This window comes from Magnolia sinica, chromosome 1, assembly GCF_029962835.1.
Source record: "Magnolia sinica isolate HGM2019 chromosome 1, MsV1, whole genome shotgun sequence".
Lineage (NCBI taxonomy): Eukaryota > Viridiplantae > Streptophyta > Magnoliopsida > Magnoliales > Magnoliaceae > Magnolia > Magnolia sinica.
In genome coordinates, this window is record NC_080573.1 from 28,911,620 (window position 1) to 29,055,798 (window position 144,179).

General features: G+C 40.4%; 1 protein-coding gene across 2 annotated transcripts; it reads right to left on the reverse strand.

Moving 5' to 3' along the window:
• Positions 1-11,664: 11,664 nt before the first annotated feature.
• On the reverse strand, positions 11,665-120,366 carry LOC131243667 (187-kDa microtubule-associated protein AIR9). 2 transcript variants are annotated; one of them, XM_058243179.1, is made up of 38 exons: positions 120,226-120,366; positions 118,271-119,153; positions 115,116-115,187; positions 113,837-113,902; positions 113,566-113,637; positions 113,413-113,478; positions 113,243-113,305; positions 113,096-113,161; positions 100,031-100,130; positions 98,399-98,500; positions 96,814-97,046; positions 96,600-96,714; positions 89,479-89,599; positions 89,146-89,321; positions 88,323-88,458; positions 79,543-79,643; positions 79,389-79,436; positions 78,249-78,433; positions 77,937-78,054; positions 76,748-76,875; positions 76,351-76,519; positions 75,620-75,738; positions 74,640-74,808; positions 74,320-74,404; positions 74,155-74,228; positions 73,937-74,056; positions 70,686-70,881; positions 70,442-70,563; positions 70,153-70,360; positions 55,049-55,122; positions 52,628-52,766; positions 52,361-52,539; positions 51,565-51,720; positions 23,529-23,660; positions 14,691-14,749; positions 14,044-14,076; positions 13,436-13,567; positions 11,665-12,148 (listed from the first exon to the last, which is right to left on the reverse strand). In XM_058243179.1, exons 2-38 carry the CDS (start codon positions 119,111-119,113, stop codon positions 11,972-11,974), a joined length of 5,154 nt encoding a protein of 1,717 aa, XP_058099162.1. In that variant the 5' UTR covers positions 119,114-119,153; positions 120,226-120,366; the 3' UTR covers positions 11,665-11,971. The 2 variants fall into 2 exon arrangements, with proteins under 2 accessions (XP_058099162.1, XP_058099154.1); XM_058243171.1 differs by having other exon boundaries at positions 118,262-119,153.
• Between the last annotated feature and the right edge of the window lie 23,813 nt (positions 120,367-144,179).

Here is a 144,179-nt window from a genome sequence, read left to right on the forward strand (position 1 = left end):
AACCAACGTTTGGCTACCATTGAGGCATAATATAGGAACACGAAAACCCGTATGGATCAGATAGAAGCGTCCCAAAGAGAAATCTTTGACATTGGAGGGGATGAACAGTCTCATGTAGGGGGAGTAGTTGAGGAAAGGGTAGGAAATCGTGATAGAGGTCGTGGAGCATGTGGCCGAGGGGTAGGACGTGGAGGGGCGCGAAATCCACAGCCTGCTGTCGAGTATCAAGACTGTTATGATGTCGATGAGAGGGTCTTAAAGAGTGTTAAAGTAGATGCTCCTAGTTTTGATGGGCGTCTTGACCCAAAAGCATTCCTTAATTGGTTGGCGGATATAGACCATTATTTCGAATGGTATGAGATGTCTGAGAACTAACAGGTGCAGTTTGCAAAAATGAAACTTGTGAGTCAAGCTAAATTGTTTTGGACAAATACAGAGCGTATGATGGAGAGATTAGGAGGTGTCCCAGTCGCACATTGGGTAGAGATGGAGGAGTTATTAAAGGAAAAATATATTCCTCTCTCTTACCGTCGAAAGCTCCTAGATCAATGGCAAGCATTACGCTAAGGATCTATGTCGGTTGCAGATTACATCACAAAATTTGAGGAGTATATGATGCGGTGTGATATTCAGGAGGATCCCTTAGTGACGCTAGTGCGTTTCAAGGTGGGTCTTCTCATGGATCTACAGCGTGAGCTTATAACACATGTTGTGGGTTACTTGGATCAGGCTTACTAAGTTGTACAGGAGTTAGAGCTTTACCTAAAGTCTCCTGTCATGAGGCGCTTTGAGTCCCGAGACTCTATTGTTAGATCTGGTTTTTAGGGAACCAAACCTAACATTGGAAGTCAGCCTAGGGCGCAGGCTAGTGCACCACCTAAGCCCAAGGATGATAAGGGCAAAGGTGTCCTTGGTGCTAATCTTGGCAGTGGTAGTCACTTGAGATGTTATGAACGCGGAGGTACAGGTCATTTCGCATACCAATGCATGGTAAAGACTCGCAGGAAAGCCATAGTCATGGATGAGTCAAATGAAAATGCGGATGACATGGGTGATAAGGAAGTTGAGGAATATCACCCAAAGATAGGTGCTAGTGATTATGAAGAAGAAGAACCAGAGACTGCACCACTAGCTGTAGTTAGATGTGCTTTAGCGCAGGCCAAAAAGAGTGATGATTGGCGCAGAAGCACAATTTTCTACACGTTTATCAAGAGCAGTGACAAAAATTGCAAAGTCATCGTAGATAGTGGTAGTTGCACCAATGTGGTCTCAGTTAGCACAGTCACTCGTTTCGGTTTGAAGCCCATCTCTCACTCTCAACCCTACAAGATTTCTTGGGTTGACACGTCTTCTATGCCTGTCTCCCAGGAGTGTTTAGTCCCCATCCAAATCGGTTCATATAAAGACATATTGTGGTATGATGTTTTACGTATGGATGTAGGTCACATCATTCTTAGGAGGCCGTGGTTATACAATAGAGATGTCATGATTTTTCGTCGCTCGAACGTGTGTACATTCACGCATAAGGGCAAGAAAATTAAGATTAATCCATTGCCACCCAAGAGCTACACGGACAAGGGAATGGATGTAAAAACAAGTGCGTCAAGGAAGGATGTGAGGAAATCTATTCTGAAGTCTCTCCATATCATAAATGCAAAAGAATTTGAGAAAGAGACAGAGAATGATTCGACGGTGTACATCCTAATAGCTAAAGAAGTTACACCCAAGGTTCATGTAGAGTTACCCCCTGAGGTGACTTTGGTTCTTAAGGAGTACAGTGATGTATTCCCTGAGGATTTACCAGATGAGCTTTCACCTATGCGGGACATCCAGCATGTCATTGATCTCATCCCGCGGTCTACTTTACCGAACCTTCCTCATTACAGGATGAACCCTGTAGAGCATGCAGAGTTGCATAGACAGGTAAATGAGCTCCTGCACAAAGGTTTCATCTGTGAGAGCATGAGTTCGTGTGCTATACCAGCGCTATTAATGCCAAAGAAAGATGGTACATGGCAGATGTGTGTGGACAGTAGGGCCATTAATAAGATCATGATTAAGTATCGGTTTCCGATACCGAGGCTTAACGATATGTTAGACATGATGGCCAGATCCACCAATTTTTCCAATATAGACCTCAAGAGCGGGTATCACCAGATACGCATACACCCTGGAGATGAGTGGAAGACAGCTTCCAAGACGAAGGATGGGTTGTACAAGTGGCTGGTCATGCCCTTTGGCTTGACTAATGCACCCAGTACTTTTATGCGTGTGATGACCCAGGTTTTGAGATCCTCTTATGGGAAAGTTCTTGGTGGTTTATTTTGACGACATACTCATATATAGTATCACTAAAGAGCTGCATCTCGACCACTTGAGGCAGGTCTGTAGTGTCCTGAGGGCGGAGAGGTTATGTGCAAACCTTAAGAAACGTTCATTCTTGTCTGATAGGGTTGTCTTCTTAGGGTTCATAGTGTCGTCTGTAGGGATGTGGGAAGATCCAGAAAAAGTCAAGGCCATAGTTGACTAGCCTGAACCGCGGAACATACATGAAGTGAGAAGCTTTCATGACTTAGCCACATTTTATTGTCGGTTCATTCGAGGGTTTAGCACTATTATGGCTCCCATTACTGATTGCATTAAAAAGGGAGAGTTCATATGGTCTAAGGCCGCAACTAAGGCATTCAAAGATATTAAGGGTAAGATGATAGAGGCTCCCGTCATGCGTCTTCCAGATTTTTCTCAAGTCTTTAAAGTAGCGTGTGATGCTTCAGGCGTAGGTATAGGAGGAGTACTAAGCCAAGAGGGTCATCCAGTTGCTTATTTCAGTGAGAAGCTGAATGAGGCAAAATAAAAGTATTCCACCTATGACAAAGAATTTTATGCGGTTGTGCAGTCGCTACATCATTGGCGTCATTATCTTCTACTGCAAGAATTTGTCTTGTTTTCTGATCATGAGGCTTTGAGGTATTTGAATTCCCAAAAGAAGCTTAACCCAAGGCATGCCAAGTGAGCAGTGTTTCTCCAAGAATATTCATTTGTCCTTAAACATATAGTCGAGATCAAAAACAAACCAGTCGATGCCCTTAGTAGGAGAGTGACATTGTTCAACTCCTCGAGTGTAGAAGTTGTCGAGTTTGAGCAATTGAAAGATGAGTATCCCATTTGTCTAGATTTTGGGGGAACATACGTGTCACTCTTAGGTGCCCAGCATAGTTCGGGTGAGTTTGTGCTGAAAGATGGTTTCCTTTTCAAAGGAGACCGACTTTGTATTCTCCGCACTTCCCTTCAGGATTTTCTTGTTTGGGAGCTTCATGCTGGAGATAATGCTGGCCATTTTGGTCGAGATAAGACCATTGCCCCAGTGGAGGATCGATTTTATTGGCCAAGTCTCAAGCGAGATATAGCCAAAATTTTAGGGCAATGTCGAACATGTCAACTAGCAAAACAGAAGAAACAGAATACTGGATTGTACACGCCATTGCCAGTGCCACACGTACTGTGACAAGACATCAGTATGGATTTCGTGCTTGGACTTCCCAAGACAATTAAAAAGCATGATTCCATTTTTGTGGTTATGGACCGTTTCTTAAAAATGACTCACTTTCTCCCTTGTTCTAAAACCTCATATACATCCAACATAGCTAAGATTTTCTTTGAGGGGGCGGTTTGATTACATGGTTTGCCTAAGACCATAATGTCTAACAGAGATGTCTGATTTACTAGTTATTTTTGGAAGACATTATGGCATATGATGGGTACGAGACTTCAGTTCTCGTCTGCCTACAATCCTCAAACTGATGGTCAAACTGAGGTTGTGAATTGAAGTCTCGAAAATCTACTACGATGTTTGGTGGGTGAACACATTAAAACTTGGGACTTAGTCCTGCCAGTCGCCGAGTTTGCATATAACAGTTCAGTTAATAGGTCTACGGGTATGAGTCCATTCGAGATTGTTAGTGGTTATAAACCTAGACTACCCATAGATTTGTTACCTATGTCAGTCACTCAGAGGACCTCAGAGTCAGCCGATTCATTTTCCCATCACATTCATGAGTTGCATGCAGAGATTAGGTAGATAAATGCTAGTGATGAACGATACAAAATTTCAGCTGACTTACATCGTAGAATTCAAGAATTTAATGAGGGTGATTATGTAATGGTTAGGATGAGGCCAAAACGGTTCCCACAAGGTACCGTTAAGAAGTTACAAGCACGCAGTGCTGGACCATTTAAGATTCTGAAAAAGATTGGGTCCAATGCGTATGTGATAGATCTTCCACCTCGCATGGGGATTAGTTCAACATTCAATGTGGAGGATCTAATGCCTTGTTCAAGCCATCCCATAGACCCTAATTTTGTTCCAAACCATTGGCCAATTTCTGAATTTTCTTCCCAACCTACACCACCTATGCCTACTATACCTGAGATAAGAGAAGAAATTGAAGGAATTGTGGATGAGCAAATTGTTTCCACTCGAGACGGTGGATTTCAGAGGTACTTAGTGAAGTGGAAGAACAGACCATCATCCGACTGTACATGGTTGACAGAAGCAGAGTTGCAGCGACTAGATCCAGATTTGTTAGAAAAGCACAAGAGTTTTATCTCGCCGGAGTCGAGATCTTCTCAGCCGAGGGGAGTTGATGCGGACACCAGGCCATTCAAAGTATATCAACGCAGGAGGCGTGCGTTACCCGTGTCAATGTGGTTAGATGACGGATACGGGTCGGGTCTCTAGAGGTTGAAGACCTTACACATGTGTTCGTGACATGTGTAAGTTGCTTATAGGAGACACTTGGACCGTTGGATTGCGAGGATGGTGTGATCGGACCGTTGGATCCTCACAGCCCACCTTTATTACACCACCTTCACGGCGCTATCAACGGGGCCCATCGGGTATTTTCAATTTACATTTAGTTTATAAACATTTGACTTATTTAAGTTTTGAGACAGTTTGTGCACAATTTTGTGTGAATTTCTTTTTTTTAAAACTTTTTTTAGTAAGGGTATTTTGGTAATTTCATGTAATTACGAATTTATAAGGGTTGCCCTAAACCCATCGCATGTTATGTTATGTTTATGAAAAAAAAAGGAGAATTCTTTGCTTCTGACAATCTTGTCTTCGACTTCCAATGATTAGAAGAGGGCGTGAGGCTTAGGTAAACGATTTCTCATCCCCTACTTCTTTCTCATTCTATCTTTTCTCAAGGTATTCTTTTCTTTAACCCCATTCTCTTTTTTTCTCCTAATCTCAAAAGATTTTCATTCCCTTTTCATCCCCACATAAAACCCATCACCCAAATCTAAATTTGAAGAACCACCATTTTTATTTTTATTTTGTTTCTGAATTTTCCAGATTTCCAATCCAGGAATTTCCTATTTTTCTGGATTAGAAAATTCACTTGGATTGTTAGACGGACCTATTGCAAGATGAAAGTTCTATCTTTCGTTGAATCCAATTAAATTCAGATTTTAAGATTCAATACTTCGTGTTTGTGATGGATGGCCCTAATCAATGCTATATTGACCTTATTTCTTTCTTGTGTTTATGATGTATAAATCAGGCTGATATTTATTTGTTTTTAAGATTGCATGAATATGCCCCTTTCAAATACCATACTCATTTAAGGTTAGATTAGGCCGTCCTACATCAGTTCACCTCCTATCTCTTCTTTCTTTTTCTTTTTTTAATAAATATTTTTCCTTTTTTACTTTTATTTTTTTCTGATTTTTTTTTTCTTTTGATCATTATAATAAAAAATAGAGTACAAAATGTACAAACAAAAAGATAAGGGGGACCAGTTTAAACTGTAATAATAGAATGTATAGGCAGGAATGTAAATGTACCAGCATAAATTGGAATGCACACATAGAAAGTAAATAGATCAATATGTACTGGAATGCAGTAAAATGAATGAACTAGTGCAAATTGGAATGTGGGATGCTCACGAGAAAGTAAAGGGACCAGTGTTCATTGGAGAGCTAGAAACTAAAATGGACCAATATTCACTAGAGTGTAGGAAAATAAACATGCCAAAATTATGGAATCTCTGAAAAAGCGTAAGATCCCAAGTTCTGAGCTGGGAATTGGCTAGTGGCTAGCACATTATCCCCAGTGGAGTCCCCATTTTATGAACGTCATCCTGCATGCAAACACATAGAATGCTCTCACTTCCACGACTTTCTCATTTTGTCACTCTCTGTTTGCTCTGGTGTTGATTTGATTTAAATGTGAGGTTGACTCACAGGTAATATTGCACTTGACTTGGAGTCGCCGCTAGCCAAATGAAGCTTAGAATCTACAGTAAGCTAAAAACCATAAAATCGCTTAAAAGTCAGAGAATCATAAGATTCCTCAACTCAAGTGACTCATGCGATTGGTCTACAACCATAGATTTTGAGTTAAGGGACTAAGTTATGGAAAATAGTGTTCGGCACCCTTTTTCCACCCGCACAATGTACAGTCTCTATTTTACGGGATCTTATGATTTTTTAGAGGATTCAAGAAAATTTCAGCGTTACTTCATCTAGTTATGCTTTGGAGAGTTTAAGATTTCGGGCAGGCGAAAGAGAAAATAAACTACAGCTAGCCTTATTGCGTAGGACTTAAGACCCCGGGTAGGCGAACAAAATGGAAAAAAATTATATAGGAAATATGATTGCAGAAATAATTAAAAAATAAAATAAAAAAGTGAGTGTGTACTACTAATGTGTTCGGCATGTGTGGACTAGAATACGAGTTTATTGGAGATGTGAGAAGGAAAGGGGGAGACCCGATACCCTTTTATGCAAAATGATTAGTCAGATGTTCTCAATTCCAACCCTACTCTTGAACTGGTTGATTCTTTCTGCAGCTGGCTTCGTATTAAACAGGATCTGGACATAGGTTGCAGTTCTTGAGCTTCTTAGATAGTAGAGCCTTCTTTCTTAATGAGTGTTTTGACCTGATTTTAGGTCTCTTCTCTCCTTTGCTTCTACTGCTGGTGAACTGGACACTGGGGGGTCAAATTTATAGACTCAGACCCTCGGGTCATGGGGATCTGACGGTGGACACTTGACAAATTTCTGGCATACAAAATATGTCAAAAGGGGATCTATATCTCTGGTTGACGAGAGAAGGTGCCAAGTGGCAGTTGGTATGCCAATTTAGGTGGGGTGTCTACAATGCCACATGAGCCACAATTCAACTTCAAGCACCTCACATATGTCATGTATGTCACATGTCATAATTCAACTTCAAGTGCCTCACATATGCCACATGTGCTACTATCAATCTTCAAGCATTCCACGTGTGCCACATCTGTTAATTGAGCATGCAAGTGACTACTAAGAAAATCTTCCCAAGACATTCTTTTTTTTAGCCAAACAACAAATTTAGAAATAGATCTAAAATTGTTAGGAAAATCTTGGTGAAAAAAAGAATGCTTCCTTTCTATAGATTTCGCTATTTCCTTTCCTATGCTTTTCGTGAATCTAAATAGGCTCCAATAAGTCATCAACATTGACTGATCATTCTAATTTTGAGTAAATGATAATGGTTCCCCATTATTTGGGCGGTTTGGAATGTATTCGACGGTTCATGCCATGTGTATGTCGAGGAGCCTCATATGTATTAGGGGTGTAACCTAGGTAGGTTAAGTCGTGTTAAGTCAGTCAAAAGGCAGCCCGATGTCTAGAGGAGTCGGTTCGTGGTCCAACCCATTCCTAGACCCAACACAAGCATAGGTATTGAGTACTCAACCCTAACGAAATTTGGGTTGGGTTAGATTGGGTTGTGTTGGGTTAAAACCAGCATGGTAGGTCCCATGGAGATTTGGTGTTGTGCAAACTATGTAAAACAAGTGTTGTAGACTATTCCAATGTTTCTAAAAGAGTCGTGAGTTATAACTCATGAATATTCTAAAAGCATTTCTGCACAGTGGAAGTAAAACAAATCAAATTAGATATACTTCTACGCATGGATATATTAATACAAACTTAAAACTATCAAGAATTGAAGACGAATGTCATCCACTATTTCTTTTTCATTCTTCTCTCGAGTAGGCACCCTTCAAGTTTCTACTCTATGTACCTAAGCTACTCTCATGTATTTATAAACTTGTAAGTTTTTCCCACTAAGCTCCCCTTATCATAAAGGGAGCTCAGGTAATTTTTATAAATTACTTAAACCGCAAGCAAGACTCACAATATACTTTCTTAACCACATGAACTTTGACCGTGTCAAATCCGTCCAAGTTTAAACGTTTGCACATTTATATTGTATAGATGTACATGATTACTATCTTATGTTATAAACAATATATCCTTATGCGTACCACTTTAAGGCCCACTATCCTATGTCCATCATATCCCACAACCATGATTGAACATCCAAAAACAAATCTAAACCATTGATTTTATGAAATATTGCATGTGGTGATTTTTAAATAAATTGTTTAATCAAAATAATTTACAAAACTAGTTTGGCCAACCATATTGATCAATCATTTTGATTCTTGATATAAGGCTAAACTCATAAGGGTTGTAAATCCTTTATTGAGAATCCTAATACCATTAGAACATTATCAATAGTGTAACTTTCCACAATCAGCATAAGAGGATTAAATCCCCACTAAGGCCCTAGGTCCATTCAAGTCTAATGATAAGCATAACAAGCATAGCAGGATAATACACATAATTAAATCTAGCTTGACTTGCCAGATCTAGCTAATGTGTCCACATGCACAAATCCACACGTGTGGGGACAATCTCATGGTAGAGTCTCACCATGTGCACAATAGCCACACAAAGTATAGTGGCACATGGATTAAGACATACCAACTTATCCATTCATGATGACAATATACCAAATATATGAAGATGTGAATGGTGCCTGCACGTGAGATGCGGTACACCCTCACTTCCTTGGCGCTTTTCTGCTTGTTTTAAGTTGGTATGGTTTATAGCGTAGTACGGACTCAAATATGATAATGCCTTTGATTTAGAGTTACCACTAGTCAAATGAAACTTAAAATCTACGACTGGATAGAAACCGCAAAACCACTTGAGGGTCGGGAAATTGTAAAAAAATTCAAACTCAAGTGACTCGTGTGATTGGTCTACAACTATAAATTCCAAGGGCCTCAGTGACAGAAAATTAACAAATTAGGCATTATTTTCTACCGGCACCACGCGCGGTTTCTACTTTACAGAATTCAATGGTTTTTAGAGAATTTTAGCATAATTTTGGCAATATTTATATATAACCTTACTTCATAGGATTTAAAATCCTAGGTAGGTAAATAAAATAAAAGAGAGTGTAGGTAGAGAAAAAGGATTGCAAAAATGAACTAGAAGTGAGTGTGTGTTGCTGGTATTATTGGAATGGAATGCAGATCGATTGGAGATGTGAGAATGAAAAGTAGAGAGCAGATACCCTTTTCTGTAAAGGGATGGCCTGATATACCCGAATCCAACTCTACTCATCTTTTAACAACTTCGATAATAGACACCTCTTGGGTTGGGCAAAGTTTTGGCGCAGACGAAATTTCGGCCAGGCGTTGGATGTGCACACTGCAATCCCAAAACCCAAAAAACCCTTTGGTTTCTCTTACTCACAGCTCTTCTCGTTATTGGTTCACTCGCTCCTCGAATATTCGTTGTGATGCGGTTTTTATAGACGAAAACAAGTGGTTTTCCAAGGAACGCCGATAGGTTTATAGGATGCTCTTTAGCAATCGGTGAGATAGGATGTCAGTGTGTGGGGCCTATGGGAGCATAGTTTTCAGAAAACTGGTGTTCATTAGATGATCACCGGTCAGTTTTTATAATTTTTTAGCCTCAACTGTCATGCAAATAATTCTAAGATCAGGGGCATCGTGATGTGCAGCAGAGATCTACTCCTCTTTGCCCATTTTTGAGCCGATCCGGCCCGGTAATGGTATTCAATAGGTGTCGAGAGTCCGATCGGACCAAATTTGGGTGGGCCTGCTACCATTGGAGTCAGGGAGATGTGTGCCGACTAAGCATATTCACTATTGACTCTTTGGGATCGCCGATCGTCTTGATCTCGGGTTCGCCCATCTAAACCGTTGATTGAATTTAGGCCAAGTCAAGGACCAATTCTTACCCAGGGCATTCCGGCTTTTGGGGCCTCCGTCCTTATACAATTTTAGCATTTGCACAGTTATGGTCAAATTGGTCCAAACACCTTTTGATCGGACAATCTGGTCCGTTCAGTGCTTTCTTAATGGCCCGATCTTATTGAAGCACGGTCAAGATGGTGAGTATATATCTCTTGTATTGGGTGGGGTGTCAGAGATCTATGTCATTCATCAGGCAATACACAATGTGAACATGCCATCAACAAAAATAATGGTGATACATTGGTCATTGAGGTCTAACATGCATAAACCCTACTATCTAGGCCATGATTTTGCAATTATATTAGGTAATAAATATGTACAATATATAACATGCATGATCATATGGGCCTACATGCCATGCTAAGCCTTTGGGCCTTTGTTATTTCTCTTTAGTTATTTATTTTTCCTCTTTTGGCCTCTCTTTAGTACAAGGGCATATTTGTAATTGTACAACTCATATTATATAAACAAGGGTTGGACGTCCAACAATGTGTTTTTTATCTCTCAAAATATTTTCTTCTCGGACATGATGTCAGAGCAAGGAAAGCTCTCCTTCATATCTCTTCTTCTATACCTTAACTCTCTCTCTCTCATCCATCTTTGGTTAGTTCATGCATGTTTCTCGCTCTGGAATAATTCATCACATCTTACACTATTAATTCTTCAAGACCAAACATTCTATGTAATTATAATAATCTTACATAATAATAATCTTGATATTGAAGGATACTTTGATGCAAATTAGGCAAGTTAACCAACCGATCAACACTCACTCTATAACAAACCATCGCACCTTTTTTAGAGTTACTTGTTTACCTAAAAGACTAAAAAGCAAACAGTTGTTGCTTGGTCCAGTGTTGATGCAGAGTACCATGCCATCATAAAATACCAAATGCAAAATTGTATGGTTGAAAAGTTTCATCACTAAATTAGAAATTCCTATGAAAATTCATGTGGCTATGTACTGCAATAATCAAATTATCACTCACATTACTTCTATTCGTATTTTTCATATGCCAAAAAAAAAAAAAAAAACATATTAAAGCTGATTGTCACTTTATTCATGAGCAGGTTATTGCTGGCTTTATTTGCACTTTGGTCCATCTTCTACTCAATTGGTGAATATATTCGCTGAGGCTGTTACCGTGGAAGTTGGATGTTGCATTCTCATAAAGTTGTGCATGATTGGTGTATATGCCTCAGCTTGAGGGGGAGTGTAAGCAAGTACATATGAGCATGTATGTTGCTTTGTTAGGCCTTCGATCCATAGGTCTTTGGTCCTTGATTATTTTTCTTTAGTTATTTATTCTTCCTTTTATGCCCACTCTCTTAGTATTACGGCCATACTTGCAATTGTACATTTCCTCGTATATAAGGGTTAGACGCCGAACCGTTGTATGCTTTTTCTTTCTCAAATTCTTTTCTTCTCTAACAATAATAATCATACAAAACAATGTGCTACAAGACAGACGACATGCTGGTCTTTAAAATTAAATAAATAAATAAAAATAAAAACCTACCACTTCCATTAGGTGGCAACTATAGAGAAGCACATAAATACATAATAAGAATATCAATTATCACATCGTACACAATAATTTACACCAAATGTGCATTTGGAACCCCTTGTTTACCTTCCAATAGCACTAATACATCCGACTCACAAACCTCACTCCAAATAAAAAAGTTTCAAAAAATAAAAATAAAAAATTCTGCAATGTGCTACGGCTAACAAAAATAAGAAAGAAACCAAACAATTAATCACACATATACCTCAAGAATTTTTGAGGGCTAATCTCCTGTTTTCCTTTCTTTTCTTCTTTTTTTTTTTTCCTTGCACATTGAGCCTACGTCTCTATTTTTAGGAGGGAATTGAGGGAGGTGCTGTTGAATCTCTGAGCAAGGCCTCTGATCACAAGGACAATCACGTCTCGCATGTGGCGGGTCTGTACCATCAGGTCCACTTCATTCTCACTGTCAACAACTATCTTCAAGCGATGCTGATCATTTCGGAATAGCTCCACCTGCAGAAGCTTAGGTTTTAGAATGTAACCCTCTAATCCAAAGGACTTCCTGTGAATCAATACCTTGTTTTTCCTTTCTTTACTTCTCTTCTTCTTTTATCTAAGGCTGTGTTTGGTTTCACCAAACATCATGATATTTCATGATTAATCAGTCTAATTTGTTGTAAATTATCATGAAATTTGATGATATTCCTCTAATTCGAATCAAAATCAAGTTTGCTTCTTTTCTTCTATTCTTCTTTTATCTAAGGCTGTAACTGGTTGCACCAAATATCATGATATTTCATGATTAATCAGTCTAATTAGGTGTAAAATATCATGACATTTGATCGTATTTGGTGCAACAACCAAACAAGGTATTCTGTAATGGTAATGGTGGCCATAATGGCTACCATTGCTACCTTTATGATACAGGCCATAACGGCTGTTACGCCCCCGTAATGGCCGTTGCAGTCACTTTTTTTATTGAAAGAAAAAATTCGAAATACCGATATCTGCCCTGTAACGTTAAAAAAAAAATTCTGAAAAACCTGTATGTCCCATAACAGACCATTATGGGGGCTATTACGGCCTTTGAAGGGGGCGTAACAGGCCATTAACGGCAGTTACTAGTCATTTTTTTTTCCATAATGATTGTTATGGCTGTTACGACCCCGTAACAGTTGTGGCACCATTACCTTTATATAACAGCCTTTACAGCCCCGTAACAGCCTCTACAGCACACCATGCAACCAAACACATCCTCAATCAAGAAAAAATGAAATTGGATTTTAACTCAGAAAAATAAGATTTTGGGTCTGAAACCCACCCACCCTAATCTTCCCTAGCATTTTGTATGTTAAAACAAAAATTCCTTTACTGTATCCAACATGACAAGAATCTTATTACGTGCGTCAATGGACCAGGTCAACCTGATGACCATGCAGAACTGGCCCAACTAGGACCGCAGTTTGGATCCAGCTTTGCTCTCCTTCAGGCGGGATGCAGTTCCATGGTCCTGCAATCTAATTAATAATCAGGTAGGATCATGGTTAAACGGACCAGGGTTTGGACCTGCTTCTTGGGTCCATTGGATCAGAGATGACAACCCAGATCTGACGCCTGTTTACAGCTCTATAGATATTGGCAATTGCCAAATTCAATTCAGCAAAAGCAAATGGAAGCTGTCATTTGCTGCAATTCTAGCCAAGCATTTCATTTGTTTTTATTGTGAACAGTGAAATTTACTATTCAAAAGGAACACCAGTTGAATTTCCATGAGTATGCTTTGATTTCAGATGAACTTACATGAAAAGGAGGTGCATAACTTCCACGGATTTCAGTAGCAGGAAAAGATGTCTTCGATCCAGGTTTCACAACCTTAACTCTCTTTCTGTTAACTTCCAGAATTCTTCTTTCTAGAGTCCCTGCACCTGGAGCCTGCAATGGTGATGACGAAAAGATGGTGAAAGACATAAAAGGTCTTCTTAAGGGGGTTTAAATCACTGTTGGAGCACCAGTCTTGCATGTTGAAACTAGCACTCTCAACCTCAAATGGCCTACCTATGCAGATCCAAGCCCCTCATTAGGCAAGCTGCTTGTAGCCGAAATAATCATCAGGAGGGTGACAAGTGTACAAAAGAATGGATGGTTAGTGAGAAATTGGCAAAATATCCACATTCGTTGTACAGGTGTGGCCCACCATCAGACCAGCTCCGCTTATTTTTTTAGACAAGGAACCTACTTAGGGGTACCATGTGATGACCTGATTTGATTAGATTCTAAACCCCCAAAAGTGGATGTTTAGAGATGCTTCCACACCCGCAACATATTTTTTCTTTTTAATTTCATCCACTTTTGTAGATTGTACTTTAGTAACTAAGAGGACTGAGGAGAGACTAACAGACAGCAGCTACCTTCTTTAGCGAGCGGTCTCTGTCGCACAATGCCTGCTTCCAACAATGGCAATAAAATGTATGTGAGGTTTCAAAAAGAAATAAAGTTCCATGTATTTTCCAGCAGTAAAAGATATAAGCCTGTATAAAATTCTGAGCTATTGACCAAGCTTTTTTTTCCGTCATTTTTAACTGGTAACGAGAAATTGCTTGATATTTAAATCCACAAACTAGACCACAAAAAAATAACAAAAAGGCCCTTGCAATTTTAGAAAGGGAGCCACTTTACACCAACCTTTTCTACCTTTGGTGCTATAGTACTGGATGTGAAAAAAAAAAAAGGAGCATGTTTCAAATAGAGAGATTACAAATATTAATTCCCTTTTCAAAATTATTTCACAGAAAGTCCCTCTAGCGGGTAGTCATGCTTATATGTGAAAAGCTACACTTTCCACAAGACAAATAGACAATGCTGTCGGAAGGTAATTTTATCTCTAGCATTTTAAAAATGATGACCATGACTCTAAAAGTTGGGAAAATTTTCTTCCCAAACACATGTGAGTTTTAGGGACAAGCATTATATTTACCGACACCACAAGATCCAAGGGGAATAGCAATCTTGACCCAACAAAAAAGGACTATAAGTTTCACTAGTGTTGCAAAATCACCTCAAACTTCACAGCTCCAAGATCCAGCTTCTGCTTCACTTCTTTATGGACATCAGGCTCTGAATCAATCAAAGATCAATTGAATAGTTAAGAAAAGCAAAACAGAATTCCAATAGGCGCATGCAGGCGCAAACACACAGCAACATTAAGCTCTTTAGGTAATGATCATTGACAATAGTTAGGGTAGGAACAGACGTGCCATCAAAACAATAACAGTGATACAGCCAGCAAAAGACAGAGGCTTGCAGTGAAGCCTGAAGACAGTCAAAAAATAAAGCAATAAATAGTGAACATCCGCAAACCACAACACAAATTTGCGAGCAAAGAATGTAGACATATCATCATGGTATATCCTAAGAATACAGTGTAATTTTCTAGTCACCACAAAAGCCTTCCTCATATTGGGTAAATGCCGAAGAAGGGAATAATGGTTAACTATGCAAAGGAAACTATGATTAGTACATAAATTTCTCAAAGTAAAGAATGTTTTTCTCAGTCCCTGAATAAAGGGAGACAATTTCTGCGAACTAAAGAAGCATTCTGATAACGAGATTGTGTTTAGTAAGTTCATTCCCCAATATCATCTTTCTCTAAATAGACCAGTTCTTTAAAAATCAAGGTCAATTTGTCATTTGTAGATATGAATTAAGGAAATTGAAAAAGGTGAAAGACATCAAAGATCGAATAAGAAAAAGGAGCTGGAGATCTGTCTTCCTACACAAATTTAAAATTCAAAGAGAAAACCACTTCTTTTTTTTTTGAAAGCTAACAAATTTATTTATTTAAAAAAAAGTGCAAAAGATCCATGTAAAAAAAGTATTAAATCCTGCCATCATTACTATCCTTCGCCAATGTACCACCTTTTTTCCTTGTGCCACCACCAGGCCAGGCAAGTAACAGGTTGACAATGGACCCCAGTATCAGCCATGCTGTACAAAAGAAAGCAATAAATCAATTCCATACCTTCTGAGCGAACAGGCAATGAATAAATAGCTCATCCACCATTTCTGAACCCCTCATGCACATGACACAACAATTAGGAATGGTTGCCAATCTTTTTTGAATATTATCGATAGCAAGAATCCTATTCCTGCCCACCAACAATAAAAACACTGGCACTTTAGGAGTGACACACAACCAAAGAAGGATAACCTCCCTCTACCTTCACTCGGAGTTGAGTCGCATAGCAACTCATAGACGGAGCGTACTGTAAACCACCCTAATCTTTTCCGTGACCATACCATTTGAGTCCTCGCTTGGCTGCCCCCAGGACATTGAAGTCGTTCCAATAACAGAGCATACTCCTCTGCTTCCTCGTCCATTAAGTTTCTTCTATATAGTGGAGTGCACACCACTAAACCACCTACTAAGGAAATGCATCTGCCAATTCTTACCTCAAAATCTTCAGCTACGTTGGCTAGAGATGGAAAAACTATTGCAAGCAGGCATTCCTCTATCTGTAAAACCTGCCAGAATCGAATTCTTTTAAGTTTTACCATCACCCCACGAGAATCAGACTCCAAATTTGAACATCTTCATCACCAACATGACTCCCTTCCATAACCCAGATGCCCTATAAAGTGATAATGATTTTACCCAACACCCACAATCCCATGGGCCGTATTTCCTTGCTACTACTTTCCTCCACAGACTTCCTTCTTCCCTCCCTAACCTCCATAGCCATTTGCCTAGGAGGGCTTCGTTTATCTATTCCAACCATCTTACAGTAACTCCCCCTGGAATGGCCTGCATAACTCTTCCCACTTTAAGAGATGAAACTTACTGCTTCTCCTCAACTCCTTGCCATAAGAAGTTTCTTCTTAACTGCACCGATTTTTCCAGCACATGCCGAGCATTTGAAAAGTGACATGAAGTACAGTGGTAGATTTGACATTGCAGCCTTTTATCAACATTAGCCTAGCCCCCAAAGATAAGTGTTTGCTTTTCCATCCAGATAATTTCCATTTTATTCATTCAATTACCTTGTCCCAAGGGTGTTTAGCTAGTCTACTAATACAAAGGCATCCCTAGGCAAGTTGATGGTAGGGAACCTGACGCAGGACATGAAAATTTAAACACGATATGCGAGATTCCAAGCTTTAGATCATACTAGTTCAAAAACAATCACGCGAAATTCCACATCCCACATAAGGTCAAGCACTCAATTAAGGGGAATCTATGCAGGTCCAAGCCTACGCATGCTAGGGCTGGATCAATTAAAATTATAGACCAAACAATACTCAAAGGAGAGTAGATTCGGCCACATATGCACAAGAATAATTTCCCCAATCCAAGAGATTCACAAGTTTCAATTCGGGAAAACCTAGGGTTTCAAAAGTGGAATAGAACTTGGGGATTTGAGATGATCTAGGGTTAGGGTTATGGAAACAAGGCCAAAGATGAGTGAAATAGAGACGAAAGGGAACCTGTGATCAGCCCGCACGTGTGGACAGCAAACCGGCCTGACGCACGTGCGTGGGTGGCGGCCCGCACGTGCGTGGGGTCCACGAATTTGGAATCGGCCAGCTAGGGCCTGGTCGGCCAGGGATGGACCACCTTCCCTCCAAATTTCAGGCCAAACGGATGATCGGTTTGAACACGGTACTCCGCCGAAGTTTCAGCCCTCCTGCAGGGCCAGATTCTGAAAATCTGCTGTAAATAAAAGATTAGCTGCAAACGTGGGTGGATTTGATGAGGGGATGACTGTAGGACATAAGGAATATGGAGGATAGGAGATGGGGGCGATTTGGGATGGGTGTGACTTGGCACCACGGTATTTAGCCCTTCGAAGAAGGGAGAGTTTCGCACCCAATTAGGTTTCCACAACTCAGAGAATTAGAGAAGCAGAAAAACGCAAAATTTTATTAATCATCTTCAATAAGAAAAAAAAAACCTACAAGGGGTGTCTATTTATAATTAAACCTTATGCCCCAAAACTCGCGCCATGTGCGCAACCTATTACTTAGAGATGAAGTAACCATAAATAACAACTAATCAAAACAATCTAAACCGTCCATGATACTTCTAATAACAATAATAAGCAAAACTCAAAGTACTGAATTAATTGGAATAGAGAGCCACAATCATGAGAACCCATTGTGGGATTCACATGACTATTGGGTCCACTCCAACGAACCAAAATGTAACCCTTTAACTAGGAGGCCCTCCCTAGACGTTGTCATCGATTTAGATCGATGGTGGGGCCCTCCTCCTTGCGTACGTGCGTAAGAGGGGACGTGTGTGTGTGCGAGATGTCCCCATCAATTCTCCCCGGCTGCGAAGGTTTCGCCACTGGCGAAACATAACTCCTGAACCGCTCCAAGATGTAAGGATCAACTCTTTGAAGCTCCTCCTCAACGAGCCACGTACTGTCTGAAGCTGGGCGTGACTTCCACTTGACCAAGAACTTCTGAAACCCGCCGTCCGATGTGGATATTATCTGATGGTCCAGAATATCCTTTATCTCATCTCTGGGTGTGGAAAGGGTAGGTATGAGAGGTAGAAGTTGGGAAGATGGGTCAGGAGGGGGCCATGGATTAAGGAAAATGTTTGGGGAATCAGGATGGTTAGGTGACAGGCTAGACAATGTACCAGTGGTCCCCTAAAATGCAACTAGATCCTCCACATTGAATGTGGAACTAATTCCCATGGAAGGTGAAAGATCTACCACATACGCATTGAGACTATTTCGTTTTATAATTTTGAATGGTCCAGCGCTACACGAGTGTAATTTACGAACGGCTCCCTGAGGGTACCGCTCTGACCTGATGTGGATCATCATAGAATCCCTTACATTGAATTCCTTGAAACGTTTACATTGGTCTGCAGAAAGTGAGTAATGTTCATTACTAGTCATGATCTTCTGCCTGATTTCTTGATGCCATGAATGAATGTGATGCGCAAAAGACTCTGCAAACTCTGACGGCCTATGGAACAATAATATAGGGACAAGATTAATAGGTTTCCTAGGTTTATAACCAGTAACAACTTCAAAAGGACTTAGACCTGTGGACCTATCGACAGAACTATTAAACGCAAACTCAACTATAGGTAGTACGGTGTCCCACATCCTGGTGTGCTGTATATCCCTCATAGGGGAAAACTCATCCGGTAGATCATCAAGAAAGATATCACAAAACTCACCCACTACAAGAATGGCCTCAGTGGGTAACTCTACACTAGCCTCTGGTGTACTCTCTCTAGCTACAAGGCCGTACATGTCGTACCGCTCAAAAAGGTGGTCCATGTCTGCCAACCAATCCTAAAAAACTTTAGGGTCCAAGTGGCCATAAAACGTGGGGGCATCTACTATAACTCCTTTGAGAAGTTGCGCATCGGGGTCATAGTGGTCTTGATGTATCTCACAGGATGAGTGCACGGGTGCGCACCCATAACCGATTCCTTGGCCACCTCCATTTCTTGGTCTATCCTCCTGTCCACCTGCCTGAGATTGGGCATCTTCCCCAATGGTGGGGGTTTGCCCAGGCGGACTTCTCTAGTTGGGTAATGCGCACATCAAGCTGCTCAAAGTATTGGTCCATACGTTGTTCTAAGCGCCTACCCAAAGACTCAAACTGTTAGGTCAGCTTGTTCATTGACTCTTACAATTGCTCCATGTTTAGTATAGGGTGCAAGCCAAAACCACGACCCGTACGTGTGGGCATACAACTACTAAATCTAAGGATCTTTTACTACGACTGTATGGGCCTAAATAGGACTAAATGCTCCTATAGGACTCTATATGGAAAAAACGACCCAACACTAACTCAATTTCCAGCAACCTATCTGTTCAAAAAAATCTGTCAACAAAAAATCCAGCAAAGAGATATGCGGATTTTTTTATAGCAGAAAATTCAGCAGCCTATATCAGAAATTATGGACCTCTAAACAACTCTATATGATGTTACTTAATGCATAATGGACACAAATAAATTAAACCATAAACATGCAATGCATTCCCCTACAAGAACCCTAAGCACTGATACCAAATTTGATGCAGGACATGAAAATTTAAACATGATATGTGAGATTCCAAGCTTTAGATCATACCAGTTTAGAAACAATCACACAAAACTCCACATCCCACATAAGGTCAAGCACTCCATCAAGGGGAATCTATGCAGGTCCAAGCCTACACATGCTAAGGCTGGATTAATTAAAATTATAGACCAAACAATACTCAAAGGAGAGTAGATTCAGCCACACATGCACGGGAATAATTTCCCCAATCCAAGGGATTCACAAGTTTCAATTCGGGAAAACCTAGGGTTTCAAAAGTGGAATAGAACTTGGGGATTTGAGATGATCTAGGGTTAAGGTTATGGAAATAAGGCCAAAGATGAGTGAAATAGAGATGAGAGGGAACATGTGATCAGCCCGGACGTATGAACAGCAAACCGGCTTGACGCACGTGCGTGGATGGCGGCCCGCACGTGTGTGGGATCCATGAATTTGGAATCGGCCAGGGATGGACCACCTTCCCTCCAAATTTCAGGCCAAACGGATGATCGGTTTGAACACGGTGCTCCGTCGAAGTTTCAGCCCTCCTAGAGGGCCAAATTCTGAAAATCTGTTGTAGGGGAAAGATTAGGTGCAAACGTAGGTGGATTTGATGAGGGGGTGATTGTAGGAGATGAGGAATATGGATGGTAGGAGATGGGGGCGATTTGGGATGGGTGTGGCTTCGAACCATGGTAGTTAGTCCTTCGAAGAAGGGAGGGTTTCGCACCCAATTAGGTTTCCACAACCCAGAGAAGTAGAAAAGTAGGAAAACGCAGAATTTTATTAATCTTTAATGAGAAGAAAAAAAACCTACAAGGGGTGTCTTTTTATAATAAAACCCTATACCCCAAAACTCGCGCCATATGCGCAGCCTATTACTTAGAGATAAAGTAACCATAAATAACAACTAATCAAAGCAATCTAAACCGTCCATGATACTTCTAATAACAATAATAAGCAAAATCCAAAGTACTAAATTAATTGGAATAGTGAGCCACGATCATGAGAACCCATGGTGGGATTCACATGACTATCGGGTCCACTCAAACGAGCCAAAACGCAGCCCTCTAACTAGGAGGCCCTCCCTAGACGTCGCCATCGATTTAGATCGATGGTGGGGCCCTCCTCCTTGCGTACGTGCGTAGGAGGGGGTGTGCATGTGCGCGAGATGTCCCCATCAGAACCTGCCATACACTTGAAATTTCTCGACCACGCCTCCATCTCCTCGTTGGATGTGCACACACCAAACAGCTCGCTCTTGGCTATGTTGACACTTAAACCCAAGACCACCTCAAAGCATCTTAACTTCCTCAAGTTGTCCACCATTCTAGATTCTGCTTCACAAAGTGTCATTCATAAACTGCAAGTGGGAGATTAGGGGCACCTCACCTCCAACCTTAAAGCCTTTGATGAGACCCACTTTATGGCATTTGTCAAGTATCTTACTCAACACTTCTAGCACCACCAAGAAGAGAAAAGGAGAGCATATCTCCTTGTCTTAAGCCTTTTGAAACCTGAAAGAAATGATATGGCAAACCATTCACCAATACCAAGAATCTTGCTAAGCTCACACACTCTTTAATCCACTTTCTCCACCTTTGACCACATCCAAGCCTTCCCAACATTTAGTCATGAAAACCCAATCTACATGTTCAAACACCTTTCAATATCCAACTTGTAAGTTATTCCTTCCATCTCTTCCTTCTACCTTACATCTAGACATTCATCGGTAATAAGAGCACTATCCAGAATGTCTTTTCGATACAAATGTTCATTGTGTTTCCGATATGACCTTGTCCAGTATTGCTCAGAATCTTGTGGTAAGTAATTTGTACGGCCCGCCAATTAAGATAATAGGACGAAAACCCCGAAGAGACTCCGCCCCTTCAATTTTCGGGATAAGGGAAATGAAAGAAGCTCCTAACTCCAAAGAAAGGTGTCCTCTTTCCCAAAATTCGGCAATAAAATTAAAAAGGTCTTCCATTACTAACTCCCAAAAAGTTTCAAAGAAAGCTAAAGGTAATCCATCCAGGCCTGGAGCTATGTCCCCTTCCATAGAAACCGCCAATGCCTTAATCTTCTCCGCTGAGATTAGCTTCTCCAAGCTTTCTGCTTCCAATGATGTCAATTGCTTAACACATTACAGGTCCAAATGAGGTCTCTTCCCGCCCTCATCTGACAATAGATTTTTGCAGAATTGTACAGCGGTGTTGCACACTTGCAATTTATCTTCTATTCTCTTGTTGTTCACCAATACACTATGAATCACATTGTTCCAAGCGTGTGCACTTGCAATGCTGTAAATAAATTTTAGTGTTTTTATCCCCTTCAACCACATGGCGTGCTATCTCTATCTCCATTTTATCTCATCTTCCAGTAGCGAACTCATGTAATATTGGAAAGCTTAACCCTTTCTCTTCATTCTTCTTTCGTTTATACACCACCTACGTCCTTTACATCTAGTGCTTAAATTTGTTGCACTAAGGCTTCAGTTTTCGCTTCCCTTTCCCTCAATACTTCCTTTTCCATTCGACCAACTTTCTTTTAAGTAGCTGCAGTTTTTTGATAATCTAAACACCAAAAAGCCTTCAACTTGGAATGAATTCCACCATTCTTGTACCCAGTCCATGAATCCCTCTATCTAGAGCCCACATCAACTCAAATCTAAAGGGTTCTTATCCCCAATTATCCTCCTCTACTTCCAATGTAAATTTACTTATAATGTAAATTTGGCGTCGACCATTGGGATATCAACCATCTCATTTCTTTCCACCCAACTCGAGAAATCCTGCATGCTTCTTGTTATATTTCCACCAATTGATCTTTCCAATGTAGATCTGAATACATTAAAATCGCCCCCTACTACCCATGGTAGCTGCCATTTGTTTCGAATCATATCTAACACCTCCCAAAATTCAAACCTTAGGGCTGTCGAGTTCAGTCCATACACAAGTGAAGATCCACTTTACTCCCGATGCCGCTCCTTTTAATTGTCTTGATACTGAGAATTTCCTACACTATGCATCCTTTCTTTCGCATTTTTTAATCCCACATTACCACTATTCCCCTTGCCGCACATTCAGCATCTAATGCAACCATTCCTTTTCTTTCATACCCCATACAGAATCAAGAACTTCTTATCAACCTTTTGCATTTTGGTTTCATAGAGAATCACTAGTTGAACCTTGGCCCGTTGGCACAAACCCTTAATCTGTACCCTCTTCTCCCTACAATCCAATCTCCTAACATTCCAACTAAGCATCTTCAGCTAGACATTTCTTCACAGTTCCAGATGAGGCTCCCACATCGTAATTGATAGAAGACTCTAGCCTTGCTAGCTCTCTTCTTCTCCTTGGAGACTGAATAAGACTCCAGCCTTACTCTAACCGTTTTCCCTACCAGATTAACCACCCCTTTGCTCCATCTCATTTCTCTCTACCCTGCTTCAGAGTCTTCATCACGCACAGGCAAAGACTCTATCCCGCTTTCCATCACTCCTTCATTCCACCCAGCTATGCAACCTGTCCTCTTACTTCCTGAATGGGATAGATGCTCAGTGCTTCATAAAGAGGTTCCACCACTCTGGATTGACCCTGCACTTACTGTATCGAAACCGGATATTTGTTCTTCATGTGGCACCAATGCCATATTCTTCTCCCCTGCTTCCACTACAGAAAAGTCAAGCTTGACTATGATTATTGTGGAGTACTGAAGACCAACAAAGTTCAATAAGCTGATCATATTGGCATAACACACTGTTACCGAAATAAATAAACTGGTTAAAACTAAACACTCCAACACAATGTATTGTCTCAAAATAGTGATTGCAAATCTTACCAACTGCAATTGGTTCTGTTGATGCAGAAACAGGCTGTCCCTCAACTCCATCCTCTCTTACTGGAGTATAAATAGCAACCAGCCTATAACTCACATCGTCAACATTAGCTTCGTACATCCTCCCTTCCTCACCTGCAACAATGCATCATTTTCATGGGTCAAACAAGTGCAAGGGATGATGGCAACGGACACCACTGGTGATACTGCAAAGAAAGGTGGATCGAGATGTATTGTATCAGCAAGCACAATAATTTGATGTAATCATTGTTAGAGAGAGAGAGAGAGAGAGAGAGAGAGAGAGCTGATGTTTCACAAATCAGAGCAGAATCAAAATTAGAAGAACGGTGCGACTGAAAATTTGTCAAACAAATTCTTTCCCTCAAAAACACCTAGAAAGCAGATGCACACAACAAACAAGCCTCCAGTACCAAACATAAATAATCAAAGATGCTTTATCATTACTAAAGTCTGGGTAAATTTGCATGAGGTGCAAAACAACACAAATAATATGGGAAAAGCAAGAAATAATACAGCATTCACAACATTAGAATCATCCAAGATACATCCATGCAACGGTACTTATAATAAGCGCCAAAAAGACCCCCCCCACCCCCCACAAAAAAAGAAGAAGAAGAGATAACTGAAAGTAACAAAGGCATAGAAAAAGCCTGATTTTGTGGAAATCGAAGAATAAGAAGAATGAATAATTACAAGAAAAAGATGGACATTGCAGTAGGGGGAAAAATACAGTACCATACCAAAGTAACAGAATCCCTCAAAGGCATAACTTGAATCTACAAGAATAAGTAAAAAATGGTGTAGGAATCAAGAAGGGAAGGGACGAGAAGAGAAATTAAATATGGAGAAGATAGGAAGAGAGTGTCACGCCCCAGACTCGGTAACCGGACTCACCAGGAACCCGATGGCCGGTTCTGGCCGCAACAACCTCCATAGTACCCCATTCTCGGCCCCCAAGGTAGGTTCCGATCCTGGGATCCTACAAGGAGGATTTCCATAATAGTATAATCATTTTCCAATATGAGCATACCCAAGATCACAGCAAGTACATCTGAGAATAACAAAGGCACACATCACAAAATCCACTATGAATTTGAACTTTTACAAGTTTACATCAAGTTCAAAAGAATATACATAAGATAATAAGAAAAGAGAGAGAAATCAGCAACACTGGAGTCCTCACTACTCAACTCTACTTTACGCTCGGCTACTATGACACTTGCCTATAGTCTCCTGCATGTATCAATCGTGCATAAGCTTATAGAAGCTTAGAGGGTGGTGAAAGTGTGTGACAATAGTGCACAGAAGAATAGTAGGAGATACGAGGAAAGAATATGTTCAATGAGAATATCACTATCCTTACCAAGGCTTATCATGAATACCATGCAATGAGTACTGGGAGCCATACCAAGGCAATGCATGAAGGGGCTTGCACAGCCAATGCTAATGCGATGCAAGTAATGTCAGTGCTCATAACCAAACCATATGTCAAGTATATTTCCAATCATAAGAAAATCACCGGGGTCCATTACACTACTGAATGACTGCCGCTCTACAGACCCCGCACAGTCAAATAAGCGTAAGGGACCTCACTACCCGCCTGTGGACAACCAATCACCAGCAAGGCCTGACGGTAGCGGACCTATTTACGAGCTGGTTAGACGCAGCCCAGCAATGCCTCCTTACACCAGGCAGGTAAGGCCACACCCCTATCCAATCGACTACACGACAGTGGAAGTCGCAACCTAACGGTATAAGGCCCTCGTGCGCTCATATATTCCACCTGATCACGGCGTTTGAGCAAATCCTTGGTACCATGGAAGTTTTGGAAATTTCGCCCATGGGAATCCTATACACCCGGTATGCTCAACTAATATTTCCAGTGTCCACACATACGGCCATCCACGAATACCACTGTGGAGGCAAGGCCCTGATGAAGTAAGGGCGGATATCTACAAGCTATGCAATGCCAGATGCATGAATCACACAATCACCCATGCATCAATCCCAAGCATCCATCTCTCGGGGAGATACCAACATGTCCTACACAATGGCACAACAATGGTCAATCATACCTCAACCAAGCATGCATATGATGCGTATGGGAGTGGGCCATGAAGATAAATAGGGGTGCCAATGAGGTGAAGATGAACTCTCTACCTAACCATGAAGGGTCTAGGTACTTAACCAATTCCTCATAAGGAGTACAACCTCTAGTGGGGGCCCATATACCTGGGGTAGCCCACGAGACTAAGGAGAACAATGGTATGGGCCTAAATAGATGAAACGGGCCTAGCAAGGGTCTATGGTGGGCCTTTAACCACCCATAGAAGCCCATGGGCTTACCTTAGGGCCACCAATGTGGACATCCAACCACAATTGGTCCCCGAGAGGTAGCCCATCTCTAATTGATCATGGATCAAGGCCCAAGGCCCACGCAACATCAGAAATAAGAAACGGGCAGCCATAATCATACCACAAACACTCATGTTGGGCTTCAGAAAGGCGGCCCAAGGCCTATCCAAAACATGGGTCCAAGGGAAACACACATAGCCCAACCCATATATACCACTATGGGCCCATAGGGGAAAGGTTAGGGCCCAACATAAAGGCCACTAATCTCATATATTGTGGTGGCCTAGTGGGCAGGCCATTGCTCAAACCACATGGGCAAATGTCATGCTCTTAGTCAAGTTGGGCCTACAACCCGGCCCAAGTATTAAAGTTGATTTGGTGGGCAACCAATGGCCCATCTACTTGTGTAATCCGGCCCACTAACCCAACACAATAGTATGGTAAAAATGGTTCAAGAGTTCAATGGGCCTATCTGGAAAGTTCCAACCCAATTGGGCCTAAAGAGTTCAACAACTAGCTACATTCAGGGACCCAATTAAATTCAACTGTGGTGGGCCTCAAAAGTGCATTTATTAAGCCCAACATTTAAGGAACCAAAGGTATAAATTATTCCCTCTAAGATCTTCACAATGTGGTGGGCCCCACTCCTCAAAATTTCAACCCAAAGGCCAAGCATAATTATAACAAGTTGCTAGATTTTTAACCCAACAGGTTTATGAGCCTATTAGAGTCTAGTAATTGTTTCATTTGATTAGGACATCAGCCCAAGTGGTCCAGCTATCAAGTCAGACCCGACCCAGATTGACCCAAATTTAGTGCCATAGCGACCGCATCATCATCGCGGTTCCATTGACGCGTCTTGTGCGTTCATCCGACTTATAGATCAAAAGTTATGAGCATTTCATCATATGGCCCACTTTTGTACAAAAAATATGTGGACCATTTCCATGGCACAACTTCCCATGCACACCACCCACACACACTACACAATTGCATGGAATTTTCACCACCCACTCTAGACACCACCCAAACCTAGTCTAAGTATAGCAACTTTGTTATTGTCACCATAGGCCATCATTTGCTTTCTTACAACATAATCATTACTCCCTTACAAATCCTCTCTCTCTCTCTCTCTCTCTCTCTCTCTCTCTCTCATTTTCTCTTCCATTTGCAAAATTTCAGCAACTTCCCTTCCATCTTCCTCTCTTCTCAAGCTCCTTCTCCCTCAAATCCCCTCCCATCTAACCTTCAACAATCCATCTCACCCATTGAAACATGTCCCTTGGAGCATGAAGAGTAGATTGATGTAACTTTGGAGTGGGATCCATTAAGGTGGGTGACTACTCTTTTGCTGAATTCCTTTCTTTTCTTTAATCTCATTATTTCTTCATGGATGGATCACATGAGACCCACCAATCCATGATGGGGATCCCATTTGATCCCATGGATGTGGCCCTTTGGCTCATCCTACATGCATGTCATGATCCATGATGGGGCCATTCTCCATGGAGCCCATCATGATGTATTTAATGATCCACTCCATCCTAAGGTCATCTGGACCCTAAGGATCATGTTGGGATGGCATTCCAACCATCCATAGCAATTATAGATCATGCATGTGGTGATTTTATGTTGCATGTACAATCAATGTAGTTGTATGGGTATGATTCATTCTTGTGAGAGGGCCCATTAGTGGCGGGGCCCTACCCCATGGCCGGATTGTGTTTCTTCTCCATCTTCTTTCCTATCTTTATAGTAAATCTGATGTATGTATGGCCCACTTGATGTGCCATGCAATTAGGCCCAAGTGGTTAGACGTCCAGGCCCACCTTGTTGCCCCCTATTGTTGGCATATTTTGGATAGCCTTTGGGCTTGATTTTATGGATGATCTTGGAAGGGGCTTGGGTCTGAGAGTTGTGTGACCCATCTAGGTAGACCCCACCCTGAGAAAATGGTGATTTATTTCCCTTTTAATTATCTTTTGGGGTGATTTGGACAACAACATGTTGCTGTCCAAATCTGTCTGGACAGATTTTGGGCCAACTTGAGGCCAGGATTTGGGGCTTTTGGTGGAAATTTTATACCAAGTAAAATATGATTTTTGAATATGTATATCCTACCTATAAGCATGCCAAATTTCAGCCCCAACTGACTCCATTTGGTTATCCAAAAGGGTGGGCCAAGAGGGGTAGTCAGCCTGATTTTCTGCTGTGCAGTCCAGCAATGTAGACTGTTGTAAACTGAAATTCATAAATTATTTTGATGATGGTGGGCCACCTTTTTGGGTTTCCTCTTATTGTATACATGATGAGAGACCTTGGCCCTCAATTTTCAGAATTTTGGAGGCCCAAGACCCACCCATTGGAATGGCCCAAATTCAGCACAGTCATATTCCAGCAATACTCCACCCTGTACAGATTGTATCCTTCAAATTAATTAAAATACTTCTGGGTATCCTAAAATCATGAAAATTTACAGGGAGGTGGTCCACCCATGTTGGGACCCACCTACCAATTTTTAGGGCCAATGGACCCCTGTGCACACCGTGGCGAGGGCCGGACTGGCCCACCACGTTGGGACGTCCAGGTCTGTCCGATTTTTTGGACAGACTATTTTGTTTAAATTAATTAAAATACTTAAGAATATCTAAAAATTTTGAAATTTTGTGGGGGTGTGACCCACCTATGGAAGTGTCACTCTATAAAATTTCAGACCCAACGGACATTTGACTTGGCCGTGGTGCGGCCGGGAGTGGCCAGCTAGGCAGGGACGCCCAAGCTGGGGCGTCCAGCCTGCTTCATGGGCCCACCTTGATGTGTTGTATATCCCAGCCGTCCCATCCATGGGTGGCCCACGTAAGGAGGGTCCACCCTACATGTACATCCCCTATGGGACCCACTTTAGTGTACGTGGAGCCCACCTTGATGTATATATAGCCAGGCCGTCTAGGCCTTGGACCACCCAACCCATATGGGACGCCCCATGTGAGCTACCACTGGACTTTGGTCTAGCAGTGTGGCCCACCTACTCCCTTATGTCGTATAATGTAACCCTATGTAGTGGGGCCCACTGACTTGATAGCTGGACCACTTGGGCTGATGTCCTAATCAAATGAAACAATTACTGGACTCCAATATGTACATAAACCTATTGGGTTAAAAATCTAGCAACTTGTTATAATTAGGCTTGGCCTTTGGGTTGAAAGTTTGAGGAGTGAGACCCACCACATTGTGAAGATCTTAGAGGGAATAATTTATACCTTTGGTTCCTTAAATGTTGGGCTTAATAAATGTACTTTTGAGGCCCACCACAGTTGAATTTAATTGGGTCCATGAATGTAGCTAGTTGTTGAACTCTTTAGGCCCAATTGGGCTGGAACTTTCAAGATAGGCCCATTGAACTCTTGGACCATTTTTACTATACTATTGTGTTGGGTTAGTGGGCCGGATTACACAAGTAGACAGGCCATTGGTTGCCCACCAAATCAACTTTAATACTTGGGCCGGGTTGTAGGCCCAACTTACTTGACTAAGAGCATGACATTTGCCCATGTGGTTTGAGCAATGGGCTGCCCACTAGGCCACCACAATATATGAGATTAGTGGCCATTATGTTAGGCCCTAACCTTTCCCCTACGGGCCCATAGTGGTATATAAAGGCCCACCATAGACCCTTGCTAGGCCCATTTCATCTATTTAGGCCCATACCATTGTTCTCCTTAGTCTCATGGGCTACCCCAGGTATATGGGCCCCCACTAGAGGTTGTACTCCTTATGAGGAATTGGTTAAGTACCTAGACCCTTCATGGTTAGGTAGAGAGTTCATCTTCACCTCATTGGCACCCCTATTCATCTTCATGGCCCACTCTCATACGCATCATATGCATACTTGGTTGAGGTATGATTGGCCATGGTTGTGCCATTGTGTAGGACATGTTGGTATCTCCCCGAGAGATGGATGCTTGGGATTGATGCATGGGTGATTGTGTGATTCATGCATCTGGCATTGCATAGCTTGTGGATATCTGTCCTTACTTCATCAGGGCCTTGCCTCCACAAGGGTATTCGTGGATGGTCGTATGTGTGGACACCGGAAAATTAGTTGAGCATATCGGGTGCATGGGATTCCCATGGGTGAAATTTCCAAAACTTCCATGGTACCAAGGATTTGCTCAACGCCATGACCGGGTGGAATATATGAGCGCACGAGGGCCTTATACCGTTAGGCTGTGACTCCCACTGTCGTGTAGTCGGTTGGATAGGGGTGTGGCCTTACCTGCCTGGTGTGAGGAGGCATTGCTAGGCTGAGTCTGACCAGCTCGTAAATGGGTCCGCTACCGTCAGGCCTTGCTGGTGATTGGTTGTCCACAGGCGGGTAGTGAGGTCCCTTACGCTCATTTGACTGTGCGGGGTCTATAGAGCGGCAGTCATTCAGTAGTGTAATGGACCCCAATGATTTTCTTATGATTGGAAATATACTTGACATATGGTTTGGTTATGAGCACTGGCATTACTTGCATCACATTAGCATTGGCTATGCAAGCCCCTTCATGCATTGCCTTGGTATGGCTCCCAGTACTCATTGCATGGTATTCATGATAAGCCTTGGTAAGGATAGTGATATTCTCATTGAGCATCTTCTTTCCTCGTATCTCCTACTATTCTTCTGTGCACCATTGTCACACACTTTCACCACCCTCTAAAAGCTTCTATAAGCTTATGTACGATTGATGCATGCAAGAGACTCTAGGCAAGTGTTGTAATAGCAGAGCGTGGAGTAGAGTTGAGTAGTGAGGACTCCAGTGTTGCTGATTTCTCTCTTTTCTTATTACCTTATGTATGTTCTTTTGAACCTGATGTAAACTTATAAAAGTTCAAATTCATAGTGGATTTTGTGATGTGTGCCTTTGTTATTCTCAAATGTACTTGCTGTGATCTTGGGTATGTCATATTGGAAAATGATTATACTATTATGGAAATCCTCCTTGTAGGATCCCAAGATCGGAACCTGCCTCAGGGGCTGAGAATGGGGTACTATAGAGGCTATTGCGGCCAGAACCAGCCATCGGGTTCCTCGTGAGTCTGGTTACCGAGTCTAGGGCGTGATAGAGAGAGAGAGAGAGCAGTGTCCAGTATGATCATTTCTAACGACTGACAAACTATGATTAGTAATAATAATAAATAAATAAATAAAGTCCAGTATGTTACTAGACTGGCGACACAAATTGTACAACAATGGCTAATAAAACATTGAAATAATACTCCACTTGACTACTTATATCTCTACACTCCTCAATAGGGAGATGGATATCAATCTTGCCTAGCTTTGACAATTCAAATGAAGTTAATGACGACCAATTCCCTTGGTTTCAAAATCTACAAGTTGATCTTCAAGCTTCCGAGACAACATATTAACCTCCTTCGAAGCCATCCTTTCATGAACAAAGTGACTATCTCCCGTGATATGTTCAGTACATTCATAATATACCATGTTGGAAGAGATGTGAATAGCGCTTGTCACAACAAGAAGTCATCCGAAGACGTTAATTCCCAACTTTATCAACAAAACCTTCAACCAAAGTCAGCGTTTTAAAAAGTGAATAACGTGTAGCATAGAGTTCACTCCTCTAAAGCGTGAGACGTAACCTACATAGCATGTAGCGTAAGCCAAATTTTTAATGAAGGGTGTGCTTGCTTGCACAAATTTCATGATATTCTACACTAAATTAGACTGACTAACAATGAAATTTAACCAAATTTCATGATATTTGGTGCAATTAATGCAACCTAAAGTAATAGGAAAGGGTAATGATTAAGCATATAAAGGTAAAGAAAGCACAGCGATGCGGATTTCATACTATTACTTATAATATTTTCACTAAAGCATTGAAAAGATTAACTAATTTTTATTTTAAAAAAATGTAACAAATCATTGAAAATGTTAATTGATTTTATTGCAGTAGTGAAAAATTAGTTGTAATGTTAGCCAAGTAGCATGTGGCATAGTCTATATAGTGTGTAGCATATGCAAATTATCATGAAGCGTGGGCTACACCTTAAGCCATTTTCATGAGCTACAAAGCGTAAGCTACACGCTAGAGAGCATAGCTATTTAAAACACTAACCAGGGTAGCTCACAAACCTCACGGCCATAGTGCAATACTCAGCCTTGGCATTGGACCAAGCAACAACCTATTGCTTATTACCCTTTAATGTAATCAGAATTAAACCAACCAGAGTTCAACAGCCAGTTGTAGATCTCTTCCCCGCAGTGTTAGAAGTATCAGTATCGCTATAAGTTTCGCTGGCCAGGGATATGGAAACAATATCGATATCGCCGATAATATCGTTGATAACCAAAAATGTAGGGAAACTGATGCAGGACATGATTTAATGCTAGCATGCAATGTGGAGATTATAAAAGAGTCCATAAAGTAATTCAATTAACAAAAGATACTAACCTACCAAGTAATTAAGAGTACATAATAGGAAATAAAATTTGATTTAACCTAAATCAGATGCCCGCATGCTAAGAAACCACATAAATCAATCAAAACTAGGACCGATGGAAGGATAGAACTTCCAATTTAGCATAGGCAAATTTCACACTCAATGGACAGATTTGTAGGTTTTATGATTAGGGTTAGGAAGGGAAAAATCTGAAATTTGGAAAATTAGGGTTCATGAAAATTGAGGATTTTAGAATTAGGGTTTTTAGAAATTAGGGAAAATAGAGAATTGAAGATGTAGGGTTTAGAATGTTGTAATGGAAGGGAAAAGAGGAAGACAAGAGAAGAAGAATACCTTTCGAAGAAGAAAGAGGAATGATGTAAGACAAAGAATACCCTTCGAAGAAGAGGAAGAGGAAGGATGTACCTTGGAATCCACCACCAAACAAAGCTTCTACCCTTCCACAATTTAATTGGAAGGGGGGGTTTTTTAAAAAAAAAAAATAAATAAAAATAAAAAATAAAAAATAAAAATAAAAATAAAAATAAAAACCCTAGAAAATAATGAGGAAAATTCCTTCACACAAAAGAGCTTCACTCTTTTTTTCTTTCTTCTCAATAACACTACTAGGGTTGGAAATCCACTCCCCTTGTGGTTTTATAATTAAAAAATTCGAAATTAAAATTCAGCATAATTACAACTACTTCACTCACTCAAGTAAAGTGGCTCATCATCCAAAATAAGAAAACTAAAACATATATTATCAATCTCAGCCATCAAATAACTCCTAAAAATAACAAAAACTATAAAGAAAGCAAGATCAAAGTCCAATGGGCCCAAATTTAAAAGATATGGTGGCCTAATCGACAAGATCCAATGGTCGAATCGACACAAAATAGAAATCCTATGACTAAAATGATCTCCTAAGCAGCCCACATGCATCATCTCAAGGTAGGGTCTTCCTAATTCACGTCCAATGCAAGTGGGGTTTTCAAAATGGCCTGGCGGGCCCCATCTGGAACTCGTCTCCCATCCACAAAGAAATTTGCGCTAATGTGGGTGACCGTCTCCGTATCTGGTACACCCAAGTAGGTCCACTGATGTCCCCATCAGAAACATGGGAAAAACGGTGGAATTTTCAACAAAACTTTAGGAGATGTTAAAATGTACATATTTGCATATTTAGAAATTAAAAAAGAAAAAAATGCAAAAAGAATGCATACATAACAAGTTTCCATTTAATGGGGCCTATTTAACCTTCCAAACTTTCATCCAAACATCCATCGATATTGCAAAATATCTACAACATATGATATTTCACCAAGAAATCATCAACAATTAGAAAGGAAATGAAAGATTGTGGTCTCAAGATCACACATGTTGCGATATCGATAATATCGAGATATTATCAATATTATCAATGAGAAATTGAACACTATATACAACCATGTGCCCGTGAAAAAAGTTTTAAATAAAAAAATTTCTAATAAACAAAATTTTGATGATACCAATACGTTGGCGATGTTTTTAAAATATCGTCGATACACTTACAATACAAGCATTACCTAGAATTTACGTAGTCGAAAACATTGGTGATACATTGGCGATATTGATGCTTTGGCAATACAAGCGATGCCTAGAATTTACATAGTTGAAAATATTGGCGATTACATTAACGATATTGATACGTTGGCAATACTTAGCGACACATTGCTAATACTTGGAATTTTTTATACTACCAACATTATCGGTATCGCTACTAGTGTTATCAGTATCGCTGAGCTGGAGATAAAGATAATATCGGAGATAATTCGAACATTGCTTGCCCGTCATCTGTGCATACTTCAACATCAAGATGATCATGCTTGAAATGAAAGATTGTGGTATCAAGATCACACATGTTGCGATATCGATAATATCGAGATATTATCAATATTATCAATGATAAATTGAACACTATAAACAACCATGTGCCCATGAAAAAAAGTATAAATAAAAAATTTTCTAATAAACAACATTTTGATGATACCAATACGTTGGCGATATTATTAAAATATCGTCGATACACTTACAATACAAGCATTACCTAAAATTTACATAGTCGAAAATATTGGTGATACATTGGCGATATTGATGCTTTGGCAATACAAGCGACGCCTAGAATTTACATAGTTGAAAATATTGGCGATTACATTAACGATATTGATACGTTGGCAATACTTAGCGATACATTGCTAATACTGGGAATTTTTAATACTACCAGCCTTATCGGTATCACTACTAGTGTTATCGGTATCGCCGAGCTGGAGATAAAGATAATATCGGAGATATTTCAATAATATCAGAGATAATTCGAACACTTCTTGCCCGTCATCTATGCATACTTCAACATCAAGATGATCATGCTTGGAATATAAGAGACCTCAACCATGAGATTTCGTAAAACCTCAAGATATGATATATCTAAATGGCATGCATGAGGAACATGCATAAATTGGCTGGCAACACTAACTGCATACAAAGTAATCATCAAATAGGGAGCTTACCAATCAACCGATGATACAGCTCCTCATCTGATAAAAAATCTCCACAGTCTAACTAAAGCCAGTGATTATGCTCAATTGGAGTTTCAAGCAGCCCACCTCTACCTGACCAGAGTCATGTAATAGATCTAGGAGATAATCCCCTGGAAAATAATTATTCGCCTTTGTCATGCAACCACCTCCACTAGAAATATCTCAAAGAATCTTTGGTATCAAACTCTTGACTCATAAACCTTTTTAAGGACTGAATCCTCTCCATGTCATCTTCTATAACCATGATATCATCAATATAAACAATTACAACGGTGATTCCAAGTTTCCAACACTCTGCTTGAAGAAAAGGTTTGATCAACACTACTAAGTAACCAAATTTTAACATGTTATTTTTTAGGTGTTCATATCATGCACAAGGAGATTGGTTTAGACCGTAAATATCCTTCTGTAAGTTAGCATACCATAACAACACTGATAGATGGAAGGAGCTTTGGCAGCGGAGACATACAATTCTTACAGATCTCCACGAAGATATACATTCTTGACATCTAGTCGATGTAACAGTTAGGAGCTATGAGCAACAAGAGAATTAACAGACACACAACATTCAATTTTTCACTAGTTCAGAAGTCTCAGGAAGGTCAAGACGTGTTTGAGAAAAGACTTCAGTCACCTAAACATGTTCTATATCACTCCCTCTCTCAATCTAGTTTAGACTTCACTTTGAGTGTGAATTGCTCATATTATGCACCCTGGAAAACCAATGATGATGACTATGATCATGTATATAAATGGCCACACGTGTTTGGTTTAACCATGGATGCCATAAATAATATATGGGGAACTTCTATTAATTATAATTTTAGGTTACAAGGAGGGTGATTGTCCTAGGGAAGGTGATTTTGGACATAACAGCCACTAGCTAAGGGAGAGTTATATGGGGAACTTCTATTAATTATGATTTTATGGGCTATAAGGAGGGTGACACTCCTAGGGGAAGGTGAGTTTGGACACAATGGCAACTGGCTAAGGGAGAGTTGTTTTTCATGATTCTCGGTATCTTAAATTCAATGACTAGTGGGAAGAAAGAAAGAAAGTTCTCACGATAGACAACCTTCAGAAGTGGGCGTTGATCATTCCCAATAGATGTTATCTTTGCGAACAAGCCGAGACTTTTGATCATCTCTTCATATCGTGTCCATTCACGTCTAAGATCTGGATGCAGATGCTTTCTTCCTTCAATCCATGTTGGATCATACCAAGTAAAGTTCAGGACCTCTTATGGGCTTGGCACAAGGCAGGTCTTAATATTAAAAATGGGGGTCAATGGCACATCTCTCTCCCAGCAATTTGGCAAGCGACCTGGGCGAAGAGGAATAGACGTTGCTTCCAAAACTCGGCCCTTGATTTATAGACAGTGAAGGCCAAAGTCTCAGCTCTTGTCTCTGAGTGGAGCACACTTTCCAATCCCTCAGATTGATCCTTGTAGTTGTTTTCTTTTTCCTTTTCCTTGTATTCTTTTCTCTCTAGCTGTTGCTAGTGAGCCTTTAATAAAATTTTCACCAATCTTCAAAAAAACAAAAAAACAAAATCCATGACTATAGTAGCAGAAGTGCGCAAGCCATGAAAGGATAAATGTGGTCATCCTGTATGTGAGAACTAGTGATAACTTGGGATGGAAGGTCTCCACCATTGGGATTTTTGCCATGTCCCTACCCCACATAGGAGTGTGAGCATTTACATGTGCAAGTTCTTGTGCTTAGGTCTGACTGAACACTTGCATTGGAGGATCATGTATAGTTTTTAATTTGGGAGACCTATCATTCCCAGATCGAATCAATTGGATCGTATACTAGCTTTGACAAATCCTTAGACCTAAAGTTGAATGGGGAGTATGAGATCTTTTTTGTCTCTGTGCTTTAGCTCAACCTACAAGGTTATATTAGTGGCTGACAAACGGATGTAGCTAGATACATGTATCAAGGATGTGATCGTGGTACATATGTTCCAACAAGCGATCTATCGGTTACCTCAAGGAATTTATTAGTGGTTTAGATTTTAGCAATTAGACCATCCATCAAGTGGTTTTCCAATTGGGACAACACTTAAAAGGTTTTAAATGTTTAATTGAAGGATTTTAACCGTTGATCTTTTGGTTTAACAACTAAAAGTGTCTTATCATGCTTGATGGACATCTAATGATTGAGATCTTGTGGTCCACCTCTTATACCGACATGAGACTATGGTCAAGAATGGATGCCAATAGACAATGAAGGGATTGGATCAATTTGGATACATTGGTAAGGCAGGTATACAAACTTTTTGTAGTGCGGCATACTGAAGTCTGTAGGGGTGAGGAGCACCAGAAGGGTGAATCCCTTTAAACCACTAATTTCTACTTGCAAATAGATCATATCCCATGTTGGAAAGAGCTAAGAGAGAGCCTTGAAAGTTCCCACCCCCTATGGACATCTTGTGTAAACAAGGGAGAAGGAAGAGAGAGAAATCTCTCCTCCTCCCATCATACATTCCCATACGTGTGGGGTTCACCCTGTGGACTTCTCTTAATTGCGAATGCCCCAACCCTACCTCGAGGTGTCCACTGGTCTCTCTACTCTATGCTCATCTAGGATAAATTAAGGAGAGACTCCCTACATAAGAAGATCGCCATCGAACATCTAAAACAATCATATGATACAAATCAAAGGTAGGCTTCTGCTATTGGCTTGTATGTTCTGGAACTTGACTATATTTAGATGGGGAAATTAGGGTTTCTGAAATAAGGAGTTTTGAAAATACTTCCGTGTCTTGCAAAAAATCTCCTACATCAACACCCACTCACAACCACAACATGTTTTCTTGGTGTTAATTGGACAATCCAATGTCTAATTTTTTCAAGAACTCGCATTTCATCCAACGTTGATTCTCTCCGCTTGAGATGTGATAATGCTTGACTGACTCTAAAAGGCACCAAATAAAAATAATAATAATAATAATAATAATAAATAGAGAAATATGATATGAAGGTGAAGGGGAGTCATATAAGATGAAATTGAAAATAGGATGAGCACTACAAGAATGCCTCCCTTTATGTAAGGTAATGGGAAGATCACTTCAAATGAATTAGTATCCAATTTGGGAACATCTTATTGAATAATGGCATCAAGAGGCAATCTTTTCCCTATCTTTCCTTATCGCATATGATTTGTAGATTACAATGTCTTGGAGGTGAAGGAGCAACTGATAAAGATAAAGATCAAGGATCATTATAAAAATGTGTTAAGGGACTCAAAATTAGAAGCAAATATACTATCACTAGTGGAAATCAATCCATGAACATGTGAACACGAAAGAGACTCACCTTGTGAGTATGATGCAGGACAATTAATCACTTACTCTAAAAGCTCGAACTGTTAAAGTATGGTGAATTAATCCTTTTATCTCATAGCCCATGCCCCACATCGCATGGGTTAGGACTTTGGCCGAACCCCCCTCGTGCACCCCAAATCACATGGGTACCGCCTCACACGGGCCACCCACCCCGAGTGTGTCCCTGCATCCCACAGGCTACCCCACTCGAGCCCAGTGTGAAATACGCGTTAATCACCCCCAGTGAGGAGTCTCAAACACGAGACCTCCCCCGTGGGCCCCAAATCACATGGGTCACGAGTGTGTCCCCGCATCCCACAAGCTACCCCACTCGAGCCCGGTGTGAAAATGCTCCAGCATTAATCACCCTCGGTGAGGAGTCTCGAACACGAGACCTCCCGCTCTGATACCAATTTGATGCAGGACAATTAACCACTTGCTTTAAAAGCTCGAACTGTTAGAATATGGCGAATTAATCCCTTTTATCTCATAGCCCAGGCCCCACATCGCATGGGTTAGAACCTCGGCCGAACCCCCCTCGTGGGCCCCAAATCACATGGGTACCGCCTCACACAGGCTACCCACCCCGAGTGTGTCCCCGCATCCCACAGGCTACCCCACTCGAGCCCGGGGTAAAATGCACATTAATTACCTCGAGTGAGGAGTCTCGAACACGAGACCTCCCCCGTGGGCCCCAAATCACATGGGTCACCCACCCCGAGTGTGTCCCCGCATCCCACGGGCTACCCCACTCAAGCCCGGTGTGAAAATGCCCCTGCATTAGAGTAGAAAAGAATATTTTAAAGAAAGTGACAACCATACAAATAATATGTTTGCCACATATACCAAGCAAATAGCACTTTGTATTTCTTTACAAAATTTGAGTAACCTAAGAAGACATATTTTATAGCCTCTGCATCCAACTTATTATGGCAAGTGTTGAGAACATGAAAATGGCACACACAACGAAATACTTTGGAAAAAAATTTTAAAAAACAAAACAAAACAAAAACAAAAACAAAGGCTTAGTTACTGAAGAGCTTGAACATGTGATTTTCCCCTTAAACTTCTTTGATGCATGCCATTTATCAAGTATTCACAGCAAGAATAGCATCAGACCAGAAAGAATCAACATTCACCTCAATAAGAAGGGCATTTGCCAATTTAAGGGTTGTTTGCTCTTACTCTCTACCACGCCATTCTTCTAGGGAGCATATGGACAAGTTGATTGAGATTCAAAAACAAATTCCAACAAGTATGATTGGAAGTTAGATGAATATATGCTCCATCAACTAACTAGAAGCTATCTTATGAATACGTTAAAGATAGAGAAAGTTTGATGCATGACACATGATTTAATGCAGGCATGCAACGTGGAGATTATGAAAGAATTCATAAAGTAATTCAATTAATAAAAGATGCTACCCACCAAGTAATTAAGAGTACACAATAGGAAATAAAATCTAATTTAACCTAAATTACATGCATGCATGCTAAGAAATCACATAATCAATTAAAACTAGGCCTGATTGAATGATAGAACTTCCAATTTAGCATAGGCACATTCCATATTTAAGGGAATGATTTGTAGGTTTTATGATTAGGGTTATGAAGGGAAAAATCTAAAATTTGAAAAATTAGGGTTCATAGAAATTGAGGATTTTTTTTATTTTTTATTTTTTATTTTTTTTTGAAGACACCTGGTATCCCCACCTCTATTTTGAAGTGAGACTAATCCCTGCAGATACACGCAATCACCCACAACCACATGTATCGGGTAAAGCCAAGGAGGGGAATCGAACCCTCACCTAAAGGGAGCAAACCTATATGGAAATTGAGGATTTTGGAATTAGGGTTTTAGAAATAGGAGAAAATAGGAAATTGGGGATTTACGGTTTAGGGTTACAGATGGGGAATCAAGGGGTTTTGATGGGGGAAGCAAGGGAAAATCAAAGGATTGAGCGGTTGTCTGTACGGTCAGGCTAGGAGCACACACGTGTGGGTCGTTAGCTAGGATTTTTGGGTCTTCAATGGTTGATTTCAGCTGGGGTAGAAGTTTGATGATAAAAAAGTTGAAGAAAAAGATGATTTGGATGCTCTTAGACAGGAAGGGAAGAAGAGAGATGAAGTTTTTAGGAAACTAACCCTTTTGGATGGAAAGGAAGAGAAAAGGAAGATGATAAATGGAAGCCTTGTACCTCCATTAAATGGGAAATGAAATCACACCACATCCAAACTCCAAATCACATCGAGTATTCTTCAAATCACATGAAGAAGAGAAAACACAGCCTTTTTTTTTTTTTTAAATAATGACATTAGGGCTTCACACACCCATCTCTCTCTTTTATAATCTCAGAAAAGACCATTTACAAAAAGACGCTCTCAGATAAGATTCTCAAAATAAAAATGCTTAATAAATTAAAAGTTGCTCCTAACTCCCTAATCTTAACAAAAATATAAGGTATACCAAAAATAACAAGCATGTAAACAATCTAAACAACTAAACTATTTCATGGCCAATGGGGGTCCACGATCAAGATGTTCGATTATGATGATCCAACAATCTGATCATTGTGTCCACCCAATCCAACGGTCCGATGTGTCCATCAAGCTCCTATATGTAGCCCGCATGCATCTTTCCAGTGCGGGGTCTTTAAATATGCACAAACATGCATGTGGGTTCTTCAACGTGGCTAAGAATGTGAATTGGGCCAAGTGGGCCTCATGTAATGGTCGCCTAGCCATAAGGAGATTTGCTCAACCCTACTCCTCTGCTATGGTGCTCGGATGTCCTCATCAAAGTTGTCTTCAGATTTTTATGAGAGAGTCAGCAATAAAGGATACAAACTATTTAAAACCATAAATGGACATAACTGGGCATGGACCCCAAACTTTTTTATGGAAGGCAAATAAGTTTTATTAAAGAAAAGGTCATAAGTAGATCATATTTACAAAGGTACAAAAGTGGGAGGACTTAGATTTGCCACGCCTCCAGGGTTGTGGCATCTCTCCTCAAAGACACCTTGATCTTCCAATACATCCTTAAAATGTTAAGCCCCTGATGCCCAGAAAATTATCCATTCTTTGATTCTTTGGAACAATACTTTTACCCCTCTGATCTATTGTTGAAGCTCTATTGTTGTGTTCTCTCCACAGGGACATTAAGTTGTAAGAATAGTCGAAAGGCATAAAATCATCTTTTTTTCTTACCGAATATTGTACCCCTCCAAGCTAGGAATGAGGAGACTATGGCTCCAGCAACACCCAGCTAACTCTAAAGAGATTTAGGATATTTCTCCAAAAGATGGAAGAGACTTCACTGTGAGAATATTGTATATGAGTTGTCATGGGTTACCACTAGTTGTAATGTACTATGTATGGGGAAGCTCTAAATAAGCTTCCTTGTATAGCCTTGTAGAATGGTTATTTAAACCCACCTTTGGGTTGAAGCAATACAGAAAATACTCAAGGAAATTTCTACAGATTATTGGGTTAACATGGTATCAGAGCTACACATCTGAACCCATCATCCAGCTGCAGCATCCCATTGCCATTCGTATTCTGCAGGTCCCATCCCATCAGATCGCGAAATCTGATCTCGATCTCCATTTCCCAACCCTCTTCTTCGAGCAGCAACCTGCACCAACCCTCTTCTTCGAGCAGCAATTAATCTTTTTCCCTGTGGCAGTTTCAATTCAAGCACTTTCTAGCAGGAAAGAGCCTCTATAGCTATGTAGATGGTTCTATAGGCAAACCAAATGATGAAAAGGAACTCCTAGCTTGGACCACCAATAATTCGAAGGTGGTCACATGGATCCTTAACAGTGTTGAGAGCAACATTGCAATTAATCTCACATCATTCGAGACTGCATCCGAAATATGGGCTTACTTGAAAATATGTTATCAACAATCAAATCATGCCCGCCGCTATCAAGTAGAGTATGAGCTGTCAAAATTAGAACAAGGAGCTCTCAGTATACAAGATTTTTATTCTAAACTTACCTCCCTTTGGCATGAGATTCAACTCATGGATCCACTTATTCCCATTGCGGCGGTAGAGACGGTGAAGATACTTCGCGACACAAGTAAATTGATGCAATTTGTATATAAACTCCGCCCAGAATTTGAACCAACTCGAGCCGCTTTAATGAACCGGCCTCGACTTCCATCTCTTAAGGCAGATCTATCTGATTTGATGGCAGAAGAGACGTTTGAAGACCCTTGCTTCCATGAGAGGTTGTTCCTGATGCTGCCTTCATTACTCGCAATTTTTCAAGAAAGCCACAAGACATGTCGAAAGTTAAATGTTTTGAGCGTAATGGATTTGGTCATGTGGCTACTCGTTGTCCAAACAAGAAAGCAAATCTGAAATCCTCTGGACCAAGTACTTTGTTTTGTCGATACTGCAAACAAGAAGGACATGATATAGCCAATTGCCCAGCTCGCCCTCCTCTACCCCCTCATTACCAGCGACGTGGACGTGCATTTGTGGCTTCCTCTGCTGAGAAGCCTGACTCATCATCTATGGCCCTATCGGTGTAGCCTAATCTACTTTCCCCCGAACAAATTCAACAAATCATTCAAGCGATGGGTTCTTCAGGTTCGATAGGTAATATTGATCCTAAAAACCTTTGGTATATTGACTCAGGGGCATCTAATCATATGACTAGTGACCTTTCTTGTCTAACTGATTGTGTCCCCTATAGAGGAGTGGGTTTCATCTACACTGTGGATGGGAACCATTTACCTATCTCTCATATCGGTTCCTTGAAAGTCTCACCTTCATCATCTCGCAATTTCTTCCTTCGCAAAGTGTTTTATGTTCCTAAATTATCTGCCAACTTGGTTTCGATTGCTCAACTAGTGAAAAATAATTGTTTGGTTTTGTTTTCTCAGTCTGGTTGTTTCATACAGAATCTGGAAACAGGGAAGCTGATTGGGGAGGGCCATAAGAGAGGAAGGTTGTTCACTTTGGAGTTCGATCTCGGAGTTGTCTCATCGTGTTGTTTTTTTCTTTCATCTTCTCATCATATTTCTTTTGCTAATAAACGTTGGAAACTTTGGCATAGTCATTTAGGGCATCCAAATTCTAAAAACATGCTTTTCTTATTTAGATCTGGTCTTTTGAATGTTGAAATAAATATTAGTCCCATTTCCATTGATATTGGCCGTGTTAGTTGCAAAGTGTGTAAATCTGTTGCATTGCCTTTTTCATTGAGTAACTCTCATACTTAGAATTTGTTTGATCTCGTTCATACTGATGTTTGGGGTCCATCTCCCATCATGGCTCCTGGTGGTTCGTTGTATTACATCATCTGTGGATGACTTTTCAAAGCACACTCGGATTTATTTCATGAAGCACAAGTCTAAAGCATTCTCATGTTACAAACAATTTTCATTATATGTGGAGACCCAATTTGCAAAGAAAATTAAAGTTCTCTGGTCTAACTCTGGGGGAGAGTGCATGTCTTCTGAGTTTGAGACTTTTCTAAGTTCAAATGGTATTATACATTTGCGAACGTGTCCTCACACACCGGAGCAGAATGGAGCAGCAGAACAAAAGAATCGGCACATTACCGAGGTAGCAACCACCATGATGGAATATGCGCGTCCCAAAATTTCTTTGGGCTGAAGCAAAATCAATAGTTGTGTATCTGATCAATCGATTACCTTCTAGTGTTTTGGCCAACCGAAAAACTTCCACGTTTTTCCTTCATGATAAAGATCCAAATTATAGCCGGTTAAGGGCCTGTTTGGATTCACGTATAAGGGTGTATTGTATCGTATTAAAGGGCTTGAAATACATTATACAGTGTTTGGTTTGGAGTTGAGATCCATGGAACACCATGCGCGCAAATACATCGTTTATTCAAAAAATCGCAGCGACGGTAGCGTATTGTCAGACGTATCTGTTGCCATCAGTACAGCCTATTCAAGACACTATATTCGCGTGCGATAGAGGATCAGTATGTTGTAGAGAGTTTTCTAAGGAGGACGTAAGATTTCTACTCTAACAGCTGCTTAGATCATCTCTGACCTTCTGCATGTGGCCATTCAGCTGAGAAGGTTCCCTTCCAAAAGGCTGATTTCAAAATAGAGTGGACAGGATACACTTCTTAGCACGTTGCAGGTTGCAAATCGGGCATTCACACACCAGATCGTCCGGCAGAACGCCGATCGTTCAGGTTCGAATATCTCCCTTCCGGAACGTACTGCAATACCCATCTACCTGTAACCATGAGCGGATTCAGGTTAGAACTTGCATGGCCCTCTTGGAGTGCAAGGGGCCCCTCATAGATGGCGTGTATACGGTTTGGCATATACACCCCTATCCGCCAACTCCCTATTCCCTTTCCAGCTCTACCTATACCGCCGACTGCGGAGAATATGAGGGAAATCTCAACACGTCGAATCCAACTTTCAGATCGGGTGGATAATCCGATCACATATGCGTGAACGACGTGGGGATTTTGTCAGTGTTTTTTTTTAATAAAATTTCCCACTTGTATTCTTACTAGATGGACGGCGTGGATGAGTGCCAACCTCCTCATGGGACCCACATCACTTCTTCAGATAGGGCGCATCCAACACCAGCGGATGCCTTTCGCAGGAAGTTCCTGCGCTGGTAACCAAGGTGAGGCCCACAGTCATGTTTGTGAATGATTCTCTTCGTCCATCTGTTCCGTGAGACCATTTTAGGACTCCGTGCCATTTAGATGTCATCCATACTGTTAAACACGTCAATCCAACTTGGTGACAATGGATGGACGGTCAGGATTATTCAATCAAAACATGATGGACGAGTAGGATTAATCACAAACATGACAATGGGCCCCACCTGGGATACAATGTATGAGAACTTAAAAATAGCCACACTCATACAAGTGCCATCAATATTTATACGTATATACAATACGCAGCCCTTATATATCGTTTCCAAACATTGATCTGTACAAGAAATTGTATACTTGCCTGAACAATATGTCCTATCCAAACATTGGTTAATGGCATGTTGATTTAGATGTATTCTGAAAATGATCGAATGTAAACATGAACAGTAGTCGGATACAATACAATACACCCTTATACGCGAATCCAAACAGGCCCTAAGAGTGTTTGGATGCATTGTTTTTGTTCATCTTCCAGAACGAGAACAGGATAAACTCAGTCCCAGGGCAGCTAAATGTGTATTTCTTGGATATGGGGAGAATCAGAAAGGGTATCGTTGTTATGATCCATGTGCTCATTGTGTTTGTGTCTCTAGACATGTCACATTCTCTGAAAATTTGCTATACTATAAAGTTGTTGATGCATCTCCATCAGTTACCGTTGTTCCATCTTCCATTTCTCATATGTCCTCTTTTAAAGAAAATCGTTCTATGCTTCCTTCTTCCTCTCCTCCTTTGCAGGTCTACCAACGTCGCGTGAAGCCTATCTCTCTTAAGTCCTCTCCCACGGATGCTCCTGCTTCCGATCAAGTGTCATCTTCTCCGATAGTGCGGGTAACTGTCCCGCCTTCCACTGAAATCCAATTACGCCATTCCAGTCATCCGCCTATTCCTCCTTGTCGATTAAATCTTTTTGCCTCTCATCATGGCTTGTTTTCTGGATTATATTCTTTGGTTATCCGGATGTCCCTACTTCTTATTCTCAGGCATATACACAACCGTGTTGGGTAAAGGCCATGGATGATGAGATTCAGGCACTCGAAGAGAAAGCTACTTGGACGCTGGTTCCATTACGTGAGGTGAAGCAAGTGATAGGCAACAAATGGGTATATACTATGAAATTAAAATCTGATGGGAGCTTAGATTGATACAAAGCTCTGCTAGTAGCCCAGGGCTATAAACAAGAGTATGGAGTTGATTATGATGAGACATTCGCTCCAGTGGAAAAAATGAAAACGGTCTAATCCTTGATTGCTATAAGTTCTTCTAAAGGTTGGCAACTCAGTCAACTAGATGTCAAGAATGCTTTCCTCCATGGGAATCTCAAGGAAGAAGTTTCCTTGAAGCAACCTCCCAGTTATAAGTCCAAGGATCCGCGCTTAGTTTGCAAGCTATCTAAAGCTTTATATGGGCTCAAACAAGCACCAAGAGCATGGTTTGAAAAATTCCATGGGGTATTAACCACAGCTGGCTATTCTCAAAGCCAATATGACTCATCATTGTTTATTCTCAAGTCTGATTCAAGTCTTGTTGCTTTATTGGTCTATGTTAATGATATTTTCATCACAGGCAGTGACGTTCAAGGAATCGCCGATCTCAAATCATTACTTCACTCATCATTTCATATGAAGGATATGGGGCCATTAACATATTTTTTGGGTCTTGAAATTTCTCGTAATACTCAAGGTCATCTCATGAGTCAACGGAAGTATACCTGTGATTTCATCAAGCTAACAAACCTTATAGATAACAATACCCATGAGACTCCTATAGAATTAAATGTCAAGTATGGGAAAGATGATGGAGACCTTCTCGCAGATGCTACATCCTATAGGCAGCTGGTGGGGAGCTTAGTTTATTTCACCATGTCTCAACCTGATATCTCATATGCAGTCCATGTTATTAGCCAGTTTGTTAAAGCAACTTGCAAATTGCATATGACGACAGTTCATCGCATTATTCGATACCTCCGAGGTACCCTCAATCAGGCACTTCTCCTTCCATCATTGCACGATCTACAATTATTTGCTTACTCTAACGCAGATTGGGCAGGATGTCCCGTTTCACGACGGTCCACTACTAGGTATTGTGTTTTCTTGGGGCAATCATTGGTTAGCTGGAAGTGTTAGAAGCAAACAATGATATCTAGATCCAACACAGAAGCCGAATACCGTGCAATAGCAAAAGCATGTAGTGAAATTACTCGGTTCCAGGGATTGTTGACAGATCTTGGGATTCATTTGTCTTTGCCAACTCTATTATATGCTGACAACCTCAGTACTATTCGGTTGGCTTCCAATCCAGTATTTCACGAGCGCACTAAAAACATTGAAGTTGACTGCCACTTTGTGAGAGAAAAATACACAGCTGGAATCATTTCTCTTCCTCATGTGACATCAGAGCTATAACTTGCTGATTTATTTACCAAAACTATGACCTCATCCCGTCATAGGTTTCTTCGTGGCAAACTGATATTGGTTCACTATCCTACATCAATTTGAGGGGGTGTGTACGAATATTGCATATGAGTTGTCATGGGTTACCATTAGTTGTAATATACTACGTATGGAGAAGTTCTAAATAAGCTTCCTTGTATAGTCGTGTATAATGGTTATTCAAAACCCACCTTTGGGTTGAAGTAATACAGAAAATAATCAAGGAAATTTCTACAGATTCTTGGGTTAACATTCACAATGAATGAGAAATGGACTTCGCATTCTTGCATAGCATGCATACATTTATGAATAATCATTCTTTGATTTCATTCATTAAAAAAAAAAAAATAATAATAATAATAATAAAATGACAATGACCTTCACCACTCCCAATAACCACCAGATTAGTGCAATCGGGATGAGAAGAACAACTCCTTGACCACATTTGATCACCTTGTAGAAACTTTGACTAGAAAGGAACTATTTTCAAATTTCCACTAGATGGAGACCCCAAACACACGAATGGATTAACGAAAAAACAAAAAATCAGAACTTTTGTCGACACTAATGGGTTAAGAAGCTCAATGATTGTTAATTGTCTAACAATGAATCTTCACTCAAATAATTAGTAAACAAAGGGGGGAGTAACAATATCAAACTAGATATTGATATGTCCTAGTCATCGATGTCCACAGAAGACATGATCATTGATCGATAATGCCCATTAGAAGATTGAAATGCAAATATAACATTGTTTGAAGGATCAAATAGATAATGCCACCATGCTCAAAGCCACCCCAAATTGTCTATCAAGTAACCATATCTTGAAGCACACAAGGACAAGGGGAAAAAAAGTTCACTACAGCTAAGAGGTATAGTAAGACTACTCAACATATTGTAGACCAATGCAATGAAGAAGGATTACTGATGGTCTGTGGTAGTAACATGATTTGAAGCACCAGAATCTATGGTCCAAGACAGACTTGTAAAGAAAGACAACAACAAATGAGCAGAAGCAGATATACCTAATCGAGACTAGAATGTAGAGACAAAGGAGCACCTCCGACCAGCTAGGCAATGAAAGTTCAAGCATAATCATCAGTTGGTGATTCATTGTAGGAAGGCCTCTCAACTTCATCAGTGGAAGAATATGCCTTCTATGGGGGACATCCAACTAAGTTCCAACATGTCTGCCCAATGATGTGTTTACCCATAATTTACATAGTAAAGCTCATATCATCATTAGAGAAATTACCATGACCACAAACAATATCACTACAGCTCCCTCTGAATGAACAGCCATGATCCTCATGGCCCTGAAATAAATCATCATCACCTCTTTCCCCCATCCCATGACTACCATGATTAGAACCTAGAAGAGTTTTATCTTTTGTGGACGATACATCTGCAGATCACATTACTTCGCAACGACCATCTTCTCACTGGAATAACAAGAAAAGTGAACCTTGGGATGAAACAGGCACCCTATTAATAACTTAGTATGAATCGTTTGTGATGGGGACAACACACGCACACGCACACCCCCCTACGCACGTACTCAAGGAGGAGGGCCCCATCATCGATCTGGATCGATGACAACGTCCAGGGAGGGTCTCCTAGTTAGAGGACTGCGTTTTGGTTCGTTGGAGTGGACCTGATAGTCATGTGAATCCTACCATAGGTTCTCATGATCGTAGTCCACTATTCTAATTAATCTAGTACTTTGGGTTTTACTTATTATTGTTATTAGGAGTATCATGAACGGTTTAGATTGCTTTGATTAGTTGTTATTTTTTATTACTTTGTCGCCAAGTAATAGGCTGCGCACATGGCACGAGTTTTGGGATATAGGGTTTTATTATAAATAGGCACCCCTTCTCGTCTTTTTTATTCATTGAAGATTAATAAAATTTTTGCGTTTTTCTGCTCCTCTAAATTTCTGAGTTGTGGAGATTCAATTGGATGTGAAACCCTTCCTTCCTCGAAGGGCCGACTACCGTGGTGCGAAGCCACACCCATCCCGACTCGCCCCCACCTTCTTCCATCCATATTTCTCCTCCTATAATTATCTACGCTTTAAATTCATCCTCTATTGCAGCCATTTTTCTCTATACAGCAGATTTCCAGAATCTAGCCCTGCAGGAGGGCTAAAACTTCGACGAAGCACCATGCACAAATGTGCATCGGATCGAGCTGAAATTTGGAGGTTTTGGAGTCCACCCCTAGCCGACCAGGGCCAAGCTGACCTTTTTTTGAATAGTGGGCCCCACACACGTGCAGCCGGGATCACACGCACGTGTGTCTGGGCCATTACTGTTGTCCACACGTGCGGTACTTCTCTGGTTCGTATCTCTCCTCTCTTTCACTCGTCTTTCACCCAAAATCCCTAAACCTAACCCTAAATTATTCAAATCCCCAATTTTATGCCCTTTCTTCAACCTTAGGGTTCCCTGAATTGAAATTTCTAAATCCCTTGGATTGGGGAAACTATTTCTGTGCATGTGTGGATGAATTTACCCTCCTTTGATTCTTATTTGGTCTATAATTTTGATTGATGCGGCCCTAGCATGTGTAGGCCTGGATCCGCATAAGACTCCCCTTGATTGAGTGTTTGCACTTTTGTTTGGGATGTAGAATTTTGTGTAATTGTTTCTGAACTAGTGTGATCTAAAGCCTGAAAATCTTGCACATCATACTTGAATTTCATGTCCTGCATCAGTTTCATACTCCAGATTCAGCATGAATCATTTCATACTCTGGATTGAGGCTTGCAAGATAATCAAATATTCGTTGTGTTCTTTAGTTTCAGCTGTAGAACCCTTGTCGCAACGCGGTCTTATAGGCCTACAATGACTCAGCTTGAGCCACATTCCATGAAGGATTATAGTCTATGATTACTCAGCCTGCTGAAAATGAGAAATTTCACTGGTCGACTAATGTTATAGCAATATTTCTCTTCTAAGAGTAAGAGGATGCAATAGGATCCCATTTTTTCTTTTCTGGTCTTGCAATACCTGCATACGTCCAGCTTCATTGAGTGAATCAACCATGACAATTGCCATATTACCTGCTTCCCAAACTGTACACAAAGCGTTATCAAATGTTGGCTCCAAAGTTCTACATCTAGATACCACACTATCCCTCTACCCTTAGTAAACTTCCTGGCAAGCTTAGACACCTTGTAATTTCAGCATCAAACTTTATTGCAGTAATCTGCAAACCTAGGTGTTCTACAACAGCAGAAGCTAAGGTCCCCTTCAAGCTTGATATCGTACCCAAGGAACCACCAGCACTAGAGGATGTGCCATCCAATGAACTACCACTCCTCTTCATGGTGCATGGATACCAATAGTCAGCCATAAATATCCACGAAAAAACAGAATTTCAAATCTAGACTTCTACAAGTCAAATACCACCTTCCAATCACTTATAGACAGCATACAACTAGCCAAGTACCCCCCTGAGCTTCATGTATATGCTTTAACATCACCAAACACAACAATGATAGAGCTTGAATTAAGCAAGAACACAAAAAGCAATCCTAGAGCCTTGCACGGTAAACAGCCTTCATAAAAGCATCATAACTCAATCAAAACTCCATGGATCAAACAATTTGATCTCCTGGGCATTGCTAATCTTCGAATGGCTCAAATAGATGTGACACACCTCGAAAAAAAAAAAAAAACAACAAAGACACAGACACAAACTATTTGGATCAAAAATCAAATCGAATGTTTTTTCAAATATTTTTAGATTTGATAAAACACCCCTAAAACTGTCAAAAAATATTGAAAAAACTATAGCAAATCCTCTACCAAAAGATGTACTTTTTCAAGGGAACAACTGTTAGCCTGATGATATCAGCAGTGGTCCCTGCTATTTCAGCCTTCGATCAGCTCTACAGTCTACACTCTCTTGCTCTGATCCCAACTTGAATATTCAAGAAAAAGAAAATTTTATGTAGGAATCAAGGAAAGAGAAGAGAGTATCAAGGAAACCAAAAAAAAAAAAAAATGGAAAAGAAGATGAGGGCAAAAAGATTTGTTAGTTCTAATGGGAAATGACTAATGCTATTATTAGCAATAGGAGCTTGGTATGGTACTCCACGTGACTACCCAAACTGTACAATCTAGAATAATAAAACAATGAAACAGTACTGCACTTGACAAGGACAACCACAATTTCTCTCAAAGGGAAAGCATACCAGGTATAGAGATAAGATCAGGACTTCCAACCATCGATCTAAGCCACTGAATTCTGCTTTTGCCTTCCTTTCCTCCAGTGTATATGCCACGAACAGCATACAAATTCGTGTGGAAACCCCTGCCCTCGATCTCCAGCTTATCAATCTTGGGCATTCCTGCAAAACAGCAACAACTTAAATATAAAATTTTAAATAAAATAAATAAATAAATAAATAAGATGACTCATGATAAGCAGCATAAAACATGTTGATATTAACAACCAGACAGGAAATCTGAACAAAAAAGTTGGGAGGGCAGTACCAGAATTAATTCAAAGAAACTACAATAGTATGTTCATACACACATACACATGCACATGCACATATGTGTGTACATTTGAAAACATATAATCCTGGAAGGCATTGAAGCTAGAAAAATCATTGGCTTTTCCTTTCAGATATTACTAGTGATAACATTATTATTAGATTTTCCTTTCAAAAACAAGGACAATGAGTTTACACACATTTCAGATTAGAGAAACAGGGAGTACTAAAATTATGAGAATCAAATATGACTAATATCCCAAGAATCAACTCTCCCAACATGGTAGTATCTAACTGAAAAAATCTGATTGACACTTAGCACGGTGCAGCTAGAGAGAGAAGAATGGGGAACTTCATTCTGCATTTGGCTCTGTGTGGCCAAAGGGGGCGGGCATACAAAAACAGCACTGTAAGCGAATTATAAAGACATGGCCTAACACAATAATAAAATCATGAAAGGATGTACATATCAACCATAGACATGAAGCACGACCTGGCAAAATGGAAGCAGTCATTGCTGATGCTGGCTCACTCGACCTCCCAAACACATCTGTAACAATGCATTCGCATCTCAGGTATCGACCTATATCCTCCAAGCGCACCTTATATGAGCATGAACGCTGTGAAGGTAATGGTTCAAAGGACTGCTCCCCTGTTTCTGATGAAGAGAACCTGCATCACACAGTTACATGCATCAAACAACAAGTAGTGAACGAAAACAACATGGTTACAAAAGACAAGGACAGAGGGGCCTATATACCATTGGTATCGAACGTCTTTCTTATACTTGTCCCAAACATGTTTTTGAGTATCACTCTTTGGGATCAATTCCACTGCCGTTAGTATTTCTCCTTCGATTGCCTTTCCGGTGAGAGCTAGCATTTCAATTTTGGGAAGCTCTAAAGGACAAGATATGTGGAGAAAGAAATAGAATCATACATGTGTTTTAATAAAATCAAAAGATGGTATTGAAATGGAAATAAGCAAAAGTGTCTCAATGCAGGACTATCCAAACAATCCCCATTTTTAAGGGGGTCTCTACTCTTGGCACAGTGGTAGACACTGTGTCTCAACTCTGACGTCATGGTTCAAGAACCCATGCGTGTGTGGGGTGTAAGAGTGTGTTTATCACCTTTCAAAAAATAAAATAAAAAATCCCCATTTTTAGGATGAATGGAACACCTCACCAGCTTGCAAACATCATCAAAGTACAGGTGGCATAGTTTTGAATATCGGTATTCTATCAGCCAATACAGTTGTATCTTATTTGTATTGGCTTGATATGATATGCAATAAGGGGCTGAATCGGCCCACACAAAAAAGGGCCATAACAGCCAATACAGAGCCGTAGCACCCATAAAGGCCCACATTTCAATTTTTTTTCAAATGTTTTCTCATTTTTCCTATTCTTTTTATCATTTCAACCATAGAGGAAGCTTGGAAAGTTATTTTAGACTAGATCTACGCCTATTTTGGAGATCAAAAATAAAATACTTGAGTGGAATTCGACAAACCAAAGTGAAATAGACCATTATGGGAAAATCGCAAAAAAAGGTAAACTGTCACATTTTTTGATGTTTTCATCTTCCATTGTTGTTCTCAATGTAATGGGCCATAATTTATCAAATCATGCATGATTTATGCTCAATCAGGGCCCATGTTATTGAATTTCAAGCTGAGATACAGTCTTCATATCAAAGAATGGTTTGATACACCATTATATACCTGTCTAAAATTTAAAAAAAATGATATATTCTTGAATTATCTCTTTTCCTTTTTCTGATATTTTTCCTTAATTCTTTGGCTTTAAAAAAATGCTTGTATGGGCCACCATGGTCCGATACAACTTGACATCGATACACAACGTCCATATCATAACGTTTTTCAGCCAGGCTGATACTTGCCCCAATACTGATTTTCAGAAGTATGGCAGGCAGAGAAATCCAAAAACCCGAATGGATCATGTGAGCTATAAGCTAGGAATTATTATACGAAGCTATAGAAAATTTGTGCTCCTCAATCAAGTGACTCAAACAGAGAACGTTATTTCAACACACCTGTCCTATCACCACACCACCTAGTGGATTGGCATGTGCAGAAATGTTTCTGAAAAGTGAAGGTTCCAAAAACTTGACAGCGATATGTGTACGGTATAACTATGTTATACAAAATTTTGGCTGTTTGGTATCAGACAAACAAGACAGCAGGTAAGTAGACAGTGTCCAATGAGACGTGATTTGGAGTAGCTCGCCAGCTGTTTTACATAAAAAGCAAACGTGAAGACCATGGACCTTTTCTTTTTGAAGGGGGAAGCGATAAACTGACATAAAATATCATAAGCCTTTGAAGAAGTTGAGAAAAAAACATTAGATTGATTCCAACTTTATGGAAGAAAATAAAAGAACAAAGAAACCACGAAAGTTACTGGAAATTTGACAAGAAACCAGGGAGGTGTAACAGTTCTCAGATGGCAACCTTCAATATATTGGTGATTTTTGTGTCAGTAAATAGACATCTTCAGAACCTACAGGCTATAATACAGACTATAATCAGTAACCACTCAATTATTTGAGAAGTGATATGACATTTAAGCCAGATGGCAGGGTTTGAAAGTACACAAATGAGTCTGTCTTTACATATTACAATGAAAATTAATTAACTGGCAACGGTTGGTTTGAATTATAAAACGTTCATAGTTTCCCTAGTGAATTCAACAGCGACAGAGCATGAAAGACTGAATACTCTGAACGAAGCAATTTATTTTTTTACTGAAGACGGAAGTGACAATAAACGAAGCAAGACTAACAACTTGAGAGCCTGTTAGAATGAATACAAATCAAGAACAGAGCCACATTTTCAAATGGTGCTACAGAAAAAAGAAAGAAAAAATACAAAAACAAAAAATGGGACCTTAAGCAAACATATTTTCCAAAAGGGCAAACAAAAAAGGAGATTTTCTGCCCATGATCATTAGCAGAATCATTTAGTCTGACCAGAAATTTTATCAGTGACAATTTGAGTGGAACACATCCACTCCATTTGAGTTGCACGTTCCAACCAAATGGACACTGAATCATTTAAAAACATTTTATTTCAACTTTAGAAAGTACGTCTCTATATTTAAAGGGTACAGATGTCATTATAGAGTTGAGGCTTTGTGAGCCTAATTATTTAAGTTTACCTGGGAGAATAATATCAGTACGCTCAGATAATCTGAGTTCCCCCACAACTGAATCCGAGCGAACAGGTGTGTAGCTGCAAGTGACATTTAATAAGTTGTTACTTGGCAGCTATAACAAATGCAAATGTCAGAAATTAAGAATAGCAAACTCCAATTCAAAATTCATTGTTGAAGCTATTTGGAACAACATGCTTACAACCACACAACAGAAATTTCATGAATAGGCTAAGTCACTGCAGCGAGGAGCTAAAGTAATTCTAAGCATCGTTCAATATATGAACACAGCACAGCAGAAATTGAAAGAAGATATTTCATCAGTAAGAAATATAATAAGGAGGTTTTCATAAATAACACCCTTCTCTTTTGCTATACGCCAAATACACCCCTCTTTTGACTATTCCCAAATAACATCCTGCAATTCTGCCTTTAGTCAGATGCCCTTGTTAGGATTTTCAAAACACAATGAAAAATCCTAATCTGTGGATACCGTCTAGATATCATCAAGTTTATACAATAAACAAAAAATCCTACAGCTAGGATTACCTTTGACTGATGTTGATCATCCAAACTAGAAGGTTTCTCCCAGATCTATACTAGATGAAGACCAAGGATGAGAACCAATACACTAACCCTCTTACATGGCTAGGGATGTACAAGAGAGCCATCCAAGGTGTGGATTGTTGGACTGGTGTCCTGGAAAAGTAATGTGAGTGCTAAATCCACTAGCCATATCAATGTAATAGGGACAATTTATGCTGCAAATCATGATGACCAGTGGACAGGTTGTGATGCCTTAATGAATCATTGATGTCACCTTAAACGCATATGAGCATGGGTTGAGCAAAGGAAGGGTTCCTCGAGGTGCCCTTGGAAACTTGAGATGGACACATGGTCAATGACCACGAAGAGTTGTGGTCCATGGATCTCAGTACCCTAATATACCATGACTGTTGCAAATATTTAGGACACATCTATGGACATTGGATTATGAGATACGGTCATCCTATGTGAGGGGACTGTCTTGGGTAAAGATGGATAGTCTCCACCATTGGGACCAACTTAGTACTAGTGTGCCGTTTCCTTACCCCACAAAGGAGCGTATGTGTGCCATGGATATAGGATCCAATGTTGGACCTTCGGAAACTTTCATTGGTATGACCAAGTACAAGTGATCGAAGTGATCAAGGACGTAGTGAGACATGCAAGATGATCCATCCTTAGACATGAGGGCGTGTAAGGGTCACGATCATGATTGATCAGCTTTAGCTCTTTTTAAGAGGTCTATTCCAAGGCCAATGAAAGTAAAAGTAGCTAGGTTCTTCCATCATAAGGCATTAATACTTGCACGGGCCAACAAGGGATCCATTAGGTTTGCCTAGGGACATGAATATGGCTAGATCTGATTAGATCAAGACTTGCCAAGTGGTTTTAGCGTTATGCATCATAGGGCCGAAACAATCATCACAAAAAAGGGCCCGTAACAAGGTCGAAACAATTTTTTTTAAAGGTCGTTATGGCCACACCATTATGGAATAACTCGGCCACGACAGTGGAAGGATTACATCATGAGTACATGCATGGATAAGGTGTTTTGATGGACTTTCTTCACGGTAGGGTATACCGAAGTTCGTAAGATGGCATAGAATTATACATAGTACACCCATGAAACCCTAACTCCTTATATAAGATCATATTGCAAATAAGAGGGTGTAGAAACAAGAGAGCCCTAGAGATGTCCATGCGAGCTTAAGATTGCACATATGGTCGATGACTGAGGAGAGTTGTGGTCCATGGATCTCAGTACCCCAATAAGCCATGATCGTCACAAATACTAAGGACACATCTATAGACTGGATTATGAGATGTACGGTCATCTTGTGTGAGGGATTGACTTGGGTCAAGATGGACAGTCTCCACCATCAGGACCAACTTAGTGTTGGTGTGGCTTTTCCTTAACCTCACATAGGCGTGTATGTGTGGCATGGATATAAGATCCAGGGTTAGACCTTTGAATACTTACATTAGTAGGATCGAGTTCAAGTCAATAGCTCGGGATCCCATTAACTTGAACAATGTGATCAAAGTGATCAAGGGCTTGATGGCCATAGAATGGACCTCTTAAGAAGAGCTAAAGCTAATCAATTAGGATCATGACCCTTGCGTGCCCTCAGGTCTAAGGATCGATCATCTTTCATGCATCAAGAGAGAGTGAGTACCTTGGGGAGTTTTCTCCCATCTCCTTCACAAGTGTGTGATTGTGTGAGGTCCACTTGTGTGGACGGCATGCGTTTTCTTCAGCCCCTACCAAAGGTGAAGACAACAACTCGCCAACCTCTTCCACTTGGGATAGATCAGGGAGAAATCTACTAGCTTAGAGGATCGTCATCGACCATCGAATCGTTCCACATCGCAAGCGGTCATTTGAGGTAATATCTAAACGTCTATTTCATTTATATTGATTTAGAAATCTAACATGATCTACATAGGGTGATCCTACCAAACATTATTAGATGGCTTTTGTGAAAATATGTTCGATTTCATTGTGCACACACATGAAAAACCATCATGGATGCCACAGTTGTGAACCTATGAATGTGCAAGAGAAGAGCAAGGTATCCCATATCGGTATTAGTTGGCGTAACGGTGCCCACCGATACTGATGCAAATACAGGGGTGTATCGGTTATACGGGGGCGTAACGGCCCGTAACGGTGCAATTTTTTTTCCCAAAAAAATACGAAAAAATATGGATTAAATCCGGAATATTCTAAGCATTCCAAATATGCATTCATTTATAAATTGGAACATGTTTATAGTGGTGTAACGGTCCACTCTTTGGTGAGAAGCTGTATCGGATTGTCTGATGAATTTATGAACCAGACAACCTGGTATTGGCTATAGATATTTTATATTTAATTATTTTACTATCTAATATCAATATGAATTAATTAGAATTAATCTAATACCAAAATATCTCATATTTGTAGGTTTGGTGTATTACATACCTTGTGACTTGTGTACATTTTATTTCAACATACAATCTAGAGACTTTTATGTCCAATTATATAATTCATATATCTAACAAATTATATAATTTTTCCTAATAAATCTTAAGAAAAAATTTGAAATTATATTCAAGTAAATAGTGTCGTTGATTTAGAACTGATTTGGTGGACCATTTGATGCCCGCAATCAATCTTAAATTCATGCAATCTATTGGCACTTATCTCACTAATGGATTGGTGGATATTTATTAAACAATGATAAATGAAAAATATCAAATGATCATAATTCAAAAAAACAAGTGTTTGCAAATTAACGGTGAGAATCATTTAAACAATTTAATTTTGGAATTGTGACTTGGCAACAATAGTGCCATAATTTAATTTATTAATTTTGAGTTAATGTATGCCTCATGGACAATTTTTACGGCCATGTACATAGGGCCCACCATGATGTATGTATTGTATATCAATGACATCCATCTGTTTTATCAAATCATTTTAAGGCATGGTCCAAAAATAAGGTAGATCCAGATCTAAGGTGGACCACTAGTGGGTGAGGCCTTGAAATTGGGGTCCACCTTGATGTATTTGTATATCCATGCCGTCAATCTATTTTGCCAACTCATTTTAAAGCATGATCCAAAAAATCAGGTAGATTTAAATCTTAGGTGGACCACTAGTGAATGACGCACTGAACATAGGACCCACCTTGATGCATTTGTTGTATATCCATGCTGTCCATCCTTTTTGCCAACTCATGGTCCAAAAAATGAGGCAAATCCAAATCTTTGGTGGACCACACAATAGGGATTGAATTCCCACAATTAAAACTTATATTATTATTATTATTATTATTATTATTATTATTATTTGTTAATATTATTTTTTAAGTTGTGAACTTGTGCTTTCCTTGATCCATGTCCATGCAAACTTGTCAACAGTTTCAATGGTAAATAAACATTACTGTGGGTCATAATAGGTTTTTAACGGTGGGCATTCAATCCTACTGTGTGGTCCACTTGAGATCCGAATCTACTTCATTTTAGAGACCATGCATTGAAATGATCAAGAAAAATTGATGGGTGGCATGGATATATAATATAACACATAAATCAAGTGCACGGTGGACATTCAATCCTACTATGCGCGGTCCACTTGAGATCTGGATCTGCTTCCTTTTAGGGACTATGCCTTGAAATGATCAGGAAAAACAGATGGGTGGCATGGATATATAATACAACATATAAATCAAGGTGGGCCGCATGCACTAAAATAATGCAAGTGCACTAAGCGTCATACACTACAGACTACCGAAAAAATAAGGTACATACGTGGCTGTTTTATAGCCACGCCGGGCGCGGATTAGCTAGCTACAGGTTTGAGTAGCGAGACACGCTACTGAAGTGACGTTACCAAGTTCCGTGGGCCCCACCATAATGTATGTTTTATATCCACATCTTACATCCATTTTTAGAGATCATTTTAGGGCAATATGCAAAGAATGAGTTAAATCCAAAGCTCCAGTGGACCCCAACACAGAAAACTATGGGGACAGTGACGCCCACCATTAAAAACTTCTAAAGGCCACGAAAGTTTTAGATCAAGCTAATATCTGTGTTTTACCCTATTTCATGTCTTTTTTAACTTTTGAACGGGTTGGATTTCAAATAAAAATTATGGTGGGCCTTAGGATAGTTTCAACGGTGGGAATCACTCTCCCTACTGTTTTCTGTGGTGGGGTCCACTACATCTTTTTATCTACCTCAATTCTTTGGCTCATGCCCTAAATAATATCTCAAAATGGATGGACGGTGTGGATACAACACATACATCATAGTGGGGCCCACAGAACTTGGTGACGTCACTTCAGTAGCCGACTCGCTACTAACCTGTCAGTATCTAATCCGCGTCCGGCCACGCCCCCATTCATTTTTTTTGAGACTGCGACAGAGGGAGAGAGAAATGAGAGGGAAAAATAAAAATAAAAATAAAATAATGAGAAGAAAAGAAAGAGAAAACGAGAGAGAAGTTGAAAACGAGAGGGAAAAAGAAAGAGGGTGGAGAGGGAGTTGCACCAGAGGGGAAAGAAGAAGAAGAAGAAGCAGGAGGAGGAGTTGCAGCGCGCCGCGAGGAGCTGCAGCAGCGCCGTGATGAATTGCAGCAGCGCCGCGGAGAAGAAGAAGAAGAATAAGAGGAGGAAGAAGAAGAAGAAGAAGAGGAAGCGAGAATAAGGTTAGATTTTTTTTTTCCCATTTTTTTGTTCTTTTCTTTTTTTGTTTTTTCTTTTCTTTTTTCGTTTTTTCTTTTCTTTTCCTTTCCTTTTTTTTTTTTTTGTTTTTTCTTTAAGGGTTACTGCCCGTAACAACTGTTACGGGCTCGTAACGGCCGTTATGCCTTGTAACAGCCGTTACGGCCCCGTAACGGTCGTTTCAATTCCATTTTCTGCACCTCTCCGTTTCAGCCCCATATCACGTAACGGTAACTGCCGTTACCGTTACGTATCGGCCGTTACGGCCAAAACGTAACCGATTTGGGATACCCTAGAGGAGAGGGGAGAAGGTTTTCCCTCACTTCTTCTCTCTCTCTCCTCTTCCTTCTTTAATGGTGACGCCAAGGGGGTTTGGATGTCCAAAGCTCTCTCTCATCTCCCTCTACCATAGGATCTATTTGCAAATGAGTTGGGGGTTAGGGTTTCAAAGAGAGACTATTGTTACAGTGCTCCACTGCCCTATAGACTTCGATATTGCCTACTACATCTGAACTTGTGATCTTGCATATCTGTGTACTCAAATTAACCCAATCCCTCCACTAATCATGGTTATCCACCCTTGATTCAATACCCATGCAAATCAAGTGGTGGGCCACAGATCTCAACCATCGAATTACCATCAAGCACGCTCACAACTTTTTAATGGTTAAAACAAAAGATCAAAAGCTAAAACATTTAACAAAACATTTAAACCATTTAAGTGTTGGGCCCAACTAAAAAACAACTTGATGGATGGTTAGATCAACATAATATAAGCTATATGAGTGTTCTTAGGCAACTAGTGGATCCCATTTTGGATCATATGGACCTCAGTTGTATCCTGATGCATGCACCTAACCACACATACATACGAGCCATTGTAATTAACTTCAGACAGTGAGTCAAAGCACATCATATTTGGAACTTGAACTCTTCATATGTCCCTTATGTCTAATGATTAGTCAAAGCCAGTATATACACAAGTCGATCTAGACCAAGAATGATGGATTTTCTTTTAGATACTTCAATTGATCCTCCAATGTCAGCAAATAACGAGTCTAAAAGAAGATCCCATATCTATGAACAATCAAATTCATGGCATTCAAAAATAATAACGGTAATGGTGGGAACCATTACACAATAAGGGTCTATAACACCCATTTTGAAGGGAGAAAAAGGACCTGGAATAGGCATGTGACGATTGCAATGGCCATTACGGCCCAAAACGGACCAATACATTTTCTTCCTTTAAGAAAATTTTGGGGATGCAGGGCCATTAAGGTCATGATGGCCACCATTCCCGGTATTGAATGCATTGCTCACACTCCTATATGGGGTAGGGCAAAGGCATCCATTCATCGTTGAGCCCAATTGTGGAGACCGTCCATCCCGTCTCGTCATCGGTCCCCTCACATAAGATGACCAAAAAAGAATAACCACGGGCCCATCCTAAAACATGTTAGGTAGTCATGGAACAACAGGGTACCGAGATCCATGGAACACAATTGTCCCTTGACTAGTAACCGGTGTGCCCAAACTCAGGTACCCAAGGACAACAGAGGAAACCCTCTCCATTAAACCATGTTCACATATGAGGTAAACCCACATTAATTATGGCATTGATAACTCGTCCACATAAGACTCATGATTATCACGATTAATTGACAAGATCATCAATATCAATGGTAAAAGTTATCATTTATCTATAGATCACATCCACATTGGCTTTTCAGAGCACATAGCACTAACAACCCTTTAACATTTCAGATGAAAAAACTAACCATGGTTAGGTTATCAAAGCATATTTCAAAAGTGATATTTTTATCATGTTAAAGCTCCTATGTAAAGGCACATGGTTCAATGATCCAAGTCATTGATCTAATAGCCCCCACATGGATAGATCAAAGCCTAAAGATCCTTCTCATAGGACTCAGCCTTCGTTAAGTGTGGCTTGGATCTCAAATGAGTTCCAATCACCATAGAGTGAGAGACCCACATTACGAACGGTTCACATATCCTCATCCATGTGACCGTCCAAATCATCTAACATTGGTAAACCCATGTTGAAAGTAGTTCAGATCTCGCGCCAATGGTGAGACCAAGTAGTGGTTATATCTCCCAAAACTTGGAGGTTGCTTCTCGATCTTGGCAAGCACCTACAATAAGGGCAAAAAGGTCACTTCTCCTCTTTATATAGCGCAGGGGCAAAAAGGTCTTTTTAAACAATAGAAGTTGATTAAATGGCACTGTAACATTTATGTCATGAGTTGTCAATGGAGGGTTCTTTTCACTATACATGGAAAATGGAAGGGTTTATTTTGGGAATATGAATGAGTTGTTTGACTTGTAAACAAAAAGGGAGGGCACTATATGTTAAAACCCACTAACATCTAAGAACTGATGCAATCGCGAGAATCGAGGAAATCTAGCAGCTCAAAAGGGTCTCGAGATTAACAGAGATCCAGAGGGTTGAGGGTAAGCAGTCGTTCCCCTCAGGATGAAGGAGAACAGGCCAGGAGCAAATCTACAGGGCACTGCAAATACACTTATAGGGGGAGATCAGTGGTGAAAGGCAATAAACAACATGACGAATCACGCAAACAGACCTCGAAAAAACGAAATGAGGAGGGTGGATCCAAAGCTCCGTTGCTAGGCAAAGGAAAAGGCGTCAATGGAAAGGGCGTCAATGGAAAGGGCGTCAATAATGGAATAGAGAAGCGAGGAGAGAACGAACCAGGGGAGAAATGAGTTAGGGTTGACAGGAAAAGGGTCCCCCATAGTAGTAGACAAGGGGAAGGGGTACCACACTTGAGGAGTTCCCGACACTTCATCAAAGGCTATCAGGGAAGGGTGGCTACCAAACAACTTCTCCAGGGTTTTTGGTCGAGCAGGTGAAGTTATGGATGTGGCGATCCCTCAAGTTCGGGGTACAAATGATCCTCGCGACTTTGCCTTCGTGCAGTTGTGATCTGAAGAAGATTTGGAAAAGGCCATAAACATGCTTAATGGTGAAAGCTTCGAAGGTAGGAAGATGGTGCAACGTACCACGTTTGGCCCTGATGTCGTCAACAAGGAGGGAAAGGCAAAGGAAGGGAGGCTCACAGGCTGTAATGAGGAAGGGAAAGGTTATCTGGGGGGTATATGCAGGAGGTCGGAGGCCTGGATCTATCAAGGAAGCAGTTGAGAGTACTAACAACCCGCCTTTGCAAGAGATGAGGGGACCAAAGAAGGAAGGAGAGACAGGCCCATACCAAGGCAAGTGGGTGTGGAAGAAGGACTCATCGTCTGGGAAGGAGGTTCATGTCGATCCAAGGGTTGTCGACCATGCAAGGCGATTTTTGCATGGTTCGTTCTAATCAAGACTGAGGGGGCCCTCTTATCCCAAGTAGGGTATGGTTGAAGGTCTGTTGTGCCACGAAGAAATGTGACTACCAAATCAAGCCTCTCAGCACAAGGGCACTATAAACATTAGTCAAGCCAGGCACTAATCTCGATCATATGGTGATGGCAAGGGAAATGTTTAATGACGGCCCAATCCTATTTGTTCGGAAGTGGGAAGACGGCTCTTACTTCGGGACTAACATTAATGCAGGGGCATTTTCACACCGAGCTCGAGTGGGGTCGCTTGTGGGATGTAGGGGCACACTCCGGGTGGGCAGGGCCCACGTGGAGGTCTCGTGTTCGAGACTCCTCACAGGGGGTGATTAATGCGCATTTCACACCGGGTTTGAGTGGGGTAGCCTGTGGGATGCGGGGACACACTCGAGATGGGCGGCCCATGTGAGGCGGTACCCTTGTGATTTGGGGCACACGAGGGGGGTTCGGCCGAGGTCCTAACCCATGAGATGTGGGGCCTAGGCTATGAGATAAAAGGATTAATTAGTCATGCTCTAACAGTTCGAGCTTTTAGAGCAAGTGGTTAATTGTCCTGCATCAACCATCGAATGGTATCTGATATGGGGCATCCCTTTGGAGCTTTGGAATAAGGATGTTTTCGTAGCCATTAGTGAGTGTACAGGGGAAGTGTTGGACATTGATGAGGGGTCTGAAGCTGGTGAGGATCTCAATGCAGCGCGGTTGTGTATGAAAAGGAGAAGGGTGATCAGGGAACCGAAGTCCATAGATCTAACTATGGGTGAAATCTATCTCCAGCTGAGGGTGGAGATAGAAGAATCATGGGGATATCTGTGCCGATGGGGAGAGGAATGGAAGAAGAGGGAAGCTCAATGGCAACATGTCTTCCCCAGTAACGTTCCTCTTTCCAGTAGGCAGGGATGCAAGGTGTACATCACTAATGAAATCCCAGGAGCTCGAAGGACAGATGGAACGATCTCCAACTCTAGTCGATGCGAGGTGCTCTGTGGGAATATCGAGCAAGCACGCCACGCCCTTGGGCGATTACATGGAAATAGGAGGAGTATCACGTGGGAAGGTGGATGCCACCCGTGCAAGGGAGCTGTCAAATCCAACAGCTTTGGGTCAAGCCCGTGAGATCATACCCTGAATCAGTGTTATGTAGTAGCCTCGGGAGAGGCCAACGCTCTAGTTCAGATCCAGGACTCTCGTGCTTCGTCTGGGTCATTGACATGTGCCCTCAAGCCCCTCGTCACATCTCTGAATTCGAAGATCGTGCCACGTGTAGGTTGTTCATCGGCAGACGTTGACGTAGCACCTCGAGGAATTATAAGAGCTGAGATTAGAGACTCATGTCTACCACATGATTGGTTTGTGAATGGGCCGTTGACAGCTGGCGTGGCACATGTTTCGTCAAGTGAACTTGTGTCGAGAACGTTCAAAGTCCATATTCTTGCAGAGTTTTCTATAGTTCCTGATAAGAGATTTTTTTTTCTCCCATATGTAAGGGGAGGCCCGAGAGCCGCCCTTATGCGGTAGGACCTTCTCTCTTGTCCAGTGCCGGCGAAAGCCAATCGTTTTAGGAGGAATCCCTTGTTCCATACAACAATGAAGTCACATACATCATCTTTTCACATAGGCCTTCCCTATGCTAGCTTTCTCACTCCAGCACGCTGAGAGCAAATGGTTTAAAGAGGTTGTCCGCATCCTCATCGATTCAATTACCCAAGTTCTTCGATCAAGGGAAGTCCTCAAGGGAAGGGATGAACGACGTGGTTGAAGGAAGTGTCAGCATCGCTGAAGACTCCAAAGCTATGTCAATTGTTCCAGCTGAAACTATAGGTGAAGAGGCCTCGCTACGTTGTGGTGTCGACATGGAGACATTGGATGTTATTCCCCTGCAGATCTCGGCTGAAAGAGTGGCGTTTCCGGCAGAAGGAGAAGCCTAAATGGAAAAGGTATCCACTTTAGAAGACAGGGACAAGGGCATCGTTCTATCTGAAGAGACCAAGGACATCATCGACGGGGTGGGTAAGAAATTGGGGTTGTCTTTCCAAGCGTGCGATGAAGATGCTGTGATGCTCCAAATTTTTTACAAGAGAAGATACCTAGCTACCAAGATCATAACCAGACAAAAACAGAAAGGGCAGAGGGAGGCCATGAGGCTCAAAAGTATTGTTAACTATGAAGAAGGAAGCAGAGTCAGTGAGATCCTAATGGGCAAGAGAGTGAGGTCAGTATCCCGATGAATATTCTCAGCTAGAATGTACGAGGGCTGGGCTGCAAGGTAAAAAGGGCCCAAATCAAAGATATATGCAAGAAATCGAAAGCTCAAATCATTTTTCTTCAAGAAACCAAGCTAACCTCTTTTGACAAGGCGATTTTGGACTCTATTTGGGGGAAGAAGTTGAAAGACTATCTGGACAATGTGGGTTCTTTTCTTCTTCTTTTTTTTTTTTGTGGTTTGTGGTGGCTTGGAACACGGGCATATGGAAGTTGGAGGATAGCTGGCATGGTGACTTTTCAATCTCGGCGGTTCTTTCCGAAATTACGTCTGGCTTTAAATGGATTTTCTCTTCAATATATGGTCCACGCAAAACAGAGCAGAAAGAGAAATTTTGGGAAGAGTTGAGGACCATTTCAACAAGATGGTCGATCCCCTGGTGCATTGGGGGCTACTTTAATGTCATCATGTTCACATACAAGAAATCGCCAACTTCTCGATTAACCAAAAGCATGAAGGAATTCACGAGATGAATTCAGTGTTTTGACGTGGAGGATATTCCAATGCAAGGTGCTAAGTTTACATGGTCTAAGGGCCAGACCCCTACTATCTTGTCGCGCCTAGATAGGTTCCTAGCATCGCCGAATTCGATGGAGAAATTCCCTTTGGTTCAGCTAACAGGTCCTCCTCAAACTATATCGGATCACAGACCCATAGTTCTGAAGGCAAAAACAGACAATTGGAGGCACAAACCCTTTAGATTTGAGCTGATGTGGTTGGAAGCTAAGGGTTTTTCCGATCTAGTGGAGGCGTGGTGGCGGTCTTTCCAAGTGATAGGGTCAATGGGCTACAAAATCCATTAGAAATTAAAACTCCTGAAGGAAAAGTTGAAGGTTTGGAAGAGGGAGGCATTCGAAATCAGGGAGGTAGACCTTTTTGGTATCCTAGATGAGATCCACTCCATAGGTCTTAAGGAGGAAAGTGGTGAGCTGATGTTGGTAGATTATGTCTGATTATTCAAAGGTCGTAAGGGATGAAGAAATCAAGTGGAGACAGCGATCTAGAGCCCTTTAGCTAAAAGAGGGAAACAAGAATACTCGGTTTTTCCACAACATAGCTTCGGCAAGGGCCAGAAATAACAGAAATCGATCCTTGGCTATTGATGGCTCTAGGATAGAGGAGAAGAAAAAGATCTGCTTGGCAATTCTTGGATACTACCAAAATCTTTGTCTACTAATCATTGGGCTAAGCGAAGGTTAGATTACACACGGTTTGATAGTTTATCAAAAGATGCAGTTGCATCCTTAGAAAGTCCGATTACTGAATAAAAAATCAAAGCAGTTGTGGACAGTCTGGGTCGTGACAAGGCCCCTAGGCCTAATGGTTTTTCGCTCGCTTTCTTTTAGGTTTTCTGTAACACTGTGAAAGCAGACGTGGTCGACTTTATCAAAGAATTCTTCGTAAAAGGTAGACTTTCCACCGAGTTATGAGCTTCCTTCATTACTATTATATCCAAAATAGGAGTCGAAAGCTTGAACAACTATAGACCTATTAATCTCATAGAGAGTCCATATAAAATATTAGCCAAAGTTCTTGCTTCCAGATTTAGAGCGTCAGAAAAAATCATCTCCCCCAATCAAGGGGCCTTTGTGGGTGGACGCCAAATTTTGGACTCTGTTCTTATAAGCCCACAAGTGCATCAACTCCCACTTCCGGGAAAAGAAGGTCGGGATTGTATGCAAGCTCAATGTGGAGAAGGTGTATGATAATCTTGAATGGGAGTTCCTCGACTATATGATCGCAAGACTGGGTTGTTGAGAAAAATGGAGGAAGTGGATGACGACGCGCATGGCTTCCCCTATCTATTCAGTGTTAGCGAATAAGTCTCCAAAAGTATTTTTCAAACCCTCCCAGGGCCTTAGACAAGGGGATCCGCTTTATTTTTTGTCGCAGAAGCCTTCAGCTAGTTGCTGGCAAAAGACAAGAAGCTAGGCTTCTCAGGGGATTCCTCCATTTTGTTGATGACACTAATTTTCTATGAAGCGGATCTTTCATGGTTGACAATTTGAAGAAAGTTGTTATCTATTTCAAAGTGGTCTTTAGTTGAAGATCAATGAGGTCAAGAGCGAGATGTTGGGTATCCACCTTTCTATAGCCGAAACCGCATGGTTGGCATCCTCGTTTGGATGCAGAGTTGGGTTGTTTCCATCAACTTATTTGGGGTTTCCGCTATGCATTGGCAAACCAGCCAAGCACATGTGGGACAAGGTGATTGAGAGAGTTGAAGAAAATTACCTTCGTGGAAGATTCAAAATCTATCCCATGGACGTCGTCTTACGCTCATCGAGTCTGCTTTCTCCAACATGCCTACTTCATGTTAATCTTCAAGTGTCCCATATCGGTGCACGAGAAACTTAACAAACCACGTAGAGACTTCTTTTTTTTGGAAGGGATTTAATGACGGGTTCAAGTTCCACCTTCTCAAGTGGAAAGAGGTTTGTAAACTAGTGGACCAAGGCGGTGCGGGAGTGCGAGGCCTTTGTAGCATGATTGAAGCCCTTCTACACAAGTGGTTATGGCGATTCGGTACTAAGGTGGGAAGCTTTTAGCGCAAGTTGGTGGCAGACAAGTATGGCCTCCAAGAATGGGAATGGGAATGGGAGACTAAGAAATCATCGCTCTATTGGGCTTCTCACATCTGGAATTGTATTGTGGCTCGGCGCTTAGTGTTCCATCAACATTAGGGGACGGATCTAGAATTCATTCTTGGGAGGACCCTCGGTGCAGAGACACTCCTTTGAGACAAGATTTCCCAAGATTGGCTATTCTTACTGTCTTCTGATATATGCGTAAGGAACTACTACTCTAGAAGTGGGCTCACCAACTCTTGGGCCCCTCCTTGCGGGAGGAAACTTTCTGATGCGAAAATGGAAGATTTCATCGCCCTCTTATGCCGTCTTCAAAATGTCATTCCATCAACAGACCAGGATTCTTTGATTTGGAGTGCACATAGTTCGGGACGTTTTTCTGTCAAATCACTCTACAAGTTGATCAATGCCTCAAAGGGAGTTGTTGCTGCTCAAAAGGAGCATACCTTTCATTTCTAGTCCTACGGAGCCCGGCCCAAGGTGACTACGCTCACATGGCTTGTGGGAAGGAAACGGGCTTTTACTATAGATAATCTCCAGAAGAGATCGATGCACATCCCAAACATATGCTATCTTTGTTTGTAAGACACGGAAACCGTCAATCATTTGCTTCTGTCATGACTGTTCTCTTCCATGGTGTGGGAGAATCTTCTTGTCGGGCATGAGGTGCCGTGGGTCATGCCGGGATGTGTTTCAACACTCCTTTAGGCTTGGCATGGGGTTGGAGGAGGTAAGCTCGATCAAGCCACGTGGCGCCTTTCCCCGTCGGCTGTGTGGTGGGCTGTTTGGGGGGAGAGAAGCAGGACTTCTCAGAATGCCTCTAGGTCAATTGAAGCGGTGGTGGAGGTGGGCAAAGTGGCTATTTGGGAGTGGGCTGTCTCTCGATAGTTTTTTTTTCTCTTGGGTCCACCGTTCAAGGCAGTTGTTGGGGTTGATGCTGTGTTTTCTTTTCTTTGTATTCTTTTCCTGTGCAACCGGGTACACTTTTTTAATAAAATCATCTTTAACTCTCCTTAAAAAAAATCTGATAACAAAAAGGCAGATAGACAACAAAGCCAGCCTGCACATTCTTGGACAGCAAAGCCCATCTCTTCACCTCCATGATCATAGAAGGCAATTTTGCCAATTTAGGATAGGGCCGTGGGAATCATCGATTTGGTGGAGGAATCAAAGACTTATGTGCTACCATCATGGTTTCCTTTTCTCGTACGCATAGAGAAGCCAAATTTGATGCCAATTCCTTGGCTATGGAAGTCTCTCTCAGTATTGCAAGCAACATAATCAGGTGATGGTTTGTGGATAGTCTTGTTGGGGCCTGATTTTGCTTATGGCATCATTGCTATAACTTTGTATCCTGGCCTTGTACCTTTGAATTCTTTTAATAAAAGTTCCAGTTATCCACCAAAAAAAAAAAAAAAAATCCACTAAACACGATTAGTTATAACTTAATTACAGACTACGACTAATAAACCCATTGGCTATTGTATGCGGCTTAAAATGCTAATTTCAAGGGGACAACCAATTAAATATCAGATGGCATTTTCACTAGTGCCAAGGTCGCAATACTAACCGGACAAACAACAACTTTCTAACTGACAGTAAAATATAGTGGGAAGGAATAGTTACCCAAACAACAAGCGACAATTGTAGTCATCATCAGTAACTTTGTAGGTGTTAGAGTTAGCTCCATTAATGAGAATAATGGTCCCTTCATTAGTTTCTCTGTACCAGCTAAATAGGCTTGATCCCTCATATCCACCATAATACTCTCCTTCTCCAGAATATACACCAGAAGACAACTCAGAAATATGAACATTGGAAACTACGGGAAGAGCTGCATCATATAAATCAGTTAGTACGTGTTGGCGGATGAGTCAATTTGATGAAGAGAATCGAGACCTGAACTAGAATGTACCAGGATTGACTGGATGGTCACTAATTGCAACCAGTGGCTCTCCACGTTTCCCATCAGCACGAGTGGGCACCCAATACAAGGCCAAATAAGCTCCCACGTCTACTAGCGATGGCTTATATGACCTGTTTCAGTAATCGATGAAAAAGATAATCACAAAACACACGTCCATTATTAGAAATTTAATATATAATTTGTTTTGAGAAAGTCAATATAACAATTTGTTATAGCACAGTAAAGAACTTACAAAGTTTTTCCTATAAAAAGTACATCTTCAGAAGCATCAGACATATTCATCAGCTCAGATCCCTGCAACTTTCTCCTACTTCTGTACCAGGCATATTCCCCATTGCCTTCCTGTCCACCATAATATGATTTCTGTGGAACCACTTCTTTGTCCTCGCAACTATCTAGAATGACAAGTTCAAGACCCAGAGGATCCGCTGTTGCAAAGAATAGTATGAGATACAAAAAGATTATTACAAGCATAGTGAATGCTATAGGATAATGTGTGCTAGTAGTTACTACATGGTTCTGACTGTTTGTATCAGGCGTATCAGCCGGCCAGAAAACCAATACAATACAGGTTCAGGAAACAGCCACAAGGAATGAAAGTAAGAGAACTAGGTATTTAGCAAGTGGTGACATGGATCTGAATGGGGGCTTATACATTAAGAATGCAAAAGTGTGAATGCCATATTGTATCCTATAATAACTTGTAGAGCCTCTATTTGGGAGTTGGCTTCCTTCTTTTTTTCTTTCATTTATCACTAAATTTCAAGCTGCTAACCCAACGAGGTTTGGGCGAATGGTCTTCACCGTAGGTTTGCTCCCTATAGGTGAGGGTTCGATTCCCCTCCTTGGCTTTACCCGATACACGTGGTTGTGGGTGATTGCGTGCATCCGCAGAGATTAGTCTCACTTCAAAAAAGAGGTGGGGACACCCTGTGTCTTCAAAAAGAAAAAAATCAAGCTGCTACAAAATTCCAAGGGTTCTCCGACTAGCTATTGGTTAAATTTCTTTCTTCAGTGTATCGAGGCCACAACTAAAAAACAAATAGCAGATAAAATTCATATTTAGGTTTTTACATAAAGGAGACTGATCAATTCTTAGATATTAGCCAGTGTTCGAAATATCAGTATCGCACAATGTATCATGCCCTTGGGATACAGATACGTATCGGTTATCGCATGGGATATATCATTTGTATCGCATAATTTATCGCACTTTTTGGGAAACATGGGGAAACATTAGGAAAATGGTTGAATTTTTCAATGAAACTTCAGGAATTATTAAAAAAGACCTTAATACACACTTTTAAATTATAAAATCTCAAAAAAGAAGTGCACATAATAGGTTTCCTTTGTATAGGGTCCAAGCTATGCGTTGTCCTATTGAACTAAGACAACTATATTCAGTGTCCACCCCATCCATTTGTTTTTCCATATCATTTTAGGACATTATCCAAAAATTGAAGCAGATCCAATAATTAGGTAGACCATACCATGGGTAACAATGGTGATTGACCATTAGTGGGCCACAAAAGTTTTGGATCAAGCTGATAATTGTTTTTTCTCTTCATTCAAACTTATGTGAAATTATCAGTAGATTGGATGCCTAATAAAATATAGGAAAAATTAAGATGCACCCTAAGAAGTTTTTAATGGTACCGTGTTCAACTAATATGGTTTCCTTGAGTATAGTCCACCTGATAATTGGATCTTTTTAATTATTACGATCATGTTGTAAAATGATCTGAAAAAACAGATGGATGGAGTGGACACAGAATACACATGTCAAGTTGGGCCCCACGGTACAGTTGTATGGTCTTGGGTGAGGCGGGGTCTCACCTAATCCACTCCTATAGTACTGAGTAAACTTATTGGGTCCACCGTAAATGTACATGGTTTATCCATGCAGTCCATCTATTTTTCCGGCTCATTTTAGGGGTTGAGCACAAATTTGAAACATATCCAAAGGTCAAGTGGACCATACCACATACCGCAGGAAACAATAGGAATAATGATTTGCACCGTTGAAACCTCCCTAGGGCCTACAGTGATGTTTATTTTTCATCCAACCTCTTCGTATGGATAAAGGAAAAGGAAAAATATCAGCTTGATCCAAAACTTCTTTGGCTCCCAAGGATTTTTTTAACAGTAGATGTTCAATTCACACTATTTTCTGTGGTGTGGTCCACTTTAGCTTTGGATATGCTTCATTTTTTGGGCTAAAAATCATAAAATTATATGGTAAAATGGATGGATGGAGTGGATAAAATACATAAATTATGGTGGGCCCCCACAGAGTTTATGTAGTACACTACTCACTATGCCCGCTTCCCACCACACTACGAAGACGACGGGCAATGACGCTACTGCAACTTGAGTGGTACGAACGGTTCAAAGTTACATGACCCCACAATAATTTATATATTATATCTACACCATTCATGCATTTGGAGAGATCATTTTAGATCATGAACCCAAAAATGAGCCATATTCAAAGCTCAAGTGGACCACACCACAAATAGCGGTGGGGCTGATTGTCACCTTTAAAATATTCGTAGGGCCCACCAAAATGTTTTTTTTCCATCCAATTTGTTCATTAGGTCACACAGACCTGGATGAAGAGGAAAAACAAATATCATATTGATCCAAAACTCTGATGACCCCAAAAGGGTTTCAATGGTAAACATTTAATCTCCCACTCCTGTTTGCAGTGTGGTCCACTTGATTTTTGGATCTGTCTTATTTTCCGGCTCAAGCCTTACGACGAGCTTGCCAAATGGATGAACAGTTTGGATATAACACATACCTCATGATGGGACCCACGGAACTTGGCAACGTCAACACACCAGTCAACTCGATGGTGTGCGGTACACCAGCCAACTCCATTTCCATAAAAAAGGGCTCGGACGCCTCTTTTTTTCAAAGCATAGAGGGTTCCGGCCTTTCAGAACCCTAAAATCTTTCCTAAATCTCACGTATCTTTGGATTTTGGTGAGGATTTTAGCAAGGATTTCACCCAAATACTTGGATTTCTCCAGATTTCGATCGATTTCTCTTCCAAATCGGAGATTTTGTTTGCACCAACCTACGGACGACGCTTTGATTTGAATGGCGCACCAAAGGGAAGCTTTCGATCATGCAATCTCTTGTACAGGTATCAAAATCCACCTATTGAAAGTTTCTCTATATATTTTTTTAATTTTTCCATTTTTTTTTTTGGATAATGACACTGTCCCAAACGATATTTGGTGTTTTTTCTTTTACTTGGTATCTTACGACGATACATCGTGCGATATCGACGATATATCGTGCAATATCTGGATTTTGGGATTTTTTTTAATCTTCCGGGGGTTATCGCGCGGGTTTCTGTCTCGTTAGGGGGCGATAACGATAATATCAGCCGATAGTATCGATATTTCGAACACTGATATTAGCAAAATAAAGCCCAAACATATGGAGCATTTTCGGATCAAAAGCACCACTTACCAGGAGCAATAGCATCTGAGACAATGCTCTTGGGAACTCCTCTCAATCCATCCATACGGACAGGGGTGTACACAAGCTCAATGCATTTACCCACATCCTCCAAAGTCAAATCCAGAAACTCTGCAACGAGAGCAGTTCTAATAACCATCTAACCTTACCGGTGTCAAATTTTCTTATAGGTTAAACCAGCCGCATTATCTGATAACTGATATACGTACCATTGCCACTTAGCTTGTCCTTTGCACCATTACCTTTCACCCTAAACCATTCATGGGTACACTTGCCTCTTTCGCTGAATGGTAAAATAAAAGTTCAGGTACAATTACATAGAACTAAAGGTTAAATGGTTAAAACTCGTGGATTGAAGAGAGCAAACATCTCACCCTCCACTGTATGAGGCAACAAAGTTTAGAGAATGTCCTTCCATCAATGATCCAACAAATTGTAGAGACTGACAAGTTGGTGGGCCTGCAGCATGCAACCATATGTAGAAGGGTTAAATTGTCTGAAAAGCTTATATTGGCTTCAAAAAATAAATAAAAGATAAAAGATGTCACTGTGATCAAGTTTCTAACAACAACCCACACACACCCCCCCCCCCCCCCCTTCGCATACCCATTAAAGGTAGAATGAACCAACTGCATCCTCAGAACCTATTTACATGCTAGATCATCATAAAGTTCGCATAGAGACAAATGCTTACCAGGTAAAATAGGTCCAATTTGCTCAGAAAGAACGGTAGGACCACGGGCCCAGTCACTTCTGATAGGTTCACAGGAAACAGAAATCAGGAAGCCAATATCATCCCTCGATAGGGTATATGATGCAGTTGTTGCATCTTTGATTTCATTTTGTGTTCCATCTGGACCAATCTGTAAAACAGTAAAATGTGTTATTTATTGAGATGGAGATTAAAACCAACTAGCACGATGAGCAAGATAAAGGCAATACTTTAATAAATAAATAAATAACTTTGCTTCTCTACAAGAGAATGCCAGCTAACTTCAGATTATTTTTTTTTATCATGGTCATCATCTTAGCCTTTCTCCCAGCAATTTGAAATTTGATTTTAAATGGTAGATTGGCAAATTTCTACCATCAGCTGCCACTAGTCATCATCAACCTTCCCGTTTCGTCCGGGCTCTTGAAACCATCAATGGCAAAGGCTCACATTGACACCAATAAGATGCCAGCAGTCTTGCCCAGTATTGACCCCCAGACCAACTACTGTGTAGGCCCCAAAAGAGCAGGCAAGCAAAGTAGGGCCATGAAGGCACAGCTGCTAGCCAGACAGCTCATGATTGCACACTTAAAGGGTCATGCTCGAATAGTTGGCTGCACAAATGGCAGGGACCCCATCAATATATGATTACCAACACCACTACCAGCCAACACAGTCACCCCCCATGCAGCACCCAAGTACAACTATTGCATGGTACTCATGATGGGGAATTTGCAAGCAAAAAAAAAAAATCGTGTCTAGAGCATCCAGTGCTAGGCAAGCCTGCTAAGCACACATAACTAGATTCAGATTTCTACGTAGATTAATCATTGCACTTCCTAATCTGTGTTCTTCCAGTTACCAATAGATCAATAACAGCAAGAGTAAATGCCAATTCCTCCATCTTACAGAGTAATAACATAAGAAACGTTGTTGATCTGTGCAAGAATTATTCAACATACCAAAAACCAACGGAAAATTGAATCTCCCTCTTCCCCTCCCCAATATTTCTTCTCGACGTGCAGTGTGGAACCTTCAATTCCCCTCCCCAATATCTGCAGGGAAAGAAGTCTTGGGCTTCCTATTGGTTGAATTGCATGTCATCAAAGAAATGCACCAGTCAGCACTTAAAGAAACAACTATTGTTATGAAAGCTTTTGTTAAGAGTCTTATGCTACCAAGTATGAACGGGCACTTCTACAGGATATCAGAGTGATGAACAAGAGATATAGGCCTCTAGTTAAGCCAGCATAAGACTCGGATGATGTGAGTGCCATGAGATTTATATATTTTATTCCAGTCTGGACTAGGAACCCTCTCTCAGAAGCAAAATACCTAAACTTAGAAAATGTGCTGTTTCAATATGTCTACAACAAAGAGAAAAGGGCCCTAGAACTTTAAGGAAACGAGAATCGAGAAAGGGAGGAAAAAAAAAAGCTAGCAGATGTCCAGTTATAGAACTAGGGTCATTCTGGCAAGCACAACAACAGCATATGGTTTGCTTTCTCTACATTTTCCATAAACTTTACTACTATTTTCTATATTCTTGTTACAGTTCTGCCACTTTAGAATTCTTCATGTAAAAGGCCAAGCTTTGACACACCGGGTCTGAAAGACTTGGCAAACTCTTATGCTTTTCAAAACATTGGTAAAATCTTATAAGAAAATCTTTAACCAAAGGAAATGTAATCACCAGGACGAACCCGCTCCTGTCCCAAGCACGTCCTTGGCTCACCCACAGTTCCATCATCACGTACCGGAGTACATTTAAAAGAAACGAACTTGCCAATAGCATCTTTTCTTATCCGATATTGAAGGTGCCCGGATGCTTCGGGTATTAAAGCACCTGTGTCAGTTTCAATCTGCAGAATGCCAATATGTAATGATCATGAATTAAGATAGAATACATTTTCATTTAACTTTTCACTTCAGGTTAAGCAGATGGTAGGGAGAAAACATCATCCATATAATGCTTTACAGTTGAGATTCCAAATTCACAAAGAAGCAATTTAAAATAAAATAAAATAAAAAAGATAGCCAGTCGTAGACCCAGACCATGAGGAAGGTAATCAAACTAATATAGTTATTACCTCATGAAGATACCAATTGTAGAGACTTTTGCCTTCATGACCCCCTATATACCCATATGATGCTGTCAATATTTCACCTTCAGAATAATCACCAGTTACGGATAGGAAATTTAGGCTTGGAGGAAGAGCTGCAAAGATGTCAAGGATAAATTAACAAAACAGCGATAAACTGACGTATCCTAAAACTAAACGCAACATGAACAGCCCATATGGTGCAATTACCTTGGAGCACATGCAAAAGGCAAATAGTACAATAGACATTCAGCAGCACAGAGAAGTTGCTAATAAATATCTTTATTCATAATAAATGTACAGATATGACTCAGAACAATGCAATGGTGGTGTGAGTGCAACCGTGCAACACACTTGAGATAGAACATATATATCAAAAATCAGATTGTATTAGCAACAGTGAGTGAAAGCCAGCAAAAACTAAAATATAATGTGTCCAGGTTCATGCAAAACAATGTAAGCCCCATATCCTCTTGTATTTACCTAGTGATATCAAATTAATGAACTCCAGGATAAATAGAAAGTTCATTGAAAATATAGCAAATATTGCAATTTTTACTAACCATTTTATTGGATATCTTAGAAATTTGACCCAACATTTTTTTTTCTTTTTTTCTTTTTTTTCTTTTTTTTTTTTTTTTTAGAGAGAGAGAGATTTAGAAATTTGACCAACTTAGTTCCATATTTGTAATTTTGAAGTCAAATTGCCAAACAGACGACAACTAGAATCCCTTTTCAACTCCTACAATCTCATCCATGACGAGAAGATAAGTGAAAGCCACATTTCTTACTCATAAAGAATAAGCAACTCCCATCCAACTAGACACCAGATTCATCAATAAGACTATCGCTAATTAAAAGAAAAACCATAAAATTAGTGCCCACAGATTACAAAAAAGCACAGACTCAGTAAAGCTCTCGCAGATAATCATTTGAAAGATGTGAGACTTCTAATAAGTGTCTGAGTTGGCAGTTCTTCATCAACAGAGAACCATATTGTAGCATATAAAAACTAATGATTTTAACTTTTTTTCTGATAATTGATAATATTTCCTAGCTTTAAATAAACTGTCTTTTTAGGCACCTTAATTAAGATTCATTTCCCAATGAATATATCCTCTAGCATACAGAACATAAGTCCCCTAATGTCACCAAAGACAAGTATTCATTTACTTACTTTCAACTGCCTTTTCAGAAATAACATATGCCGGGTCACCGCATTCTCCATCTGGAGCCATAGGTGTAAACTTTGCAACAATATAGTAACCAACAGCACTTAGGGGGATGCGGAAAGCCTGCATCAAGTTCAGTGGATAATTAACCTGACTGGATGTGGTAAAACAGAATACGCTTTCCTGGATAGATTCCCCCCCCACACCCCCCCACCCCCCCCCAAAAAAAAAAAAAAAAGTTGCAAGAACTGAATCCATAGAATAGGATCACCTGTTTTTTTTTTAAATGATATAGATGATAGTCATATTTTTCTCACCTTCGCGATTTTGGATGTGCTTACAGCTTCAAGATCATTCTCAGCTTCCAACTCTGAAAAACTTGTTTTAAACCACTGAACTCGACTAGATCCTTCAGTACCCCCAGTGACAGTAGCAGCTACAGTGACCTTGTTTCCTTCCCTCAGGTCTCCAATTATCTTAAGATGAGTTACTTTTGGAGGGGCTGAAATTTGGATACAGATAAATTCAAAACAACAAATAACCATAATGTGAATAGGTGGAGAAAAATCTGATATGTTGCTTTGCAAGGAGTTGTTTGGGTGCATGGAACTCTCTTCTTAAAAACATGAAACTTGAGAGTTGCAGCATTTGGATGCTCCAAGGAAGTCATCACCTAAGAACTCAAGTTCCCCTAGAAAGACCTAAAATAGGCAAGGTAATTCTTTCAGAAAAGCAAAGATTTCTCTATGCCATGGAACTCCCTTGAAAGTTCCATGGAGCCTGGATCCCAAGAAGAGAGTTCCAACAATAGAGAAATAATTACTTTGTTGAGAGAACTATTCTCTATTTTAAGCCTTTTTTGTGAAACTTGAGTTCTCAAGTGACGAGTTCCATGGGAGCATCCAAATGCTAAAAACTCTCAAGTTCCATGGAACTCAGCTCTTAAATGGAGAGTTCCATGCATCCAAAAGGCCCCTAAAGGAAATCTTCTGTTATGTCTGTTGCAACTAAAGAAACTTGATGAAAAACGAGTAGTTTCAGGAAACCCAATCTCAGATGAACGCTCAAGCAAAATAACGTGGCCTTACCAAGGGCATGAATTAGTGACTTTCCAAGGTAAAGGATCAAAAAAGGGGATCTCATTCTCTTAGTGATATCACAAGCACAAAGGAACACTCAAGCAAAACAAGTATCATGAAAGTGTCTGATACATGTAACCTGAAGTGTGTCTTCCTAGATTATAAGATTACTGCTGGGAGTAAGAGTAAGATGATAAGCTGAAAGAAGAATAGATTTTCCCAAGGTAATTGCCCAAGAACAAGACTTAAATTTATCAGTGATAGGACAAATGTTTTTACAACATTAAAAACTAAATTTCATTTCAATTGCGTTTAAATGACAAATGATTCAAAGCCTACATAAATAATTCTGTGTGTGTTGGATCAACTCAAAAGTACCTTGCTTCACAATCTCAGTAGTAACAGATACAGATTCCCCTTCCTGCCCTGAAAAAATAACAAAAAGTTGAGCAATTATATATGCATAATGTCCATACACAGTAACACTATAGAAAAATGCTCAGCTTGGCAATGGAAGAAGAGGAATTGTCACCCTCAAAGTTGATAGGTATATATACAAATGCCAAGTGACGCCCTACATCCGCTTTGGTCAAAGTATACTCAGCAGTTCCAGATGACACCAACACAAAATCACTGCCACAGAGAGCCATAAATGTTGAATCAAATGTTGAACTGGAACAGCCATAAATGGAAAGGAATTAAAATTGTATATGACCATTCTCCGAGGAGTTACAGAACTAGTCTGAATTGGCAAAATTTGAAAAGGTAAACTTGCAGAAGCATACAAGATAAAACGCAGGGCAGATTCATAAAGAAAGGATTTTGTCACTTCGAAAAGTGCCTTCTTCTGAAGCACAACGCATACAACATACAAGAATGGAAAAGACAGAGAAAGAAAGCAAAGATCCCAAGCTGTCAACATCCAAACATTCTAGGAAACACCAGCCCCATAGTGACTCATTAGAACAGAATGAATAGGTGAATGTAAAAGTTATATGCATATGATGAATGCAGCACTTATCACTTATTTAACAAAAATTCATCCCAAGAAATAACATATTGGAAACAATGAACCTTGCACACAAAGAAGTGGCTTTGGAGATTTGGTATAGATGAAGGAAGACTATGGAGGGAGCTTATTGCAGGCAAAAATGGTTCGCAGGTGAGAGCATGGGGAGTAAAGAGATCTCCTCTCTAGTCTCTATCGTGCCTCCAGCCTTTGGAAGAGGTAACGTTGACATATCCTATGCTTCGTAAGGGGGTCTCCTTCTCGCTCGTTGGAAGCGACGTCCGTTTTTGGGAGGACGTGTGGTGTGGAGACCGGCCGCTGCAAGAAGTCTCCCCTAGAGTGGCCTGCCTCGCATTGGATAGGAACATCACAGTGGATGGTTGTTACTCCATTTGTCGCGGCTTCGTGGTGTGGTCTCCTCATTGCCGTAAAGACATGACAGATGAGGAGATCGCAAATTTGGCGAGCTTGTTGGACCGTTTGAAGATTTATTCTACCCTGGCAATAGAGAAGGATTCTACGGTGTGGCATGTTCATAGCTCGGGTCATTTTACTATTCGATAATTTTACACAATGATGCATGAGTTGCCATGTATTTCGGATCCCACCTACCCGTTTCACCAGGTCTTATGGAGCCCCTCAAAGAGTTTGGCCTTCGTTTTGGTTAGTAGGAAGGAACAATCGACAACCTGCAAAACAGATACCCTATTCTTCCCAATATTTATTTGATGTGCATGGGAGATGTGGAGTCAATTAATCATCTCTTCATCCATTGCCTTTTTGCTCGAAAGGTGTGGGAGCAGTTCCTGAATCTCTTTAACATCTCATTGGTGATTTTGAAGTCCATTAAGGACCTTTTGTAGGCCTTAGCATGGAGAGGGGGCGGGGAAGTACGGAAAGCAAAGTGGAGGCTCATTATTATGGAGTTTCTTCGGTCAATATGGGGAGATGGGAATGGCCAATGTTTTTAGAATAGGAGCTCTCTAGTAGAAGAGATTGTCAAACAACCACTTTCTCTAAAAGCTCAAGCCATTAGAGTGTTTGTATCAATGTATATCACGGGACTTCAACACTCCCCAGCACATGTGGAGACACTCACCCACACCATAAACAATGGCCCCCCGTGGGGCAGCATTCGAACACTTGACCTTTGGATTTGATAACATGTCAAATAACCACTTTCTCTAAAAGCTCGAGCCGTTAGAGGATGTGTATCAATGTATATCAAGGGACTTTAAGTCTTTAACAGAGATTATCAGAAAAATTAAGTTTAGCGTGTTGGAATGGACTTACAACGTAAAAGGCATCCAAATCTTCCAATCTCTCCCCTTTTTTTTTAGTTGCAAAGTCGGGGTTTATTATTTTCTTGCCTTTTGGCGAGCATTCTTTTTCAGTTCTCTTTTTAAAAATTTAAATTAAAAAAAAAAAGATATAAGGCCATATGCAACAATGTAATAACAAATAGCAATCCAACTAGCAATGAAAATATTTATTTTTGAACAATAATTATGCCCACTACTAACTTAACATCTTACTTCCTCAAGTGTGCCCACTGTATACTTAAAAATAAAAAATAAAAAATAAAAATAAAAAATAAAAACAGAGTCTGCACACTGTTCCTTTAACAAACAATTGCACCTATACCTCGACCGTATCAATGCCACAAGATTCTCTAAATGGATATAAGGAATGCCCTACATGGCCACAAAGAATTGGGTGTTTCTGTCCAGGGCACATGGATATTTTTCATGGTTTATGGCCTGGTAAAGATTAAAGTATGTCCTAAACCATATGGTTCCAAACAACAGCAAAATGCAAGATCCTCAACACAAGCAAAACAGAACCACATAGAGATTAGATAATAAAATAATGGCACACGCTTCTAAGAATATTTTGGTGGAAATCTTCCTAACAAAACCAATCAATAGTCCCCAACCCAACCTGCATAAACAAAAAGGTGCTCTACAAAGCCAGATGGAGCACAGCTATATGAAAGAAACAAATTCCCATCCAACAAGTTGGACTGCATTGGCTGAAGGATATATCATGTACTTCTTGGCATATGCTGTTGTTAAAAGGTGGAGAGGAAAATATACATAAATAATATGAATTGATGGCACACGCTTCGAAGAATATTTTGGTGGAAATCTTCCTAACAAACCAATCAATAGTCCCCAACCCAACCCGCATAAACAAAAAGGTGCTCTACAAAGCCAGATGGAGCACAGCTATATGAAAGAAACAAATTCTCATCCAACAAGTTGGACTGCATTGGCTGAAGGATATATCATGTACTTCTTGGCATATACTGCTGTTAAAAGGTGGAGAGGAAAATATACATAAATAATATGAATTGTTACCATCAAACCCACAAGGGGTGTCCGTGTGTATGTCATCATAGACTTGTCCAAGTTATTTGGGTCAGCAAATATACATGCATAATTTAAGCCCTGATAAAATGGAAACTAACTACGTATAGTTGTTTTTTATAATATTTTAAGTCCTACTTGAAGCCTCATTGAAAAACTCCACCTTTTCCCCAATGTTTCCCTCATATGATGATATCTTACCGTGTATCTACAATATTATCTTACTGTGTATCAACAATATTATTGATGATAATGAATTAATGATACATGTTTTCCTATCCCACGTCATTAAGACATGCAATGACACTGGTACTCTGAACACTGGTGAGGGACACAGGACAGATCGATTCACTAGCAGAAACACCTCAGATGTCGACAACATTGATTCGTAGGTGTCCAAAGAATTGATGGGGACATCTCGCGCACACATACGCCCCCCCTACGCACGTACGCAAGGAGGAGGAGAGCCCCGCCATCGATCTGGATCGATGACGACATCCATGGAGGGCCTCCTAGTTAGAAAGTTGTGTTTTGGTTCCTTGGAGTGGACCCAATCATCATGTGGATCCCACCATTGGATCTCATGATCGTGGCCTGCTACTCTAGATGATCTAGTACTTTGAGTTTTGCTTATTATTGTTATTAAGAATATCATGGACGGTTTAGATTGCTTTGATTAGTTGTTATTTTTGTTACTTCGTCTCTACGTAATAGGTGTGCACATGGTGCGGCTTTTGGGGTATAGGGTTTTCTCATAAATAAGCAACCCCTTGTAGGTTTTTTCTCATTGAATATTATGAATAAAATTCTACATTTTCCTCCTCTAATTCTCTGAGTTGTGGAAATCCAATTGGGTGTGAAACCCTCCCTTCTTCAAAGGGCTAACTACCATGGTGTGAAGCCACACCCATCTCAAATTGCCCCCATCTCCTACCATCCATATTCATCATCTCCCACAGCTATCCCATCTCCAAATCCATCCCTTTTGGTAGCCAATCCTCCTTCTACAACAGATTTGCATAATCAGGCCCTGTAAGAGGGCTGAAACTTCGGCGGAACACCGTGCACAAACCAAACATCCGATCGGCGTGAAACTTGGCGTGAAGGTAGATCTCCCCTGGTCGACCAGCACCTAGTTGGCCGATTTCAAATTCGTGGGCCCCACACACGTGCGGGCCGGATCCCACGCACGTACGTCAGGCCCAGGCCATTGTCCACACGTGTGGATCATCTTGGGTTTGCTTTTCTCTTTTATTTCACTCCTCTCTCACCTTATTTCCCCAACCCTAACCCTAGATTATCCTAAATCCCAAGTTCTATTCCCCTTTTACAACCCTAGGGTTTCCCGGATTGAAACATGTGAATCCCTTGGATCGGGGAAATAATCATTTGCATGTGTGGATGAATCTAACTCTCCTTTGATCATTATTTGGTCTATAATTTTGAATTGTTCCAGCCCTAACATGTGTAGGCTTGGACCCTTGTAGATTTCCTTTGTTGAATGCTTGACTTTATGTGGGATGTGGAATTTTTGTGATTGTTCTAAGATTAGTATTATCTAAAGCCTGAATTCTTGCATATCATATTAAATTTTCATGTCCTGCATCAAGAATCCTTCACCCAGTAAGAGAGAGACTATAAACATGCCCTTGTTGAAGCACTCGTGACCCTTATCAAAACTCATCTCATCCCATGGACATCTGCATCATCCTAACCTTACCTGTTGAACTATACAGTGGATTGGTGGCATGATAACAATGTTGCAGCCTCTTTTCCAACTGCAACGCCACCTCGTGAAGAAAAATTCTAGGAAATGTGCGAAGTATAGGAAAGTCCTAATTTACCAGAGAATGAATCATGCGGTGACGCCTATCACGACACAGTCTTCTCATGATCCCTCTTGCAAAGTGAAAACATTGGATGAAGATGACTATCTTATCATTACTGAAAGCAATGATGATGGCCACCATGAGGGTTTTAGTGTCCACTTTCCATCACAAATGGCATCAATCCATGAAAATTCAGATGATGAGCAAATTGAAGGATGCCATGATAGAACAAATATTGCATCCTTAAGTTTGAGTTGATAATGGGGATAGCTCATTCCCCCAAGAAGTAAAGGACGCAGATAGAGGACCAATTTGGAACGGCCTTGCCTACAAAACTACACAACAAAGATTGCCAATCAAATGTCAGTCACGACTACCCAAAAGGGATAATAATGTCCCTAAAATGAAAGACTCAGTGGTCTATAACCTGCTTGAACATCTTGCCAAATATTCCAGCCTCTATTTACATGTATGATATACTGAGGAATGTCATGAGGATGATTTCCACGCCAAAAGAAGTATGCAACATGTTCATAAAATTACTTTTAAGGACAGAATGCTCAAAGTGCCTCTTCAACTGGGGACTAATGGCAGCAAACATCACATTTTTCAAAGATGATTTGCTACTAGGTGACGTAGAGCATCACTGTCCATTGTCCATCACAAGTTACATTGGGGAAACAAAACTGCCTAGAATTCAAATTAATCCCAGGCTAGCCATCAACACTTCTTTTCTTCTTCTTATTCTTCTTCTTTTTTTTTTCTTTTTTCTTTTTCTTTTTTTTGAGAAGATAACAGAGAGAGAGAGAGATCCAAAGATCCAGGATTACAAAGCAAAAAACATAAAGGAAAGAAAAACAAAAACAAAACAAAGTGGATGGGATCAGATGACGGCCGTTTAAACAAAGTGTTTAAACAAGCCAAGGGTCGGAGCAAAAGCCGCGATGACGGACTATTCACAGCTGAAACTCCTAATTTTGAAGATAGAGTCCCACTCAATGATTGACCCGTTGATTTTATCGATTAGCTCATCAGCGGTAGACTGAATATCCTTGAAAATCATGTTGTTCCTTTCAATGATTCGCCTTTGCAGGCGTTAGCATTCCTTAGGATCTGGAGACTAAGCCACGAAAAGGAAATTTTTTAGGGATACAACAGTCAGACTCACATGCAAAAAGCGATAGTCAAGAATCAAACAAGATGACCGAAAGCAGAAGTGATATGCGAGATCATTGATGCCGATATGTTGCAGAGTTTGCTGCTCAGAAGACCTTGGATCCATAAACACTTTACATGTCATAGACGCTACAGCAATGTTTCAAATACCTTGATTAAAATAGACAGGTGCATAGCATTTTCATCGACAAGAAACACTTCGAGGGGAATAAAGGCTACTATACCGACTCCTGGGTAAGTCCGACAAAGAAACAGAAACTCCTTTGTGCAAGCCAAATCTGAAAATTCTCAGAAGAAATATGAAAGGCCAGCTTGTGACCCTACTTCTAAAGAAAAGGGGTCCAATATCACTTCCAGTGATGATTCTGGAAAACATAAAACTTCTCCAACCAAATCACAAGCTTGAAAGGCAAGAAGTCCATAAATGAAGTACCAGATCAATTTCCCAGACAAGCCAATTCAGGTCCCTTTGACCAAGCCAAAGAAATGTGTCATCAACATGGTGACCAAGGGCAAGCTTGCACCTCATAGAGAAAGGTTGACCACAAGTATGCCCCCAACAATAGACCACTTTATCTTCTATCTCAGGTGGAAAACATAGGAGCAACTTTCGTGATACCCATCAAAGGGAAAGAGAAGCCATAGTCAACTAAGACCACAACCACCAAAAACTACCTAAATCAATTAAAGTGGAATGCAAATCAAATTTCAACAACTTCAATCTGATCGCCAAAAATTTAATAAGCGATCTGAGTTATGACCTTGAAAATCCTATGGGTTTGAAGAATGGGCAAGGCATCCAAGTTCCCCTTAAGCCATACATGACTAAGAATCAGACAAAGGCATGACAAAAGATCAACATGTTGAATTTTCTAAGCACGGGTTGGATTTTTATTATTTTTTTTTGAACATTACACAGATTGGGATATCACTCACCAACATGGTGAAAATCGCCATCAAAATAAGAAGATTACTCTTCTGATTAAAGCAAGTTTCGATTTAGACATAAGCATCTTTTGAGTTCTGTAAGATGGTAATAAATTATTACTAGTCGGAGGGAATAATTCCAATCAGGAAACCTCTTTCGACGAAGAGGAAATCACTAAATTAATCCCTGAAGGAAAAACCTTCGAGGATTCCATCCCTGAGGCTGGAAATCTCATGCCTCCTACAGAAGACAGAAAAATGGACACTGGCACACCTGAGAATTCTCAACCAATAATCATAAATACTGAGCTATTAGATATGGATTCGGAGCAATATGTACATCCACTTCATGAATTTAGTGAAATTTTTTTTTCTTGTTATGCCAAAATGTCTGAGTTGGATCCTGAAATTATCATGCATACGTTAAACATCTATAAAGATATCAAACCTGTTAAACAATATCAAAGGAGACTCCATCCTTGTATCATACATCAGATCGGAAGGGAAATCCATATACAAAAGGTTGTCAACTTCAATCCTGAAGAGCAACACCTGATTAGCTAGCAATCACAGTCCTACTAACCAAAAAGAATGGCCAAAACAGGGTTTCCATTGATTTCAGGGACCTGAATCTCACACTCCAAACTAAAATTTCTCACTTCCAATCCCTGAATTCGTGATCGATAATACTTTTGCATATGAAAGAATATCTTATAAAATAAAAATACATCTATATGACCAAAAACACATTATTCTAAAAACCCGCTTTAGTTTACTGTTACATGGTGGTGCTATTTGGACTAAAAACTGTGGGAGCCACTTATTAAGAGCTATGACTCACGTCTCCAAGCATATGCTGCACAAAACAGTCAAATGCTATGTTCATGACCTTGTTGTCAGAAGCAAGATAATTGTGGATAATCCAGGTGATCTACAGAAATCTTCCGCAGGCTTTGACAACATGCTTGATGGAATATCAATTGACTCAGACAAAAACAAGGCAATTATAGAAATGCCTTAAGCAAGGAGCAAGGACAACAGGGTCGCCTTTCATGCACCAGGAGTTTTATTTCAAAGCTTTCTAGCTGTTGCAAGCAGTTCACCCACTTAATGACGAAAGGTGTTGACTTCGTAAAGGACAAGCATTGTTAACACAACCTCATAGTCATACACAACGAATCCATGATGTCCACGGCTGCAGTAAAATGGCACAAAGAATTCAGGCATCCTCAGCCAGTTTCAACATGAGATAATAAGTTTTGTCCCCTCAAGTAGCTCAAGCAACAGGTTACCAAAAATCTTCTAAAACGGGCAATTCGTGAGTGAATTGGCAATGATTGGACAACCCAAGGCTGAAACTGAGATGAAACTCACGTTTAAAAGACACAATAAAAATCATAGACTTGAGAAGGAGACAATAAAGGAAAACTAAATCTATCTTAAACCTAACAAATCTACTAAAAGAGAATACTACTCCACATATAGCTTAAGTTACTAAATAAAGAGATCTTAAGGATAACTCCAAATCTGCCGAACAAGACATTCCAAACAACACAAGAAAAGTAGACAGGAATCCTCGGCTGGCTTCAAAGTGGAATCATTAAGTTTCATCCCCTGTGAGCAATTGAAGAAATCAGTGACTAGAACATCCCGAAATGGGCAGTCCATGAGCGACAAGGATCAGACTCATTCGTTCAGCCCACAGCGAAAAGGAAGATGGAACTCACATTTTAAAAAATAATAAAAACCATAGACTTGAGAGGGGGAGAATAAAAGGAAACTAAATCTATCTTAAACCTAAAACATCTACTAAAAAGAGAATACTCCACATATAGCTAAAGCTTCCTTAACAAAGAGATCTTAAAGATAACTCCACATCTTAAAGAAAAACTTTTTGAGATGTGGGCAAGAAACATTCATAGGAAAGAAGCAACATTATAAAACATTTTCTTTGAAGAAAAAAGAAAGGAACTGCAACTAGTGTTAATCTAGAAGTACAGACCCAGTTTCCTTGTTCTCACGGAGCCATTCAAATTTGCTGGGACCTTCTCTTCCTCCAAAGTATTCCCCAGTCCCTTTGATTGTATTTCCTTCAACAGCATCTCCAAGAATGTGTACATTGCTGACTGAGGGAGCAGCTGAAAACAAGTGATTCACATGTCCATCTAAACTAAGTTAGTGCGCTACGATGACATTATCATGTTAAACCAACAGAAAAGGAGAAAAAGAGATGAAGAATGAAATAAAGGTTTGAAATAGTAAACTAGGAAACCAACCCTGATTATCAACCAATGTTTAGGCATCTTGGTTAATGTTCGATATGTATATGTCTATATGGATGTATGTATGCTTATTTATCTATATATGTTTTTTTGAAAATTAGAGAGGTGAAATTCAAATGATTGTTGATTTTTACTTTTCCCATCATCCTTCCTGCTTCCCCCACCCACCAATCCCAAAGAACTGTTATGATTGTTGGTACAAGAGTGTCCTTGTGCAGATAGGCCAGTAAACATGATTAAGGAAATGTCTATAGAAACAACCAGTTGTTTAGGGCCGTGAATAGGGATGGACATGAAGTTTGCAATACTATTTCACTGCTCTCAACTTCCAAAATGCATCTATATGTTGGATTCCATGTTGATGCCAGGAAAATGATTAGCTGTTACCGAAGATTGTCAGTTTACACGTGTAATCACATGTACAAGCACAACGTGACAGAGTTAGTATACAGATTTTCTATCATACACTGCAAAAAGTTCCTCAGAAAATAGTTCTATGGGTACTAATAATAAATAATACATTATAAGTATCCAAGCTACCACCTGCTTTTACAAAATCTGTCATTGCATACTGAGGTTCTCCCTTAGCCCCTTCTTCTGTCACTGGAGTGTACATGAAAACCAAACTTGAATCAATGTCATCTATAGTCAACCGATACTCTTCATCTTCAGCCCCAACTATTACTACAGGACTACTATTCCATCTTCGCCTCAACCAGCTGGAAGATTTTTATTAAAAAAAAAAAAAAATCAGTCTTTCTTTCATGACAATAATGAAACGTTGACTGCATAAACACATCTTCATGTAGTAGTTTTAGATACAGTGAAACGTATTGTAAAGGACCAGTATAAACAGGAATGGCAGAAAATTCTCACCTGGCAACACCTTTCCCAGGAGTCCCACCACACCACGCAACCTCGGCAAAGCCCTTTATAACATTTCCCTCCACAAGTTCCCCTTGCACACTCAGATTGAGAACCTTCGGATATCCAGTTCCTGATCAAGGCCTTGCAGTCAGTACAAGCTAATAGAGACGTGATAATTAATGAACACGTCAAACACCAACTAATTTGAATATAATAATAATAATTTGAGCAAGCAAATAAACATCGTAAGTTTGATAAATTTGGCGAAGCCAATGAATTGACCAGTGTCAAATCATTATACTATTGGTCTTGACTCTCAGATAGACTTGTGGGGCCCTTCTCCTTTTAGATTCAAGTTAATGTGGCTGGAGGTTTAGGGGTTTGTAGAATTGATTCAAGGGTGGTAGCAGTCTTTCCAGGTGGAAGGTTGGCCTGGTTATAGGCTTGTGGTGAAGCTCCAGATGTTGAAGGCTAAACTGAACAAGTGGAGCAAGGAGCATTTTGGTTCTGTTTAGCTGGTCAAAGACAAGATTTTGCTGAATATTCAGACCTGGATTACATGTAAGACCTAAAGCAAGAGTCTGACACAATATAAAATCTGGAAATGTTGACTCAAGATGGAGAAGCAGAGATTGCATATTTTCACACACAATGCTCTCTCCCTGTGCTTCACATTATAATGATATGCTTTAGCTTACCCTCTGGATGATTGAGCTCATTATTATTATTTTTTTAAGAGGCAACAAAGAATTTATTAGAAGCTGCAAAGAAAGCGAAAAAGAATACAATAAAAACAGGAAAAAAAAAAAAATCCAGCTTTCTTGGAAGCCCTTTTTTTGTTGTTGAGAGGCAATGAAGACTTTATTGAGCTCATTATGAGCTTCTGAATTTCATCAATGCCACGAACTAGAGACTTCCAGCCTTCCTATCTACAGCAGCACCCTGATACTGTAAAGTAGTTGCATCTAGGTATATTTTGTTTGATATCTAGACTATAACAAATTCTTAAAATTGGCCTCTCGAAGAAGTCTCTCTTGCAAATTTTGTCATGTAGGTTTGTAGGTGTTTGACACTGTCACAAAGATGGCCTCATTCTCCCTTCTTTATTAGGATGACATCCAATTTTCCATCGTCATCGTCATCGTATTCCTTTCTCCCTATTTTTCATTCTTTATCAGTATAACATCCCATTTTCTATCATCATCATAGGCTCATAGCCAGTCCCAGTTAACAGGTTTTCCATATATGGGTAATATACATTCATTTCAAAAATGATTAAAATGCCTTGAAATTACCATGGAATCATTATTGCGACAAACACCAATAGATGCATAAACATTTAATGTTCACAATAGAGAATTAAAGGACCAATTCCAAAACCCAGAGCTACAACGAGTTTCTTGTACAGTTTTACATTAAATTGGCGCCTTGTATTAGATGGGTAAAAGCTGAAGCAGCTGACAAGACCATTTGAACTTGTTCTGAGCAGTGTTTTAAGTAGCTACGATATGTAGTGTGTAGCTTACGCTACATAGCATAGCTTAGCCTTAACGCTAAATAGCTCATTAAAATAGCTTATGTCGCATGTAGGTTACGCTACATGATAATTTGCATACGCTACACACTATGTACCTTACATTACAAGTTATTTTTCACTATAACATTAAAATCAATTAATATTTTCAATGATTTGTTACATTTCTATTTTCAATAAAAATTAGATAATCTTTTCAATGCTTTTAGTAAAATAATATAAGTAACAATATTAAATCAGTTTCGTTGCTCTTCTTTACCTTTATATTTAATCACTGTCCTTTCCTATTACTTTAGGTTGCATTTGGTTGCACCAAATATCATGCAGTTTTGTCAAATTTCATTATTAATCAGTATAATTTGGTTCAAATATCATGAAACACTGGTTTTGAGTGGTGAGCGCTACGCTACACGCTATTCGCTATTTAAAACACTGGTTTTGAGTTAACGCAAACCAAAGATCAGATGTACCGTAGCCAGCAGTGATCAAGGTATCCCATATCGGTATCGGTTGGCGTAACGGTATCGGTTGGCGTAATAGTGTCCTCTGGTACTGATATGGATACGGGGGCATAACGGCCCGTAACAATGCAATTTATTTTTTTTGCTAAAAAAATATGAAAAAATATGGATTAAATCCGGAATATTCTAAGCATTCTAAATATGCATTCATTTATAAATTGGAACATGTTTATGGTGGTGTAACGGTCTACTCTTTGGTGAGAAGTTGTATCGGACTGTCTGATGAATTTATGAACCAGATAACCTGAATTTGACTACAAAATTCATATATTTAATTTTCTAAATATATAATTTATATACTTAACAATTTGATATCATTTCTCCCAATAGTTCTTTAAAAAAATGAAATTAAATTCAGGTAGATGGCGTTGCCAATTTGGGGCTGACTTAGAGGACCAATCCATGCCCCAAATCAGCCTCAAATTCATGCAATTTATTGGCATTATCCCACTTATGAATTGGTGGACATTTATTGGATAGTGAATCATGAAAAAAATCAAAAAGCCCTATTTTAAAAAATAAGCGTCCACAAATTAACAATTAAAACTATTCAAACAATTTGATTTTGACATTGTGAGTTAGCAACTACAGTTCATAATTTAATTGGTAAATTTTAACTTAATACATGTCTTGTGTACAATTTTTTAGGGGCCCGAATTAGGCGGGACTCGGATTGTGAAGTGTAGCACACAAGTGTCAAACTTTTTTGGGCTCCACCGTGATGAATGTGTTACATCCACACCGTCCATCCATTTTGCCAAATAATTTTAGGGCATGAGCCCAAAAATGAGGCAGATCCAAAGCTCGAATTAGGCGGGACTCGGATTGTGAAGTGTAGCATACAAGTGTCAAAGTTTTTTGGGCTCCACCGTGATGAATGTGTTATATCCACAGAAGAAGGGAGGAGGGAGGAAGCCATTTTGCCAAATAATTTTAGGGCATGAGCCCAAAAATGAGGCAGATCCAAAGCTCGAATTAGGCGGGACTCGAATTGTGAAGTGTAGCACACAAGTGTCAAAGTTTTTTGGGCTCCACCGTGATGAATGTGTTATATCCACAGAAGAAGGAAGCAACCTGTACCTTAGCCAGCCGTGATACAATTCCTTGTGGGATTATATTAACTTCTCAAGATTGTACATATTATAGTTGTGGAGATTAGAGACCATGAGAAGACAGACATCACTTCATTTAAAACAGCTTGCAGTAAGGTGGCTTCTAATGCCATATATCAGTCAGAGGTTAAAATTTTTCCACAAGAATGTGAAAGGAACCATGATGCAAACAGAACAGTGAACTAAGGTTTATAAAATGGTTAAAGGGGTTTGGAAGGATATTCTAAACATACAGATTCTGCATTTATTATTTTTTTCTCAAGGAAAAGAAGAAGAAGAAAGGAAAACTTCAAGGTGACATATGTTATATAATTTATATTGCACCAAATACAAGATTACCAAGTACACTTTCTTATGATGGGAAAGTACAAGCACTCCTTAATTTTGACAATCAAGGTCCTCTGAGAGACTGAAATTTATAGGAAGAAAATGAAAAAATGCATTAGAATGTGATCGCATTGCCCATGCTACGCTGTTTGGCATTGTTTTTTTCTTTTTCTTTTTCTTTGAAAGATGAAGCAATATTATTAGGGCCAGCGGCCAAAAGAAGGAAAGACAGAAGCAAAAGAAAAAAAAAAAAGCAACAACAGAGAAAGGAAAACAACAAAGGAGAGAAGAACCAGAAATTTATCCTCTTTTTTTTTTTGAAGCGTACAAAAAGAAAATTATTAATGCATCAGAGGACAGGATTACACCCTATGCCTCTAACATCAAATTATTTGAGATTGCAACCAAAACTCATTGAAAGAGGGAGACCCAATCTACATCATTACATCGCTGAAGGTCACCTTGATCTGTTAGCAGCGGAATTTTCCGGAGAATACTTTCATCCTTGTATGTCAGTTCACTCTCCTTCAGAGAGATGTCAGCTCAAATGTATAAGATATCGCTCATCGTGGTCTGGAATTGGATAGTGTGATTCTTGGGGTCTCAAACTACATGCCAAATTTGTCATGTAGTGCGGGTCTTCACGGGGCCTACACAGTACTTACACAATAGAGAAAAAATAAGTTTCACTTGATTAAGGAAAAAATCATCATCACCATCATCTAAACCTTATCAGTTACCCTAACTAATTGGGGTCGGCTACATGATTCCTGTCCTGCCGTTCCACTCTATCGGGCCTGGCTACCTGATTCCTGTCCTTCCGTTCCACTCTATTGGGGCTGGCTACATTATTCCTGTCCTGCCGTTCCACTCTATCAAGGACCATATCCTCAGTTAAACCACAAGTCATCGTCAAGTCTTTTCTCACCAGCACTACCCATGTCCTTTTGGGCCTTCCTATTGCCCTTTTAGAGCCTTCAATGTGAACCAACTCCTAATAGCTGTGCTTCTTGGTCACTGTCGCACATGGCCAAACCATCTAAGTACTTCCCCTCGTCTTATTTCCTATTAGTGCTAGTCCTGATTTCCCTCGAATGCATTCATTCCTTTATTAAGGACAAAATAGAAAACACAAAAATAATAATAATAATAATAATAATAATAAATAAATAAATAAATCATTCAGTAAGAAACAGGAACAGTACGAACTGCATAGTTGGCAAAGCTTGCCAAACAGTAGAAGACACTGTAGATACCGGTAATAACCATAGGATATTGTATCTTGCTGTTTGCATTACCATTTGATTGATGGTTAAAGGAAATTCTATCCAACTTCATATTGGCTAATCAACAAGCCTTTGTGGCGGGAAGACTGATGTTGGATAGTGCATTAGTGGCTCGTGAATGCATTGATTCCAAATACAGGGAAAAGATAAGTGGGTTGGTCCGCAAGCTTGATATTGAGAAGGTTTATAATCATGTAGACTGGGAGTTTTTAGATTATATGCTGGAAAGACTGGATTGTGGCCGGAAGTGGAGAGAGTGGATCAGGTCCTGTGTGTTCTCCTAAAGGGTTCTTCAGGGCATCAAAACGTCTCAGGCAGGGTTCTCCTTGTTTGTTGTTATCAGAGAGTGCCATAGCATGATGTTTCACAAAGGTGCGGAGAATGGGCTTTTCAATGGTTTTAAACCGTCAACAAAGGCAGAGCATATTAGCCATTTGCAATACATCGACGACACATTGCTTTTTGTGATGCAGGGGCAGTGTCAATTGATAATATTTGAAAATTAACAATGTGCTTCGAAGCTATTTCTAGACTAAAGATTAATGTGGCGAAGTCTGAAATGCTAGGGATTCATGTTGAGGATGAGGATCTCATCCACTTTGTGAGTGTTTACGGATGCTAGCCAGGATCATTCCCTTCGACGTATTTAGGGTTGCCTCTTTGCATCGGAAAGCCAGCCAAGCACATTTGGAACAGTGTCATTGAGAGAATCGAGGGGATATTAGCTTCCTGGAAGTGTCACTATTTATCCTTCGGAGGTCGTCTGGCTCTTATCAAGGTTTCTTTCGCTGACATGCCCGAGTATTTCTTGTCTCTTTCCAAATACCCTAAATCATTTTTAGTTAGGCTTGAAAAGTTGTTGAGAGATTTTCTTTGGAGGGACGCCAGTGATGGCAAGTAGTTCCATCTTCTAAGATGGAAAGAGATGTGCAAGAGGAGGTTTGTTGTTGGAGAGGGTAGACTTTAGCAGGAGCTAACAGCTTCCAAGTAGGTACCCAGGTTGGTGGTTAGTTTGTGAAGGGCTCTTCTCCATGCAAGGTATCGGCATTATATAAAGTGGTGGTGGATACTGAATATTTAGTCTGAAAGGGTTTCTCTTTCGTGCTTGGTAATGGGTATAATATTCGTTTCTGGGTCGATATTTGGTGTGGTGATAGGGTGCTTCATGACCTCTTCCCAAAAGTCTGCCTTGCTCTAGATCACTCCATTTTTGTGGCAAAGTGCTTTTGTATAGTAGCCTCCCCCGTGCACACATGCGTAAAAATATGTCAAAGGCTAAGATCGATGAATTCGTTGGGTTATTAAATATGCTCAAGAATGCCAAGCCTGCCACTCAAGTCAATGACTCAATTGTCTAGTTGTGGCACTGCTCCGGAAAGTTCTTGGTCAAATCCCTTTTTAGCTTGGTTTCAATGGCACCTTGCAATATTGGCCGTCTCACCCATTCCATCAATAGTTCTACGGAGCTCCACCCCACGTGGCGGTCTTTGTTTGGCTTTTGGGTCGTAAGAGAAGTCTCAAGGTTGACAATCTCCAAAGGACCCAAATTCTTCACAATATGTGTCTAATGTGCATGGAGGATGGGGAATTGATTGATCACCTATTCATTCACTTCCCTTTTGCGGCTAGAGTTTAGGGTCATTTACTTGGTTTGTTTCACACTGATTGGGATATGCCTAAGTCAGTGGGGGATCTCCTTTGGGCATGGCATGGAGGAGGAGTTGGTAAAGCCGGGAAAGCTATTTGGAGATTGCTCATAATGACAATTATGTGTGTTATTTGGGGAGCTACGAATGGGCATTGTATTAAGAATGAGTGTCAGATGTTGAAGAGTTATTAGTAAAGTCAAAGGCCCAGTTGTAAGTTGGCCTGTCTATGTAAAGGTAAGGCCGGTTCGGCTGACCTTCTTTTTTGAGTTTTTCTTTTTGGCTTTGTATTCTTTTCTCGCTTTTGGCAAGCTTTCTAATAAAGCTGTTCTTATATCTCAAAATAATAAATTTTAAAAAAGAAAGAGAGAGAGAGAGAGAGAGAGAGAGAGAGAGAGAGAGAGATAAAAAAATGGTACTAGTGAGAGCAACCTCGTATCTTAAATTTGCACTTCAAGTTTTTTTTACTTTTTTCTTTCAATGGCAATTTGTATTTCAAGTTTCCCTCGTGCATTTATAGATATGTATGCTCAAAAAAACATCACCTGTCTTCTGCATTGTCATTGATACACCATTCAGTTGCATATATAGGCTTTCAATTCATATATATGTAAAAACATCAGTAATTTAATAAAAGGTAACAGTTTGAACAGATCATGACGTGTAGTTACTATTCCAGCATTCAGAGTTCTAGGAAAGCATACCAGGAGCAACTGGCGAAGAAACGGCAAATATAGAGGGGTACTCAGTTTCTCTTAATACGGGAGTGCACTCAATCTTCAGAAATTTGTCAATATCCTCATGCTTTGGCCAGTAAACCTGGTAATCAATCAAAATTAATGGCATGCAGAGTATGTGTCCTAACAACAAAACCACCAAACAATTAGTGCACACAAATATGATGCATGGATTATATACCTCTCCTTCTGCATCAGCGATAGCCACAAAATTCGTAGGAGTTTTTTCTCCTATGAACCATTGGTATTTCAGAACTAATTCAGAATCACTGCTCAGTGTGCGGTCTTTTGCAAAAATAAAGTGGCAGTGACAAGCATCTTCTTCAAATGGTGGGTCGGCAGAGGCTTCCTTGAGGATGTAGCCCGGAGGCAGATGGTCTTTCCATTGTTCAACAAGAAAGCGAAAAGTCGAATCTGCTCGAAGATAGCAAAAGGTTCACATTTCCTATGGATAAATGAAATTTATAAAAAGTAACACTTATTTGTCATCATTTGTAATTGAAGATAAGCAGCTATTGACATTTGATCCACATCTTGGTCTGAGATCGCAATCACTCATTATACAATTTTGTGATGTGAAATGCCTCTAACAGAAACAAAACATCAAATAGAAATAACAGATCACGTATAACTATACAAGTATGGTATGAATTTTGAGCTGCAACTTAATGCTAATCAGAATATTACACCAACCATTAGCCTCCAATTTACCAAAATTTTCAAGCAAACGGTACTCCCAGGAAAAATATAGATTTCTTTTGAGTACCTTTATTTTATAAACCAGAGATTAAGCATTCACAGACCACCCTAATCTTTTAATTAACGAGAGTGACATCTTCAAATCTACTCGAAGAAAAATGATTGTGAGCACCCATCATTTATAAAGGATAATCAGGTTTGCAATGGATTGTTAGCCAGTAATCAAAAGAAAATACAGTAAGTCAACAATGAAGGGGATTATGAAGCATCAGAAACAAGCATTCCCATTTTTAGTAAGTATTAGCATGAAAAGTAGTTGGAATAAATGCTTAAAAATCCCTCTTTTGTGAGATAATGTCACTCACAGTGTCAGGGGGTCAAAGCACAAAGAATTTAGAGTCCAAAACCGTTTGTTTCAATGTAAATGGAAGGTCGTTGAAGAATATGGAGTTCAGCATCATAACAAGCAATCTTTTATGTGGAAAATATATCCAAGTGTAGGGTCTCAATGAAATCTCTGCGTTGGAAATCAAATGAAGGGGTTCAATAACTCGAGCCATCACCTGATTCAGATTAAATGTATGCACAATTGCAGCAGCAGATGAAATCAATTCCATGCCATGATCTATGATTGGCATCAGAGAGTTTTAAGAATACCAGCTGGTAAAATACCCATGATAAACGAGTATAAACATAACTAAGGATTCAACAGTTTCACATTATTAAACAGGAAGTATCATGATTGCTTGCCAAAAGTTCCTGCTGCTTACCAGACATCGACCAGCTGGTGCAATGCTCCTAGGTGGAGTTGAACTCAACGGATCACTCAATAAGTTATCAAAACAATAAACTTACTAAGAGAAACTAATTCAGAAACGGAATAAGAGAACCTGTTATTGATTACGATGCTAAGTTGCCAATGCAGGACACGTATATGCATGAGGATATATAAAGCCCAGAGGCAGACTTTCGCCTCATAATAAGAGTGGAAGAACAACATGTGGACCACTTTGTAAATAAATAAATAAATAATAAAAAAGAGGAGAAGAAGAAATGAGAAAGCTCACCTGCAGCAAGCTCTGGGCGGCAAAACTCCCAACCATCTCTGATGCATAAAGCTGTATGAGCAGGATAGCGCTTTGCAATTTCTTGCTCCTCCCGAGCAAGATCTACAAAAATGGATATGGTGAATGCGGGAAAGTTCAGAACTTTATTTTATCTCTGATGAGTGTAAATTGAGAGCGTGTACCAAAATTTTCGAAGTAATCAATAAATTCAGAATAAAAAAGAATAATTGCCTGTGCCATAAAAATGACCATTAGAGGCCATTTGGATTGGGGACATATGGATGGCCTAGATATTTCAATAACCATTAACCAGGCATTGTAATATCCAAGTACTGTAATTGTTGGGAATTATCATCATTATGTTTGGACAACATCTTGAAGTAGGTGATTGTGATTCTTAGAACTTGTAATACCTCCATTGTATAAATTGGAAATCAGAGATAATATTGATCAGACTACAAAATGGTCCAATCATTTACCTAACCATCCAACATGCGGGTCCTACCCTTGATTACCCATCCCTCTTAAAATTTAATTCAATGGTCTAATCATTGATCTAGACCATCCATCATGTAGTTTCCCACCTTCAATCACCCATCCTTCTCAACAAAAAAAAAAATGCTTCTGTCCAATGATCCTAAGCATCCATTCAGTGCCTAAGGGTTAAGGAAATGGATGGTCCATATTAATGATACTACAAATAGTCCAATCATAGAACTTGATCATCAATCATGCAACCCCCAATGATTGCCTATCCCTCCCAAAAATCATTCTAATCGGATGATCCTAATCTTCCAACACTGAAATGGACAGTCCATATTGATCATACTACAAATGGTGCCACCATTGATTTAAACCATACATCATGTGGTACCCACCCTTGGTTGCCCATCCCTATCAAAAAGCCATTATGGTTGGATGATCCCAGCTGCCCAATCAAAGCCAAGGGAAATGATGGTCCATACTAAACACACTAAGATGGTGTGAACAGACCATCGATCATGTGGGTCCCACCTTTGATTCCCATCTCTCTCAAAAAACCACTCTGGTCAAGCCTAACCATGCAATCAATAGCATCGGAAATCAGCGGACCATATTGACCATAAAACATATGGTGCCATCATTGATTTCAACCCTCAATCATGTGTGTACTACCTTTGATTGTCCATCTTTCTCAAAAAAAAAAAAAAAAAACACTTCGGTCAAATGATCCTAACCAGCATGTGTTTCCCACCTTAGATTGCACATCCCTCTCAAGACAGGCAATCGCTGGTGGAAATCTGAAAATCCCAGTATTCCTTCCTCTATTTTTTTTTCTTTTGGGAACTGTGATTCCCAAATTTTGGGGTGTTGAGATGGCCCACTGAGCCTTTGAATGTCCAGGTATTCCAATGTCCAACAGCCCCAAACATAAAAACTGTGTTTGAAGTGGAGAATGGGATTCTCAAGAATCCAAATGACCCCAATCAAAACAGCTACTTAGTTCAGATGACAAAATTGTGAAATTAAAAAAAAAAAAAAAATGTTGATTCGAGAAACGCGTTATCAAATGGTTTGTGAGTGAAGGATTGCTTTTTATTAGCATAATGAGGTATTCATGCATAGTTCTACAACAAAAGAGCTCCAAAATACCTCGGTCATTGAACTTTTTCAGAGTAGGGCCAACTAGCAATATGGAAGCCGCTTCTAGGTGGGGCATCTCCAGTATAGGATTTTCCTCCACACGCAAATGCTGCAGCACATAATGTAGTAGATAAAAGAAGGTCCAACTAAAAAATACAAATAGATGCAAGAAACTGTAGTGTTCAGCCATTTTACATGAACACTGGTATGTGGGTGTCAGTGTTAGACATGAATACATGGTGTCAAATGCTGAGGGGCATATGGACATTTATTATTCAGATAAATATAAGATTTTAGAAAGAAAGAGCAAAACAAAGATATACACAAACATTTTGGACTTGTAACTTGACAATATTAACAAATAAACAATTTGATATGCTTAGCAAATGTTGTACATCATACAATTCAGAACACTGGTGGTATAGTATAGCATCATCGTCATCATCTAAGCCTAATCCCACTTTTAGGGCTGTAAACAGGCCAGATATTGCAGTATCCGAATATCCATATCCAACTTGGATATTTGATATTCGTATACGACTTATATCCGAGTGCCCTAGATAATATCCAATCCATATCCATATCCGACGGTAAATTGATTTTTTATTTTTTTTTTTGAAAGCTTACAGAACTTCTATTAAAGAAGTGTTGGGATTGGAGAAGCAAAAGCAAAAAGGGAAAATTACAATCCTCAAGAGATTTTATACAAGAGGCTCATTCCACAACAAAAAGCTTAGCGTTACAAAAGACTTTCATCACTAAGCTAGCTTAATTTAAAAAACATGTCCATTTCTTGCCCCCACCCCCCCAAAATCACCACAAGGTGGCCAACAAAACCAGCCTTTTCTTTTACTTGTCTCCCAAGCCCCACACCATGCCAAGCCAAAAATGGATATCCAATCAAACATGGCATCACCCATGACATTTGAATAGCCTAAGTAAGCAACTCCACACCTTCCACGCGACTAGGCAGCGGATAAAAAGGTGATCAACTTATTCAGTATCCGCCATACACATCACACACATGTTCAGAAGAACCATTTTTCTTCTTTGAAGATTGTTGATGGCTTGCACCCTCTTCCTCCCGACTGGCCAACTAAAAGGCCGCAACTTTTAGAGGAGCACCATAGTGCCACAAGTGAGATGTATCCACACAAGACCCGTCCCCCAGCAAGGATTGAAGCAAATCATGTAAAGGCTAGATGGAAAAGTCACCCAATTTATCCTTTAACCAGACCATCCTCTCCCGGTCTTCTCTCACCGAAAAGCGATGCTGGAGATGATCCAGAAGTGCCACAAATTCCTCCACTTACCCAACAAGTTTTATATCGCATGGAATAATTATGTAACCAAAATTTGTGTGGCCCACCGTGAAGCCTGTGTTATATCCAAGTGTTTTTAGCAGTGTATGTAACATTTCGTGTAGCATATGCTACATAGAATAGGGTAGCTAAAACACTACGTAGCGTATGCGAATAGCGTAACCCCCAAGTAGCGTACGCTACATGCATGTAGCGTAGCGTGTAGCATATGCCAAGTGAAAACATTGGTTTTTTCTTCCCTATCAGTTCAACGCATTTTTTTAAATGGTGGTGACTCATCCTCATCATGCGTGACATGGCAATACATCAAACCAAACTATCCAAATTTTGGGTCCTATTGTGGATGGAGCATATCTCTATAATCACACCCATCAGACAATCATAACCATGTGTATATGGGCATGCAAGTATACAGCTGGAGAGTCATTACTATTTTAAATGGTGTAAAACTAGCAACAAATACCCCCTTCATAAAACAAAAGGTTTTAAAAGAGGGCTTTCAAAGCACTATTGTCCCAACGCAAATACCCCTCCAGCCGCAAAAATTCCATCAATTCAATTTTCCCAATCCATAGTACTATTTGAAAAGAAATTTCAGGGGCTTGATCATCCTCGTGAGAATATTCTCTAGCTAAAATTCCACAGACATTGGAGCCCAAAAAAAGAAATCAGGATCCCTGCATTTCACATCCATAAAACTGTGGAGCTTGATATTTGCATTTTTTTTGTTGATTTTTTTATTTTGATTGTTTTAATCATTGATTTAGCGTACATCTTGAGTTTTTTTCATTGTTTCCTCTTTTGGAAGTTGATTCTATGAAACGTTGTAGAATAAGCCTTGTGGAATTTGTACTTCACATAATTGTGACTTGAGAGATTGTAGAATCTCTTTTTCTTTTTTGGTCAGTGATCAACTAGGAAATTGAGACTGTTTTATTGTTTTGTTGGTGTTTGATATTTTCATTTGGACATTAACGAACGTAATTTTTATAGAAACTTGTTGTTGTGATTATTTAGTTTGATATAACTTGTTTTGAACATGCTTTTACTTGAAACATTAATTTTTTTTTTTACTATTTATCATATTTTCTATTATTTAATTAAAAGAGATAAGTATTGACATAGCTTTCCGCTAAACGCTATAAAGGGTTGAACACTATGCTATACCTTACTAGTTGAACGCTACACTATACACTACATACTATTTACAACGCTGGTTATATCTATTTTCTCCATCTATTGCTCGAGCTCATGCGTGACATTGGCTTAAAACTCAGGTAGACTCAAAACTCGAGCGAGTCCACATTACAGGAAGCAATGAGATTGAACGCCCACCCATTGAAACCATTGTTGAGGCACAGAAGTTTTTGGATGTGCTAATTTTATTTTTATTTTTATTTTTTCCCTCGTGCTGATGACCTTAATAACGGGTTGGATGGCATAGACGTGGACCTGAGGGAAGTTGCAATGGTGGACATTTCCATTCCTATTGCTTTCTATGGTGTGGCCCACTTGAGATTTAGATCTACCTCTTTTTTTTCTTCTTTTGTTCTTTTTTTTTTTTTTTTGCTCAAGGCTTAACATGGACTGGAGAAATTGGTGAACTAAGTGGATGTCACACAAACACCACGGTGGACCCCGCAGAGCTTTTGTTTACACAGGCTCCCTATAACACACATTGTATTTTTAAGTAGGAATAAGGAAACTAGACCGGAATTGTCTACAACACCTTTTACACAGCACATAAAACATCGGAGCTCTATGGGCCACGCCATCTCTATATCTAAATCCACTATGTCCATAAGGTGAGAGCTCTCATTTGCACTGTACATACAAAATACTAGCTTGATAGAGAACTCTGATGGGCCACACCAACAGGAACAATGTAAAATTGCCCCTAAAGCCTCTAAAAGTTCAAGCCATGTCCCTTGGATCAGGCTGATTTTTGTACCTTCAATTGATCTCGGAAGGGTTTTTTTTTGGGACTGTAATTGATCTCATTAAGTGACAAATGGTTTTGATGAAAGATACACATCATAGTGTCCCCGCACACAAACCTATGGTTGGCATCCCATCCCCAATGTTCCTTGTGGTGTGGCCCACCTGAGTTGTGTATCTGGCTGGTTTTTTTGTCCCAGGGCCACAAATCCAGGATAAAACCTGATGGATGCTGTGGATGTTACATATACAACAATGGGGGCCCCACAAGGTTTGGGTGTTTCACCCACTATGAAAAACCATTGTTGTAGAGGATTTCAATAGTAGGAAGCTATGTATCCTTGCATAATTTAGGTAATCTGGCAAAGTATGAGGCTTAGTATACAAGATTGTACATGTAAGCGTACAACAACCCAAGTTCAACTGACTAAATTATGGGACCCGCTATCTCTAATTCATGGTCCCAATCATTGTTTGAAAAATTCTAACCTCTGATTCATGAACACTTGTTGGTTAAAATAGGACCATTGAATTTTTTTCATTTTAATTATAGTAGCATTTAATAACTTGTTAAAAATATCAAATTACAAAATACCCTCAGGTAATCAAGTAAACGATTACAGATATGGTAATATCCGTCTCCAACTGCTTAAAAGTTGGGTAAGCGGGTAAGTAGGTAAAAGTTTTTAATAGGGTAGAAAACACAAAACTGAGTCCGAATTCTTTTAGTTGGATATGTTGGGTAATCGGGTACACAGATATCTATTGCCAGCCCCACCCACTATCAAGGACAATATCCTCAGTTAAACATCATATTATACAACAATATCACAAATCACCAAACTAATTGGGATCAACTACACAAATCCTGCCCTGTCATTCCACTCTATCAAAGACCACATCCTCAGTTAAACTGACATCTATCAAACAATATCCACCACTATGCGACATAATATTTATATGTACATGTATTATACGCATTGCAATAGTAAATAAAACATATCATATGCAGTAAATAAAACGTACTACGCACAGCAGAATACTAACTGATACTTCATCTCTCTCTCCAGAAACTGATTGTGATGGGAATTTGGTGGTGGTTCAGTGTTAGCTGGGGTTTTGCATTGATCAGACCCCAAAAACCCAACAGGTTTAATCATGGAAAAACTCAAAATGAAACGAACAAAATGGAAAAGCCAACTTCTGTCAATTAGTGGTTGCATCGTGCTTATCACAACCTTTCTTTCAAGATTGTTAGCTTATTTCATGACTCCTGTTCGTTGCATTGGTGGTGGATTGTATTGAGGGATTCAGAAGGAAGCTTTGTCAAAGGGGCATGGAACCAGCAAAAATATCACCATTTCAAGTGTGAAGTGTGCAGGCCAAGGAACAAGAGACGTTGGGTTAGCTACTCAATGAGGCACAGACATGTTTTTGAAGAAATTGTTGCAAATGTTGGGGAGAAGCTTTTTTTTGTTGGTTTCTATATTTTCAACAGATTGCACTGGTTGGGGATGTGTATTTGCTTCTATTAAGTGAGGGAAAGGGTTGGGTGCAACCCTTCTCAATGTCGGAACTTAAGGAAGCAGAGAGTGGAAATCAAATGAACCTTCAAGGAAGCTTGAAGATGCCTAGACATTATCTGGGCATTTCAACCATATATTGCAAAGTAGGTTAATCATGGACTGTTATCAATTAGCTTCTTCTACAGGGCTTTGTCTGGCTTCAGATTTTTAGATTATCAAATCGGCATGTCATTCTGCACAACACCTCCTAGGATTATTGCATTTTGTTGGATGACGTTAGGGACAAGATTCTTGTAGGAGATCATATCAAGCATCACATCTTCTGTTTCTCAGTGCAATTCACAATTATGCTCCATGCACATGTTGGGAAAGGTGCCCCTGAAAACCAAATCCATACATGATAAACATATTTTTAATATTGTTTACAATGATACATTATCAGCATTGTGTGTGTTCATGCATGAATTCATGGGTTATACTTGAATGTATATTATTCATCGACCATAAAAGTCCATCATGGATACTGTATTGAGCTATGTGCATATGGGTGAACCTATGACACGAGAGAGATATAGCTCAAAGAAATCTTATCCATGAAAAGGGGTGTTCACAACTATCATGTGCTTCAGTTGGCACATGTGAACGGTTATCATGGTACTTGATGACTGCCAAAGCAGTGTTGCTTTGTCTGTGGCAATTTGAGTTGAGGACTCATATCAGTACATGACTATGCACAACATTTTCATTGGCATACTGAATGATGGATTATGTGAGAAATACTCCTATGTCCCATTTAAGGATTGGGCTTCCGCTATCAGTCTTGAAGATAGTTCAATGATCTCTCGGTTGCTGGACTGAGCGAGGATCCCTCTTCTCTTTCTTTTGTTTCAGTTACAGCTCTAGTTTCATTCTTTCTTTTGTGGCTGAGTCTCTTTACTGGTTTCAAGTCGTATAGTTTCCCTTTTGTTTGGTTTTGATTTTCATTTTGTTTCTGTTTCTTTGTTTTTTTCTTCTTTCTTTTGGTTGCGCATCACTCCCTTTAATAAATTCAATCTTCAATAATAATTAAAAAAAAATGTCCCATATAAGTGTTAGTGCCTCGGTTTTGTCAATAATGTGAGCTAAGGTGTCTTGAGCCGGTTAAGCCTCCATAGGAAGACATTGAAAACCGAAAACTCGAAGACTTTAAGCATCAAGGCCAAAGACAACAGGTAAATCATGAGGTGCCTTGGTAATCCCAACCCTAGACCCATTTATGTCCAAACCAACATACCCTAAACTTGATCCATAAAGGAAAACCCTTAGTCATCTGGTTTATGTCGGCTAGATCATGTGCAAAAGAAAGATGAACCGTATGCACAAGTTTGATTGATCCTTGATCGATCGAAAGTGCACAAAAGTGTCCAACGATCTTTCTACCTTTTTTTCAAATTAAGTTTGATCAATCGAAGCTAGTCGTTATAGATCCGTTGGACTTGGAGCCTTTTTTCTATAAATTTAGCAACTGGATCTTTGTGTAGATGATGATTTTGAGTGAATTAGAAGCCCTAGTGTCTCCCGATACTTCCCAACACTCCAACGCTCTCACCCAAAGAGATTCAAGCCTTCTTCATTGTGATAAATCACTCTAATGGGCATTTCAAGCTCCTTTTGATGAACAACATGGCATCTTGATGCAGGACATGAAAATTAGATATGATGTGCAAGATTTCAGGCTTTAGATCATAATAATTTAGAAACAATCACAATAATTCCACATCCCACATAAAGTCAAGCATTCAACAAGGGAAATCTATGAGAGTTCAAGAATACACATGTTAGGGCTGAATCAATTAAAAATTATAGACCAAACAATACTAAAAGTATAGTAGATTCATCCACACATGAAAATGATTATTTCTCAATCCAAGGGATTCTCACATTTCAATTCGAGAAAAGCTAGGGTTTCAAAAGTGGAATAGAACTTGGGGATGGATGGCGGCCCGCACGCGTGTGAGGCCCAAGAATCTAGAATCGGCCAGCTAGGGCCTCGTCAGCCAGGGATGGGCCACTTTCCCTCCAAATTTCAGGCCAAACGGATTATCGGTTTAAACACGGTGCTCCGCCGAAGTTTCAGCCCTCCTGCGGGGCCAGATTCTGAAAATCTGCTGTAGGGAAAAGATTTCTGCAAACGTGGGTGGATTTGATGAGGGGATGGTTGTAAGAGATGAGAAATATTGAGGGTAGGAGATGGGGGTGATTTGAGATGGGTGTGGCTTCGCACCACGATAGTTAGCCCTTCGAAGAAGGGAGGGTTTCGCACCCAATTAGGTTTCCACAACTCAGAGAATTAAAGAAGCAGAAAAACGCAAAATTTTATTAATCATCTTCAATTAATAAAACCCTACAAGGAGGTAGCCTATTTATAAGAAAAAATTATACCCCAAAAGCCACGCCATGTGCGCATATTATTACTTAAAGATGAAGTAATCAAAAATAACAACTAATCAATGCAATTTAAACTGTTCATGATGTTCCTAATAACGGTAATGAGCAAAACTCAAAGTCCTAGGTCACCTAGGGTAGTGGGCCACGATGATGAGATCCAATGATGGGATCCACATGATGATCAGGTCCACCCCAACGAACCAAAACACAGTCCTCTAACTAGGAGGCCCTCGATGAATGTCGTCATCGATCCAGATCGAAGGTGGGCCCTCCTCCTTGCGCACGTGCGTAAGGGGGGCATGCGTGTGCTCGAGATGTCCCCATCACATCTTGCATTTTCTAGAGGATAAACACAAATCCAATAGGTAAATTCTTTGTCTTTTAACCTCTAGAATGCCCATCTGGGTGAATCCCCAATTGGAACCAACTATCCTATAGTTGTAGGAGATTAAACCTCTCCCTCATTACCTTGGTATTAGATGCAAGGTAGTTGATCATAGGAACCAAAGCATCCACATCAACGATCGATGGAGCAATTGAGAAGTTGATTCAAGTTGAGGAGAGCATCGATTAAGCATATCAAGAAGGCACATCAACATGGCTCAATCCAACAAGTAAGGTTGTCATTTTTAGATTCCACGTACTCTTTTCTTATGTAGGATTGAGTATAGAGTTTGTGACCCAAATATCATTCTGTTAAATTTTCGCGAAAATATCACAACATTTATAATTTAAAAAAATCTAGTGGATATTTTTCATAGTGGTCAAATCCGGTCCTGGTCCATCCTGTTTATTTGTTAGGCCTGAAAATCAGGACGAGGACCAAGCTGCGGGCCTAAACATGAGACGGAAGTGAAGCCCAATTAGTGGGACCGTTTGACATGGCCCATTGACTTGCGTAGGTTATTGTGTAGGACCGTATCACCACCAACATGGGTGAGTGCGTGTGTAAGTCCTTGTGTTGGCCTCTGATGGGAGTGTACATTTGTTAAGTCCTTATATAGGCCTCCAACGGGAGTGTAGGTGTGTCAAGTCCTTATGTAGGCCTCCGACGGGAGTATACACTTGTAAGACCATGTGTAGGCCTCCGACGGGAGTATACGCTTGTAAGACCGTGTAGGCCTCCAGCAGGAGTATACGCTTATAATGGTTATGGGTGAACCTAATTAAAATTCCTAAGATAGTGAAATCCAGTACACTTGAGGAGAGTACGTCTGCCGAGAGTAGAGTAGGCAATTGGTTGAACCACTATACATCATTGTGATTGCGATTGTTAATGTTTGCAATTATATTCATGCTTATGTGTTTAATTAATTGAATTATATAAATGCTTGAATTGGATTGTATGCTAAGCACTTAACTTGTAGGCACACACAAGATCACTATCTCTACCCCATAGATTAATAGCTCAATTAATTGAATCTTTTGTAGTCTATGAGAATTGGACCATTATGCCTTAATTGCATTTAATTGGTAAATTAGTTTCTTTGCGCAAAGAATTTTAAGTGGTCCTATTCACCCCCTGATGAGGACATCGTGCACACGCACGCCCGTACACCACCACCCCTACACACGTACGTACGCAAAAGGAGGACGCACCATCGATCTGGCTCGATGACGACGTCCAGGGAGGGCCTCCTAGCTAGAAGACAAGTTTTGGTTCAAAAAAGTGGCCCGATAGTCAAGAAAAAGCCCACCATGGGATCTCATGATCGTGGCCCACTCGTCGGATTGGTTTTATATTTTAGGTTTTGCTTATTGTTATTATTTAGAACATCGTGAACGCTTTAGATTTCCTTATTTGGTTTTTATTTTAGTTTACTTCATTGCCAAGTAACAGATGTCGCACATGGTGCGAGTTTTTGGGTATAGGGTTCTCCCTATAAATAGGCACCCCTTGTAGTTCTTTTCATTCATTGAAGTTAATAAAAAATTTTCTGCTTTATTTTTCTGCTCTCTTCGTGAGTTGTGGAAGAATTCAAAAGTGGGTGCGAAGCCCTCCCTTTTCGAAGGGCTAACTACCGTGGTGCGAAGCCACATCGATCCCAATTCACCCCCATCTTCCATCATCTTTTTTTTTCCATCTTCCTCCACCATCCGTACTTCGAATTTGTCCTTTTGTTGCATCAGATTTCTTCATTACAACAGGTTTCCATATTTCGGCCCACAGGCGAGTTGAAACTTCGGCGAAGTACCACGCACAAACCGTACATCGGATCAAGCTGAGATTTGGCGGTTTTGGAGTCCATCCCTGGCCGACTAGAGCCAAGGTGGCCTTTTTCTGAATAGTGGGCCCCACACGTGTGACCGGGATCACACGCACGTCCGTCTGGGCCATTGTTGCTGTCCACACGCGGAATCATCTTTTGGCTTAGGTTTTTATCCTCTTTTATCCTCTCATAGCCGTTTTTCATGAATCCTAACCCTATATTACATGATCCCTAATTGATTTGCCTCTTTTATCACCTTAGGGTTCCTTGAATTGAAATTAGGGAATCCCTTGGATTAGGGACTGATTTTTATGCATGAGTAGTTGATTTTATTTCCCTTTGAAATCGTTTGGCTTATAATTTTATTGGTCCAGTCCTAGCCTGTGTCGGCTTGAACCTGCATAGATTCCCCTTTAATTGAATGTTTGGATTTTCATGTGGGATGTGGAATTTGTGTGATTGTTTCTGAATTGGTGTGATCTAAGCCTGAAATCTTGCATATCATATTTAAATTCACATCCTGCATCACCCCCCCCCCCCCAGGACTTAGTCGTAATTCTAAGCTCCGTTAAGCTTTTGTGTGCCATGGTAGACAATCCGTGCAATTTCAATAAGGAGCATACACTCACTTGCACCTCATCTTAGTATCTTCAAACCTTAGACCAATCATGGAGACTTCGTTACCAGTAAAGATGCCTTTGACACTCATTGTGATTCTTGACTCCTGAGACCCAAAATGACATGCACTTGTGAATATAGCACTTGGACAGAATCGCGTTTGGTCACATGCAGTTCCAACAAGGAATCCACTAACCCAATTAGTCATATGCATATGTATCCTTTTTTATGTCAAAAGAATCTTGAATGAATAAGGTATTTGTGAGAAAACATTTCTTCTAGTTTCAAGTGAATGGATTTTCGTTTGTTCAACTCCCTTGTCACAAAGCCAAGGACACATCTTCTAGTGGAAGGGCATAGGATGATGCATGTGTTGAGGATCTAAGTTCATGTACTTGAAGACACTTTCTTAAGCAAGTGTAGGTGATGACCTGCAAGCTTACACAAGAGAAGGCCCATGAGGAAAATATATAGAAGTGAGACCCCAACTCCCTCCCCCCTCCTTCCCTTGAACTAAATATATAGAAGTGAGACCACAACTCCCTCCCTCCCTCTGTGTGTGTGTGTGGATGTGTCACGCCCAAGGGCGTGTGAATATGTCAGAGGTTTTGGAGTGACCATAGGGTGGATTGAGGATTTTTAGAACTGGTATTGATCAATCCGTGGAAGCCAGAGCTCTTGCAAAAAAAAAAAAAAAGTTATGGCTTGAAGATCTAGAGATTTGAAAATTCATTCTCCACCATTAAAGTGGTATGATCCTTCAAAAAAAAAAAAAACCATTAAAGTGGTATGTGATGCATTGTTATATTCTTTTGTACTGATCTATATGATGTTATGATTCTCTCTTCTTGCTTGTATGATTGCATCCGGTCTTGTACACGTGTCAATGCGTGGATCTAAAGTTGAAAACCCCGACAACGCAATTGGGTGAGTAATTTGGGCAGTATAGATTGCCCCACGACTATGCCATGTGTACATTTGAAGAGTTACATCCATTTTTTTTTAATAGTGCAAAACTAACATGAGAGTTCAGCCCTCAAATGTATGACTTGTCAGTTGATTGAACAAGTATCCCACTACTGGGAAGTAGCCCACTACTGTCCCAAAGAAAGAACCCTTTGTTAGTTGTGTCCAACAGCAATCCATTGGAGTATCAAACAAAAAATAGCAAAGCTTTGGAGTCTTATGTAAATAGGATAACAACATGATCTTAAGGGAGGAGTAGGATTCTCGTTGTTGTTACACAAAAGCTAGAAGCCAATTATCACTTTGTCCAAATCTCCCACACCATCCTGCATCTAATCATAACATGGCTAACCGAGTCTACTTGATGCAAGCACAACATATCAGTTAAACAATGTCATTCCTCTCTTCTTCATGAGATTGTCTACAATAATAATTTTTTTTAGGCATGCCATCCACATGAATGTTCTAATCTTCAGAGGGGCAGGGACCTTCCATGAACTTTTGAAGTAAGTATATGGCTTGCCAAGATCATCTTCATGCAGCTGGGCAAATGATCTCACCAAGAACATCCCATTAGGCTCTTTGGTCCGAATTCTTATCTTTTCCATTAATAGAAATATACACCTATAACAGCTCAAGCAACCTGGGTAAAGAAATTACCTCTTCATTGGTTCCAACAAAGGTATTCATCAATGGTAATGGTGGCAGTAATGACCAGCCTTACGACCATTATGATATGGGCTGTAACAGTTAAAAAAATTAAGAAAATGTATCAGCCACATATCTGCCAGTTACGGGCCATTTTTTCAGAATGGGCATTCCAGCCTCATATCATGTTGTTCCAACAAAACTAAGGCCCCCAAATTAGTTTGCCATTATGGAAATAATCTTCCACCTTAGCATTGTTATGAAAGGCAATAGCAAACGGATCTGTGAAGCTGTCCATCAAGAGGGAACCTTCACACAATTAATCTTTCCAGAACCTGATATTTGACCCATTGCCCACAAAAAAAAAAAAAAAAGAACATGAACATGAACAGAACATTGCAGTTGCACTCAAGAAATTCCCCTCTAGACTACAGATCCTCTTCTACTGGATGCAGACAAATATCCCAGCATTCTCCATGACCCCATATTTAGAGACTAGCACCCTACTGACTGGAGGTGACTCACCCTTTCCCATCCACCACCACAATTTCCCTAAAAGAGCCTTGTTAGCCACATTAATTGACCTGATACCCAGCCCATCATGCCCCTGTTTATCCATTGCCCTGTTGCAAAATCCATCCAGAGCCATTTCTTCCAATGGTTTAGGTAAGTTGGACCCTAAATGGCTCTCTTAAGAAGTTAATTTGCTGGTATTCAACCAACCCATTTAGCTGAGTGTGCTTTGGAAGACAAACTCCTTACGCTATCATGTGGGAGCTTAGGAACATGATTCCTTATGCTATCACTTGAAGCATTTTCAAGCCCATTCAGGTTTGGAATTTAACAATGCGAAGGTCCTTTTACTTCACTAATTATGAATTTTCTTGAGATCTTCCTCTGGGCTTCTTGAAGGAAGGCAATTCTGAATGTCAATACAGTATCACACAAGTGAAAAGGTGAATGGTTTTCCGTATAAACTACCTAAATGCCTGGGCCTAAGAGATTCAATTAAGATTGGTGCTGATTGTTGGAAATGTGCTCTGAGCAGATCCCGAATGATGCCAACATAGAGGAAGACGGGTTCACTCTTACTTTGGCTTGACTCAGAAAACATGTTTTGGTAGCGATAACTGTGAGACCTTTTATAGGGGATCAGTGCTTTTGTTATCTTCTTTGTATAGTAATCTTCATTGTTCTTTCAGTAAGCACCTAACTGACAAATAAAAAAATCATAGGTCATTGTGGAATACCTAATATATTAGTCATTAGTTTCAATATTCGAACTCCATAGAATATCGAGTGCAAGTGACAATGGATGATATTGATTATGCATACATTATCCAATTAAGTTTTAGCAGTTGGAATATTTCAGTTCGAGTGAAAATGCAAGGTGGGCTCAGGCATAAAAAGATAGCAAACCTCAAGAACTGGCAAATGCGGAAAACCCTTCAGTGTTGATATTTTGTTTTTGCTTGCAGCTAGTACCTGTAACCATGGCAAAGAAATGGAAGATAAACAGACAAGAACTAACTGTATGTATAAAACACGATTTTGAAGGTGACAGACCTGAAGTCGAGGCTGACTTGCCATGGAAAGAGACTTCAACCTGTTTTGAGCAACTGATAGAAACTGAAAGAGGGGAAGCATTAAGAACAATACCTAACTAGAATGGCATGGTACACTTGGGAGATTTAAATAAGGATGTCACCTAAATTAAGAATGCGTAAAGAATGTACCTCCAAATTAGGAAGTTGAGGAAGACTTGCAAGTGATGTGATTTGATTCCCAGCAAGATACAGTTGCTGCATGAACAACACATTACCAACCTAGTTTTGCAAAATAGTCCAACTCATGACATATGACCTTAACAGAATATCACAGAAACAAACCTGTAGGGCTTTGCAATTCTCAAGTGGCTCAAAACCAGGCCCTTTAAAATCGTTAAAGCTCAAATCAAGAACCTGTTAAGATAGTATGTTTTCCATATCAACTTTGATGCTACTAAATAGAAAGTCCCTACACAGTAATTTGTTGGACAATGGAAATCCAGAATCTACTGAACCCAGGCTTAGAAAAATGGTTTTGCAAGTGTGACTTAGCCAAGGCCACAACGCTAATTTGCAAATGAATATTTTCTACTATGTAAGTCAAGAAACAAACCTTCACCCGCTTCAGAATCTCAATTCCCACCAAAGATGATAAAAGATTGTCCCTGAGATAAACAAACTGCACTAGAAGCTTAGTACAGGGAAAATGCATTCGATATTCTTTGGGCACAATCATGAAATGACACCCTTCTCCCTACAAATATAGCCTTAGGAGTTAGGACAGAAGTTAAAGTTCATCAGGAAAGTAATGATAAGTTATAAAGACAACACGCCTGGTGGTCACCCAGATCTGCAAGCTAATGGAAGAGTTTTAAAGAATCATCCATACTGGCTAAAACTCAGAAGAAATGAACAAAAAGGATGATCAGCAGAAAGAAAAAAAAAACTAGTTCCCTACCATCGGTAACAGGTGTATGCAACCTATGCACACTACACTCTACAAAAGCATGTATTTCAAATTATCAACCTGTCATAGATTGATTTTATCAACAATAAAGAAATTAAAAATACTTATGGCAAGGAGATCAACAATAAAATGAATGAAAAAAAAAAAAAAAATTTACATCACATGGCCATGGGATTTGAAGATTATATAAAGGTATAACAAATGGGGGATGCCACCAGTATCTCCCAGATTTGAAGCTTGGCCTTTTCTACAGACCATTTCACATGCCCATGCCATTTGAAGATTGGGTGTTTCTGGTCCTTATCATATAATTGGAAACCCCACCTGGCAGTGATGTGCCAGACGACCCCAAGGTCAGGTGAACTGGTGCATGGGTAGGTTTCACGTCAAGTGGCCGGCCAGTTGTAAAACTTTTGCCAAGCAATCATGAGAATTCCTGCTTCAAATGTGATTGGAAAATTAGGATTTGTAAAGCCAACCCCAAAAGCTGGGACAAAGCTCTGATGGTGGTGGTGGTGGTGGTGCTAAACATAATCATAGTATTATACACTCATACACATACAACAAAATGAAAGGATAAGGTTCATGATACAGATTTTAATGGCAGGAAAGCCTCCCTACAATCCAGACTTGGAAAGCATAGGCAAATGACCCTCTGCAGTTACACATGGGCAGACTTCATCTCTTCTGCAGTTACACACGGGCAGATTATGTACATTAGGCTGTGAATCACGTTAATGCTTGCTTTAGTGATTTTCGGGACCTTCTATAATTACAAGCTTTTCTTCAAGTACCCAGCAACATAGATGCACCTTTCTACATCCTGTGTTCTTTCACCTCCTAAGCTATAAATGCATATATTTTAACTGTTGAAGCTCATGCAAGTAAAGATTATAAGGAATGTCTATTGTTAGCACATAGTTACCTCTAACTTTGGTGACAGGTTTAACCCGCTGGCATCAAGACTGCGAACTCTATGACCCCTAAGATCAAGCCTCTGAAACAAGGAATATGAAAGTCAGAACTCAGAACCATCACTTATTATTAAGTAAAAACCTCAAGTAGATATTCCTCTGTATCTCATAACCTCAAATCTACATTTTCAAGAATCCTGTCATCACCATAGTCATCACATCCTTGTCGCAGCGATTTAGAGTAGGCAAACCAAAATAACAATGATAAATGGAAAAAAAAAAAAACTTTCTGGCTCACAATTGATATTTTTCCTTGAATATCTTTCATCAACTAATCAACAAGTTCCGCCAACAATTTTATAAAAATAAAAAATTTAAATTTAAATAAATAAATAAACAAGCATGCTAGGTCGCAATGTGACAATAAAAGTCAATAATGGTTTAACTAGCCAAAATATCTTCAGATCCTAGTAATTAGACACAGGAGAAAACCCATTTCTAGCCTCTCCAATGATAAAACACTATCCCCTAAATGAAATCATAACATAAAGTATTAATATGATTGAAGTTTTCAGTATCTTGCAATATCACCGATAGATCCCATGATATATCTATTATCCCAGCTGAGTGATACAAACCCAGCTTAAATATCCAGTTTTCATAGTCTCGTGCAATATGTCACATGAGATCACGACATATCGTGGACATCGTGATATCGTGAGGTATATCCTCACTCCCCCTTTATAAATTCTTAATGTTTCGTGCAATATATCGATAACGAGTGCAATATTGAAAGGGACAAAAGGAATCAAAAGCTTCTTAGGGCTGGATTCTAAAAGGTGCATTATATTTTTTAGTTTTGATTTGTTTTTATATGTCATAAATGGTGTCAAGTGGTAAGAAATTCATGATTCTTCATGTTTTGCATGAAAAATTATGGATTTGGAGCTTCAAAATCAAGATTTCGAGGAAATGAGCTGAGTTAGGGAAATTTGGAGTAGAATCAAAATTTCTCCACTTTTTCCCAAATCAATTGCAATCTTAGTGTTCAAACACGAAATCAAATATGTATATAATATGATCTACACATTCTTGCCAATTTAGGAATTTTTTGAAGGAAAAAAAAATTGTTAATTGAAAATTATTAAAAAATATTATTTTTTGAAATCCACAAGTATATTTCTAATTTACTACTTCTTCATTTTTTAAACACACGCGCACACACCACCACACACTCACGCCTTAGTGGGATTTCACCACCTATGGGTGCTCGAACCCTTGACCAGGTGTTGAAACTCCTAAGAGTACCACTGGAGCAAGAGCAGGGATTTCACCACCTATGGGATTTCACGCCTTCTAATTTACTACTTTTGCTTTTGAATGTAATGCTTGTGTTTCCATAAATGTCTTCCCACATTTATAAATATTATAAATTGACTTTGAATGTAGTTACATCAATTCAGTTAGCCAACGCATAGATTAGGATCCTATACCCAAAAAAAAAAACATTATGTGCCCTTGTTTTTTGTGATTTTTTTTTTTTATTTCTCGGTGTGCATTAGTGTCTTTTTTAACAATCCCAGAAGTTCCATTGAAAAATTCAACCAATTTCCCGATGTTTCCCAACAACAACGATAAATTATATGATACAAAAACCAATATATCCCATGCGATAACCGATATGTCTCCATATCCCAAGGGTGAGATAACCGATACATTACACAATAACAATACGGAAAATATATTCTTCTGGGAAGACATATGGGTGGGGGAATCAACTTTAAAAGAAGACTTTCCAAACATCTTTGGCCTTGCTCCGAATCGATCCATTTTGGTTGCTGACTGTTACTCTATTATTGGGGACAAAATTGTTTGGAATCCCATTTGCAGAAGAAATCTCCATGATTGGGAGATCGAAGAATACGCGGCTCTTCAAGGTCATATCATCAGTTGCAAGCCCAATCAGGTGAGTAAAGACAGCCTAGTATGGAGACTCAACAGATCGGGTACTTTCTCGGTTAAGTCCTTATATAGTTGTATTGGCAGGAATCCCTCCCCCTTGGAATAAGTTATGACAGACCAAGTGTGGAAATATAAAGTCCCTCCAAAGATAGCGATGTTCGGCTGGTTAGTTGGTAAGAAGAAAGTTTTGACTGTTGATAACCTGAGGAAAAGGGGAATGATAATTACAAATATCTGTCTTTATTGCATGGCTAATGAAGAATCAGTGGACCACCTGTTCGTTCACTCTCCCCTCATTAACCAGGTGTAGATAGCTATCATAAACTCTTTCGGTATCTCCTGGTCCTTCCCTGATTCAACCGATCGTCTGCTCAAAGACTGGCATGGGTCTAAGATAGACAAACAAAGAACTATGGTTTGGAGAATGTCTCTATTGGCTGTTTGGTGGTCGGTGTGGGAAGAAAGGAACAGGAGATGCTTCAATGGTATTTCCAACTGGGTGGGATCAATATTCCAAAAAGTGCAGCAGTATTTAGTCGAGTGGGCTTCTAATACTGTTAACTTAAAGGGTTGTAATCTGTCTTGTTTTAGAGGTTAATCATCTCGCTATCTCAGCGGGTTGATCCCCTCTTTGGTTTCCTTTCTTTTTAATAAAAGTTATCGTTATCTCTCAAAAAAACAAAAAAACAAAAAAACAAAAAAAAAATGCAACATCATCTCCATCATGACAGGCCCATAACTATGATGGAAGCTCAAGACTGAAAACAAGAAATAGAAAATGAACACTGAACTACACTCATTATAGCAACTAAAATACCTTCTTCCCAAATGAATCAATCATAGACCCAAAACCACCAGCAAAAGAAAACAGAAAAAATATGAAAACAAAATGCATCTTCTGATAGCATCCCTAAAACCTCTCAAACTTTTAAAAATGAATCCTAAGCTACAAGAAAGAAAAGACGAAAGTCAATCAGCACCAGATTAAAACAGGGGCTACACATGAATCATCAAAATAGCAATGTGGGAGAAATACAAAAACAGAAACATAAAAAGGGATGAAAATGATGACAATGAAGAAAAAGAAAACTCAAACTCAGTCTTCCATGAACCCTCAGAACTCAGAAAACCAAACACCACAAACTCAAAAACAAATGCTTGTAGAATAATCTGATCAGGGAAAATTAATGATTACAGTGATTACCACATCATCCCCGGCTTTAACCTCCACCTGTGGGAGCATCATAAAGCGAGAATCTCGACTGTCCGGAGTGGATGCCTTCCTTCGACCCGATAAAGAAGAACCTCTGTCTACTGATGATGACAGAGACCCAAACTTCAAGCCACTTGTAACCGAAGGTGAACGAGCTGATGGAGAAGAGGCCTTAGAAACCATCCTTCTCAAACTACTGCTGCCACTACTATCCAATGACGAAGAAGGAACCCTCTTCGAAGTAGAAACAGATAATGATGGTTTAACAGCAGGTTTCCGAGCAGAATCTTGCTTGCTGATATCAGATCTTGGTGATGTACGTGAAACTCTAGTCACAGGTGAAACTGGGGGTGGCTTTTTCACATCCAAGGGACTTGCCCGTGCTGGAGTTTTAGCACTAACTGAAGGCAAAGATGCCCGTCTACTTTCTGTGAGGGATTGGTGACCCTGCCCGGAAATTGAATGAGTGACTCGTTTTTCAACCACTGAATTCGCTCCATCTGGTTGTTTTGAAACTGAATTCGTCTTCTTCTCTAGCACGCCTCCAGTACTGTTTCTTCTCTTCAAGTTAGCTGCATTTGAGCTAAGGGTCGGCCTTGTTAAGCTAGATTTAACTGTATTCAAAGTCGATTCTGAAACAGCCTTTCCTTCTGCTCTTTTCCTGCTTGAAACAACTGGTCCAGAAACCCTAGTTACAGGCGAAATGCCCGATTTCGTAGTTTTTGAACTTCTTTTGACACTTTCTGCTGAATTGGAAGAAGATTGCTTTGGTAAAGTTGAAGCTTGAGGCTTTTCCACAAGATCTTCGCTGGAAAGCGCCAATGGAGCTTCCATTTTGAAAAGACACCGTATCCCCGCCTAAAACCCTCCAAGACTGCAGTAAATCAAACAAGGGACCGCTCTCACTTCAATGAAGTATGTAAACCTATCTCTAACAAAAAACAAGAAGAATTCCAAAGACAATGCAGCTTCTTTCACCAGGACAAAAATGTAGTTTTCAGAAACAAAACCCTAATTTCAGTCAACTTCAGTCAATTTCAGATATTGTGGAGGAAATGCAGGTACCTTACTTTCCATTAACAAACTTAGTTACATCTTTCCCCAAAACAATTGAAATGCAGAAAACCCCAAAAATAGTTAAATTCGAGTAAAAGACATAGCTTTTTCCAATCGGTAAGCTCTTTCAACAATCTTGAAGAAAATGCAGGTTTGTGACTAGAACCAAAGCATGTTACGTCGAAGCACAGAGAGAGGAAAGGTAAATCTGATGCAAGAATGTTGAAAATCTAAAACTCACGGCCCATCAAAGAAAAATCAAAACTTTCCCGATTCATGGTACATTTCAGAGGATCTTAAAAAATAAATACTCAAAGAGACACAAGAAAAAGAAAGCACTGCATTTCAAAGAAAAACCCTTTCAGCTGATTTCTTAGGTATTCCAGCCGCCCCAAAGAGAATGCAAGTTCCTTAACTAGAACAGAAGACTTCTATACGAGTTCATAAAGAAGAAGAAATGAAGTTCAAAAACACTTCAAATCAGTACAAATCAACAAAAAAAAAAAAGGCCTAACTTTTCCCCAACTGTGGAGACATTTCAATAATCTCAAAGAAAATGCAAGATCCTCGACTGGAACCAGAGCATTTTATCCTGAACGAGACCGTCAAAACACACTCAAAAAACACAGAAAAAGACTAAAAAAACATAAATTTTTCCGGCTCCTTGGATCTTCCAACGATTTTGAAGAAAATGCAAGTTCCTTGACCAGAACCAGAGCATTTTACATCGATCTGCAGAGAAAAATCGCTGCAAGTGTAATAAAAACCCCCATTTTTTCCAGTTTCTGAGATTTCCACACCAATCTGCGGAGAAAAAACGGATAATCCAACGGAAGGAAGGGCAAAAAGCTGCTGTTTGACGAGAAGAGTGGAAGGACGTTGAATCTTACCTTGGAAGGTTCTAGATCTGGCGGAGTTGACGAGCAGGATCGGAGATTTCTAGGGTTTTGGTTGTTGGAGAAAATGCATGGCTTTTCTGGCAATGCATGACAGAAAAACACTACAGTAGAAGAGAGAGAGAGAGAGAGAGAGAGAGGCAGACAGAGAGATTCCGGCGGAATAAAACCACCCTCCTCTTTAGGTGGACGAGGATTGCACAATGACAGTCGCCACTGGACGGTGCTGTGGGCCCCACCATGGTGTATGTATTTTATCCACTCTGTCCATCCATTTTCCAAACTCATTTTATGATATGAACCAAAAATTGAGGTAGATCAAAGTCTCAAGTGGACCACACCACAGGGAACAGTATTGTTTGAAAGGCCACCGTTAAAAACTTCATAGGGCCCCACTGTAATGTTTATTCGCCATCCAAGCTGTTAATTATGTCACAAAGATCTGGATGAAGGGAAAACAAAAATATCAGCTTGATCCTACGCTTTTGTGGCCCCAATAAATTTTTAATGGTGGGCGTTCAATCACCACTGCTTCCTGTGATGTCGTCCACCTTATATTTGGATCTGCCTCATTTTTTGGGCTCATGCCCAAAAATGATCTGTAAAAATGGATGAACGGCGTGGATAAGCACATGCAACATGGTGGGGTCCACAGGACCCCGTCCAATGGCGAGCCGCAATGCAGTCCGCGTCCGTTGTAGGCGGTTCTGTCCGTTCTTTTTTAAAGAGAAAAGACCTTGGATACTCTGTCAGAGAGCGACGGATGATGCGCAGGCACTTAGAAAGTAGCATACGTGGCATATAACTGATAAAACTAAAACGCCAATCGTATGGATCACGATTTGGATCGTTCATGAGACAAACTTAAGATTCTTTTATCAACTGACTATCGGATTGGAGGACATTTGTTGGACGGTTAAAATGAAAAGTATTCAATGGTCCTGTTTCCACAAGCATCTGTCCACCAATCAGAGGTTAAAACCAAATTAACAATATGATTTTTTATACCGTGAGTTAAAAATCGGATTCTTCCATAATTTAACGGTTTAATTTGATTTATTTTCTCCCACATATACAATTTCTCAGTGCCTGCGTATCAAGCGTCACAAGCTGCCAGCGTATCAAAACTTCCCTTCTAAATGGTAACACTAGGCTGCGCGTTTGCTACAATTTCGCACTGACAGTAGTGTTAGAAATTTTGGTCCGTCTGTTAAAGTGGGATCCATGGTTAGGTTATCCAGACCGTTGAACTGATGATCTGCACCACAGAGGATGGCTTGTAAAGTCTTCTAGATTGTAAGATTCAAGAACCCCATTGCCTTTTTGCCTAACACATTGCTGGATTTTCTTTCAAACCGTTTTTTTAGGTCACCTGTTTATGGTATACAATCGTGAAAATTAGGATATATTTACGGTTGTCCTGAATTACAATGCGAACCGTCATATCAACGGTGGGGATCACTTAATCATGGATCCCACTTGCTCAAACAGGCCCACAAGGACATTATTTGTTTCCCGAGACAGATGGACCTTCCAATCTATCATTGCGTTAACCCATCCAAAATTCCAATCATGCAACGTACAACTGGCATACATGAGGGTAAAGGAAGACCACTCAAAGGTGGGACCGTCGTTGATTTCATTACCACCCACTAATTCACTATTCGGACGGCCTGGATTGGCAGATATGTAAGACGCGAGTAGAGTGAGGACTTGCTACTAGTAAATGGGCAGACGCATACAGCAGCCTACCTACCAGTGTACGAACGTACTCCGGAAGACTGCGGAGGATCAAAGTCCCCATATACTGTACATGCGTGACAATCCAGCCATCCAAATAGTGGGCTCCATCTTGGATGGAGCGTTGCCAGAGTTTATGCTGATGGGATGAACCGAGCCATCCAATTGGTGGCCATGAAATGGACGGATAAAATGGAAAATCAAAAGATTGACGGTTTGATTTTTCAATCGGTTTGAAATTTGGGGCATCCCATCCATCAGATGGCCCAAATTTAAGAATGTGTAGTGATGTGCGGGGGAAGAAAGGGTGGATGTCTGCATGTGTATGATGTACCATACTCTCCAGACTATCATACAGTTTGGCTGTCCAAGGCAGGGCCTGGGGTACTTCTCGGCCCGGATTTTGAACTTTTTCGGGCCGGGCCTATTCAAAATCTGTTTTTAGGCCCGACCCGGCCCATTGATACCCCTGCAGTTTTCCTCGATAATGAATTGGAGGGAAATTTACGAAAATATCCTCAGTTCAAATCTTCACCAAAAAAATATCTTGGCAGGTATGATTTTGAAGGCAAGCAAAGCCAACTCGCGCGTGTAGAACTGCCAAACTACACCACACCTCATATGCATGTATCACACGTGTGAGGGATCCAAGATTCAAATCAGGTGAGCCCCACCTTTAATCTTCTGAGGTAAAATTCAGGAGGTTTCACTTCTCATGTAGGCCGGTAAATACAAAACATAATGGATGGCTGGATAAATATATCTCCGACCGTCCATTTGTTTCATAAATTTTGACCGATTGATTCAGCTTTATATTTAAAATAAAAGATCTAATGACTGTGACCCACCTGATGGAAAGCTCTGATTTATCATGCGTGTCCTGTATCGTTAGCTCTCTTGCGCGTAGAGGAGCTGGGCTCTACACGCGTGTAGGCTTGCTTAGAAAGATTCTTTGAGACTCTTTCGTTTGGCGGTATAAATTCGCCAAATATCATACGTTAATACCTTCCCTATTTGTTTAATTTTTAAAAAAAGAAAGTTCAACTCCAACCAGTTGGACCGCAACTTATAGTCCAACCAGTTTATAACCTCGACTTTTTCATGTATATTCAAAATCTAACCCGTCCAATATGTTCTTCTCATTATGATTAATAGAATTGCCTAAAAATTATGCCATAAATACTTATTACGTATACAAATTGCAGTTTACTATCTATCAATGGTTAGAAACTTTTTTCTAAATAATAGCTCGAATACTAATCATATGGGGCTGAATCTTACTTCTGGTGATCAAATGATGTGTTCAACCTATTGGAAGGGTTGGATTTTACATGTACTTAAAAGATTCGAAGTTCATTGCTGGGTGGACTGTAACTTGTGGTCCAACCAGATGGACCTTAGACATTCTCATTAAAAATAAATATAGCATTTTTAGGTAAGGAGAAGGGTGGAGTACACCTCAGGTGCCACATTTTATGTAATACCTCCCTTATAAATCATGAGGTTGGGAAATGTACTGATTGATCAGGACCGATTGATTGGTGGGCCAATATTAAAAAATATAAGTGGTGGGGTATATTTAGGTGGCATGGAATTGCATTTGGTGAGTTTAGGTGGTATGGAATTGCATTTCTTCTCATGCAAATTCCATCTTTTAAGTTTGGAACAATTGGAAAGATTGGATTAATACAAGCATTATATCATCTAGTCTCGAAAGTAAATTTGCAGGATTTATAATAGATTTTAAAATCTATTATATCTGTGAGACTTACAATGACGCGTGTATTTTATCTATGCCATCCATTTATATGTGCCCTAACATGCCGTGACATTCGATTTGCATATATATATATATATATATATATATATATAGAGTTGACTAATATTAGTTGTGAATTTGTTATATTGATTACAATTCCACGGTCCACCAAATGTAGGTATTCCTTAATATATATATTTTTAATGAAAAATTTGATCCCAAACAGGCGAATTACCAAGTATTTCAAGACATATAATCACTATGCAATAATGGTGTTAATTCCATCTAATGCAATTCCATAACTAAACATGACATGATTGGGTTGGATATAGATATTGGTGATGCAAGAATCTGGCCCACCCGCAATGAACTCCGAGCACCTACACCGATCATTGAGCACCTGCACAGGAGAAGAACACAGAAGACCCTAGCTAGAGCAGGGGACCCTCCAACGCCAAAGTCAGGCTAGGAATCTGGGTCTGAGTGATATGAGTGGGGTTTCAAGTGAGAGATTTTGCATACCTTTCCATGCTGATGATCTCATTACTTATAGTGTTTTCAGGTTGGGATGGTCCGCAATCCTTGGCGCAATCTTAGCCATTCAGGCGGAATTTGCGTGAGTGGTGGAGTTGACGATTACCCTAGGATCGTGCATCGGTTACTTTCGTCGTGCGTTGCTAGGAGAGAATTTCGCACCTATCTGGTCGAGCCCCCCTAGTCGGGCAACAGTGAGCCGAGCCAGGCTTATTTGCGCCAAGGAGCTCCAACCGAGCTCATTTAAATCAAGCCCTTTGGGCCGGTTGATGACAACTCAGGTCGAACTTACTACGACCGGGCTCCCCCCCAGTAGGTCAGGGAAGACTCGAGTCATTCGAGCAGACAACTTATGGCTCGGATCTGATTCCTTGAAGGGGGTCCGAGTTGGGCGAGCATGATTGCGTCGAACCGTGTGCACTTTTGGCTTCGCTAAGTCATCTGTCTGCTTGTGAGTCCAAGAGGCCAAAGACTTGAGACCTTGCTCTGTCAAGGACTATATTGTAAGCCTTATGATAACTTCCTTAGGTGGAGTGTCTTGAGAGCACATGTTCGTCGAGCTGAGTCAAGTTGACTTGGATAATGATCGGACCGAACTATCTTTTGAATGCGATCATGTCGAGCTGTACTTGAATGTGGTCGAATCATATTTTTCCATAACAAAAGCCCCATACTCCATGAGTTTGTAGCGCAAGATCGGGGAGTAAATTCATGCAGTGAAGATGAACAGGTGGTCTGACATGCTTCCCCCGGCAGCAAGATCAAGGAGAATCAGTAACCATGATTTGGTGCGATTAAGGCATTGTACTCCGTGGTGGTAGCCTTTTCGACTGCAGGCCTATGGTGGACAGATGTGTGACTGAGACCGAGAATGCGAAACGGTGGGATGGACGCGGAACTGTCACGTGTAGCGTGGTGGGCGAGGAGACAGCTCTTCGATTGCCGCATTTAATGCTATTGTGCTCAGCTCAAGAATCTGTATCAGCTAGGCTAATCGGTCGCTGCCACGTACGAGAGCGTGCTCGGCGGAGTGGCTATTCACCTTTAGTAGTTAAAGCCAGCCATGATTGCTATCAGCCGAGCATGCTATAAAAGTCATTACCTCCTCTAATCTTATCATTTGCTTTGAGACCTCTGCTACTGACAAAACTCCCGGAGTGAACGATTTCCGATGAGTTTCTTCCCTTCTCCGGCCTTGATTTCTATCCTTTTTTCCATTTCCCATTGTAATTTCAATGTCGAATGGCTTGGATCTGGTACAAGAGGTTTATGCCTTTGAAGGCGACACCGACACAGAGAGTGTGAGCTCTAGGATTAAGGCCCAAGAGCCACTTCTCGCAGTGCCTTTGTGGTCTGCTCAGGTGACAGTTCGGCCTCGAGCCAAGCAACCCAAGGGCCCAAAGGCTGCTGCTTAGCCCAAGGGTACAAAGAAATCCGTCCAGCCCAAGGGCGTGAGGGTCACCCCTCAATCTCAAGCTGAATGACCTTCCGAGCTTGTCCCCGGGGAGTCGGTCATGACCCAGGCTGAGATGGATGAAATATGCGTTGAGTTCCAAATCCCGGACTCGGTATCTGAGCTCTTGTCCCGTTTGATGTCCCTGGGAGTTCGGCCGAAGGGGAGATTACAATATTCGTCTGCACTCTCCAGTGTGGCCTCCAGCTTCACATCCATCCGTTTGTGCAGGCAATGATTGTACATCTGAAACTGGCTCTGGGGCAGCTCATCCCCAATGCCTGGAGGTCGCTATTTGGGGCCTGCATCATTTGGTATCAGCTCAAAAATAAGGAGTTGTCACCAGAAGAGTTTATGTATCTGTACCAAGCTAAACACAACCCTGTAGAGCTGAGTTAATACTATTTCTTGACGAGGACGCATCATGGTTCGAGCCTTATTGTCAACCTTTCAACTTTCAACTTCCAACAAGGATTGAAAGAATAAATGGTTTTGGGCGTCTGGAGAGTGGGAGGCACCTGCGGCCGAGCTTGCCAATCTTCGGGTCGGGGTGCCCACTAAGTTCTCTCCCAGGTCGGTAAGTTCATTTTTCTTTTTTTTATTCTCTTCATGTTTTTTGCAAAGTACCGAGATTACCTATTTCTTTGTGTTATTGTGCAATTTATCCAAAGGGGCCGCCCGAGCTTTCTCCATTCCTCCGAGCCCAAGTCGATAAGGCGAGGGTGCTTAAGGAGGAATTTCGCTATTGGTACAAGCTCATCACTCCGAACCTTCTTCACCGATCCGGGCTTTATAAATCTATCCCTTCCCTCTCTACTCTTGGTAAGTGATCATTTGCCACTTAGAATTTTGATATTGGTACTTTTGCTGACTTGGATTGTGCTCTGTAGGTATGGCCAAGCCTCTAAAGGCCGAGAAGAAGAAGCAACCTCCATCCGTCACGGAGATTCTCTGCACAAAGACCATGGCCCAGAAGAAGGGGACTTCTTCTGTTGCTCATGTGGTTTCTTTTCTCGTTGATCCTAGGCCCAGTATTACTCCCGACGCTTCTGTCGAGGAGCCTCTAGCCACCCCTTCGTTCCCGCCCGAAATGCAAAGGGAGGAGGTTCCCGAACTTGCCACTCCCCCTTGGTCAGAGGTCGGGAGGACAATTGAAGCAGGCGCGGAGGTCATGCCTCCCATTTTTGAAATGGTCACGGAGGATGTGTCCAGCCTAAAGCCCGCGGAGGTTGACTACCGGATTGGCAAGTTTAACTCGCCGGTCAGGGGCATTGAGGCATGTGCGGTTGAGCCTCAAACGTCAGTTGCTAGTGGCGTCGGTGGAGGTACTGAGTTTGCCCCTCACCTTCAGTTGGAGCAGAGACATTCCCACCGAGCTACCACATGTCATGCCTGGTTGACTAAGCGGCGAAGTATGCCCCGAAGGCAGAGATCGTGAAACTCCTGACTTTCGCCCTGAGTCTTTCCTAACCGATTTCGCATCAGTCTGCTACAAGGTAAGTTCCCTACATTATCCAAACTGTTCCCATCTATGTTATTTCCATCTGAGTTGTTTCCTTGTTTTACGAGCTCATTTATCCCTGATCTCTTGTTCAGGCGGTCCCTATGATCCTGCCCACTCGGGAGAAAGTGGTACAAATGACCAGGGAGAGGGAAGCGACTAACGCGACTATGCAGGAGAGGGTGACCGAGATGGAGGCCCTTCAAAAGGAGAAGGCTGAGGTGGAGGCTCTACTGGTGTCACTAGCGAGGAGCGGGATGCTCTAAGGACCCAAATGGCAAAAGCTTGGGAGAAGAAGAGCTTGGTGATGGTTGAGCTTGGTGGGACTAAATCCCACCTAGACTCAGCTAGAACCGAGTTGGTGAGGTTGAGGGCCTGCCTCTCCTCCACTGCTGATGACGCCACCAGGCTAATGATGGACTAGGGGTGTACATCGAGTCGAATTGAGTTGAGCTGGCCTCAGCTCAACTCGGCTCAACCACTAGCTAACCCTAACTTGAACTCGACTTGGCTCGATCTTCAAGCCTAACTGGCTAGCTCGGCTCAGTTCAGCTAGTAGCTTGGGCTAGTTTGAGCCAAGTTCACCTGTGCAACATTTTCACAAACACATGGACTGCACCTTTAAAATCCTTCAAAATCTCACTATTTTACATACAACAGCAGTTGTTTTACAGGTATTTTATCAAACACCTTCTAAGCAACATAAAAATCAAGCAAAAAGGGTATTTGTTTCATATACATACCTTCTTTGCTACCAACCACACTTCGTTGAGTCATTTCATCAAACACTTGGTGAGCAACATCAATATCAAAGTAACCGAGTTACCGAACTGGTTCGATCCGAGTTTGATTCAAGTTAGGTTCGATCCGAGTCGAGTCGAGCTAGGGCTAGCTCAAACTCGACTCAAACTCATTTTTAAGCTAAAAAAAATTAGCTCGACTCGGCTTGAACTTAGCTTCGAACTGAGTCGAATCGAGCTTTTTTTAGTCGAGTCAAGTGAGCTAACCGAGCTAGCTTGGTTCACGTACACCTCTATGGTGGACCTAAAGAAGGCGAAGGCTGATGCTACTGCCGAGGTTGAGAGGGCTTTGGCTATAACACTCTAAACTTTTCAATACCCGAGTATTGAAAGTTCTCAAGTGTTACCATGAAGTTTAACTTGATATGTACATGTGTACAATGACAATCTAACATCAAATCTCCAACATGAATCTGACCATCGGAAAAGATCGTCGTCCATGGAACAAGCCATCCGACCGTTGATTTTAAGACAGGATCATCATACATCCAAGTAAACTCACTTGCGATCATCTGTTTATAAAACCGACCATACACTCACCTATATACATGACTAGATTACTAACCTAAACATGTCATCTGACTATTCATTGTGTGGTTTAATATATGTACATTCCCTAATAGATTTGGTGAATAACTCTTTGTTCATAATAATTTAGATATAAGTCATTTTGTAATAATTACTTAGAAACGTACCTATAACCATGTAGAACCATTAGGTTTTTCAAAACTCCCATATCAACAATAATTATGAAAATGTCATTAATCTAGACCCTTGAATTATAGATCACATGGTTCTCACAATCTGTTCGATGTGAAATTTTATGTCATGCCTGTGTATCATAAATTAACCATACACATTGAATTTCGGCCCTTAGATCATTGTAAAAGTGGCCCAATTGACAAATCAGCCCGTAACCGTGGATTTTTGTGCCCATTGAGTGAAGAAACCTCATGAGTAGTCGTAGTAGGATATTTTCCTTCATATGAACAACCTAGATTGCTCATAATATGGACCAAGTATGAAATATGAAGACCGCGCTTTAATAGGCTTTTCCTTAGGTGCGAAATTATCCTTTCGAGGCTTACCAACTCCTTATAAATCTGGATCTTCAGATTTAACCACTTCATCCATCGCAACTCAAATTTGGACCACAGTTTGGCCTCATATGACTACGAGGTTATACAAAGTTTAGACCCCGATTTATTATCCTACACCGTTGAATGCTGAAGCTAGTTCCTTTTGAAGCAAAATGTGGTATTTTAGATGTACACTTTTCCCGCTATCAATCAATCACCAAATTTAATCCAATTGTTTGCCTATTTAGACTACACAATTCATCCAAAATTGGTCCCTGATCATTAAGTGCAGACCACTAATTGAGATTAAGTTTGTTTCAACACTCACTTAGAAATCTTTTAAGATAAGCCTCCGATCAACTCCGTATTCACAACCATGGCTTAACACGACCCTGCGAAGCTGATGAATGGAGTGGATTTCATGAAAATCATCCCAATGGACCCCACCTATTATGTATAACCAAAACGGAAGTTGAAACGTTACACATGTTGTAACAACTTTCGATAAACGCTCGTCTGCGAGGGAATCTCCCACCGAAACTCCATAATTCAGCTTCGCTATCAAATCTAAACTGTCCAACCTTCAAGAGGGAGTATTCCGACTATAGCAAAAGAGTTTCAAGGAAAATCAAAATATCCCACCACGTTAGAGGCACAGGCTTTTCTGACTTGTACCGTGAAGCCTTCCTATTTCTTCTCCTACGATGGAGAGAGAATCCACTCCCAATAATCTAAGCTGTTTGAATACTCCCAGAAGATTTATGACTCCTTGTAACAAGATAAGGATTCGAGGAACTCAAAGAGGATATGGATTCTCTGTTGTTTCTCTCGAAACCAACTTGCATCGTGCGGGAGTTTCTTTTGTGAAACCCACCAAACGAAGCTTAATGGAACGGTGATTCTTGGCATCCACGAGCTCCACCTGACCAATATGAGACATCCATCAAAATCGGTTCGAAGAAATATACCACGAGCTCAAATCTACCATTAAAGCAGCGACCATCTTCTCTGATCAAATAGTGACCTTTGCTCATTTTTATAACTCCAATCCCGAATCAAATCCATTCATCAAGTGGCCCATCTACGTGTCTAGTATCAGGACGGATATCAACAGAAACTAACTAGTGAGTTGCACAAGTATTTCGTATCAAACCCTCCACACCAAGTCGTGCGTGGACTTGAGTTGCATGCTGTATAACAAACCGATTCGTCACTTGTGTAGAATACCACCAAGGAATTCTATAATGAGGATCTCTCCCAATAAGGGAAGAAAAAAAACACACAACAAGGTCGGAAGAAAAATAGAGGGAGAGAGAGAGAGAGTATGGACGTGTGCATTGTGCGGTGACTCGCACCTCTGTTGAGTCCAGCCAAGTTCAAACATCCTCAGAGGTAATTCAATTGCTTAGATTGTTTTTTTCATGTAATCTTCAGTTGATATTAGGTTCTATCCAACCTTATTTTAAAACCATGTTATTAGATTTTATTCTAGCCGAGTTAAACTGAGTCGACTCAACAAAGAGACTGTTGAACCTTTGGATTTGCGATAGAGAATTGGTGTTGAAGCAAAGTAAGTGATTCTTAGATAAAATTTTGAGTCCAAATACCTGATATAGATTCATATTTTTATAAATTAGGCCTTTAATCTTAACCATGTAATGTTGAAATCTTACCATAAGGATTATCTTAAATATGATGAAATTCGACACTATGCCTTATACGTCAAGTTCTGACAAATCTTAGAAAGCGATCCGACTTAAGAGGTGAGGGTTTTTCCTTTAAGCTTACATTGATTTAAGTTGATATGATTTAAGTTGCATTTTGCATGCTTTGCTTTCATACTACTATGCTTTTCTCCCTGCAATTGTTAATTTACCATCAACACTTGTTTACCCTTTTGAGAGTTATGATATAATGTTAATTACGAGTAATCTTTATGAATTTATGTGAGGCGATGGATACAAGCCTTGCCCTTACCTTTACCTAATTTGGTTTAGTTATCCCTTACTACTCTTCTCTTTATTGATTTGGCCATTGCCACTCTCCTCTTTATTGAGTTGGCCATTGCCACTCGCCTCTTTGTTGAGTTAGTCGTTGCTACTCTCTTCTTTATTGAGTTGGTCATTGCCACTTTCATTTTTGTTGAGTTAGCCACTGTTACTCTCCTCTTTATTGAGGTGGCCATTGCCACTCTCCTTTTTATTTGTTAGCCTTGCACTGCCTACCTTCATGGCTTGGGCATGTGCCTTGGATTCCCAAAACCCCCATAGTTCAATTTATCCCTCTATTAGTTCAAGTGATGTGTTAAAAAGTATCATAACTAGTGATTCAAATATTTAATCATGGACACAATGCGCTATGGGTAGAGACACTCTTGGTCGACCCGTAATTCAATGGGTTTTGGGTAGTGGTGCACAAATTGATGTAAGTAATTTGCAATGTGTGTTACATCACTTTCAGGATTAGATGTCGTAAATAGTCACTCTATGAACAAATCATGTCACGTAATTTATCCAACTCATATATTATGCTGCCTTGAGGTGTTCACGTAAATCCGCGGTTGCGTTTGACATGTCGACGAATCTCTGTAGTGTGAGAATGCAGGGCCTGCTGAGGTTTTTTATGAATTATATTCCACATTGTGATGATCACTATGTATAATGAGCCACACATACTTTGCTAGGCATGTATTTATGTAGATTGGTTGCGCATTCTGATACCTCTCGTAGTAGTGGAGTACGAGACGTATCAGAACCCTTACCTTACTTTTCTGAATCTCTTGAATTATTGTTAATCTTAAAGGATAACCATCACTATGAGTAGGGCGTTAACCCTCTCCAACCGTGCATATGATGCAAGTGATGTACAGATTGAAGACCTAGAGGATAATCTCCCTATGGAAGACTATACTGAAAGAATAAGAAGATAATTTTATGATTTAGTTTTATACTTCTACTGCAAACTTGATAAATATAATATGCTTCTATTAAGAGGGTATTTGATTATTTATTAAATTCTTTTACTCTGATGGAATAACCAATACAATCAATTTTATTATCGTGAATGTTACCTTCATGAATGTATATGTAGTGATCTAGATGGAAAAAAAAGTGTGATTTTTAAAGCATCCAATTCATTTAATAATTAACACCCCATTTTCTTGGGCACAAGTATAAACTCTGGCCATAAAAATTTGAGATGTTACATTGGTCGCCCAGCAGGTCGAGTTTGAGGCTTCAATTGTGTCGATTAAGGCTACAGTCATTGAAGAGTTCAAGTCCTTGGCGGAAAGATCTGTCGAGACCGAGATCTTCTACAACTGCAGCTATGACGCCTGCCTCGAGGACATCAAGCGCCTTCATCCGGATCTTAATTTGGATGCTCTTGCTGGCGAGGAAGTAATGGATAGGCCTTCCAAGAAAGCCCCTCCATCCGACCAACCTCCTCCTCAGGCTGACGGAGATGCTTTTATTTTTTTGTTACTGTATAGAAATTTTGAGATAGTTTGATATCATATTTTGGCGAATGTTTTTATTTTATTTTAAAATGCTCATTTGGTAGTTATATCGTGACATATGTTCATTCGTAGTTGTAGAATGATTGTTTGCGTTGTTTCGCTTTTAACATTATCGTTGATATAGTTGACGAGCCGACCACTTCTTTAAAGGTCAAGTCATCGGAGGATCATTTCCCTGCACTTGAGGGAATGTCCCCAGTAGAATGCGAAATTTAGATTTAATGAGCTAACCTCTTATTTAAGGGTCATCTCATTAGAGGGGTCTCTCTCCAGTAAGGAGGCCCTCTGTAGAGAAAGCAAGAACATGATGTGTAGGGTCGGAGGATTCTATATTGAGGAATGCATCTTATTAAGGAAAGTAGAACCTTACAAATAGGTATTGACCTTTGTCGCTTTTCCTTACAACTCTTTCTATGCATAGTAGATTTTCAAATGTTCGGCATTCTAGGAATGTGGTAGAGGTCGGCCCTCTAGGTTTTCGAGTCAGTAGGAGCTGGGCTTAGTTGAGCTAACTACCCGATAAGGTCCCTCCCAAGTCGGTCCAAGAGTCTCCGTGCCGGGCTCTGTAGTGTTTTGAAACGTTTTGCGAAGGACGAGGTCCCTTGATCAGAAGCGTCTGACTCTGACCCTGAAATTGTAGAACTGAGTGGCTTGTTGTTGTCGAGCTGCTATCTAGAGTTTAGACAGGTCCCTTGCTTCTTCAAGGAAATTGAGGTGTATAGTCATTTGCTCGACATTTTGATCCTCGGTAAATGACCTCACCCATGCTATAGGGAGCCCCATTTCGACCGAGACAACTGCTTCGGCCTTAAAGGACAAAGAGAAAGGAGTCTCACTGGTTGAGGACTAAGTTGTGGTCCTGTATGCCTATAGTACGAAGGGGAGCTCTTCAGCCCAAGCGCCATTTACTTTCTTTAGCTTGATTTTAATGTGATTTTTTATTATCTTATTGACCGCTTCGACCTGCTCATTCAACTGGGGGTGTCGAGGTGATGAGTAGGCATTCAGAATGTTGAGATTTTAGCACATTTCTTGAAACCTCTTGTTGTCGAACTATCTTCCATTATCCGAGATAATGGTGTGTGGGATGTCAAATCGGGACACGATGTTCTTCCACACGAAGTCGGTTACCTTCTGCTCAGTGATTCTGCCCATGGGCTCAACTTCCGGCCACTTCGTAAAGTAATCGACTATTACGATTGCATACCGAGTTTGTCCTTTGCCCTAAGGTAATGGTCCGATGATATCGATCCCCTGCTGAGTGAACGGTCAGGGTCCGCTCATAGAGGTCAGCTCTTCGACCGATTGTTTAGGGACGGCTGCAAACCTTTGGCATTTATCGCATCTTTGGGTCAAACACTTGGCATCCTCCTGGAGGGTTAGCATGAGGTGGTATGTGGATACCGAGGCTCTCATGGCTTTGAGGGAGGGTTGCTCGAGGATGACGTTGTAGGTTGATGGCAATTTACTACCAAGAAATCGACCATCAAGGTGACCTGATTTTGTCCTTCTCCAGCTGTGACTGGAAGGAGAATGACAGCTTTGGAGATGACCTTGTCCCCGGCAAAGCCGTGAAGCGGTGTCTTAATAGGTCGAAGGCACTACCTGTCAACTCTTATCTTATCGAAGGCCTCGAAAAAAAGTATGTTAGCCGAGCTGCTCGTGTCTATGAGAATGCGGTGCACCTTCCAATTGGCTATGGTCATGGCTACGACTAGGGAGTCATCGTGTGGGTGTTGTATTCTGCAAGTGTCCTCCTTCGAGAATGTTAGGATGTATAGATTCATTCTGTGGGTATTTGAGTCTTTGCCCCCCTGCAGGCCCACTACAAATGGTGCGGATTTTAATGCTCATGTCGATAGTTCTGCTCATCCGTTCATCCTTCTGAGCTAGTTACTCTTCTTTGACATACTCTCGTAGGTGTCTACTATGGATTAGGGTTTTAATTTCCTCCTTGAGGTCAACACAATCACTAGTGTCATGGTCGCGGTGGAAACAACAATACTTGCGCTTATCCTAATGATCCGCACTAAACTTCATGCCACTTGGCCATTTGAGAAGTCTTTTGTCTCGGACTTCCAGGAGGACATGTTCTGGATAAGTGTTGAGGGGGGTGTGTGAGCTGAAACGACTCTCGGGACGCCTGCTCGAGCGCTGACTGCGGGTGGTGTTCTCGTTCGATCTCTTTTTGTTGTAAGTCGTCTGGAGCGGCGCCTCCTCTTTACGCTTTTTGTCTCTTGCAGAGCCCTAAGTGTTTTGTGTGGATTTCCTGGAGCCGAAGAGGTCTTAAGTGCTAGAGTACTCTTGAGCCCAATTCATGAGCTCTCTTAGGGTAGTGGGAGGGTTCTTCTCGATGAAGAAGAGGAACCTTTCTTCTCTTAGTCCTGTTATCATGGCCGTCAGAGCAATCTTGTCCGAGTAATCATCGACCTGTACCACCTCCTCGTTGAACCGCATGATGTAGTTCTTCAGAGTCTCACCTTCCCTTTATTTTATAGTGAGCAGATGAGTGGACGACTTCTGTCGCTCCTTCCCAACAATGAACTATGCCAAAAGCCTTGATGAGCTCGGCGAACGAGCTAATTGACCCCGACTTCAGTTGCTTGTACCAACTCTGCGCTGCCCCCGTGAGGGTCAAAGAGAAGACTCGGCACATGATTAATTTGGATGCTGACTGGAGCTCCATCCAAGATCTATAGGATTTGCTGGTGAATGGTGGCTTCAAAACCTCGAGGGCAGGACTGAGCCCATGATTTCGCTGGTGAATAACGGTTCTGTCACCTCCATCATCGCATCTATTGTTGTTGGAGCTTGCGTTTGGTAAGCTTAACGCATAACTTCGATTTGCCCTCACAGCTCATCGAGTGCCTGATCTTCTTCGGGTGCTTCCCCGCGTCTTTTCTTTTCCAATTCATGACGGAGGTCGGGGGTGCTAGCACTGAAGGTTCTTGAGATGTGGGTTGGTGCCCGGTCCGATATGCCTTAAGACGCTCTCTTCGAGAACTACCAGGGGTAGAAATTTCGATGACTACTGGGGCAACTGCCTCCTGATTAATAAGGGGGAGTTACCTCTCCAGTAGTTGTCACATTTGGCTGAGCTTGTTAGCCAATGTCTCGACCCTGTTCTATAAAGAAAGATAACGACCACCTCGGTTGCGAGACCGTTGTGTCGGGCCCGTAGGGGCCGACTTGGCTTGAAGCTAAGACAATGATTAGTGAAGGTTGTGTTGTCCAGCAGGTTCGGGGCTGATAGTGGTAGTGGGAGGAAGTGCTTTCTTTCTCCCCTAGGTCATTGCTCTTTGTAATGAAGCAGGAAGCGACTTTCACGTCGTTTCCCACAAATGGCGCCAAAATGTTGATGCAAGAATCTGCCCCACTTGCAGCGAACTCCGAGCACCTGCACAGGAGAAGAACACAGAAGACCCTGGCTAGAGCAGGGGACCCTCTGATGCCAAAGTCAGGTTAGGAATCTGGGTCTGAGTAGTATGGGTGGGGTTTCAGGTGAGAGATTTTGCATACCTTTCCATGCAAATGATCCCATTACTTATAGTGTTTTCAGGTTGGGCTGGTCTGCAATCCTCGGTGCAATCTTAGCCATTCAGGTGGAATTTGTGCGAGTGGTGGAGTTGATAGTTACCCTAGGATCGTGCATCAGTTGCTTTCGCCGTGCGTTACTGGGAGAGAATTTCGCACCTATCTGGTCGAGCCCCCCCTGGTCGGGCAACAGTGAGCCGAGCCAAGCTTATTTGGGCCAAGGACCTCCAACCGAGCTCATTCAAACTGAGCCCTTTGGGCCAATTGATGACAACTCAGGCCGAACTTACTACGACCAGGCTCCCCCCTAGTAGGTCAGGGAAGACTTGAGTCATTTGAGCAGACTAACTTATGGCTCGGATCTGATTCCTCGAAGGGGGTCCGAGTTGGGCGAGCATGATTGGGCTGAACCGTGTGAACTTTTGGCTTCACTAAGTCATTTGTCTGCTTATGTGTCCAAGAGGCCAAAGGCTTGAGACCTTGCTCTATTGAGGACTGTATTGTAAGCCTTGTGATAACTTCCTTAGGTGGAGTGTCTTGAGAGCACGTGTTCGTCGAGCCAAGCCGACCTGGAGAATGATCGGACCGAACTATCTTTTGAATGTGGCCATGTCGAGCCATACTTTAATGTGGTCAGATCATATTTTCCCATAACAGATGCCAACAAAGAGTCCACACACTACGGTGAGTCGTGATGTTTATATGAACCATTGGGTTAGTCACCCATGTTAGGCAAGGCACAGGGCATAATGATTTGCCCATCCATAATTAAGATAGACCACAAAATTGAAAATAGCATACCGGTAATGCTTATCCTTCTAATTTACTCACTTTAGGTGACTCAAATGAATTATTGATAGACTTGATTGTTGGCCCCGAGATTTTTTTTTTTTTTTTTTTTGTGTTATTTAATAGTTGGAGAAGATTTCATATAATCATTATAGTGAGTAGGTAGACATCTCCATTGGTTGTTTTTTGTTTTTTGGTGGCCCACCTGAATCACAAATTAACCTGATTTTTGAGCCCTAGGCTTAATGTGAGATTATGTTAAGGAGTGGCATCTATATAAATCATTTTTTAATATATCCAGGGAAATATCCTGTTTTATTATGAATAGTTGTGAAGGGGACACCCTCTAAACATTGAGTTGTGAGAGATACACTGACTTAAAGTCATTATTCAAGTGCATCGCAAAAAAGAAAATCTTTTTGAGTCTGAGGCTAACAAGATTGATACACCGGTAGTGATGGCAGATCTTATGGAGCCCACTCAAGCTGCCGACCCATCAAGAAATCCAACGAAGTAACAACAATTACTTAGATTTATTGAGATATAACTTACTGATTTATTTTAAAAAAAGAAAAGTACCAAAATGTAAATTATATGAGTAGGGGTAGAGGTGTACACCAACCGAGCTAGCTCAGTTAGCGCGCTAAGCTCAACTTGACTCAACTCAGTTCGAAGCTAAGTTCAAGCTGAGTCGAGCTGATTTTGTGAGCTTGAAAATGAGTTCAAGCCGAGTTTGAGCTGGCCAGGTCAAGTCAACTCGGATCTAACTCGGATTAAACCTAGCTTGAATTGAACTCGGAACGAACCAATTCATGACTCCGTTACTAGGATATTGATGTTGCTCACAAGTGTTTGATGAAATGACTCAAAGAAGTGTGACTTATGAGACCGACACCCGGTTGGGGTTTTTTTTGTTTTTTTTTTTTGAAAAACAATCTCCCTGTCCGTACAATAGAAAGATTGCCTTTTAGATGAGGAAATACAAGGCAGTCCACTGAAGGCCTGTTTGGGGGGTGGGATTAAAAGGGATTAAGTGGGAGGGGATTCAAAAAAACATAATTGTTTCCCATGGCAGGGATTGCCGCATGGCACATGGGATAAGATTAATGCAATCATGCTGTTGATGATATGGTGGTACATTGAATGGATATACCCACCATAATTTGAAATTACTAGAATAACACATGTGTTATATCTAAATCATTCATTTGTTTTGTAACCTCATTTTATGGCATGCGCTTAAAAATGAGGTAGATCCAAAACTTATGTGGCCTTAAAGAAGTTTTCAACGGTAAGTATTTAATCCACGTTGCTTTCTGTGGTGGGGTCCACTTGAGCTTTAGATTTAGCTAATTTTTTGGCCCATGCTCTAAAATAATCTGGATCAATGGGTGAACGGTGTCGATATAGCCCACACATCATGGTGGGACCTACACAACTTGCTAACATTGAGTGAAATTGGGACAGAACCCAATGCAATTCCATTTAATGTATTTCCAAGCTTTTCCATTCTTTCCAAACACGGAGTGGAGTTGGCACAGAACCAGATGAATCCCATCCCACGTGATCCCTTCTAATCCCACCGCCCAAACGGGCCCTAGGAGGCAAACGCGCGGCGCAGGATTCCAACGATGTGCATACTGGTCATCCGGTATGATGGGTGCACCGCTGATGATGGAATAACTTAAGCCTCTCATATTTAGGGCGTGTTTGGGCGGTGGGAGTACAAGGGATTAGGTGGGATAGGATTCAAAAAACATAATTATTATCCTTGGCAGAGATTGTCCCATGTTGCCATGTATATGATTAATGCCATGCTTTATTGGTAATACGGTGGTACGTTGAATGAATATACCCATTATCATTTGAAATTATTAAGAGTAATACATGTGTTGTATTTAAGCTAAACCGTTCGTTTGTTTTATAACTTCATTTTATGGCATGGGCTTAAAAATGAGATAGATCCAAAACTTATATGGCCCCAAAAGAAGTTTTCAACGGTAAGTATTCAATCCCCGTTACTTTCTACGGTGGGGTCCACTTTAGCATTAGATTTACCTGATTTTTTAGCCCATGCTCTAAATTAATCTCGAAAAATGGGTGGACGGTGTGGACATAGCGCACACATCATGGTGGGACCTACACAACTTGCTAACATTGAATAAAATTAACACGGGACCCATGCAATTCCATCTGATCTAATTCCAAGCTTTTCTATTCTTCCCATGGAGTGGAATTGGCACAGGACTAGACGAATCCCTTCCCACCTAATCCCTTCTAGTCCCACTGCCCAAACACGCCCTTAAAGATCCTTATCGTCTAATCTTCGGGTCTTTGGATATAGACCGTTGCCTAATTTTATTTCTACCATCTATTCGTACAATGCGGATTGAAGAGTCCGAACTCCAAATTATCGAATCTGGGAGATATCTGGGCCACTCCCGGAGAACAATGTGAATAGGATCCTTCTTGGATTACTGGAACCATGAATACTCTATAAAATCTTGCGTGCCCCTCTGCGCTCACACCAACTCAGGAGTCCCGTACACTTCAGCTGTGTTGTACTACGGTAGTGTTTCTATGCTATCCAGACCGCCCATCACATGAAGCCCCTCATATTACGAACAGAAGACAAAATATTACGTAATCTAGAACCAGGGGTCGACCACGATCAAAGGCAGCAAGAGGGAGGGATGGTGAGGTGGCGCCCACCATAGAATATTTCAGACTGCATGTAGGTCCACTCATCAGATGCATCCCATCAGGATGAAGGAATTATCCAAAACCAGGCCGTACGATAACGAAGGTGGGCCACGCGGCATGATTTAGATGTTTTAGGCTCGGTTTACATTGTTATACGTAGTTCGACCCACCTGAATTTTATATAGGTTTGATTGTCGTGATGAACGGTGAATACAAGGTAACGGATCTGATTCTCACGGTTTGGATTGCACAATAGATTACACTAGACCCTATAAAAGCTCGAATGTATGGTAACTCACATGCGTCCGTACGTATATGCTCATTTCTCGCGAGGGAGCGGATCATGCGGCGAGGGAATCATGTGCAGCAGTGCAAGAGCCGACAATGCGTTTTCAACTGAACACAGACACGCGGGCCCGTTTGGATGGGGACGGATTGGCTACTTCCCCTGACACCGGCCATTGGCTGATGGTCGGTGCTCTGTGGGGCTCACCAAGATGTATGTTTGCCATCCATGCCGTCCATATATTTGTATATATCATTTCATGATATCATAAAAAAAATGAAGTATATATCAATCTCAAGTGTACCACGTTACTGGAAACAGTGTTGAATGAATTTTGACTATTAAAAACGTTTTGGTGGCCATAAAAGTTTTGGATCAAGCTGATATTTATTTTTTCCCTTCATCTGGATATTTATGACCAAATCAACAGATTGGAAGTCAAATAAACAGTACAGTGGGCCTTAGGAGGATTTTAATTTTGAATATCCATTCATTATTTTTTTCCTGTGGTGTGGCCCACCTAAGATTTATATCCCTATAATTTTTTGTATCAAGCCTTAAAATGATTTGTAAAAATGGATGAACTGAATGGATGAAACAGGTACATCATGGTGGGGCCCACAGAGCACCGATCATCAGCCACGGGCCTGGTGTCAGGGGGAGTAGCCAATCCGTTCCCTGTTTGGATGTTACCACATAACGCATTATGCGGGATTTGTGTGGGACCCACAAATCCCGCACTCTGATGCGAAGCGGCTGTTTGTCCCATCGACTAGACGTGGATACAGAGCCCTTCCACCCTCCCGAAGCGGATTTCGCGGTGGGCCACACACCACCGACGTCGGGATGTGTCTACGTCGTCAAGTTGTGTGTGATATCGGCACTGTTCAATTATTTTTTGAAATTATTTGAAGGAATGGGCCCAAACAAAAGGCAGGTTGAATCATTTTTTGAAATCATTTCAGGGAACGGGCTAAAAAATAAGGCAGATCCAAAGCTTATAAGATGTCCATGGTACTTTTTGTGGTGTGATCTAATTTAGTTTTAGATTGCCTAATTTCTTAGTTCATTTCTTAAAACGAACTTATAAAATGAATGGACAGTGTGAATATAACACATACATCATGGTAGGGCCCATAGAACTTGGTGACAGCAACACACTACTTGTGTTGATGTCACCGAGTATGTAAGATGGGTCCACATGCTTACATATGTCATATATATATATATATATATATATATATATATAGTTTCCCAATTAGGCACACCTTTTATTATATATATATAGTTTCCCAATTAGGTACACCTTTTATTAAGGGTCTTTTTAATTTTTCATTTCCTTTGTAAATGCACCGTATATAAATAATTATTACTCTTCCAGCTTGTTTGAAAATTCAGGAGTATTTCTGCCTAAAAATCCAGTTTAGAAGGGCTGACTTAAAATTGTGGGCCCTACTGTGATATATGTGGCACATCCATTCCATCCACCTGTTTTACCAAAACATTTTTGGACGTAACACAAAAAATGAGCAGATCAAAAGCTCAAGTGGCCCACACTAAAGGAAACATTGGCCTTAAAATGTCCACCGTTGAAAGCTATTTCCTTTACCGGGCCCACATTGATGTTTATTTGTCATCTAACCTGTTTATAATGTCACACAGACATGGATAAGGGGAAAACACAAATATCAGGTTGATCCAAAACTTCTTGGGGGCCTAGGAAGTTTTTAACGATAATCGTTCAATTTCCACTGTTTCCTGTAGTGTGGCCCACTTGAGGTTTGGATCTGCCTCATTTTTGAGCTCATGTCTAGGCATAACAGATGGGCGGTATGGATAAGACACATACATCACAGTACGCCAAACATTCATCTCACACCCGTCTTCAAATTAGCATTAAAAAAGTAGGTGTCAACGGCAACATCGGGAGTGATACGGTAATGGACAAGTAATTATTATCTATTTACAGTGTATTATATATGGAAAATCAAATAGCCCCTGAGCCTCATTGATCTCTATACTCGATACATGGTTCAATCCTTTGCAATTCCGCGTGCAATGTACACTATTTGCATGCATGTAAAGAAAAAACTAATGAATGCCCTTTCCATGACTAATTATAGGAGTAAAATTGGTCAAAACAGAATGCCATTGAGTACAATCCTATAAAATACATAAAACGATTACATCACTCGGCCTGAAATACTATCCAAGCTAAAAATTAAGTTATTTAGGTTTCTTTAGCTAACTAATTATAAGGACAAAGTTGTCGAAATGTTTCTTGCAACAATGGAGAAGATGAATGGATTATTAAAGAATTATATTTAATCCTCAGAGGTGAGTATATTATGGTGTAATCCAGTTTTCAACTTAGAGGAGTGGGGCACATGGTTCAGAGCTTTATTTAATTAGGTGTGGATATTAGTAAATCATGGTAAAAGTATAATAATAAAATGTGCTTGTTTTTTGGAAGAGAGGTAAAATTTCACCAAAACATATTGGGTACTACTTCCATTGGAACGTGGATGCAGACAATCTTTATAAAGGTTCTATGTGGGCCCACAATTATGTATGTGTTTTGTCTACGGCATCCATCCATTTTGACACATCATTTTATGGCATGAGCCCAAAGAGGAAGTAGATTAAAGGTTCAAATGGATCACACCCACCGGAAGCAAGATGCCCATTGCAATGTATATTTGCCATCCAATCTACTTATAAGGGTCACATAAACATTGGTGAAGGACAAACATAAATATTAGTTAGACTCAAAACTTTTGTAGTCCCTAAGAAGTTTTCAACAATAAGCATTTAATCTCCTTTATTTTATTGTGGGGTGGCCCGCTTGAGCCTTAGATCAATTTAATTTTTTAGATCATGCCTTAAATTGATATTTTAAAATGGATGGACAACATGGATAAAGCATATCCATCATAATGGCCCCATGAAGCGCTTTACAGGACTATTATCTTTGGCTAGGTCTTGGTGGGGTACTACCCAATCCACGTGGAAGTTTCATCTTCAAAATCAAGCAAAACTCAATACTTTTCAAGCCAAAACTCTGTAGGCTACACTATGATGTACGTTTATACAATGTTGTCCATTCAATTTATTTTATTTTATTTTTCAAATGATTTTAGAGCATGAGCTAAAAACAAAGCACATCCGAAGCTCTAGTAGACCACACCATGGGAAAATGATGAGTTCAACTTTAGATGTCATCATCCTCATCACTTCCCATGGCGTGGTCTAGAGCTTTGGATCTTTCCATTTTTGAGCTCATAGCTTAACCTGGTCTAACAAGACAAATAGACAGCATGGATAAAACACATACATCATGGTGGAACTTGTAGAGTTTAGTTGGATTGGCATGGCACTAAACCTCAAACCTCAGGTTGATCCACTTGGCCCAAAGAAGTTTTCAACGGTGGCTGTTCAATCACTATTGTATACTACGGTGTGGTCCACTTGAGCTTCTGATCTGCTTCATTATTGAATTCATTAGCTAAAATGATCTGGAAAAATGGATGGATGGTGTGGATATAAAACATATACATCAAGGTGGGCCTCACAGTGCCAACACATCACTACACCACCTGATCCACGTCCACCTGAGGAGTGACGCAGCCTGGGCCAAACAGAGGCTCATCAATGTGTGGGACATGTAGGCTTATCGTAGCTGTCTATTTTGGGAGGCGGATGGCGTTCTACCCGCCCGGCTCCAGATGGGAACGGGCGGGAGCTTTGAGTGGCCACCGTGATATACGGGTCTTATCCACGCCATTTTTTCGTATCATTTTACTATGTAAGCTTGAAAATGAGGCAGATCGACCACACCATAGGAAGCAGCGGTGATAATGGTTCTCACCCTTGAAACTTTTCTAGGCCCACCGTGATGTTTATTTGCCATCCAACCAATTCATAAAGTTACATAGACCTCGATGAATAGAAAACACGAATATCAGCTCCATCCAAAACTTCTGCGGCCCCAAGAAGTTTTCAACGGTAAGAGTTTAATACCCATTGTGCGGGCCAAATCTGTCACGGATCTGCCTCATTATTGGGCTTTTATCCTAAAATGATAAGAAAAAAAATGGATGAACGGTGTGGATAAGACCCATACATCAGGTGCCCATTCAAAGCTCCTGCCCGTTCCCAGCTGAGATGGGCGGGGTAGGACGCAATCCGCGTCCTCTATTTTGTAGGCCACCAATCGAAGGATGATAGTCTCAGGAAATTTTTATTGGATAGAA

Excerpts from the sequence above, each read along its gene's own strand:
- LOC131243667 (XM_058243171.1), bottom strand. The coding sequence starts at position 119,113 with ATGGAAGCTCCATTGGCGCTTTCCAGCGAAGATCTTGTGGAAAAGCCT. Across the intron at positions 89,600-96,599 it reads TTCTTCGCCAGTTGCTCCTG|GAACTGGATATCCGAAGGTT; the intron begins GTATGCTTTCCT and ends GGCCTTGATCAG. Across the intron at positions 88,459-89,145 it reads GACAGATTTTGTAAAAGCAG|CTGCTCCCTCAGTCAGCAAT; the intron begins GTGGTAGCTTGG and ends ACTTGTTTTCAG.